Source organism: Budorcas taxicolor, chromosome 1, assembly GCF_023091745.1.
Source record: "Budorcas taxicolor isolate Tak-1 chromosome 1, Takin1.1, whole genome shotgun sequence".
NCBI lineage: Eukaryota > Metazoa > Chordata > Mammalia > Artiodactyla > Bovidae > Budorcas > Budorcas taxicolor.
In genome coordinates, this window is record NC_068910.1 from 2,284,430 (window position 1) to 2,422,543 (window position 138,114).

General features: G+C 60.0%; 2 protein-coding genes and 1 non-coding gene across 4 annotated transcripts; all 3 read left to right on the forward strand.

Moving 5' to 3' along the window:
- The first annotated feature begins 290 nt into the window (after positions 1-290).
- On the forward strand, positions 291-14,767 carry HDAC11 (histone deacetylase 11). The gene is made up of 10 exons (XM_052637942.1): positions 291-359; positions 1,294-1,442; positions 4,230-4,330; positions 8,795-8,911; positions 10,337-10,379; positions 10,602-10,678; positions 11,573-11,635; positions 11,861-11,957; positions 12,772-12,950; positions 13,159-14,767. Coding segments are annotated over exons 1-10 (1,044 nt in total). The 5' UTR covers positions 291-357; the 3' UTR covers positions 13,375-14,767.
- A 33,209-nt stretch (positions 14,768-47,976) lies between these two features.
- Positions 47,977-113,088, forward strand: FBLN2 (fibulin 2). 2 transcript variants are annotated; one of them, XM_052639585.1, is made up of 18 exons: positions 47,977-48,044; positions 69,019-70,307; positions 90,151-90,262; positions 91,600-91,726; positions 92,971-93,151; positions 93,805-94,014; positions 94,598-94,711; positions 95,399-95,500; positions 97,556-97,696; positions 101,852-101,986; positions 104,046-104,183; positions 104,614-104,757; positions 104,873-105,001; positions 105,339-105,464; positions 107,181-107,297; positions 107,967-108,095; positions 109,985-110,108; positions 112,254-113,088. In XM_052639585.1, exons 2-18 carry the CDS (start codon positions 69,074-69,076, stop codon positions 112,609-112,611), a joined length of 3,621 nt encoding a protein of 1,206 aa, XP_052495545.1. In that variant the 5' UTR covers positions 47,977-48,044; positions 69,019-69,073; the 3' UTR covers positions 112,612-113,088. The 2 variants fall into 2 exon arrangements, with proteins under 2 accessions (XP_052495545.1, XP_052496337.1); XM_052640377.1 differs by lacking the exon at positions 97,556-97,696.
- On the forward strand, positions 110,907-110,978 carry TRNAR-GCG (transfer RNA arginine (anticodon GCG)). Its single transcript has one exon. It is a non-coding gene; the product is annotated as a tRNA-Arg (tRNA).
- Positions 113,089-138,114: the final 25,026 nt, after the last annotated feature.

A 138,114-nucleotide genomic window follows, 5' to 3' on the forward strand; every position in this document is an offset into this window, starting at 1 on the left:
CCGGGAGGGCCGGGGCGGGGCTATTGCTCCTGTTCCCGTTCTGCGACGAGCGGCCCTCCCCCTAAGGGGCGCGGCTTCCGAGCAGAGCGAGATCTCACTGGATGTTTGCCTGCGGAAGGCGGGACTTGGCGCTTGAAGGACGTTGGGGGCGTGGCCTCCGTCGGCGCCGCCCGAGAGCTCGGCGCGGGACTCCGGCCCTCTGTGACGCAGGCCCGAGTGGGGGCGGGGCCGGGCCGAGCCTCTCGAGCTCCGCCCCCAGCGGAGGCGGCCGAGGCCGGGGGCGTGTCCTGGGCGGGGCCGCGCCCCGCCCCGCCCGGTCGCGGAGCGGTGGCGGCGCAGGGAGGGCCCGGCCCCGGGATGTGAGTGCGGCGGGGGCGGGGGCGCGGGCTGGGGCGCCGGCCAGGCCGCGGGGGTTCCCAGGGGTCCCCGCGGGCGGGCGCACCGGTGCGCGGGCGGCCGAGCGAGCCGGCCAGGTGCGGGCCCAGGTACGGCGGGCGCTCGGGCCGCTTGGCCCGGGTCAGCGCCCCGCGTGCCGCGGCCAGCCCAGCGCCACTCATCTGCGGCGCACGGGGCGCTGGCCGGGCGGGGGCCGGCGACGTGCGCGGCTTGGCGTCTGTCCTCGGGGCCCCCCAGCAGAGCGGAGGCCCCCGCGGTGGCAAGCCGGCTTTCTGTGCCCTGTGCGGCGGCTGCGGAGGTGTGATGGGGGTCAGCTGGCGCGGAGGGCCCGAGGTGACCCCATCCCTGGCTCCGGGTTGGGCCGCAGCCTGCGTGAGCCCGAGCTGCTGTTTCTGGGAACTGTCCCCCTCGCTAGTCAGGGATAGATGGGGCGCGTTCTGTGCTCGGTTGAGTGCCTTATCTCAGCCCTCCCGACAGACAGCCGCACGTTTTGCAGCCCAGGAAAGCCAGGCCTAAGGCCACACAGCTGTTGGTTGTAACTGTTGTCATGCGGAGGTGAGGTGCTGAGGCTTGCACCCCAACACACCTGGTGCACATGGCCTGCTCCAGAGACCGGGGTGACCTTGGGGTGCCCCTGGTCCTCTCTCTGAGCCTCTGGTGGGGTGGTGGTGCCTGCACCCACCCCGGGGTGCTGCCAGGATTGGGCCGGATGGTTCAGGGAGTTGAGTAGGGAGCCACTATCTTAGTGTTGCTTCTGCGGCCCTTCTGCTGCTGCCAGGGGAGCTAGTGGCACTGGGTCAGGGCTGTGTGCGGTCTGAGCTTGCTGGCGCGAAGGTGCGGCTGCTCCCACACTGAGGCTGTTCCTGTCTGTGCGTGTCTGTGCCCGTGCCCACGAAGGCCACACCCCACCCAGCTGTACCAGCACGTGCCGGACTCACGCTGGCCCATTGTGTACTCGCCGCGCTACAACATAACCTTCCTGGGCCTGGAGAGGCTGCACCCCTTTGACGCAGGAAAATGGGGCAAAGTGATCAGCTTCCTGAAAGGTATGGAAGGCCCCCCCACCCCCGGGACCTGCATCCGCTCCCTGCAGCCCACCTGCCACCACCGCACAGTGCTGCCTTTCCCTCACGCAAGCTTCAGACGCTCCCGCTCCAGCCTCAGCCCTGACTGCCTTCCACCCGTGCTGTCGTGAGGATCTCTCCAACACAGCCCTCTGAGCACGACCTGGCCCTGCAGCACACCTTCACCGGCTCCTGTTCCCTGGGGACCCAAGCCCTGTCTCTGCCCCTGGAGACCAGTAGCAGGGGAGCTGGGTGCCATGGAGCCAGGGAGGCTGACCTCTGGAGGGATGCACTGTCCATGCCCCACAGAGTCCGAGAATCCTGGAGCTGGACCACCTTTGCTCCAACCCCACTGATGAAAAATCTAGGAAACTGGGCCCAGAAAGGTCTGACCCTCAGAGCTCTGGCCTCATCCCATTTGTGGCTCATTCTCTGAGTAGGGTAATGCTGTGGGGAGCGCGCTGTTTCAACCGTGGTTTGTAATCCAGGGTTGAAAATTCAAGCATCGCAGTAGACTGGTGGGAAAAAAAAAAAAGATACTCCAGTTTCCTATATTGGGGGTTCTTTAACTTAGGGAAGTAGGAAGTATTACATGAAGTGTTACCTGGCATTGGATGAAGCACTGAATATCTCTACATCACACAATGCCTTTGGTCACGTCCTGGGGGATGTTTCATTTGGGGGCTAGCCCACATTTAACACCTAAGCCCATCTCCCTCTTTAACAAATCTAGAGCGAGCCTCGGCCCTGCACCTTGCAGAAAATAGTCACAGTGGAGATTAAGGACACTGTGGCCTTCGTATTTTTTTGTTTTTGTTTGTTTTTAGTTTCGCTTACCTTCTGTTTCTGGCAGGCGATACTGATTTTCCACTTGCAGTAGCGACCAGAGTGCTTATTCAAAGAAAAAGATTATGTAGAAAACAGGACAAGTGTGCAGGCCTGGGCAGAGCTCGGGGCCGGGGGGAGGGGTCGTGGAGCCAGCCTGCCTCCCCCTGACTGTTCCCTCCTGGGGGTGGAAGCTCGCAGCTGTAACCACTGACCTCCAGGGAGTTCGCTCACGCCTCCCTGAATGAGGTCCTTCCCTCTCTGCTTGCAGCGGGCCTGAGGCTCTCCGCAGATTGCCCCTTCTCGGGCTCGAGTGTCGCCCTACAGTGCAACCTAAGGGTGCCTTGTCCCCATCACTGAGGTGACCGTCTTCCTGAGTTCGCTTCCTTCTCTGATGAGGATGTAGGTAGAGAGGAGGCAGGGCCACGTGGTGAAGGGCCTTGGGTACTGCCAGGAACAGAGCTGGTCTTTTGGGGGAAGGCAGTGGGGAGCCTTAAGCTGAAGCTCCAGTACTGTGGCCACCTCATGCGAAGAGTTGACTCATTGGAGAAGACTTTGATGCTGGGAGGGATTGGGGGCAGGAGGAGAAGGGGACGACTGAGGATGAGATGGCTGGATGGCATCACTGACTCGATGGACGTGAATCTGAGTGAACTCCGGGAGTTGGTGATGGACAGGGAGGCCTGGCGTGCTGTGATTCACGGGGTCGCAAAGAGTCAGACACGACTGAGCAACTGAACTGAACTGAACTGAGTAGGGAGCCATGAAATGTTCCAGCCTCTCCATGGAGCTCTCTGTGGGAGACGGAGGGAACCAGGTGGTGTCTAGGATCTTCCAGGTGGCTCCGTAGTAAAGAATCCGCCTGCCAGTGCCGGAGACGCAGGTTCGATCCCTGACCTGGGAAAGATCCCCAGAGGGGAAAATAGCAACCCACTCCAGCATTCTGCCTGGGAAGTCCCGTGGACGGAGGAGCCTGGCGGGCTACAGTCCATGGGGTCGTGGAGTCGGACATGACTTAGTGGCTAAACAATGGCAAGCCGGATTCTACCAGGGTTGGTTTCTGAGAGTGACATATTAGTACTGGTCCCGTAGATTCTGACCTCGTCCTTCAGTTTCCCTAGAACCAGAGCGTCATGGATCCGTTCTCGGTGCCCTGGACAGAGCACTCCCTCCATTCTGTCTGACTTCTTCTGTTGCAAAAAGGAGGGAATTTTGTCTGGTCTGTGTGGGGGGTGACGCCATAGTGTGGCGCTTCCCAAACATCAGTCGTTGGCTCACCACTCTTGGGACCGTGCCATCAACTCATACCACCTGTTCCATTATTTGCATCAGAGTTTTTATCGACGTAGCCTTCATTTTTAAAAACTTAAATAAGCCTGTTTTAAAAGGAAACATTGTGTCATCTCAATGGAAAAAGCCAGTTTCATTTGCCAGAAACAGAAGGTCATGGTAAAAAAATAAATGCAGTGAAAGTAGCGGTGTATTCCAACTCGGGCAGCTTTCTGTTGTGAGAGGCTGTGAAACGATTGCTGCTGGTGAGGGGGTTAAAAAAAGGGAGAGGAGCAAGGATCAGGCAAGACCCCCACACACGACACCCCCCATGACGTCACCACAAGGTGGCGGAGACTCAACCAGAGTTTTTCTCACCTTGAGACGCAGCATTGGTGACCCCTGTGCCACCTGCCTCTGCAAGTTGCCCAGCCACGCCTGAGCTCACCCCCTGGCTCTCAGCGGCCTGGGACACCGGAGGATCGCTGGGCACAGCGTCCTATGCCCCCTGGCCCGAGGGCCTGGCAGCTCTCTCCACACTGGCCTGAGAGGTGGCCCAAGCCAGCAGGGGCCACCTTCTCCTGGGGCAGGGCTGCCAGGGCCACGTCTGAGCCTGTGGGAGGGGCTGGGGCTGGGGGCCAGCAGGGGTGCATGGTGCCTGCTTTGTGGTTTCAGAGGAGAAGCTGCTGTCAGACAGCACGCTGGTGGAGGCGCGGGAGGCCTCGGACGAAGACCTGCTGGTGGTGCACACAAGGCGCTATCTCAACGAGCTGAAGGTACGGGGCCTGGGGGCGGCCAGCCGGGAGGCGGGGACACAGGCTCCAGGGGCTCCGCTCCTGTCCCTGCGCAGGGTGGGCGTGTGAGTCTGCGGTCCCCATCGGGAGCCAGGGGCCCTAGGAGGGCAGGATGCGTGTGGTGCACACACACGAGGCGCTATCTCAATGAGCTGAAGGTGCAGGGCCTGGGGGCGGCCAACCGGGAGGAGGGGCCGCAGGCTCCAGGGGCTCTGCTCCTGTCCCTGCGCAGGGGAAGCGTGTGAGTCTGCGGTCCCCATCGGGAGCCAGGGGCCCTAGGAGGGCAGGTACCAGGGATGCGCGTGGCTGCTCCTGGGGGTCGTGAGCCCCCATCCCTGGGAGCATGAAAGCATGAACGCCCCCTTGATGGGGATTGAAGCTTCGCCGGTGTTTGGGGCCTCTGCCTCAGTGACTTTCCATCTGGCCTCTGTAGACAGGCCTCCAAGACCCCTGCTGGGGTGATGGGTGGCGGCCCCCAGCTCCTTGTCTCCCTCCAGCCACGTCTGTGCCACCTTGGCGTGTATTTATGTATTTATGTTGGGTTGGAGCTGAAGATTCTGTTTCAAGGCTTCTACTGCTAGAGACTTGGAAACTGTTGCGCTGAAAGCTGGTTTTTGCGCCCCAGCTGGGAACGTATACAAGTGGTCAGGCGGGTGGTGGGTGGTATGGGGCGAACCCGAGCTCCGGCCCCTCCCAGGCGGTGGCTGCCGCTCAGCTCCTCCGTGGGCCTGGCTTTCAAAGAGAAGCCAGGAATGCAGACCGGTGGGTGCAGACCGGTGGGTGATGGCACCTGATTTCTTAACGTAGCGACTCATCGGAAGGTTTGCGAATCCGCCTGCAGGCTGTCTGTGATGACCTCTTTCTAGACGAGCCTCACGGCTCCCATCTGTGCGCTTCCGAGGGCGGAGGCGTTGTTGGGCCCCTTTGTGGGGGCGGAGGGCAGGCGGGGCTGGGGGCAGCGTCAGAACTCGGTGGGTCGAGGATGCCCCGGGTTCTCTGACCCCGGGAGCGTGGACCCCTGACACATAGCGCTGGGCTCCCAGCGCCTCATCTTAGAGCCAGAGTGGACGCCCGAGGTCACCAGGCCCCGCCCCTGAGGTGGGCAAGCCTGCAGAGGCCACACCTGCTCGAGGGCACCCAGGCGGTCCCGCAGGCCCCGGGGGGACCCCAGACAGGCCACTGCAGGGTCTCCTGGGCTCCTGGTCGCGCCTGCTGCCCCTCGTCCTCCCACGCGCCAGCCCGAGCAGTGAGCATTCTAGATGGAACCTTGGCAGCTTGTGCTCCTGAAAGATTACCAGGAAGAGGATGAAGCCTGGTTCCCGGGAGACCGAAGGGTGCGAGGCCCTGGCAGGAAGCCCAGCACTTGGCTGCCCTGGTTTCCCGGGGCCGGGACCTGCGTGGTCACAGTCCACAGCCCAGGGGCGAGGCCAGGAGGACATGCCTGCCAGAGTCCAGAGGGTGAGGGTGGGGCCAGGGCGAGGCCAGGACCAAGGGGCCGGGCTGGAGGGAGCGCCCGGAGAAAGCTGGGCAGGGCTGGGCTCCATCTGTTTGGAGGTCCTTTCAGGGAACCATGGGGGCTGACCGCATGCCTGGCCTTGGGCCCCCCAGCACCCTGAAGGCAGCTTTCTAGGTGCTACGTGATAATACGAGCAAGTATTTACAGGTAGAGTCTCAAGTAGAAAACCGACGTCAAGGGCAGAAGGAGCATTCAGATATGCAAATGTGTCCAAGAGGCCACGGCCAAGCCACATATCTGGAGCTCCCTGGTGGCCAGAGCGAAAGGAGAAACACGATGGTTTCCACATGACCTACTAAGGTGAAGAAGTATTCAGTCGTGCAGCACCTCAGGATGGAGTTCTGACTGTGTATTGGGTGCAAAAACAAAGCAATGAGCAACGTTCCCTGCTGCCATGGATTCGCATTTCCTGCTGCAAGACTGAGAAGAAGTAACCGTCAAAAGCATCTGAGAGCGACGGAGGGGAAAGAAAGGGCCAGTGGGCAGAGGCGCGTTCGCGCAGGCCGAGCTACCCGGGAGCGACAGGGAGGAGAGAAAGGGCCACTGGGCAGAGGTGCGCTCGCGCAGGCTGAGCGACCCGGGAGCGACAGGGGAAATAAAGGGCCACTGGGCAGAGGCGCGCTCGTGCAGGCCGAGCGATCCGGGAGCAACAGGGGAAAGAAAGGGCCACTGGGCAGTGCAGGCCGAGTGACCCGGGAGCGACGGGAAAGAAAGGGCCAGTGGGCAGAGGCGCGCTCGTGCAGGCTGAGCGGTCCGAGCGGGCCTCACAGAGCAGGCGGGCTGTGAGCCGAGACCAGAGAATGACGAGTAGGCGATACTTGCGGCGTCTCAGAGGAAGGCGGTTGTAGGGACTCAGGCCTGGAGTGGGAGGGGGCTCAGCCTCCCAAACGGGAGAGTGAGGGAGTGGGCTGGGCGGGCATCTGGGGGAGGGCATTCTGAGCGAGCAGGAGGAGGAGCAGGGGCAAGGGCCCTGAGGCAGGAGTGTCCCAGCAGCAGTGACACCGCTGGATTGGAGGGAATGGAAGGGAGGCGGTAGGAGGCGGGGTCAGATGAGGGTCAGGACCAGCGAGGGCCTGTGGTCGCTGCGACTTTGCTCTGAGGGCAGTGGGAGCCCAGGAGTGTTTCAAGCAGGAGGACGCGATCTGACCTGGGTTTCCAGAGCTTGCTTGGCAGCTGTGATGGGAATAGATGAGACCGGCTATCAGGATGAAATCAGGAGCCCAAGAGGAAGGGGGTGGTTGCCGTGATCCTGGTGGGAGAGCCTGGGCACTCACACAAGGCTGGAAGCAGCCGTGGCCGGGGGTGGACGTGGCAGGACCCGGGGTTTGCTGTGAAGCTGGAGCAACAGGCCTTTCTTGGGCTCGGATTGGCTGCGGGGAAGCCAAGGATGCCCCGGAAACTGTGGCCGGAGCCCCAGGGAGTCGGGGCGCAACTTTGGCCTTGTTGCTGCCCCCCACGGTGCCCTGAGTCAGTGAGAACAGAGACACAGACCCCGTGCACAGAGTACCCGGGGGTGAGCCTCCGAGGGTCCCCGGGAAATGGGACCTCCAGGGTTATAGGACAGTTTCTCCACTTCTGCGAAAAAAACAAAAATCAAAAACGCTACTGGGATTTCAGTAGCGATTATGAGTCTGTAGACAAGTTAGGAGAGAACCGCCGTCTTCACCAGGCTGGGTCTTCCACCCCATGGGCACTGACGTCTTTCCCCTCATTCAGAACTTGACGTTCTTTCAGCAGCATTCTGCAGTTTCCACCGTACGAGTCTTGTACCTGGTTGGTTAATTTATTCTTTTTGATGTCCTTGTAAATGAAATTGCTTTCTTAATTTCCTTTTGGGGCCGGTGGTTTCATTTTCTTTCCTTCTCTGTCCCCTGCTGGCTTGCTGGGGGCGGGAGGGAGGCAGAGGTCGATGTTTTCCTTCGGGGGCTTGTCGCTCCCTTCCAGGGAACAGTCATTCCCTGCTTCCCACGTGCTGGGCTGCTGCTGGGGTTGGTGTGACAGACAGGTGGAGCCCCCGCCTTCCCGATTATGGATCCTCCACACACGTGCAACACATATGCCCCCGCTCACTCACACGTGGTCTTGCAGCTGTCCGGCCAGACCGTGCTCTCCCTCCCCCAGCAAAGCTGTCACATTGCAGGTCAGCACCTCCCCACCAGGCTGCTGTGTGTCCGTGAGGACAGACCAGCTCCATCTCCGGGCCTGGTGCCTCCCCAGGCTCTTGGGAAATATCTGCCAGGTGCCAGTGTCCCTGCAGGGCTCTGCCTAGCATTGGTGGAGAGCAGGGCCTGGATCACGGGTGTTCCCAGCCAGGCAGGAGAGGTCCAGGACCAGGGTGCATGGACGCTTGCCCAGGGCCCGGGAGGTCGAAGGGAGGCTATGTCCTGGTCTGGGTGCCCCAGGCCCTCCTGCCTCGGCAGCAGGGGACGAGAGCGTGCAGCCCCATCTGAAGGGACGGCTGACTCCGGGTGGATGAAGGGGCGTGCTGCGCTGGGGGACCAGCAGCCCTGGGCGTCCAGTCCGGACTCTGTCGATGACTCGCTGTGACCTTGTAAAGAAGGATCCTCCTTCCTTATCCCCTCTCCCTGCCCGCGCAGGGCCTTGCTGCCCCGGGGTGCGGGCCAGGCCAGTTCTGAGTAGGCTGGGTGGTGACCGGTCGTCCCCTGCAGTTCTCCTTCTGGACACAAGAGGGCAGCCGAGGGCCTTGGCCCATGAGGCCCTTCGCTGACTTCACTTTAAGAACACCCTGTTGTGAGCATCTCTGTGCCGAGCCTGAAGTTCAGCCACGGTGGGAGGGCCCCCATTTCTCACCCGAGGAGCTGCACTTGCCCACAGCCCCCCAGGCGCCCTGAAGCTGGTCCAGGGGGAATCTTCTGCCTCTGGGCCTGTTGGGCAGAGGGAGGCCAAACAGCCCGCGTCTCTTCCCGCAGTGGTCCTTTGCCGTCGCGACCATCACAGAGATCCCCCCGGTCATCTTCCTGCCCAACTTCCTGGTGCAGAGGAAGGTGCTCAGGCCCCTGCGGACCCAGACGGGAGGAACCATAATGGTAGGTGGGGCGTGGCGGGCAGTGGCTGGGCGGGAGCCCCCAGCCCTGGCTCCTTCGCTCCCTGGGCCTTTGCCCACCTGGGGTTTTCCCTCCAGAATGCTTCATCCCGCTGAGTAGTTGAGCAAAATCGCAAATGTTCTTCAAGGCGGCAACAGAAACTTTCTTCCAAAGCTTCTCCCATAGAAATCACTGCTCTTCCCCCAAGACCCCCTGTTAGAGTATTTGCTGGTGTGTGAGAGGTGTCCTTAACCAGCTGGGACCCCCCAAGAGTGTGTCCAAAAACTGCAGCTCTGAGCTTCTCACATTTCAGATGAAAACAAACCTGTGACCTCCACGGTGGATGGTGGCCCTCACCCGCGTCGGGGTGTGGCAGTCGCCAACACTCGCGGCAAAACTGGGTTTCACACCGCGTGTCAGCTCAGTCCAGTCGCTCAGTCGTGTCCGACTCTTGGTGACCCCATGGACTGCAGCGCACCAGGCCTCCCTGTCATCACCAACTCCCAGAGTTTACTCAACTCATGTCCATTGAGTCAGCAATGCCATCCAACCATCTCATCCTCTGTCGGCCCCCTCTCCTCCCACTTTCAATCTTCCCCAGCATCAGGGTCTTTTCCAATGAGTCAGCTCTTCACATCAGGTGGCCAAAGTATCAGAGTTTCAGCTTCAGCATCAGTCCTTCCAATGAAAGTCAGCCACAGACAGTGAGGAAAAGAAGTGGAAATGACTGAAATGTACAGAGATCTAACCCAGACCTGGATCAACACCGGCTGACCCCTTGTGGTTTTCTTCTTAGCTTTGCAAATGTGTGCACTTTTAAAGTTTATTAGAATATTCCTGCTCACCCCAGAATGATGGGTTCCTACATGATTTCAGGACCAGAGCGACAGTATTTCCGTGAGCAAAACTGTGTCTGTTTTCCGTTCGAAAGCCGCGTGAGAATCCTGGTCAGCTCGCATGCAAGCCTCAGAACGGAACTCTGGTTTCCTCCAGTTCCCTCACCCAGTTACACAGGGGTTTACACTTTGCAGGTGGCTCAGTGGTAAAGAATCCGCCTGCCAGTGCGGGAGCCACAGGAGATGTGGGTTTGATCCCTGGGTTGGGAAGGTCCGCTGGACGAGGGAATGGCAGCCCCCTCCAGCATTCTGGCCTGGGAAATCCTGTGGGCAGGGCAGCCTGGTGGGCTGCAGTGCTCGAGGTCAGAGTCGGACGCTACTGAGCGCGCTCACGACGCGCTGCCATCTCAGAGGCCAGCTGGGGGGTTGCCGGGTGGGGGCGGGTGGGGGCGGGTGGTGCCCCCCGTACCCCCACCTCACAGCTCATCCGCACCTTGGAGCTGCCTGCAGTATTCACGGGGGCAGTGAGTCAGCGCAGGAGTGAGTGAAGCGCTCTGCCCCTGCCTGCCTCAGCCTGTGCTTGTTTTCAAAGGCAGGGAAGCTGGCAGTGGACCGCGGCTGGGCCATCAACGTAGGTGAGTGCCCTGGGGCCGGGCCTGGGGCCTGGTGGCAGCTGCTCGGATGCCATGATGGCAGAGCTGCCCCCCGACCCAGGGACCCGGGGGCGGTGACCTGCCCCGGGGGGGGGTCCGTTTGCCTGGCCAGCCTGGAGGCCCAGAGCTGTCCCTGGGAGGACGGAGGGGGCACCTGGGGCGTGCCCTTGCCCAGCCCTGCCCACTCCACGACTGTCCTCGCAGGCGGCGGCTTCCACCACTGCTCCAGCGACCGGGGAGGGGGCTTCTGCGCCTACGCGGACATCACACTTGCCATCAAGGTGCGTCCGAGCGCTCGTGACAGGCGGGGGCGAGGGTGATCGTCTCCAAGAGCCTCCCTGAACGTCCCCCGGTCCAGTGTTCTCAGCACACGTTCTCACGAAGGGAGTCGAGGCCCCGAATGGGAGGGAGCTCACCTGGGTCCCTCAGCTCGGCTGAGACTCAAACGTGGACGTGACACCTGCTCGTCTCTGTTGCCTGTGGCGGTCCAGAGGCGCCCGCCTTCTCCAGGGGCCGGGGACCGGAGGAGAGCAGCTTACGGGACGCCGCTCGATTATTAACAGGAGACAGGGCTCTGCTCCAGGAGAGCGGGGAGGAGACAGGGATCAAGACCTTGATGGTGGCGACAGTGACTGGCATCTGCGGGGCTCACCCCTTCACCCCCAGGGAACGGGGCCGGCAGGGGTGAGGGCACAGCCCGAAGGGGCAATGCTGGCCGTGGCCTCCGCGGCTGTCAGAAGCCAGTGCTCTGCCAGCACCCGCGTCGGGGCTCAGGCTGGGAGTCCACGTGGTTCCCTCGGCTCCTGTTCACCCGGCGTGGGAACGGATGAGGAGGAGGGGGCAGCAGACCCTGGCCGTTTGGAGAGGGAGAGGCCAGGAGACCTGGTGGGAGGGGAGGGCAGGGGAAGGAAGGGCTTCCCCGAGGCGGTGGCTTTAGGGCCGGGCCCCTGTAAGAAGGCGGAGATGGCAAGACGGAGCTCCGGGTGCAGCTGGGAGGGGGTCCCCGCTGCAGACACACACAGGCTCCTCTGAGCCACACAGACCTCCTGGCAGCCTGGGGTCTCCCGCAAGCACGGAGGTGCTCGCAGCCCACCCGGTCTCTGACCAGGGCCCCTGGGGGGCTGCGCCCTCTCGCCCGGGAGGTCCTCACCTCTCCCCTCTCTTGCCCTGGGCAGTTCCTGTTTGACCGAGTGGAGGGCATCTCCAAAGCCACCATCGTGGACCTCGACGCCCATCAGGTGAGTGCCCGGCGGGGCTGGGGTCTCCCTCTCCCCAGGCGGTCTCTGACACACGGCCCCACACGGTGGGGTTCCCCACCCCCAGGAACACCCCTGAGCCCCAGGCTGGGCCTCTGCTGCCCCTCCACCCCCCGCCCCGCCCAGGGGGCGTTCCCTGGGGCGTGCTGCGGGGTCCTGGCCTGGCCCCGGGTGGCCTGCCCTGAGCGGCTTCTGTGTCCCCACCAGGGCAACGGGCACGAGCGCGACTTCATGGGCGACAAGCGCGTGTACATCATGGACGTGTATAACCGCCACATCTACCCCGGGGACCGCTTCGCCAAGCGTGAGTGCCCCCCCGACCCCAGCACGCCCGCCTGAACTGGGCTCTGTCTGCCGGGCTTCTCCTGCGTGCCGGGCCCTGCAGACGCCACTTCACTTCTTGGTCCTCGCCATCCCAGGGAGGGGGAGGCCATCCCCACTTCACAGACAAGGAAACTGAGACCCAAGAGGTCGCTTGACCCACGGAAGACCATGTAACAGCCCCCACCCAAACAAACACACAGTGAATCCCTCTGCTGGGGTGGCCACCTGGAGAATAGAGTGGGATTTTCTCCTGGGCATGCAGCTGTCTGGTCAAAAATAGGGAAGGACAAGAAAGAAACAGAAAAATGTAGAAGTAGAAAATACAAGATAAGATGGCAGAAATCAGTTCAAACGTGAAAGTTAAATAAATGCCAGTGGGTTAAACTCATCGATTAAAGGGCAGGAGACCCTTTGATGAAGCTTTGAAGACAGGGGGACCTGCCCACCCTGTGGGGAGGGGACATTTACGCAGAAAGCGCCGCGGGTGACTCAGCCACTCTATGGCCCCAGGGACCCGATTCCGAACTGAATCTCATCTCGAGCGGACTGGCTTCGGACCCGAGGGCGCATGGGGTGTCCGTGTCTCTGGAGAGAGCTCACGGGGGCAGTGAGCCCAGGCACCCAGTGTGGGTCCCTGAGCCCCAGGCAGTGTTCCATCCACGGTCCTTGTGCTCTGTTAGCTTACTTTTGGGTGGGTGAGCGGCTGAGCAGCACTAGAGTCAGACGGGAAAGCAGGCAATGCCCCAGCCCCGTTTCCCGGCTGCACACTGGGGCATCGCTGTCTCCCCCGCCAGAGGCCATCAGACGGAAGGTGGAGCTGGAGTGGGGCACGGAGGATGACGAGTACCTGCAGAAGGTGGAGAGGAACCTGGAGAAAGCTCTGCAGGAGCACCGCCCCGACGTGGTGGTGTACAACGCGGGCACGGACATCCTTGAGGGCGACCGCCTCGGCGGGCTGGCCATCAGTCCACAGGTGTGTCCCGAGGCAGGGCGGGGGCGGGCTCTGCTCTGGGGACTCAGCAGCGACGGGAACGTGGGTGGCACGGGCGTTCCTCCTGAGGCCAGAGGGGCTGGGCGGCAGCAGCAGCACGGAGCGGGGTTAGACTCACAGCAGGACTTCTGCCACCCTGAGGGTCCGGGCCTGCCTGAGCCCATCTTCCCCGTCCCCCACACCCACCCAGGGCATCGTGAAGCGGGATGAGCTGGTGTTCCGGATAGTCCGCGGCCGCCAGCTGCCCATCCTCATGGTGACCTCGGGCGGCTACCAGAAGCGCACGGCCCGCATCATCGCCGACTCCATCCTTAACCTGTATGGCCTGGGGCTCATCGGGCCCGAGTCTGCTAGTGTCTCAGCACAGAACTCAGACACGCCTCTGCTGCCCCTGGAGGTGCCCTGACCACACTGCCCTCTCGGAGGCTCCCCGCCTGCAGCCCGTCCACCCACCCACCAGCCTCCCAGCGCATCTCCTCCTCCAGCCGAGGGGCCGGGGGCGCCTTGCACAGCTCCGCTCTCCCCCCGCCCCGGGTATCGGGGACTCCGGGCCCCTCTGCAGATGGGGCAGAGGGCAGGGCCTGAGTCCTGGCAGGACCCACAGGGGCACGGCCTGACCAGACCGCAGAGGTGGTGGTTCTCCCCAGAGGGAGGACACAGGTGGGGCTCCGGCGCAGGGGGCGCTCCTCAGGGTGGGATGCTCCAGCTTTCAGCACAGCACGGCCATTTCAGACTGAGGAGGCTTGCAGGATCGCCCTCCTGCCTCTTCTACACCGTCTCCCCCTCCCGCCAGGGGTGGGGCGTCCAAGAGGGGGCTGAGCCGGGTCTCTCTGGGCAGGGATTCCCAGGCAGCAGGCTCGAGCCCTGGTCCTGGATGTGGGGTCGCGGGGAAGGCGTGCAGGTACCGGTGGGTCTTCCCGTCTGGCTTCTCCATCAGTAAAGGAAGGGCTGGACCCGCTGTCCCTGAGCCCCTCCCCGCTCGTGGGAGGGTGGAGAGGGGAGCCTGCTCCACCAACATCTTGCTTGTCCAGAGGGAAGGGCAGGCTCGGGGTTGGGGGGCGGGGGATGAGCTCTGGGCTCAGGGACAGGACAGGCCTGAGCTCTGGAGGCCAGAGGGGTGGAGGAAACCGAGGCCCAGCCCAGGAGACCGTGGAGGGGCGGGTGGCCGGGCGGGGTCCCGCAGGCCTCGAGGCCCAGGTGGGGACTGCGGTGCTGGTGACGCCAGGCTGGGGTTGCTGGGGATGAGCGGAGGGTCTCCATCCTGGCCTGCAGCGGGTAGAGGGTTGGGGGCTGGGGTGAGGCCAGGTAGGGCTGCAGCCTCCACTGGCCTCCCTGAAAATGTCAGGCCTGCCCTGTGTGCCTGGGGTCCCAGGTGGGCCCTGACCTTGTCACCGGCTCTGCTCTGAAGGGGATGCTCTGGACCCCCCAGGAAGCCAGGGTGAGGGAGACATCCAGCGCCCCACGGCCTGGCTGTGCTCTCGGAGATCAGAGTTGGGGGGAGGGAAGGTGGGCCGTCCCTGATCAACCCCCGTGGGGACTCTGCTCCTTGCCACCTGGGGGTGCCCTGAATCCTCCCGCCTTCTCCCTCACACCCCGTCTGCTGTGGGGGTGGGGAGGGTCCCAAGATGACCAAGTGTCACAAACACTTGGATGCCCTGCCCCGCCCCCGCCCCCCGGTCTCTGCACCTAACACCCCTTCTCCTCCAACACGGGCCTGCGACCCCAGGGGGCAGGCGGTGATGGGCTTGTGTCCGTGGAGCCTCTGTTCCAGAGAACCATAAAGGCCCTTCCCAATGCGAGCTGGCTGACGTGTGTTCTTCAGAGGAGGAGTCCGTCCCTTCTAAGGATCAAGGAAATAAAGGCTGAAAGTTCACACAGCAAGGGGCCTGGGGCAGTGGCCCGGTGAACGCCAGTGTTTCGTTCTGTCCTCAGAGTCTCCTGGAGAAGGAAGGTCATTGGGCCCATTTTACAGATGAGGCAACTGAGGCTCAGTGAGTTTGCCCCAAGCTGCACATCTAGTGAGTGGTGGAGCCAGGCTTGACCGCAGCTCTGCCAGATCCCACAGCATGTTCGCAGCTGCCTCTGATTCAGCAAGCGTGAAGAGAGGCTGCTGCCCAGACAGAGCGGTTTCGGGGCGGGGGCGAGTGGGGATGGGAAGGTGCCAGGCTGGGAGCACGTGTAGGGATGGGCTGAGTGGGGGCAGACGGGTTGGGGCAGGTGGGGAGTGGGACCTTGTCCTCAGCCCGGCAGAGCGGCCAGGGCACCCCCAGCGTTAGGGGCACAGCCTGGGCAGGGAGTGGGCGGTCGCTCGAGGGTCAGTGCCAGGGCAAAGACAAGAGATGAAGGCATCACGGTGGTGGTTGGGGTCCAGGTGTGCCCTGCGATAGGTGTGAGGCGGGTGAAGGCTGGCAAGGCCGTCGTCTCTGTTTACGGATGTAGATGCTGAGGCATGCGATTGGCGGGGGAGGGGAGGGGTTACTTGCTCAGAGCGCACACTGGGAGCTCAGGGGCAGGATTCCCACCAAGGCCTTGGCTCCGGAATCCGCGACTCTTTGCTCGTCTGTGAGATGGGCCTCGAAGGACGCGGTACTCACCCGGAGGGCGGGCCCAGGACTGAACGCCTGGGGGTGCTTGGGACCGCTCGTGACTACGATGGTGACTGCTGCGGGGCAGGAGGAGGGTCCGGGCTGGTTCCCGAGAGGTGTTCGGGGTGTGTTCTTAGGATGTGTGCTCTTTGCAAATGATCCCCCAGGTTATGAAACCCCAAGGGGAACGTGCCAAGCCCTGGCCGACCGGGTGGGCAAGAACGGGGCCAGGCTGGGAGGTCTGGGGTCGGACACGTGCTCGGGGGAGAACCCAGGGGCCTGGCAAGCTTGGAAAAGGTCTTGCAAAAAGGAGCCCAGAGCCCATGTGGGCCAGCATGGTGCCCGGAGGTGGTGGGAGTTTCTGCAGCAGGTGGCTCCAGAGCGTCCTGAAGAACTGACCTAGGAGGACCCCCGCCCCTACCACGCCCCAAGCTGGGGAGTGGGCAGACCCCTGGGCCCCATGCCCACCAAGTAGGGAGCCCTCTGGGGCCTCTCCGAGCCTCCGTCCTCAGCCCTCCTGGTGGCTTGTGTCCTGAACTTGTGAGGCTGGGCTGGATGTCCGGGGTGATGTTGGAGCCAGCTCAGAGCCTGACCCCACGTAGCTGCTGCGTGATCGCATCCCCCCGTCGTTGCCAAGACCCCAGCGCCAGGCCCGGCTGGAGGCCCGCGAGTCCTGGGAGGTCCTTTCGAGAGAGTTCAGAGCCCCGATCTCAGCTAGGGACCAGTGCGGGTTCTCAGGCAGCACTGCCCGCCCAGGGCACCACGCCTGAGGCTGGAGGGCACAGAGGTAGGAAGGGACGTGCCCAGCCTGCCACCCAGGGCGCAAACACAGGCGGGGGCACTGGCAGGGTCCCCCAGCTTCGTAGGACTCCCGGGCAGATCTGAAGGAGACAGGATGCCGCCCCGGCTCCTCCAGGGCCGGCTGCCCTCCTGCTGGCTTCATTTAGCCCAGCCAGCCCCGGCTGGGGACACCCTGCCCCGAGCCCAGGGCCACCGCGGGGAGGCTTGGTGCCACGTCAGGAGCAGTGCCTTCCTGGGACTGTCAGCCAGACTGCAGGGGGGCAGCAGTTAAGCCGTGAGTGCCCGCCCCTCACTGGCCAGGCCTCGAGTCCCAACCCTCCACCCCTGGCTCAGTTCAGTTCAATTCAGTCGCGTCTGACTCTTTGCGACCCCATGAATCGCAGCACGCCAGGCCTCCCTGTCCATCAACAACTCCTGGAGTTCACTCAGGCTCACGTCCATCGACTCAGTGATGCCATCCAGCCATCTCATCCTTGGTCGTCCCCTTCTCCTGCCCCCAATCCCTCCCAGCATCAGAGTCTTTTCTAATGAGTCACCTCTTTGCATGAGGTGGCCAAAGTACTGGAGTTTCAGCTTCAGCATCATTCCTTCCAGAGAAATCCCAGGGCTGATCTCCTTTAGAATGGACTGGTTGGATCTCCTTGCAGTCCAAGGGACTCTCAAGAGTCTTCTCCAACACCACAGTTCAAAATCATCAATTCTTCGGTGCTCAGCTTTCTTCACAGTCCAACTCTCACATCCATACATGACCACAGGAAAAACCATAGCCTTGACTAGACGGACCTTTGTTGGCAAAGTAATGTCTCTGCTTTTCAACATGCTATCTAGGTTGGTCATAAATTTCCTTCCAAGGAGTAAGCGTCTTCTAATTTCCTAGCTGCAGTCACCATCTGCAGTGATTTTGGAGCCGGGTGCTTTTCCCTCTCTGCCTCAGTATACTCATCTGCAAAGTAGGAATGATACTCTGCATGGGGGCAGTTGTCATGAGAACTCAAGGAGCCAATATTTGTCGAGAGCTTATAGCAGTGTCGAACCTGGAACAGACACTCCATACCAGTTACCCATCAACAGCTGCGTCACTGCCTTAGGGACAAGGAGGTTGAGACTCAGAGAGGTCAAGTGACTTGCCCAAGGTCACACAGGCACCAGAAAAGCCAGGGAATGGACCCGAGGCCGCCTGACTCTAGAATGAGCACCTTTGCCCCCACCCCCTCCACCCTGCAAGCAGACCGTCTGGCAAAGGTTTGTAATGACCGGGGGGGCAGGAGAGGCGGAGCTGTCCTTTGTGGAGGGCCTGCTGGGATACCAGCTTGGGGCTTGTGGTCAGTCTGGAAACTGACGCCCAGGGGGGCTGTTAAGGAGCCTGGTGGCCAGCTGGGGACCAGAGCTCAGCCTCCTGGCTCCCACCCACGGCAGCTTTCCGAAGGGGAGTCGGGGGTCCCGAGCGCCGCCCTGACCACCCCCTTGGGCATTTTCCTCCGCACACCTCGTCGCCACCAGGGTGGAGGCACAGCTGTCAGGGCACGAGGGAGCCCTGGGCTCTGCCATTGGGGGCGTGGTCTCCACAGGAAGGACGTGGGCTTTGTGGCTGGCCAGCCTCGGTCTGAACCTGCTTCACCACTGGCCTCAGAGTGACCCTGGGAAGGTGCATCCCTGCCCGCAGGCTGGCCCTCCCTCCACAGAGGCCTGTGTGAGGGGATGGAAGTGGCCTGGCCTACGTGCTCTGGTCACTTGAGGGCGGACTTCGGGTCCAGCGGGAGAGTGTGGGCTGCCCTCCTGGTCTGCTCTCCGGCCTCCTGCCACACAGACGGGACGTGGACACCTAGAGAGACACGGCTTCATTGCACGCGGGAGCTGGCTTATCGGGAGGTGGTGGGCACGGTGGTTGGAGCTGGACTTCTTTGCCAGCTGTGCGGCCTTGAGCTGTGCGTCACCATGCTGAGCCCCGATCTCCTCCCCCGTAAGATGCCCTGGTGTTGGCATGTTCTCAGTTAACGTTGGCATCCTTCAGGAGGGCCCCGGGTGGGATGTTCTCGGGGCTGGGGCATCCGAGATAATCTCGTGGCCTCTGGGTGCAGCTTCTGGGTTCACGACGCGGGTTGTGCACAGGCGTGCTTCACTGGCTTCATTCTCAGCACCGTTGTGGCCGTGGAGGAAGACGGGTGCAGAGAGGGCGGGTCTCCGGACATGCCCCCAGCCCCCCAGAGCCTGCACTCGGTGTGCTGGAAGTGCCCACCCTTGGGTGCCCCGTGGCTGTGACCTCCCCTCCCAGGGGGTGTGCTAGCGAGGGGGCCTTGGGCATCCAGCTCCGTGGCTGAGGGATGTCCCACCCCTTTCTGAGATTTCCTGTTGGGCGCCCTGGCCTTGGAGCTCTGGGGAGGGCTCACGCATGAGGGGTGCTCCCGAGGGGCCAGGAGGAGGGGGCGGTGGCCCGACCAGAGACCCCTTCCCTGCTAGGACCCCCGAGCCGGCACTCACAACCCGCTGGTCGTCGCGGTAACTGATACCCGGGCGGCCAGACGGAGTTATGGTGTGCGGCTGGGAGGCTATTTTGTCTAATGCGCTGAGAGGCGTTTGGAAATTCCTGGAGCCATCTGGTCCTAGTTACGCCACAATATTGCTGTCTCTCCAGCTCGCAGACAAGGGAACACTTTTATTTCTCCTCTTGGAGCTCAGGAATGTGGCGAAAACATAGGCCGGCGGACGCCCATCTGGTTCCCGAGGTCTTCGGTCACGTGAGGACCCGCTGTCGTCTCAAAGGCTGTGGCTCCCTCCCCAGGAATCCTGCGATGCCGCGGGGGTCCAAGGCCTGGGACGAGGTGCCGGATGTGTGATGCGTTCCCGGACCCCAGGCTCTCGTCCACGCGGCTGAGACGGGCACTCCTGGTGGGGCTGGGGGCACGCTAGCCTGGCACGTGGTGGGCACCTAGCAGTGGCGTCTTCCCCAAGAGCTCCTCGAGCCTGAGACATGTCCTTGGCCAGTCCGAGCGCCAGTAGCCTCTGTCCAGCGGAACCTTCAACCCTGACGGATGAGTCATTCCTGACACCCTGGCCTGCTCACAGCCAACCCCAGCACCAGAGGGGAAGCAAATAGAGAGGGTCCCCGGCTAACCCATCCCGGTGGAGGCCAGGCCAGACCACTCCTGCTGTCTCACCTGGGCCGGAGCCTGACTCTTTATTCCCGGAGAGCTGGGCCCTGGGGGGCCCTGGGGGCTCCCGCTGCTGCAACGCCCAGAGCCTGGTGCGGCCGCCCAGTGCCCCTGCTCACACACCCCTGCCTGGCCCGGCTCCCTCTTGGTCGCAGCCCCAGGCGAGTATTTAGAGCCGCTGGCACCCTCCTCGCCTTCCTGGAGGGGCTCCCACGCCTCCAGCCCAGGCTGTAGCAGTCACGGTCCCCTGCCCACCCCCCAGCCTAGCCCCCGCTGCCCCAAGAGTGCAGCGTGATCCAAGCGCAGATCCTCCTGGAGGGCGCTCCTCGCCACCCCTGAGCTTGGACGCGCCCGCGGACTTGCTTCAAGAGCCATGAGCTCAGTGCCCTGTGTGTCTCCCCCGGGACGCTCTCCTCCCCGGGGACGCTTTCCCAGCCAGTGGGTGATGCTCTGGAAGCCTCCCTCTTGCTGCAGCGACGGCGGGAACACATTTTGAGCTGTGGCATCTGCCAGTCTGGGTCCCTGAAAGCCCCAAGTGAGCAGAGCCCCCTGGGCAGACGGGGGTGGATGTTCAGAGTGAGGGAGAAATGAAGCACCACTGAGGTTCGACATGGCGCGTTGCCTGGCACAGCCTTGCCCATCCTGACACCCATCCCCTGCCTCTGACCACGGAGAAGGTTCAGTGATGGACCAGAGTCCTTACCTAGACTTTTATATTTGGGAGTGGGAGGGGAAGGGACTTTGTCTCACAAGTCACAGAGCAGCCTGATTTCAGCCACAAAGATAAAGCCTGTCTAAGGTATTAGAGAATGAAACGGAGGGGGGAAAGGAGAAAGCATGATGGGGAAACGAGGAAGGCTGGCGGCGTTGAGACGGGGCTCTCATGGACAGCTGTGCGATTGTGCCCAGCTCTGACGTGTGCAGCAGGTGGCGGCAAAGCATCTCGAGGAAGTGGAGCCTCGCTGCACTTGGCACACAACTTCACCCAGGCTGGCCCCCTTGCGGTATCAGATCCCCAAGCTGCGCCTGGAGCCCGCAGAGCATCTGGAGCTCGAGGAGGGCTCAATGGCGCTTGTTCTCGCCGCGAGTTCCCCTTGTTGTTAGGCTCTGCTCACAGCAGAGTCATCGATGGTCCATTCACTGGCCAGAGGCATCGAGCTTGTTAGCCGCTTTCCAGGCAGAGCCTGGGTGCTTCTAGAAGCGACCGACCAACGACAGGAGAGGAGACCGAACAAGAGCAAACACAAGAACAGCAACAGCCGAGTGCAGCTTGGGTCCCTCTGTGTGGAGGGAGTGACGCCCGCGCTCTCTGCAGGCCCAGGTGCTCTGCTGTGCTGCAGCCTGAGCGCGGCTGGCTGGCCTGGTCGTTTTTCTGTCGGATCACAGAGGAGGCATTGTGCGGGCTTCACTTCCTCTTGAATGGTTAAGTATAACTGTGTTGTTGCTTAAAAAGGACAGACCAAAATTATCCGCAGAGGGCGCATGTGTGTGTGGCTTGAGCTAGGTAAATAACGTATCATTGTAAAAGGGTGCTGTTGGCCGAGGCCCAGTCTCCCAGCTGTCCCCGGCACAGGAGGGGGCTGCCCGCTGGCCGGGGCCCTAACCCCAGTCTGCCCGGCTCATGCGGACTCCCTCCTATGACTCAAAATGCGGGGAGTTTCCGGGAAAGTTTTGGGAAAGACAGTGGGTCTTCCCTGATAGCTCAGCAGGTGAAGAGTCCATCTGCTGTGCAGGAGACACAGGAGACATGGGTTCCATCCTGGGGTCGGGAAGATCCCCTGGAGGAGGAAATGGCAACCCACTCCAGTATTCTGGCCTGAAAAATCCCATGAATGGAGGAGCCTGGCGGGCTACCGTCCAACATTTCGCAGAGTCGGACACGACTGAGCATGAACGCCTATGGGCTCTGACGTCGGACCATCGGGGCGCCGGGGGGCAGTCTTGGTGTTGCCTCTCCCGGCAAGATGACTCCAGACGAGCCCCCGCCCCTGCCCATTCGGAGCTGCAGCGGCCAAGAGCGGGAAAGCTGACACCCACCTGCGGGGTCCTCAGGAGAGTCTGGTGGGTGTGAGAAGGGCCCAGGGCGTGGCTGGTGGGCGTGGGGCCCAGGGCCCCTGACGTGGGTCCTGGGGTGCCTGTGGCAAGTCGCTTCGCCTCTGGGAGCCTGGGTTTCCTCGTCCGTCAGGTGCTGGCTTCCCAGGGTGCAAGAACAACCAGGCCCTTTCTGCTTCCCTGCTGGGCAGCAAGGGCGTGGGGGTCTCTGTCCCCCGCGTCAGCCCCAGAACAGGGCCTGCGGGCAGGCAGTGGGTCCTCAGAACCACTCCGTTGGTGTTCTGGTCTGTGCCCACGGGCTGCAGGAGACCGGCTGGGAGTGGTCTTTGCCGGGCCAGCCTAGAGACCCCCTCCCCACTCCACATCCGGGAAGGGGCCCCCTTCCCCCCCTGCATTCTGAGCAAGTGCCCCGTCTGCCCCCCCCCCACTGGCCAGGCCCTCCCAAGGGCTCCCCGGCAGGCTGCTTGGCATCTCTGGCTCAGGGAGGGGGGGCCCCGGGCCCCGCCAGCAGCCCTGGGCCAACACCACAATTGTTTTTCCACCTGGAGCTTCCAAGGGGCGGCTGGCAGCCAAGCCGGGGGGCTCGGGTGAGCCGCCAGCGGGCGCGGGAGGAGCCGAGCTTCAGCCACTCTGTCCATGGAGCGAAGTGGACGCCGCAGGTCGGCTGTCCACTGTCGTTTGACCTCGGATGCGTGACCGAACTGCCCTCTGCTCCCGTTTCATCCATGAAATGGGGAAGACATCTCAGCCTGGCTGGGGGGCCCCATGCAAAGGCCTTAGAACAGCGCCTGGCCCTGGACGAAGGCTCCAGAAGTGCGTTGCTGTGATCCTTACGGTTGTAAGGCATCGTTCCCGTGGGTTGTCGTCTTGATGCTGACGCCGCGTCTGCGGTGAAGCAGGTCAGTCCCGTCTCCGAGCCGCTGTGTGTGTAGGGAAGCCGTGAGCCCACAGACACCCCCGGTCCCCGTCCCATCTTTCTGCCTGTAGCCTGGCAGCTGTCCCCAAAAATGTAAGGGACAGGTCACCTGCCAGCCCCCTGCGCTGCAGATGTGGCGGACCTACTGATATAGCCACGTCCCAGCAGCCTCTGTGCAGATTTCGACATCCAGGCCGGGGCTGGGGGCAGGGCGGCCCCGCAGCTGTGAGGTCCAGCGGGGCTGAGGGGCGGCCAGTCAGGTCCCCGGGGCCCGGCTGTGAGAGCAAGCTGTCCCCACCCTCCTGGCCGCCGTCCCCCGCTGTTGTTTGGAGGAGACACAGGTCATCACACCCCGGCAGGCCTCTCTGCCTGCCCCTTGGCTCCCGCGGTCTTGGCCTGGGACAGCCCCTGGCTGACCGAGTCAGACCCTGGTGGTCAGTGTTGCAGGCCTGGTGCTCTCCCCCACCTCCATGTGAAAATCAGGGGGATGGAGCGGTAGGTCTCCGTGTGTCCTCCCCGCTCTGGGCCTAGGAGATGAGGATGGGGTGTGGGGGTGGGGGGACTCGGGACGTTATTCTCCCGGTGGCATTTGAGAGGCCGTTCTAGGGAAGAATGTGCTCAGGCGGGTGTGCACACTGTCATTGGGATGTGCCTCACCCCTCATCCCTCCTGACCCGGCTGGGCCTAGGCTGAGAAGCAGCTGCTGGGCTGTGGAAGGACCACGCGCCCCAGAAAGGGACGAGGCCTCAGGAAGGGGAGGGGAGAGTCATTAACACCGGTTGGGGGCGCTTGTCCCAGGCCAGTCAGATCCCGGGGAGGACCCTGCTGGGGGAGGCAGGGGCATCTCCAGGAGCCCGGTTCCAGGGCTTGATGACGAACATGACCCAGCAGGGAGACGGTTGCTGCGTGGGCACCGGGGCACCGGGGCACCGGGGTCACTGGCACTGAAGGGCCCGCCTGCCGATGGGAGGAGGCACAGGGCCCAGCCAGGGAGAGGCTGACTTGAGGGCCATTGCAGAGATCAGGCCTTGGTTTTCCAGTCCCGTCTGGACCTCGTCCCAGCTGTGTGACCGTGAGCAGGGACCTTCTCCCCTCTGATTCCCAGCTCCTCATCCACAAAGCAGAGGAGGAACACCCCCAACATGTGCAACTTGGCCCTAGTGTACCCCAGTGGCCAGCAGGCAGGCAGACAGGGCTCTGAGCCTCTGGCCACTTCAGGCCTCCTGCTCTGTCCAGGGGCCAGAGGATGCAGCTGTGGGCACTGATCGCGCTAGCTCCAGCTCCCAAGACCCTGGAAGCTGCCAGGTTAGTCCCAGGACGGGTGCTCTGCCCATGGGAACTTGGGTCTGTCCCAGGAACAGGAGGGCAGAGCTCTGCCAAGCTCTCTCTGACCCGGGACGGACAGTGGGCACTGCCTACTCGTCCAGTGCCAGCGGCTGCTGGCCAGGGTCTACAGCCGACAGCGGTCCTCCCCCTCTGAGGGCTGGAAAGGGGAGCCAGGGCAGCCTGCAGGCTGTGAGCAAATGTCTCCCCAAAAGACGCCTGGAACTGAGCTGAATCGGGAGCTCCCTGTGGCAGCTGGACGCGTGGACTGGGCGGGAGGGGGCCACCAGCTGGGAGTGAGGAGAGGGCATCCAGCTGGGCTTGGCAGTCAGGTGCAGAGCCAGGGGGCCAGAGCGAGGTGTCCGGGGCTGGGGCCATGGCTCCAGGAGCCAGGCTGTGGCCCCTCAGAGCCGTCTGAGACGCCCGCTGGGAAAGGGGGGCCCCGCACAGACACAGCAGGCAGGCTCAGGATTGGTGGGGGCATGCCCCCCGCGCCCTAGTAGATGCAGCAGCCCCGGCCATCCTCAGAGCTGGTGCCTCCTGGAGGTCCGGACGGGCAGCCCCCTTGGGGGGAGGCTGGCTCCCAGCATGGCCCTTGAACTTGACCTTGAGCCCCTCCGCCCTCACCGATGACTGCAACTTTTCTCCGACACCGTGGCTCCAGAGTGCCGGCTCTGCAGCCCCAGGGCTGGATGGTTTAGGACCTTGCGTGTAGACGAAGGTGCCACCCAAGGGGAGTGTCCCCTGGAGTGAGATCAGGTGGGATCCCCGTGGGCAACCAAAGGGACTGCTGGCTGCCCCCACAGACACCCGTGGGCTCAGGCCAGAGTGGCCGGCCTCCTGCAGCCTCCTTCCACTCCCCGGGGTGCTGGGAAAGCCCGACCCCCTGATGGCCCAGCTCCCCTCCTCCACCCGGCAGCGCCAGGCTGAGACGAGGTGCCCCTCCCTCCATGGCACCCCGGGGTCTCCCACTTCGCAGCCCGAGCATCACAGATGTGGGGTGAGCCCTCCACTCTTCTGCGCCTGTTTCCCCAACTTGAGCTCTGGCCAGGCCATCCCCGGCTGGATGGAGGGGGGTCCAAGATTGGGGGCGGGGAAAGCTGAGGCTGGAGGAAAGGTGGTCAGCTGCCCAGGTAGGGACAGGGCTGTGCCCACCTCAGGGAGGCACCCCCCGCCCTCCAAGGACAGCTTCATGCCCAGCCAGCTCCTTGGGAAGGGCATCATCCCGGAGAGAACACCGTGGAACCCAGGTCAGCCAGGGATACCTGGGCAGCCATCCGACAGGGTGATTCCCTGCGGTCCTGGCGCCAGCGCCCCTTCCTGGTGTGGGGTCCTGGGCTCGGGAGTCTCAGGCGAGGACAGACTCTTCCTGGGGCTGGGAACGCAGGGAACCTCGTGGTGGGCGCGTGTGTGCGGTCATCATGCTCTGCTTTCCACTGGCGACCCTTGTCAAGGGTCCTGAGAGGAAAGCGAGGCCCGCCGGGTGACGCGCCTGTCAGCGTCCCACCAGGTAAGGACGCAGAGAGCCGGGGAGAGTGCTGCTGGCTTGGTGCCCAGGGACGCGGTGACACGGGGCTCAGACAGAGAGTCCGCAAGCGCCAGGGCCCGGGGTCCAGACGGGCCGGGGATGGGAGACAGAGCAGGAGGCACGTGGGGACAAGGGGGCCCCCGGTTTCTGACCCCCAGCACGCCAGATCTGTCCTGGGGGTTCGGACATCTCTTTGCCCAGGAAGTGGGGGTCAGAGAGTGTTAGTCGCTCAGATGTGTCCGACTCTTTGCCACCCCATGGGCTGTAGCCCACCAGGCTCCTCTCTCCATGCGGTTTTCCAGGCAAGAACACTGGAGGGGGTGGCCATTTCCTCCTCTAGGGGGTCTTCCCGACCCGGGGATGGAACCCGGGTCTCCCACATCGCGAGTACTTTCTTTACCGTCTGAGCCACCGGGGGGCTCAGAGTGGTCAGGAGCAAACCCAGGCTTGTGCAGCTGGTGTGTGGTCGTGAGGAGCAGCACCCCCTGGGTGTGACACCAAAGCCCACGTTCATGACCTCTCCAGCATTTTCCGCAGCTTAGCATGAGGGCCGGCCGGCACAGGGCCTGGCAGGGGTCGACAGACGCTGGGCAGGCAGCCTGCCTCCTCCCTGGCCGTGGGGAAGGCCGAGACAGGGGGCCAGGGGCGAAGGGAGCCAAACAAAGGCCTTTTATGTGCGGGAGGGCTTCTGGCCGGCCTGTCTGTGCGCAGGATTGGGGTCATCAGTCCGGCAGAGCAGGCACGGGTTGGTTCAGGCTGCCTGCTGGGCACAGCATCCCAGCTGCCACGGGGGCTTGTCTGCCGGGTCACGTCTCTGCAGCAGTGTGCTCGAGGTCATCGGGGCTGGGAAAGTCAGGGGGAGACAGAGAGAGCCTGACAAACATCTTTCTGGGGTGCAGGGCAGAGCCAAAAAAGGCTCCCCCTCCGAGGGTCCGCCTCGATCCAGCCCCGCCACGCCGCCACTCTGAGTGGGGGCCAGGCAGTTGCCCCAGGTGGGACCGAAGGTGAAGACCCTGCTGATCGGTGGCCCACCAGGGGCACCCAGCAAACCCAGAGAAATCCTAGAGCCACAGGGCCTGAGCAGTGGTCCCCGGGCGAGGCCTGGTGAGCAGGACTCTTTTTTCCAGAGCTACTGACTTGCCAGGGCCATGCAGACCCCGGTGGGCTGGTAGGAACAGCAGCCCCCACCCCCACCCTGGCACAGCCAACACGGGGCCTTGCCTGTGCATGAGTTGAATCAGTCATAAAGGCAGTCTGCTTTTTATGATCACCAAGCTCCAGAAATCCTGCAACGAGTTCTGGATAAAGTGCTTGGCTGTGTTAAGCCATCGCCGTGGACACGGTTGCTTTCGTGACACAGACGGGTGCTTTGGATGCGTGTGTTTTCGAGACGTACCTTTTCATAAGCATCACGTCATCCGTGGAACTGAACTGAACTCCCTGCAATCCGGCTGCCCCGGCACCTGAGGACTCAGCTCCAAGCCCCTGTTTGGAGAGTTAAGTCGGTGACGGCTCAGCGCCCTCAGGCCACACAAGGTGCGTTTGGGGTCTCTGCTGTCCGCCGTGCCACCTACTCCTGTGTTTGGTCGGTGGATTGGAAATAATCAGTTCCTGCACCGTGATTATAGAGCTGGGAAAGATAGAAGCTGACTCACTTCCATTCTACGAGAATGCATGCAGCTTTTATCTGGATTTAAGATCTCAAACCGTGGGATGAAAAACGCAAATTCTGAGAGAAATGTATGCACTTGGTGGGTCCACATTTTTGTTCAGACATAAAATATTTCCATTTCATGATTAACAGTGAGGTGTGCAACGGATATCTGCACACCTGTGTCTACAGCGGCAGGCGCTCAGGCGTGTCCGGCTCTTTGTGACCCCAGGGACTGCGGCACACCAGGCCTCCCTGTCCATCACGGAGTTTACTCAAACTCACGTCCATTGAGTTGGTGATGCCACCCAACCGTCTCATCCTCTGTCATCCCCTACTCTTACGATTCCACATATGTGAGGTCCCTGGAAGAGTTGGATCCATAGACACAGGAAGTAGGACTATGCAGGGGAGGGCGTTGCCAAGGGCTGGGGAAAGGGGCTGGGGAGTCAGTTTAATGGGCCCAGGGCTTCAGTTTGGGGAGACGAGAAAGCTCCGGAGATGATGGTGGGGCTGTTTGCACAACAGTGTGAATGGACTTGATTCCACCGCGTTGTGCACCTAACAGCAGTCCAGACGGCCACTGCGGAGCCACATGTCAGCGCAGCGCAGGCGCTCAGCCGTGTGCAACTCTCTGCGACCCCGTGCACTGCAGCACGCAGGCCTCCCTGTCCATCACCAACCCCGCGAGTCGGTAGACTCACGTCCATCGAGTCGGTGATGCCTTCCAGCCATCTCATCCTCTGTCATCCCCTTCTCCTCCTGCCTTCAATCTTTCCCAGCATCAGGGTCTTTTCAAAAGAGTCAGCTCTTCGCATCAGGTGGCCAAAGGACTGGAGTTTCAGCTTCAACATCAGTCCTATCAATGAACACCCAGGACTGATCTCCTTTAGGATGGACTGGTTGGATCTCCTTGCAGTCCAAGGGACTCTCAAGAGTCTTCTCCAACACCACAGTTCAAAAGCATCAATTCTTTGGCGCTCAGCTTTCTTTATAGTCCAACTCTCACACCCATACGTGACTCCTGGAAAAACCACAGCCTTGACTAGACAGACCTTTGTTATGTGTATTTTACTACAATTATGCGTTACGTGTAAAATCACTACAATTTAAAGGCAGTGGCTGTGAAGTTCCCGTGGGGAGGGGAGAGGCGGGCTGGGGAGGCTGGCGTGGAGGCGGCGGAGCCAGTGCTGCCTGTTCCCAAAGCCCCGGGGCGCACCCAAGCTCTGCAGCGGGACATGGGCTCTGCACGCCCGGCCCACCAGCCGGGCACCCAGCGCTGCTCTGGGAGGTCAGTACAGGGATGGACCTGGCCAGGAGGTGCCCAGTGAGCTGCTGTCTGGGAGGGCGATCGGGGTTGGCGTGACACTGGACGCTGGCGTGGGCTTGCCCACCAGCTCTGCCTTTAACCTGCCACAGTGGAATCGATACCTCCCCGCCCTTTGTAAGGTTACTGTCCAGGCCAGTCTGAGTGAGGACATTGACTTTGTTAAGCAGTGTTCTCCGCGCCCACTGGACACGACGGCATGGCCTCCCGCGTCTCTTTTGCTGTGGTGACCTGTCCTCCTGCCCTCCAGGCTCGCCGTCCTGGTTGGGCCACGCTCACATGTGATGCGTCTCTCTGCGGAGGCGGCCAGATTTGCTTTGTTCGCCTTCGTTCGGGACCTTCGCGCCTGTGTCTCTGGATGAGACTGGCCTGTGCCTGTCCTTGCTCCTAGCTGGGGGTTCATTTCTCAGCCCCCCTCCCCTGCCCCGGCCCACCCATGCTCAGCTGTCTAAGCTCATGGGGGCTCCAGGACCGAGGGGCAGCCCATCGCTGGGGTGCCCCTCCTAGGGTCTGGGGGGCCTGAGCCCCTCTGTGTCCTGGGAGTCCTGGGGAGGGGCAGTCCTGTTGTCTGAGGATGCTGCCCACTGGCAAAATCACCAAGCGGGCAGAGGCTGCCTCAGTCAGCCTGGCATGTGGGGAGTTAACGGAGGTCTCCTGCAGCTGGGCCGCAGCCTGGCGCCCCACAAAGCCCCGATCTCGTCCTTCACGAGGCCCAGCTTCCCGTTTCACCACCACCGGCTCGACGAGCAGCCTGCACTCCTGGGCAGACAAGGCAGAAAGCTCTTTTCCTTCCATCCTAGCTGGGCTGGCTGGCTCTTCCCTGAGCCCCCACTCCGGCAGGACGCAGAGGGGTCAGCCGGGGAAGGCGGGTTCAGGATGCTGTGAACCTCCTCCGCTGTGCCCCTCCTGGGTGGGATGTGGCCTGTGGCCTGGGGCAAAGTGGGGCGGGTGTGGCGCCCCCCCCCCGCCCCCACCCTCCTCTGTGTCCAGCCCCCGGAGGCCGAAAAGGTTACAGGGAGGAGGTGGCACCTGCCTCTGCTGCCCCCACCTCCGCTGCACCCCCCACCCCGCCTCCGCTGCCCCACACCCCGCCTCTGCCGTCCCCACGTCCGCCCGCCCCCGCCTCCGCTGCCCCCCCACCGCCACCTCCGCTGCCCCTCCATCTCCGCTGCCCCTCCATCTCCGCCCGCCCCCGCCTCCGCTGCACCCCCACCGCCACCTCCGCTGCCCCTCCACCTCCGCTGCCCCCCCACCGCCACCTCCGCTGCCCCTCCATCTCCGCTGCCCCTCCATCTCCGCCCGCCCCCGCCTCCGCTGCCCCCCCACCGCCACCTCCGCTGCCCCTCCACCTCCGCTGCCCCCCCACCGCCACCTCCGCTGCCCCTCCACCTCCGCTGCCCCTCCATCTCCGCCCGCCCCCGCCTCCGCTGCCCCCCCACCGCCACCTCCGCTGCCCCTCCATCTCCACCCGCCCCTGCCTCCGCTGCCCCCCCGCCTCCGCTGCCCCCCCGCCTCCGCTGCCTGCTCGCTGCCGTCTCCACAGCCCCCTGGGCTGCCCTGAGCGGCCATCAGGGTCCCTGGGGTGGCCAGCTTCCCCACCATTGCATTCGTGGGCACGTGAGAATCTTCCAGAAGCACTGTTAGGGAGAGCCCTGACCCCGGGGCACCTTCCCGATCCGCTCTGATGCTGCCCCAGCCGGGTGCCCCAGGCCAGGCGTCCCTCCAGCGTGGGGAGCTGACCCGACAGCCCGAGCCTGACCCCCTCTTGCGCTGACCAGTGGTGGGCACCAGCGACTGCCCTCTGCCCTCCTCTCCCCTGCACACCTGGGCCCCGGACACAGGGCCTCCGGGATCCACCGGGAGTGCCAGGCCCTCCTCCTTGCAGATCCACACGGTCCGGAGACCCGGCTTCGGGGGGTGCAGGTTTGGGGGTTACCTTGGGTTCTGGGGGAGGGAAAGTGCGGCTTACGTCCTAACAGTGCAGAGCCCTCCCTGCACTGAGTCCCCACCCACCCCCATCCTCCCGCTCCACGCGGATTCGGGCGCGCGGCAGGCGCTCCTGTGGGGGTGATGGAGCTGCGGCTCTCTGACTGTCTTTACAAGGTGGGGTTTGGGACTTCCCTGGGGGGGAAGGATTCCCAGGGAATCCTTCCCGGTGGCTAGGGTTCTGCGCTCACTCAGCTGAGGGCTTGAGTTCAATCCCCGGTAGGGGAATGAAGACCCCACATGCCAAGTAGCGTGGCCAGTATAAAAAGAAAGAAAAATATGCAAGAAATTCACAATCTGAATCTATCACAGAACGTGGGCTTCGGTGGGCTTCTTTGTCCTTTGCTCTGGGTCCTGGTTACTAGTTTCTGCAAAAGCAAAAGCCACGGTCAAGACGTGGGGCTGCTGAACGGCTCAGATAAGGCGGTGACTCAGCCCCGGGCACACGCGGTCTCCTGATTAGATCTGAGGTGGCCGCCTGCCTCCAGATTCCCAGATAGGGGTAATCCCTCCGGCTTCCCTTTTGTTCCACATCTAAGGACATGAAAGGTGACTTGGAGCAAGGGTTCAGGCACAAAGGGTGACTCGGAAAGCCCAGTGCGGGAGGGAGAGAAGCGAGGGGGAAAGTCACCAGCAGGGGTCGCGTTGCCCCTGGGGTAACCGGGGCGCAGTTAACCAGGGCCCCTGCAGGGACTGCGCAGGGCGCGCCTGAGAACTGCCCCCAGTGGGGGCCGAGGAAGCTGGGTGTTTGCCTGCCCCTTGCTGGCTGAGGTTAACTCCACAGCACTGGGGTGGCCCTGCACACACACACAGGCCAGCTGCTCCCCTGAAGCCAGAAGCCACACGTGTGTGCAAGGCTGACCATGGGGGATGCAGTGACCTCCTGCACGGGCTGAGGGTGGCAGGCAGTGTGTTGCCTGCCTTTGGGCCACTCTGCTACCCTCCTGAGGCCTCATCAAAACTCACATGAACAGAGCTGGGGGGATATCCCAGTTCCCACTCGATCCTGTCTTGGGATAACTTCTTACGCCCCCAGCATCAGGGTGTGCATACTGGATCTTCGTGAATCACACAGACTCATGAAACTGGCCCCCAGGTTAAGATTCAGAACCCAGGGACTTCCCTGGCAGTCCAGCGGCTATGACTCTGCACCGCCAACACACGGAACTCGGGTTCGATTCCTGGTCGGGGAACTAAGATCCCACATGCCATGCATGTGACCAAAAAAAAAAAATCCACAGCCCGAGAGCCCTTCAAAAGCCCCTCCGTGCCGCCTCCCAGTCCCAATGACCCTGAGGGTCCCTGCTCCCAACTTCTAGCCGCACAGACTAGTTTTGCCTGCTCCCGAACTTCGTGGAAAGGGGCCTCCTGTGCGTGCTGTTTGCGCCTGGCTTCTTGGGCTGCGTTGCTGAGCGATGTCCACCTTGTCCCATGTGGCTGGGAACTGTTTGTTTTCACCGTGATACCATCTGCTGCTGTGTGGACGCACCCAGACCCCCATATCCATCCCTCTGCGGTGGGCATGAGAGTGACTTCCAGTTTGGGGAACTAAGGGCAGTGCTGGAGGGAACCGACTCGTCTGGCTGCTGGCGGACACTCGCTTGCCTCCTCTGCAGGGGAGTTTCGGGTCATCCAAGTTCAAGTGCTCAGCTGTAGCCAATTCTACCAAATGGTTTCTGAGATGAGCGTACCGCGTGAAGCTCCCACCCGCGGCGGACAAGGATTCCAGCTGCGGCTCCTCCCGCCCACACTGCAGACTCGCGTCCTCTTCCTTCTACAAACCTAGCGGCCATGGGGCTTGTCCACAGGCACCACGTCCTTCTGACCCCCGCCAGCCTCCTGCATGCTTCAGAGACGAGACAGAACAGGGGCCCAGAGAGGGAGCCCCTGAGCCCACGTCACACAGCGTGCGGGCGGCTGGCCGGGGCTTGAGCCAGGCTCTCTGCGGGAGGCCTTCTGCTAGCTGGCAGGAGGTGGGTGGAGGGGACACGGGGGGAGGGGACGTGGGTGGATGCTCGGCAGATTTCCGGACACGAGGTGGTGATTGAGACTGAGGCCCGCTCCTCCCCTGGAAGCCGTGCAGCTGGCCAGGTGATGGCAGCTGCCTCTGCCCGTCCTCTGATCAGCTGACAGGAGGGCACCGTGCCCCATCTTCCCAGGGCAGGACCAGGGGAGGTTGGGTGGACGACACCCCCGCCCTGGCTGCTGAGACCCCGGCAGGGAGCCTCTGGGCAGTGCGGCGGAGTGCGGTCCAGCCTCTGCCCCTCCTAGCAGCGTCCCGGGACCTCTGACCACGACCTCCAAGCCTCTCTAGTTCCCCATCCGCTCAACAGGCCATGGGCATGAGCCCTGGGAGAGCCAGGGTGGAGAGCACGCTCCCTCCACCTCCCTCGGGCCCACGGGAGGCTCAGACAGCGACAGCGGGGCCTGGAGGCCAAGAGGGGGCCGGGGTGCTGCCCGCCCCCAGCCCCTCCTCCCGCGTGTTGGCACGTGGCTTTGCTCAGCTGCAGCCAAGCCGCTGAGAGAGCCCAGAACACGGCCTCTTTGTTTGATCCCAGGTCTGCCTGCTCCCCGAGACTGAAGCTGTGGGCCCAACCTCGGGCTGGCCACCCACGGCATGACCTATGATAGGAGAGCCAGGAGGACACCCCTCTGTGAGACGGGGCGACACAGAAGGCAGGACTCAGTCTGGCAGGACTGGAAGCAGCTCCAGGGCTCCCAGGCCAGGGCCTGCCCCTCCTCCTCCCTAGTGGCCCCTGGGTCTCTCCCAGGGTCTCTGTCTGTGCAGCTGCTTTTCTTAAACATCCCCAGGCTGCCTCTGTCCATCTGTGTCTTCCACGGAGTTTTGCTGACCTGCTTCTGTGCAACTACGTTCCCACTTATGAGGCTTATACCTGTGAGCCAAATGGCCATGCACCTGACGCTCGGGGAGGCTGCTGTTCAGTGGCAGAGGCTCACGAGCCTGTTGACAGTCATGGCACACAGCAGAGCCTGGAGACAGGCCCTGCGGCCCCACCGTCTGGGTAGGGGTGGACAGAAGCCAGGAGGGCTCCCTGGAGGAAGTGAGGTTTCAGCTGAGATGCGAAGGCTGAGAATGGAGCAAGCAGGCAAGGGGGGGCCGGTGGGGAGAGGGAGGGTGTTTCTGGCAGGTGTCACAGCACAAGCAGGAGCTGGGAGGTCGCAGAGAGCAGGGTGTGGACAAGGAAGTGGATACAGCCCCACAGGCGCAGAGAGGAGGGGAGACTGAGAGGAGAGAGAGACGCCGGGCTCCCACCCAGGGCAGACGCCGATCAGAGCCCAACCACTCGAGGGCCTTGCCGGCCTGGCCTGGGCGTGGGCTTTGCTCCAGCGCCCCCGGGGAGCCACGGAAGGGCTTTAAGGCAGGCAGTCACGTGGCCAGACTGCGCTTTACAAATCAGTGATTGCCGAGAAGAGAACAATATTTTCGGGGGTGAAAGGCCTGAGCGGAAACTTCACTGAAGACGAGCTGCAGACGCCTGGCAAACACGTCAGAATCCTCATCCCCATTAGTGACCAGGGACATGTAAATTAGAACCACGCTGAGACACCATTTTACACCTACTGCACGGGCCAGCGTTAACAAGGGCTGGCGGGGAGGCGCGGCCCCCCGCCGCCAGCAGCCGTTGGCGGGAGCCCGCGTGGGTGCAAACACTTGGAAAGAGCAGTTTGGCTTGAGCTGGTGGACTTGAAACGTGCACACCCGTGACCCGGGCCGCACGCTGGCCCTGGAGGACTAGTGCCGACGTCACTGGAGCAGCCAGAGGGGTGTCACGTGTAACAGGGAAACCAGACGGCAGCCTGGAACACCCAGACAGCAGATTCACCCGCTGTGCTCCTCCAGGGGCGGTGGAATATTACACAGCCCTGAAAGGAAACGCAGACGGATGTGCGCATGCTCACGGATGCAGAGAAGACCGTTTACGGGGGGTCTGTTTAGCTCCAGTTCAAAAACAACCCAAACAACATACCGATTTAGGGATGTACCCAGAGCTGGCCGCTGCTTTTACGGGGAGATGCTGCAACCGGGGAGGGGCCTGGGAGAGGCTCTCTGGATCCGGTGGACCCCGTGGTCCACAATCCCCCGCTTCCGGTATTTTCACAAAGTGGGAATCAGCCACTGGGCGCGTGTCACTTTCTCTCCTGCTGGCTTCGCATTTTTGCAATGGGTGTAACCCGCTTGTTTTATTAGTCACCAGCCGCAGGCGACGGCATTCCTATCAGGCCCACGTTGCTTCCCCGTTGCTGCCGGGGCTCCTGGTACCCAGTCCAGCCGCAGTCAGCGACCATGTGAGACGCAGGAAATCTCTGGGCTCTCATTGGCTGGTGGCTCAGGGCTTCGCTGGCTGACAGCCAATCGCTGATGAGTTCGATGAAGTCCCCAAAGTGTCTGTTGGAGATTTTACAGAGAATACGCTTCAGAAATGTGTGCTGTGGGGGATTTTACACAGAACACGCTTCAGGAATGTTTGCTATTATCTGACAGCATCTGAATCGAATGCAGAAGAAATCAAGTTCAAACCCAAGAACGCAAATGCAGTCACCCTGTGAGGGTCATTCACGGATTCCTCTCCAGGATCTGGCAACGGCCCCCAGTTTCCATTGAGAGGCTCACTCCCACACCCAGGCTTTTGGGAGAGCGTACGATCGGGGCTGAGCCAATCAGCACAGCCTGTTCCTCTGGCTGCAGTGATTGGTCCAGGGCTGAGCATCTGACTTAAGCCCCTCCATCGGGAGAGAACCTTAAGGCCAGTGGAGTATTGCTTCATTTCGTCTAGACGTGAAGGGTTGTGGGCTGGAACTTCTGGGAATTTTGGTCACCAGCAGAGATGCTTTGGGTGGAAAGTGGAGAGAGGAGAGAAGAGCTGAGAGCCGAGAGGGAGAAACTTGTTCCTGGAGACATTTGGGCACCTGGATCCAGCTATGCCTGAAGTCCTCCTCTCTATATCGTTCCATTATGGAATTCACTACCTTCCCCCCCACCCCGTTTTTTTTTTTGGCTTTAGGCCCCTGTGAGTCAAGTGTTCTGTGACTTGCAGCAGAAAGTGCAGACCAGCACCCCTCCCAGCTCATCAGGGACACCCCTGGAGCCAGAAACCTGGGAGTCGCCCCAGCCCTCCCTCTCCCCAGCTCCCACGTCACACTAGCCCGGGTGGAGTCTCTCCTCAGTGTCCCTCCAGTCCTGCCGCATCCTCACGCCACAACCCCCATCCGAACTGTGTCATCACCCACCTGACCTCTGGCACCCAGCTTCTCAGTGCGCGCGCATGCTCAGTTGCCCAGTCATGGCTGACTCTGTGCGACCCCATGGACTGTAGCCTCCCAGGCCCCTCTGTCCATGAGGTTCTCCAGGCAAGAATACTGGAGTGGGCTGCCACGCCCTCCTCCAGGGGATCTTCCTGACCCAGGGATCAAACCCATGTCTCCTGCATCCCCTGAATTGCAAGAGGATTCTTTTAACTGCTGAGTCACCAGGGAAGCCCCAGCCTTCTCAGTCTCTCCCGTTAAAATCCTCTAGCAGTTCCCCATAGCTCTCCAAATAAACACCAAATTCTTCTGCCAGCCCACTGGGCCTGGCCAAGTCCTCTCCTCTCACCACCGTCCCTTCAAAGGACTCCTCAGCTTTGTATGGTCAGCCGGGCAGCTAAGGGACACTGCAGTCAGTATGTTGGTGCTTCAATATGGCCACCCTAGATAACCACCTCCAGCGTGGGTCACATCACATGAGGTCTAAAGGTTGGAATGTGGGAGGTGAAAATTCTCTTTGGACCATGTAGAAAGCCTCTGGCCCAGCCCTGGGAAGGGGATGGGCTGAGTTGGTCACAGGGTACTGGAGGAGTTGGGGTCTGTTAGCTTGGAAAGCAGGCAGCCTGGAGCTCTGACTGAGGAGTAGCTGAGAGGTCTGCAGGTACCAGAAGGCAGGGCTGGGACCCAAAAAGGAGTGCCTTCCCGTGTGAGGAAGACTTTTCTCTCCACACCTAACAGCCCAGTTTCTGGCTCCTTCTTTCGGATTCAGCTGGGAGAGGAGGATCTGGGCTCCTCTACTCAGGGAAGGGCATTCTGGGCCCTTTCCCCTGGCATCGCTATAACCAGCTGGGGTCCAGGGGTCTCAGAGCTGGAAGAGGAAACCTGGAGCCTGCTGGGTTGTGTCTCTGGACTGGGAGACTTGGACTCAGGGGGACTTGGGACTCCGGGGTGTGGATAGGGTGGGCACAGAGCTCACATGAGCTTCCTGGTGGGAAGGAGAGAGGCTGGGTTTGCGCCCAAGCTCAGGTGTGAGTCTCAGCCGCGTGGTGGAGAAGGACGCAAGAGGGGTGGTTGTATCACAGGCTCATAAGCTGCATGAAGCTGTGGACTACGCTTCTTGTTGTTTAGCCATGAGTTATGTTTGACTCTTTGCAACACCGTAGACTGTGCCTACCAGGCTCCTGTGTCTGTGAGATTTCCCAGGCAGGCATACCGGAGTGGGTTGCCATTTCCTTCTCCAGGGAATCGTCCTGACCCAGGGATCGGATCCACGTCTCCTGCTTTGTAGGTGGATTCTTTATTGCTGAGCCACCAGGGAAGCCCGTGACTGTCTTAATTACTGTCTTCACCATTATTCCCGAAAGCTTCAGCCAGAACGAGGGAGCCCTCAGCCACTTTCTGCAGGGGGAACCCCGGGTCCTGCTGGAGTGATCCTGCTTTGGCAGCCACTGTGCTCAGTTGCCGGCTGGGGGGCAGCTCACACGGCGGGAGTAGGGGTCGCCCAGGCTCCTTGGAGCGGGAGGTCTGAGTGAGGCATTCCCAGGGCCACTGAGAGCATCGCCACCCTAAACTCCTCGGTACCCGCGGACTGGTCGGGTGGAGCCCTGTCGGGTAACTGGAGGTTATTTGGAGCCTCAGAGGCCAAACTTCGTGATTTAAATAGAGATGTGTTTTCCCTCGGACGTTCCCAGAAGGGGAGGCTTTAAGGAATTACTGGGAATTCCTGTCCGTCAACAAGTCCTGGTGCTGAGGGCCCAGCCACCAGGGGTGTGGGCTAGGGCGGCCAGAGGGCTAGGGGTTAAATATGAGAGTAACAGTGGGTGAAGGCTGGATGAATGGAAAAGAGCTGGAAAAAAACAGGTTGCTTGCTAGTCCGTCTTAGAATGGAGAAACCCTAAGCGCAAAGGAAAATACTAGACAGTTTTTCTACATCAAAGTTTACAAGTTAAAAAAAACAATTTACAAGCTCTACATGTTAAAAAAAACAAGAGAGAGAAACAGATAAACTTAAAACAAAGGTGTCTGCAGCAGGTACTTGGCAGACAAAGGGTCAGCACTCGCACTATACAGAGAACTCTCAAAAATTATTAAGATGAGCACCTCAATGGTGAAAGCGAACGAAGAACAGGTTCACGGAGTTCTCAGAAGACACCAATCATTTACGACGGCAATCAGCTTCAGACGGTGGGAGAAGGCCTTCACCTGGCAGATGGACTAAGACCTCAGAAGACGGTGGTGACTGGGCGAGGAGCGAGCGTCCTCACATGACTGAGGGGAGGAAATCTGTGTGGCTTTCCGGGGGTCCTTTGCAGGATATATCGCAAGCATTTACACATACGCACAACCTTGCAGTTTCTGGATAGTGGACAAGTGCCCCAAAATATAGGCTGGAGGATATTCTTCAAATTATTTTTCATGATAAAAAAACTGGAAATGATGAATGGAGAATCAGATCGACCGTGGCTACAGCAGACAGCGGGATACTGGGCAGCTCTTGACTGTAGTTTTGTAGACACACGTGTTGATGCAGGAATGGCCACAGTGTATCACACAGAAATGGAGCAGAAAGTGTGTTAGAATTTGTGGGCGTACATACGGACGGGCTTCCCAGGTGGCGCTAGTGGTAAAGAACCTGCATGCCAGTGTAGGAGACACAGGAAACCTGGGTTTGATCCCTGGGTCGGGAAGATCCCCTGGAGGAGGAAATGGCACCCCACTCCAGTGTTCTTGCCTGGAGAATCCCCGGGACAGAGGAGCCTGGGGGGCTACAGTCCACAGGGTCACGGGGTCAGACATGACTGAAGCGACTTAGCATACATGTATGTGGACGCGCATACATTCACTCATGCAACTACTCGTTTTTATAAAACAAAAGGGGTTGGAAGAGTTTCTCTTGTGAAGGTAGATTTGCTAGTGTTGAGTGTTTTATTATGCACTTCCTAACTTATTTAGTAAAATCAAAACCAGCCTCTCCCATTTCACAGATGGGAAAACTGAGGCTCAGAGCAGACAAGAGACTTGCTGGGAGCAGGCCTCCCGTCTCTGGGCTGCCCCAGTAGGGAAGGGGCGCTGAGACCAAGTTTTCCAGCCCTCCAGGGAGGTCCTAGCCCCCTGAGCAACGCGCCCCTAGCCCCCTCCCTCCCTTCCGCCTCCCAGGAAAGCTGGCCTGATGGTGAGACTGGGCCAAGTCTTGTCTAGGGTGACCAGAACTTTTCAGAAGTGCCAGAAATTTCATCACACCAGGCAGAGGGATGGGCGGGGGTGAGTCACGAATGAGCTAGGCCACAGGAGGTAGGGTCTGGCCGTTCCCAGATGGGAGGTGTCAGGCCGGGCCGCTTTCCTGGAACCAGCAGATGGCTTGGGAAAGTGGAGAGAAGTCCTAGAGTGAGAGAAGGGCTGCAGAGGCTTCCTCCAGCTCCTCTCTCCACACAGCCCACTCCAACCACTCTGCCAAGGGGTCTCCGAGCCCCTGCTCACACCCCGTGGATGGGGAACCTACTGCCTGGCTGCAGGGTGCTCCCCTCCTGCCTCTGGGAGGGCAGCGAGAGTGCGCGGACTCTGCGCTCAGACTGCTCTGGGCTGGGGCCTTAGCTTTTCCATCAAGCTGCGCTTTCTTTGTCTGTGAAATGGGGGTGATAATACCTAGTTTCTCAAAGACTACTTTGAAGATCAAACTGATTAATCGGCGTAGGGTTCCTATTAAAGTACTGTCGTTGTTGCCCATGCATTAAATTGCATCTGGCTCACTGTGACCCCATGGACTGGAGCACACCACGCCTCCCCGTCCTTCACTGTCCCCAGAGCTTGCTCAGACTCATGTCCATTGAGTCAGTGGTGCCATCCAACCATCTCATCCTCTGCCGTCCCCTTCTTCTCCTGCCTTCAATCTTTCCCAGCATCAGGGTCTTTTCAAATGAGTCAGCTCTTCACATCAGGTGGCCAAAGTACTGGAACTTCAGCATCAGTCCTTCCAGTGAATATTCAGGGTTGATTTCCTTTAGGATGGACAGGTTGGATCTCCTTGCTGTCCAAGGGACTCTCAAGAGTCTTCTCCAGCACCACAGCTTGAACTGTTACAGTGTATGATGAACAGATATGAGTTTATTTTTCATTCCAATCAGTGTCACCTTTATTTAAGGCAGAGCATCCTTGGAGATCAGGAAAAACAGATTCTTGATGGCTAACTAACCCGTGTCCTAAGTGGGCCTGGGAACTGGTGGGAGGTAATGTCACCAAGGCAAAACTCAGGCTATCAGATGAAGCTCTTGGGTGCAAGTAATAAAGCCCCAGTTCAGACTAGCTGAAGCTCCAAAGGGAATTTAGTACACCCCAGGGGTGGGCTGGCTTCAGGCCTACAGACCCAGGGCTCAGTGCACCCGAGAGTTCATTTCTCTTGCAGGTGAAGGGCCAGGCCATGTTCGGTGACTCCATGAGGCTCAGGGATGCTTCCACCCCAGTGTGACTTCCCCCTGGTAGACGGGAGCGCTCCAGCTCCATGCCCACCCCAGGCCCTCGCTTCAGCCAGCTGGAAGGGGAAAGGGTTCTTGACCTCCTGCAGCCAGAAAGTGGGGCCACGCAGAGACTGGGCACAATCAGCTTTCACTGGGTTGATCAGTAGGATACTGGGGATGCAGAAAGGAGTGCAGACGGGCAAAGGGGCTGCAGGGACGGCTGGAGTCCAGAGCAGAGGGCGCTTGCATGGGGCTCCAAGCCTGACTCTGTGCCCGGATCTGAGCTCCTTCCATGCTAACTGCCAGCAGCTGCCCTCGGCCACCTGTTGGGACTGGCATGTGTCCACTGTGGCCATTCCTAGGGGCAGATCGTGGGACTCGGGGGCCGTTTGAGCAGGGGATTCCAGGGCCTGGAGTGAGGCATGGTGGCCTCCAGGCAGCAGGGACACAGTTCTGCCAGAAGGCTACAGGGAGCCTGTGCTTTCCCCACTTGGCAGCACCTCCAGGCAACTGGGGCTTAAAAAAAAAATCCCAACACCTGGCTGCACCCTCCAGAGACTCAGATTTAATCGTTCCAGAGTGGGGTGATTCTAGACAGCAGCTTTGTCCTAGAGCTGAGTTCCCAGGGGCGGGGCAACCCTGGGTCTGTTGGACAGAAGCCTGGCAGGCAGCGCCACTCTGGGGAGGAGGGCCTCTGTCTGAAAGTCACTGTCCATCCACTCTGAATGTCTTTCCCGTATGTAGGAGACATTCTGGCTGGGCCCAGATGCTTCACTTTCTGTGCCGCCTAGTTACTGTGAACCTGAGGCCAGAGCGATGAGAAAGCCAGCCCAGTGCAGAGCCCAGTCTTGGGAAAAGGAGGGGATCCCTGTGACCCCCAGAGGCAGCAGCAGGCAGATCCTGGGGGCAGTGAGCAGCCCCCACACAGCCGGCACACAGGGCTGCAGGGAGAAGGTGGCCGGCCCAAGCTGCCGGCCGTAATTGAAGGCTCATTACGTGCCAGACTCGCCGTAAGCATCTTCAAAACCATCCCACGGGGCAGGAACTATTTTCCAGACGAGTCCACTGAGGGTAGAGGGCTAAAGCCCCCTACGAACGTCACGCAGGCAGATGTGGCTTTAAACCAACCCTTTGGCAGCAGAGCCCGCGTGTCCAAACATACGTGATTGTTGTCTGGGGTTATCACTGTGGTCACTCGCGTCTCTCACGCACCAAGAGAGGCATGGGACCTCCTCCTGCCTACGCAGCAAGGATATAGACCCAGCAAGCTCAGTAGGCCTTCTCTGCCCCACCGGGGCTGGCAGAGGGATTCAGGTGAGCCCCCACACCCGCCAGCCCTGGCGCCTCGATGCCCGGGAGATCGTCACCGATGTAACCCCTCTGCCCACTCTGAGCATTCTGTCTCAGCCTTATCGGCCCGGAACTTCCTCCAATCCTGTCGCGGCCGGGCCCCGGGCCCCGCATTCCTGGTGGGTGATGTGCAGGCTGCTTGCGATACGGCCCTGGCAGGACTCTGAGGGGCCGGCTGCCTCGGCTCATCTCCGGCTCAGATAACAGGGAGGTATCTCCGCTTTATCTTCTGGAAAGCTGGCCAGGCCTTGGGGGCGGGTTGGAAGGTGAGGCCCAACCTCACTGCCGCCCCTCCCGGCCTGGACACCTGGGGCGGAAAGGGAGTGCGTCTGAGAGCGGACAGCGGCCCAGGGCCTTTGCCAGCTGCCCACAGCAGGAAGGATTCAATCCACCACTCACCCGATCACCAGATATTTACCGAGCTCGCCCCTGGGGCCAAGCCCTGTTCAAAGTGCTCTGGGATTTCAACTCATTTAATCCTCCCCACAGATCCCACCAGATTGGCCCTGATGTCATTCGGCTCATTTGACAGTTGAGACAATCAAGGCCCAGGGAGGTCAAGCAACTTGCCCAAGGTCACATAGCCAGTGGGTGGTGGAGTCTTTACCAGGTTAGCTTACCTAAAGTTACTTATAAACAGACTTTAAAAAGGCATCTAGGGACAAGAACTCTGAGGAATAGAGAGGACAGAAAGGGACAGAGGGAGGGGCAGTTGCTATCTCTGCTGGGGTCTCAGGGAGGGCTCCCTGAGGGTGGGATGGGGAGTGACATCCCATTGTATGGGGATCTGGGGGAAGGGCATTCAGGCAGAGGGAACGGCTAGTGCAGAGGCCCCATGCGAGAACAAGCTCTAGGGGAAAAGGGCCTGCAGAGAAAGGACCTGGCGGCGTTATGCGGGAGGCCACTGGCCTGGCCCCAGGCTCTCAGTACAGAGCTGGCCCCTCCATCCAGTTCTGGCTCGTCTGCAGCCAGTCTGAGCCCCTCTGGCTTCACCTCCTCCCACTGGGTGAACCTGGGCAGGCGGCTTTCCTTCTCTCTGCCTTTGCCCTTGGCTGCCTCATCCCAGTCTGGGCTCTGGAGGCCCCTAGGGTGGGGGCAGGGCCCACGATGGGCCCACGGCTGCTGCTCAGATGTGAGGCAGCGACCGCTACCACGTGTCTCCTGGCAGGGACGGAAGGTGCTCCCAGAGGTCGCTGGGCTGAGAGAGACACAGAGATGGAGGACAGAGTCAGAGGGAGATGCAGAGACCCAGAGGATAGAGGAAGACAGACACAGGCGGAGACGCAGGGATGGAGAGACAGGGTTGGTGGGGAGGGGGACACGCCCCCAGAGAGCCTGGGAGACACAGGCCATCTGAAGGAGACACCCAGAGACACAGGGAGACGCTGACCCACAGCAGCAAAGAGAGATGGGGACAGAGGCTAGCAGAGGAAGCTGTGACTGTCCGGACCCCACTGAATGGTGCTTGCCATGGTGAATTTCACGCTCTGTAAATTTTACAGTGAAAAGAGAGACAGCGATGGAAGGACCGAGTTCTGGGATCCTGACTCTCTCCGGGGCCCTAAGCTGGTGGTGGGGAAGGGGCTGGGGCGTGGGTCCCTGTGCAGAGTCTAGGCCTCCAGGGCCCAGGGGCTGGGGGCAAGTCCCCCTTGCACCGGGCTGCCCTGGTCTGGCAGTGGCCGGTTTTGCTTACCTAGGTTTTGGGACGGGGTTCTGAGCCCTTGGCCTAGAGACAGGGCCTGGGAAGTCTGGGTATTGTAGCCACACGTTCTGGGAAACAAACTCACTCAGGACAGTGCAGTTTATTACACCGGTGGGCCCAAGGCAGTGTCTCCTCTTAGCCAAAGACCCCGACCAGTTTTTGTGAAAACCTTATAAACCCTAAGTGTACGTGCAAAACCCACCTCCCCAAATTCCCTGAAACTAGTCTGAACAAAGGAAAAGAAAGATACGATCAAAGTTAACCCGTGATTCATATGCCTTAAGCCTAGGTAGTTAACAGGGGAGAATTATCAATAGGCCTGTGGTCATACCCCAATAAGCATACTAGAATGTATGATTCTATTCGGTTACACAGATAATTAGGGTATTCTTTTAGGCAACAGAGAGTCTAGCTACGAGCCCTGGGGTTCCATCCAGGGGCCCTGGCTTTCCAGTTGGTGTGTCGTTTCCACAGATACTGGGCATATAGCTCAAAGTCCGCAGTCCGGCCCAAGACGGAGTCCTGCTTTCAAGACGGAGCCTGTTCTGTCTGTTTCCTCCTTCATTCCCCCCTCTTGATGCTCTTAACTCATAGTATGAGCATCATTCATAGGGAGATACTGCACCCTGACTCTTCGACCTCCAATTTGGGAGAACGACATCAACCTTTGGGTTGGTTACAAAGTTCATAACACATTGTAAGATAAGGGTCCACAAAGCAGAAGTATCAGGGCAACTATAACAATGGTAAATATAGTGTTCCATCAGTCACGCTTTACCCAAGATAGGACCGAAGTCCAAAAGGGAAGATTATCATCAAACATAACTTTTACCTGGCCTTTCATGTCATCTAAGGTGGCTGATATATAGCCAGATAAATCAGGATCATATACACAACATTCAAATTTAATTATGGCACAGGTCCGTCTTTGTACTGAAGCTAAGGTTAGTCTCAAGATGATACCAGCAAGTCCTTGTAGCAGCAGTTGATTGTAGAGCTTCACCTCTTTTTCTTGGTCTCACGGGGATCAGTGGGGTCCTTTTGTGTAGACCACTCGGCGTCCTCCGGGTCTGCATGGTATGCTTTCCTCACCCTCGTGCGGTGGATCCAGGGAGTGACACCTGCAACTTTAACTGCAGCCAGGCTGGTTAGAACAGCAGCATATGGACCCTTCCAATGTGGGGCCAAGGAGTCGTGTTTCCAGTGCTTGACCACACCTGACCCCCGGCCACAAATTTGTAAACCTGTTCCCCGAGGGGGAATGGCACCCTTTCTTGTACAAACTTAGTTACCTGGTTTATTACCTTACCCAGTTGTTCCATCTGCTGTGAAATCTCATCTCCCCTTACTTGAGGCAAATTTGTTGACACCTGTTTTATTATGGGAGGGGGCCTCCCATACACAACTTTGTATGGAGAAGAACCATGGGACTGTGGGGTCATCCTGAGTCTGAGCAGAGCCGTCAGAAACGAGCGCACCCAGGAGCAGTCAGTCTCTAAAATCCACTTGGAGAGTGTCTCTTTAAGTGTCCGGCTGGCTCCTTCCACCGTCCCAGGACTCTGGGGCCTATATGCTGTGTGTAATTTCCACTTGATGTTTAGAGTTTCGCTCACTTGTTATACTACATCAGCTACAAAAGGTAGGAAGTCCAAATCTGGGGACTATCTCCCTCAGCAGGCACCGGGCTACTTCTGATGCTCTTTCAGTCCGGGTAGGAAAAGCTTCTACCCATCCCGAGAACGTAAGTACCATGACCAGCAGGTAAGGGTAGTGTTGGCGAGGTTTCATTTCAGTGAAGTCCTCTTCCAGGTGTTCAAAGGGCAGCGTGCCTTTTACCTGAATCCCTGGAGGTTCCTGTCTGGCCAAGAGGCAGCATTGACCTGTGAGCAGGCAGTGCAGTTCTGAGATTCTGTCCTTTCGACAGCTGGAGGGCCTGGATTAGAGCATACAGTTTGGCCTATTGAGCGGACCAGTGTGACGGCAGAGAGCTAGCCTCAACGATGGTTTCTTCCATGACGACTGCATATCCCAACAGTCATTGTCCTTGTTTCACCGGGCTGGTGCCGTTGGTGTACAGGACCAAATCTGGGTCTGGGATTGGCTGGTCTCTCAAGTCAGGCCTGCTGGCATATTACCTTGCAATCATGTGAGGGCCCACCTTCCCCCACAAGAAGGAGGGGTCAGGTCGTCCCCGTCCAAATCCTGTAGAGTTTCTATCAGTCAATTTTTGTGCCATTAATATTTTTCCCTTTCCCGTCTGGATACAGAACCTTGTGGAAGTAGGAGGGTCTTGAGCTAAGCCGAGCCATGAGTCAGAATATGGATATTGATCCGGGTGCCCCGGCTCTCCTGTGACTGCTGTATAGACTGCTCCCACCATTGGTAAGTTCACGGTGTTCTCTGGTGGCCGTCCTACTCCCATAGGGGGCCATTCGACCTCAGAGTATGTGGAGGCGGTTAGGCTTCATCTTTACCCCATAGTCTCCTCCAAATCCCTTCTTTAAATTTTGAATCCTGCACTCCAATACAGTTGCCTTAGGTTCACTTCCCCCCATCTTGCTTACCTTCTCGGACCTTCTTCTACTTTTCCTTTTCGTTCTGTCTACGAAGTTCTCAGCACCCTATGTACTTCTGATATTTCCACTCAATGACACTTAAATTGCCATTCTGCCTCCTTCCTAATTGGGGTGAGAAGAGCCTTACCTGCCAGATCCCAGAGGGAGAAGGGGGATCTGCGTGCCTTCATCTGCCGGTCAGCACAGCCGAACCAGAACACCACGTGATCCAAGACTGTTTCTCCCTTAACTTTTAAAGTTCATTCTGCCTTGGTGGGCTTGATCAGGTGCGGATGAAAATACAGATGGGTTAAATATCCCACGTCCCAGGCCGTCTCCGGAAAAGCCAATTCATACTCACTTATGTATCCCCCTCCTTCTAGCCTGACAATTCCGAGGGGGTCAAGAATTTCACAGCAGATGGGACACCTCCTTGGCGAGAGCAGAATACGAGCACACAAAAACCAAGTTTCTTCTCCTAAAAATCCCCTGGCAATCGCTTGGTAATAATTTTCCCCAAGACAGCGTGGACACCACCTCCTAAATGACCTTCACAAATTTCCTTCCTAAACCCTAACATGCTCATCAACCTGTGTACCAAGCAATCGTTGCCACCTGACTAATCCAGGCTCCTGTGGGTCTGTGCCCCTTCTAATCCCTCACAGGGGGGTGATCAGGCCCCCACTTCCACCCTACCGGGTGGGTTCCTCCTCACCCCAGCGCTCAGTTTCCTTGATGCCATCCACTACCTGTTAACGTGAAAGGTCCGGGCATTGAGAAGCAGAATCCTTCCAGAAGGGCCAGGCGCCTTCTCCCCTCCAGAAGATTCGAGCCACAAGGCCTTGGAGTAGTCCCAAATGGGACCTGACTCCTCAAAGTGAGGAGTTTCCTGGCCCATGCGCCAAATGTAGCCACATGTTCCAGGAAACAAACTCACTCAGAAGGACAAGGCAGATAGCGGAGTGCAGTTTATTGCACCGGCGGGCCCAAGGCAGAGTCTTCTCTTAGCCAAGGACCCCGACGAGTTTTTGTGAAAACTTTATATACCCTAAGTGTACATGCCCAAACCCACCTCCCCAAATTCCCTGAAACTAGTCTGAACAAAGGAAAAGAAAGATACAAAGTTAACCCGTGATTCATATGCCTTAAGCCTAGGTAGTTAACAGTGGACAATTATCAATAAGCTTGTGCTCATACCCCAATAAGCATACTAGAATGTATGATTCTATTCGGTTACACAGATAATTAGGGTATTCTTTTAGGCAACAGAGAGTCTAGCTACGAGCCCTGGGGTTCCATCCAGGGGCCCTGGCTTTCCAGTTGGTATGTCGTTTCCACAGATACTGGGCATATAGCTCAAAGCCCACAGTCCGGCCCAAGATAGAGTCCTGCTTTCAAGACAGAGCCTGTTCTGTTTCCTCCTTCATGCGGAAGGCAGCCTGTCCCTGGAGGTCCTCTCACCAGCTCCAAGGCTGCCAAATCCAGTGAGTGGGGGCTGGACGATGCCCCCCGCCTCGGCCGTGGGGTCGGCGTCAGGGCACTCGACCTTCTGAGCTGACAGCTTGGGGTGTTCACTGCCTGTCGCACCTAGCCAGGAGGGCATAATACGGGGCTCTCCGCGGCTCCCCACCAACAGCCCCGGGTATGACTGCTCAAGAAATGAGGAGCCTGGGCTCAGAGAGGTCAAGGGCCTTGGCTGAGGTCACACAGTGGCCACAGGCAGCCGTGTGGGCTGGGGAAAAGGACAAGCCTAGGCTGGGGGCTGGGACCCGGTGCCAGCAGGCCAGGGGTGGTGTGGGAGACCCCCAGACGGGGAGCGAGCTGGTGAGAGGCGGCCAGGCCCCTCGGGCCCGCTCAACATGCTCGGGGAGGCCGGCCCATCTTCCCGGCGGGGACACTGAGGCCCAGCTGGCCGAGGCGGCCGGGCCAAAGCCCCCTGAGGGCTGCAGGGCCAGAGCGGGGACTCCGCGCCGAGACGGGCCGCGAGGGGCGCGCCCAGGGCGCTCGGGGCTCGAGGCGCACGCGCGGCGCGGCCACGTCCGGCCCCGGGGGCGCGGCGGCGCGGGGCGGGGGCGGCGCGGGGCGGGCCGGGGGCGGCGCGGGCCGGGGGCGGCGCGGGGCGGGGGCGGCGCGGGGCGGGCCGGGGGCGGCGCGGGGCGGGGGCGGCGCGGGGCGGGGGCGGCGCGGGGCGGGCCGGGGGCGGCGCGGGGCGGGGGCGGCGCGCGCTCGGCCCCCTCCCCGGCCGCGGCCGAGACCCCGCCCCGGAGGCGGAGGGGGCAGGGCGGCCCGGGGGCCCGGCGCCCGCTCGGCCCGCCCCCGGCCCGCCCCCGGCCCGCCCCGCGCCGCCGCCGGGCTCCCCGAGCTCTCGACGCGCCGACGGCTGAACGCACGGACGGGTGGAGGCGCCGGCGGCCGGGCGAGCGGCGCGCAGCGCGGTGAGTGCACGCGGACCCCGGCCCGCGCCCCGGGGCCCCCGGCTCCTCCTCTGCCGCGCTCCCCCGCCTAGTCCCGCCCTCGGCCCCCTTCCCCGGGGGGAACCGGGCCCTGGTCGGTTGGCACCGCTCTCCTCCCCCGCGCGTCCCCCCACCGCGGGCGGCCCAAGTTCTCCTGCTCCGGCGCACGCCCACCCCGGACCCCCTGCGCACGCCCGGCCCCTCACACTCGGCTCGCTCACGTCTCCTGTGCGCGCACAGCTTCACCCACACGTGCCTTGCACACGGGCGGCCCGGGACACGCACGCCAGCCTCCACCCCGCTGCCTGTGAAGCGCGTGTGCCTCGCCGCTGTGTGTCTGCCCCACACACCGCTCCCGTGTGTCACAGGCATACCTGCGGGGATGAGCAGACCCCCCTCCCAGCCACACACCATGAATGCCTGCACAGGCCAATAGCTTCCTCGTTGGGGGACCCCGGCCCCCTCCACCCTCGTGGGCACCCCGCTTCATGCCCTCCTAACCCCGGTGGGGGCCCAGGCAAGCCCCCAGAGGCCTTGTCCCTTGTGGGGGAGCCTGGATGGCTCCCGGGAGCACAGGCTGGGGTGACTGGCCCTGCCACCCTCCCCCTCCTCTTCACGCCCACCCCCACACACCGCCTCCCTGTCCTCTCCTCCTGCCCGCTCTCCAGGCAGGGGTGCCCTCTTGCCCTTTGCTGTCACAGGGTCTCATTCCCCCTCAGTGTGTGCCCACCACTTGGGCTGGTCCAAAGCTGGCCTGAGCCAGCAGGTGTCACCGTGACCGGCTAGAAATGGAAAAACGGAAAGATCGTTTGGGTGCTGGCCGTCATCCCGAGCCCCTCGGATGAAGGTGCAGCTGCAGGGCCCTCCTGGAGTCAGCTGGTGCCTGGGCCTGGTCGGAGTCTGTGGCTGAGTGATTGGGACTCTGAGCGTCCCCACGTGCACACAGGGCTGAAGATCCCCGTCCCCCCCCACCCGCCCCCCGGGAGGAAGCGAGGGCCTGGGAACTACTGCTCCATCTCTTGCTCCCCGCTGCCCCCCCCCCCCCACCGGGTCCAGAGCCTTGGGAAGGGCAGTGGGCAGGGCGTGGATGGAGTCAGAGGCTCTTACTCGGGAGGCGCGGAGTTGCCAGCCCCCGCCGAGCCTGGCCCTGCCTGTTTGGTTTGGCTCTCAGCACGTTAGTATTATTTTAAAAAATTTAATTAGCTGTCAGCATTTTCAGATCGGTGAGCTTCACAGAAAAGTCCGATTTCTGTCTCGTGAGAAATCGCAGGGTTCCGGCGGCTTGGGACCCATGTCGCCGGGGATTGGGCCCTTGGGTAGTTTGGCTTGCCTGCCGCCCCTGGGGTCGGGGCCGGGGCCCACTAGGCCGTAGTCCCCAGCTGGCCGCTTTCCCATTTGCAGCTCCCCCCAGACCTGCTGAATAAACTGGGGTACCCTTACAGCAGCGGTGCCCACCCCAAGGGGGCCTGGGCCGGTGGACACTCTTCCCGCTGTGGCCCTGCAGCCCCTGTGACTCCAGGACCGCCAGGCTGAAGACCCCGAGTTCCCCAAGGCTGCGGGGCCTCCGGAGGACCTCGGTGTGTCCTGTTGGGCATCAGAATTCTGTGTCTGCCGTGGAGGGGAGCAGGGAGCACTTCCCTTCCCCACCCCTGGCCGGCCTTGGAGGAGGAGGGCGCTCTCTGCAGGGCGGGGCTCAGGCCGAGGGACCGGCTCCCAGCTCCCACTTCTTGGCGGCCTCTCGCTGGGTGGCGTGGGGCGGGGCGGTGGCTGTGTTAAGGCCTGGTTGCTGTGACTCTCTCCTCTCTTTCTGCCACATGGATGCGGCTGAGCCTGTGGTGGGTGGCTACCTGGAAGTTTGCTGACTGACTGACTGAGGACTGGGCCTGTGGGTGGCACGCGGGACTTGGGGGGTGGACTCGGCCCCCGGCCTCGTCCATGTGCCTCCCGAGGCTTTCGTTCCTGCTACAGAGGAGGGTGCCAATGGCCTGTTCCGCCCTTCCCTGACCCTGTGTCTTCTTTTCTGTAAAGGGCTCACGGTCCTGAAATGGGGTGTTGGGGAGGGGAGCCTGGGGCCCGCTGCCCAGGAAGTGTCTGGGTGTTTCCCCTTTCTGGCTTCTTGAACCCTGATGTCCCACCACTCACCACCTGCCCCCCCCAAACTGAAGGCCTGGTCCTGGGATGTAGTTCCAGCCTGCCAGGTAGGGTGACTGAGGCAATAGAGAATTGAATTAGATTGACTTCAGACAGGTGTAGTTGCTATAAAGGCGCTGAAGCCAACAGGGCAGCCCAACCCAGGTGGGAGGACAGGGTCCTCGGAGGAGGGGATCTCTGAGCTGAGATGGGAGCATGCAGGCTGAGGGCGCAGCTGGTGCAAACGGCCTTTAGTGGGGCCCTGGCGTGGTGTACGTGAGCCTTGGCGTGTTTGAGGGACGAGGGACTGAAAGGGAGGAGGCTGGAGCCGGTAGGGGAGGGGAGGAGGGGCAGGTCAGGGAGTTGGAAAGCTGCGGAGAAGTGTTTATCCAGGGAGCCACGAGCTCTGATTGCCATTTTAAGACAGCCTCCCTGGCGGCGCAATCTGGAGGCTGTGTGCCCCCACCAAGAGCATGCTGGCGGGAGTGGGGAGGCCCTCTCCGGGCCTGGGCCCGAGGGCAGGTCTACCCCTTGAGAAGCTACAGGGAGGTGAGGAGACAGGGCCGTCGACAGACCTTTGAGATCCAGGGTGATACATGCTAGTGAAGTAGGTGTTGGTGCAGCCGTCTGACGGAATACTATGCAGCTGTGAAAAGGAGGCTCTGATCCTCGAGGTCCGTTGAGAGAAGAGAAGGTGGTGAATAGCGTGTGACATACAGTGTGTCTTGTGCCAAGTAAGAGCTGCACATCTGCATTTGCTCGTATGCTCGTAGGCAAACGCCGGGAGGAAGCCCTGGGGTGAGGTGCAGTGGTCGCCTGTGCTTTGCCTGGAGGGCGTGTGCAGGTAGGGGCCAGGGTGTAAGATCAGGTGACACGCCCACTGCCAGGCTTGTATTTTTGGATTTTGAACCAAGCCACTGTATTCGCTGTTTAAGCATTACGTTAGAGTCAGACACAGCTGAGCAGTTGGTGGGTGAGGGTTCGTTTGTGAGTTTTAAGTGCAGTGTTTAAGGACGGTTTCTAAGTTCTTTGCTTTACCGAACAGACTGACTTCTTCCTGGCACGGTATATAAAGGTTTCCACTGTGATGAAAATTAGATGCGAGCGAAGTCACGTTTTGCAAAGTTTGGCAATTGGACAAAAGAAAAAATGCCGCCCTTTTCTCTGCCCCTTTTCCTGTGGGAGTTTCCTTCTCCAGGTTTGACTGCTGGCTCTTCCTGGGGTGGGCACCATGGCACTTGGCGCCCCTTCTCCAGCCTGTTTCTGCAGTCTGCCTGCCAACGGGCTGGAGCTCAGCGACAGGTCCAGACCACGGGGGCCTGCTGGGTGCAAGAAGTCCCCGCCTCGGTGACCCGCAAGGCTCAGATCCCACCTCTGCTGGTCGCAGGCCATGCTTCCTTCGGGACAGGACCCCATCTGTCAAATGGTGTCATAACCCATCTCTTAGGGTTGTTGGAAAGAGGAAGGAAGTGATACCCAGTGGGTGCTGGTCGCTGTCCTTGGGGAAAGCAATGCCAGGACCAGCTCCTCTGCCCCCCAGAGAGCTTGCTGTCTAGGGGAGACAGACGGATGCTCACTGTGAGGTCCCGAGGCGGCCGGGTACACCTGGGCTGCAAAGCAGGAGAAGCTGGCCCAGAACCTGGGGTGGGGGGGGTGCTGCTATAGGTGGGACGTCAGTGGAGGCCAGTGGGGTTCGGGGGAGGGGGCACAGCCTGGGCAAATGACCCGGAGCAGCTGGAGGAAGGACCCCCGTGAGCATGGGGGTGGTCGGATCTGGGGATTCAGGGGGACTTTCAGTCTTACCCTGGGTGTGATAAGAAGTCAGATGAGAGTGGGCCGATCTGACTGGGAATTTCAGGGACCCCTGGCTTCTGGGAGTGGGGTCGCAGCCTGCCTCTGGGAAGGTTGGGAACCCAGGGTGGGGATTGTGTGGGAGCAGCCGGGAGAGGCTGGCTGGACTCGGGATTCCTTTCGTATGAGGGACCTTGAGTCCCCTCCTCACACCCAGCACTCAGGACAGCCTCTGGTGTGGGCCAGCCCGGGGTCCCTCCTGTAGCCATCCTGAGGGCCCCAGGGACCCCCGTAGCCAGTTCTGAAATGCTTCCGTCAGAGCGGTTCTAGGGGAGAGCATGGAGCCTCTGAGAGTTTGGGCGTGGTCAGGGAGGGCTTCCTGGAGGGGGTGATGCTTTCTCTGTAACTGAAGGTTGAGGGGTGAACAGGAGAACACTGGTTCCTCTCGGATGAGTTGGAGGGGAGGCGGGCTGTGAGGCTGGCCCCAAGCCCTGGACCAGACAGGGAGGACCTTAAGTCCTGCTCAGAGGGTGGCGGGTGGGCAGCCTCGGGCATTTCTGAGCGGAGGGGCGGGGGTCCGCCAGCCAGTGGGAGGCCTGGGCGGGCGACAGGGCAGGGAACAGGCTCAGCGTAGGTGGGAGGCTGGCTGCGGTCACGCAGCATGTGAGGAGCAGGGCTGGGCGGGGGCCGGGTGTGTGCACCTCGGGTCCTGCCCTGGGTTGTGGGGTGCCTGGCGCGCACGAACCACCAATTCCTTTCCGTCGGGCTAGTCCCTGCCCGGGGTCCCTGTGGGGTCAGGGCGTGCGTCATTTTGCACCATTGTCCTCAGGGTTGTTGGGATCTGGAAGCATTGCAAAAATGCCCGTCTTCTCATATATGGAGATTATCGCAAAGAAAGTGCTGGTTTGGGGAAAGGTTATTTCCTTCCTCAGGGTGGGGAGCCTGGCTTTTCGGTGGGGGGGGACGTGTGCTGCAGTGTGGGCGGCCAGGGCACCCCCGCCTGGGTCAGCGTCAGTGAGGAAGTGCCGTGCCTGTCTGCCAGGGGGTGTAGTTGGCGGGGAGCGTCAAGAGCCTCTGTGTGGCCAAGAGGGTGGGGGCCACCAGCCTCCATGTGCCCAGGAGTGGATGACTCTCTGAGGCCCTGGCGGCTTTTACCTTCGAGCAGACTCTGCTGGCCTCAGGCCATCTCACCTCCTAGGGCCTCAGTTTCCTCATCTGCAAACTGGGGCCAGCCCTCCTGGCTCTGCTTTCACTTGGAGCCCAGGAATGGCCTGGAGTGTGAGAAGAGGGGTCCGAGGTGCTGGGTGACGGTGGGGTGAGGACCCCGCCAGGCCAGGGCGCTGGTGCACCTGCCTGGGCCTGGAAAATGGGGAGTTGGAGATTCGGGGTGAGGCTGCTGAGTCCCGACCTCCAGCCCGGCCTTCCTTACTCCAGATGGTCAGGTCTCCATGCACAGGGCACAGGAGGGCATAAAAGGCAGCTGTGAATGCCCAGGAAAGATTTCCTGGTGGAGGGCATACTGGGCTGGGTCTTTAGGGATGACTAGGAGTTTGCTCAGGCCAGAAGGGTGTGCCTGGCAGAGGGCCCAGAACAGTGGGCAGACCTGCGGGGCTGTGAGATTGTGAGGAGCTGGGGCAGGCCCTTCACTGAATGCCTGGCTTGCCTGGCGCCCTGCTGTGGCCTTTCCATCTCCTCTGGAGCCTGCCCGTGTTGCCGGGAGGCTGTTGTGATTGGGCTCACGAGCAGACAGGAGCAGGTCCGCTCTGGGGTCACATGCTCTGAGCCGCCCACAGCCTGGGGGGAGCTGGGCTCACATTTGAACCCTGACCTCCAGGGTCCAGGGCCTGATCCCACTTGTTGCCCATCTCTGCTCCAGCAGAGTTGACTGACAGCCTTGCGGGCCCTTTGGGGACAGCCATGAGAAGTTTCTAAATTTCAGGGCCGTGCAAATAAATGGGGGTGCTGGCCTGGCAGAGGCCCCAGACGGTCACAGAGCCTCCCTGGCCACACCGCCTTCCGAATGCTGATGCTTCGGGGGGTGGTCCAGGAGCCCAGGTCTGCCGGACCGGCCTCCTGCCCGTCCGCTTCATCTCACCTCCTGCCCATCCCTGTCTGTCTGCCTGCTTGTCTGTCTGTCTGCTGCTGCTTCCCTCTGTGTCTCCATGTCTCTGCCCCAACTCCCGACTCCAGAGTCCCTCCCTGGCCTCCATGAGGCTCAGAGGAGGACCCAGGAGACACACACTTCTGTATGAAGGGTGGACACACACCGGCGGTGGTTACGGTGGGACCACCACCTCCAGCTTAGCCAGCGACTTGCCAGGTGATGTCAGGTGAGCTTTTCTCCATTGCTGAAGGCCCTTCTGGGATGAGTGCAGGTGACATTCACGTTGAGGACGCATCTCATATCCTGTTCCCGTCCTGTGCTGTGGCCGGGCGAGTGAATCCAGCCACCCATCCCCACTCTCCCGCCCACCAGAAGCATCAGGGCTGAGCAGGAGAGCTGGGTCCCCGCCTCCAGCCCATGTGGGCGAGATGTCAGCTTCCAGCACGAGGAGGCAACCTGCCTGCCTTGGCCCCATGGGCATCTGGCCCGTCTGGGCAGAGGGGAGGTGGTAGCAGAACCAGGCTGCCCGGGGCACCGCGGGAGCCCGGAGCGCGGGGATGTGGGCAGAGCTGCCCGTGCTGAGGTTGGACAGGACGCGGGGTGCGGTAGGCGCTGACACCCTGGTCCCACCAGTGCAGCTGGGAACCCAGTGCGGCAGGCGTGCACAGGCTCACACTCACGCACACACACTCCTACAAGCTTAAACGTGCCTCGGGGACACACCTGCCCCTGCGCATACTCAGTTAGACTTCACATGCACGCAGACACACTTGCCTCACCCCCCTCTGCCCCAACACTCCTGCTTACACAGACCCGCAGGTTGTGGACATGCGTCTCTCGTGGAGGGATGCTTGGTCTTTCAGCTTCCCTTGAAAACGCATGTTGCTTCCGAAGGAGAAGGAAAACAGGAAGCCAGAGGCAGTCTGCGTGAGCCCAGAGGTAGGGGGAGAACCGGGTCCCGGCCCCGCTCGGGGACTCCCCTCTCCTCCTCCAGCGGTTTCTCAGTGTGCATGGACCTCTGGAGTCCAGGGGCTGGAGAAGGGCACGTGCCTGGTTTGGGAGGCTCTGAAGGAATGATGGACCCCAGAGTTGATCTCCTCCCTTTGCGTCCCTTTCAGGGAGAGACATTGGGCTTCCCAGGTGGCTCAGTGGCTAAAGAGTCCACTGCAGTGCAGGAGACACAGGAGACGTGGGTTCGATCCCTGGGTTGGGGAGATCCCCTGGAGGAGGGCATGGTAACCCCCTCTAGTATTCTTGCCTATGGATGGAGGAGCCTGGAGGGCTACAGTCCGTGTGGTCACATGGAGTCATGTATAACGGCATACACACGCGGGAGGGGAATTAAATCCCTGTAAAGGCCGGTTTAGGACTCCCTGGTGGCTCAGACGGTAAAGCATCTGTCTCCAATGCGGGAGACCCGGGTTCGATCCCTGGGTCGGGAAGATCCGCTGGAGAAGGAAATGGCAATCCACTCCAGTACTATTGCCTGGAAAATCCCATGGACAGAGGAGCCTGGTAGGCTACAGTCCATGGGGTCGCAAAGAGTCAGACACGACTGAGCTACTTTTATTCTGTGTATGTGTGGTCCTGGGGGGGTGGGTGATGGGTGAACCCATTCTCCATGTCTGGCAGGGAGGGAGCCCCTCCAGTGAGGACCGAGTGGATGACCCACTGTGCCCGGAGCAACTGACTTCTCTCAGGGCCTTTAATCACAAAATGTTGAAGCTTATTGACTAGCATCTATTGAAAGGATCACACAGAATTTGTCTTTTAGGGAATTGCCTTGATTTTTCAGTGTTGTACGGCGCTTGCATTCCTGAGGTAAACCCTGTTTGGACGCGATGTATTCTTACTGCTGTAATGTGCTGCTGGATTCAATTTTCTGATATTTTACTTAGGGCTTGGCAGCTCGATTCATAAGTGAGGCTGGCCGGCACCTCACTCTTGTCGTGCCCGCATCTGCTTTTGGTATCAGGACTTTTCCTAGTCTCATAAAATGGGAGGAGGAGGCCCCGTTCTTATTCTAGGCGCTGGAACCATTTTTAGTAGAGTGGGAATTATCGTCAGCTCTGACTGGACCAGGTCTCGGGCTGGCCTCTGCAGCTACCTTTCGATTTCATCCCATAGCGCCCTGCAAGGGCAGCATGTTATCCTCGCTGGATGGACGGGGAAAAGGAAGCTCAGAGTTGGAGCTTCTGGTCCGTGGTCAGACGGCAGGAGGTGGCTCCGCTGGGCTGTGAGCGTGAGCCCGTCTGACACCCACCCTGTGCTTTGCACGCTGTTCACCGCGGTGTAGGACTCCCCTGAGACGCTGGCCTGCAGGGGAGCTGCGAGCCTTGCTCTGGGTTTTCCAGGGAGGCTGGGAGGGGCACTGATGGAGCGAGAGCTCCCCCCACTTGCTCGCGGTCTGCTGGCCCACCCGCCACCCGAGCATCCGCTTGTCTGCTGACCCGCTCCCTGCCCAGCCAGCCCGTTGTCCTTCAGCCCTTCGTCCCTCTGCTGATGCCCTCGCTGTTAACCCACCTTCCCGTCCACGCTGCCTGCATCTCCTCCCCCATCTTTCCACCCACCCGCCCCCATCCACCAGACATTTATCCACAGGCTGGTTACTCCTCCGTCCTGTCTTCCATCTGCCATTCATTGCCCCATCATCCCTGATCGGACCGCCATCCGTCAGACAGCCGTCCGTCTCTTCGTCGTTGTCCATCCTCGTGTCAGTTCACGTTCCCATCTGCTAGTCCACCTCCTCATCCACCTTCCCTCTGGTGCCCACCCACTCATCCGTCCACCCGCCCTCGGGTCTTGGCCTTAAGGTTAGGTTTGGGTGTGCAGAGATTCAGGAGGGAGGGCACCCTTGTTTGGGATAACAGTATGAGCCAAAATGAGCGGCTGGGAACCAGAGCCTTAGAATTTAGCAGGAATTACATATGTGGAGGGCGACTCAGAGGAATGGAGCAGGAAAGATAGGTGGGAGCTGGATGGTGAAGGACTTTGAGAGCTCACCCTAGGAGTTTTCACTTTATCCTTGGGCCAGGGGGGTTCAGCCCTGGTTCCATGAGTCCCAGAGAGTCTCGGAGACCCCTAAAATGATAGGCATCAGTTTTTTTTATATAAGCCCATATACCTGTTACGACTTTGGGTTGCAGGTGATGGGAAGCGTAAGCAAGGTGGGTTCGTGACATTGCAAGTCCGGCTTATCGGTTAGCTTCAGGCCTGGCTGGACCCAGGTGCTCGACAGCTGCCACTGTGACTCTTTCTCTTTTCCTGTATCTTGGCTTTTCCTTTGTTTTTTTGTTTGGTTTTGAGTTGACCCCAGCCTCAGACAGTCTCCACCTGAGAACACGATGGCTTCAGGGACCCACATTGTTAAATCAGTTCATGCCTAATACGGTGGGAACAAGAGAGGCCGTGTGCCCAGTGTCCCACCTGAGTTGGGCCTCGTGGGCTTGGGTCGGCCTGGTGTCCATCCCTGGGTTAGGCATTGTTGTGAGAAGAGTGAGAAGCACTGATGGCGTGGCAGTTGAGTGGCGTGGACCCCGGAATGAAATCCAGGGGCCCTTCTTGGAAGCAGAGTGAGTGTACGATCAGTAATGAGAAGCCGTCCCATGTCCAAGGAGTGCTCACATTTTCCTTCTGTGGTGGAGATGGGTGGATTAACCAAGAGATTGGAGGTGGTAGAGAAGCATCAGAATTTCTAGCAACTGGGAGGCAGCCTGGCGAGAAGTCCTAGGCGGGTAGGACCACGGGCAAGCTGGATGCCTGTCTGCCTGCCTGGGGCCGGGTGGAGGGCGTGGGGATGCAGGTGGGGAGGGTGATGAGCTCAGCCTTGGCCGTGGGCAGGGCCATTGCTCACTGCTGTGCCCAGTGTGCTTCCTCTGTCCAGAGTCGTGACTCCTGGGGAAGGAAAATAACAGCTCCGTCCTGTGCCAGAAGCAGCGTTTTCTTTTCTCGAGGGTTGATTGTAAGTCTTGGGTGTTCATCTTTGTGATTTTTTACCTGCTTATGTTGGTAATGAGATTAGTGATTATAGATGAAGGCTCAACTCTCACTCCAGATTTAAGGAGATTTTAACCATTTTAGTTACTTTTTTTTCCTTTCTCTTTATGAGCAAAGAGAGGGAAGGGAGGGGAAGAAGCCTGGCTGATAAACTGGAAGGATGGTCTTCCCGGTGTTTTCACAAGCTTGCCCGTGGAGGGTCTCCAGGGCCATGAGTATGAGCACACAGGCCCCAACACCCCCTGCGGTCAGTACTTTCACCTCAGGTTGGCCCAAGACCTGGGGTCCCCTGCACTCCCTCTAGTCCCCATCTGCCTTGGGGGTCCCAGGCTAGTCCCCGGTGCCCTCAGCCATGCCCACTCTCCCCTGGCCAGACCTGTCTTTTTGCAGATGGCGGCATAGATCACTGAGATGTCTTTCCGTGAAAAAGGGCAGGAATATCGGCCTTTAAAGATGGAAGCCAGGCCTCATCACTTTTCTTTGGGTGATTTGTGACTGTTTTTCACGTCTGTCCATTCCTGTCCATTTCTTCTGCCAACAGCTCTGTTTCCTTTTCCTGGGCAATTATAATAGGCTCTTTTCTTTAAAAGTCTCTTCCCTTGTGAAAAAACACGCATACCAAAACGTACCCAAAAGTCCATGAAAGTCAGCATAGCAGTGGAGACACTCTCCTGTGACCACCACCACCTCTGACCGCGGAGGACACCGCTTCCTTCCGTGGTCCTTCGCCCGCGCCGCCCCCACAGCACCCACCAGCCTCACTGGGCGTGGCCGTCTAGCCCTGCCCCCTGCTTGCTCTCCCTCCTTGACGATGACAGAGTTTGACCCGGCTCCCTGCTACCTGTGGCTGGAATCTTCCTCCGGCTTCCTGACAACTTCCTAATGTGCTGGGACCCGGTGATGCCTCCCGCCACCCTGTTGGAATAGTGTCCACCAAGACACTTTGCCGCGTCCCCTGGGGCCCTGGGCATGGGGGACTGACTGGCCTCCTCTTCTGACCTCCTCCTCTTCCTTGATTTTCACACCCCGACCTCTTTTCCATCTTGCGGTTCCTGTCACCCCCCTCTCCCTCTGTTCTTTGTCTCCCTGTGTGCCGGCCCCAGGGAGTGCCACTGGTCCATGCCACAGGGCCTTCGCACGTGCTGTTACCACCTCCTGGCTTGCTTCTCCCACATCCTAGCACGGCCACCGCGCTTGTGCCAGGAGACCCTCGGCCCAAGTGTCGCCGTCTTGGAGAGGCCCGTGGCGGCCCCATCTTGCCAGGGTCATCCCTCACAACCTCCTTGTTCCCTTCTTACGTGTTATTTGTCTCTTCCGTCCACCAGGATGTTGGCCACACGAGGTCTTGGCCGCCGGGGATCTTGTTCGTGGCCGCGTCCCGGTACCTGTCATGGAGGCTGGCAGGCAGCAGGTGGGCAATGAGTGTCTGCAGCGTGGAGGCCCCAGGCTGTGCTCCCTGGCCAGGCGGATCTGCCTTCCGATATCTGAACCACCTTTTACTGTTGGTGTCACTGTGGGCCCGTGTGGGCCCGCGTTTCCTTATCTGTCGAGCATGGTTGAATGAAATCAACACGCTGGAAGTTCTCAGGCCGGTGCTGGGCATTCCGTCGGTGCCGAGGAAGCAAAGGTTAACACGAGCCTGATCAACAGCTAACATCCCTCCTGACGTTTTGTGCCAAGAGCACGTTTATTTTTCCCAGAGAATTAGATGACTTCCTCTGATCAGTCACGGAGCACCGGGTCATCCTCCGATTTCCCTTTTAGCCTTGGCTGCCAGGAAGCTTCCTACAACGGCGAGGTCTCGGGGGCGGCCCCTGGCTTCCTGTTAGCTCTTCAGCACAGCACTTCTTTTCTCCTGCTCTCTCTGCTCCTTGACTGTTCACTTTTGGCTCCGCAGCACACGTTTTATTACTTTTGACTGTAGAAGTTACATATAAAACTGCCCCACTGGGCCATTTCTGAATGGACACCTCAGTACCGGTAAGTCCATCCCCGCTGGTGTGTGAGCATCCCCACCATCCTCTCCAGAGCCTTCATCTTCCCAAGCCGACCCTCTTCCCTGTTAGACGCGCGCCCCGCCCACCCGCCGCGCCCACCATCTTACTGTCCGTCTCTGTGGAGCTGCCTTCTCTAAGGACCGCGCGTAAGCGGGTCGCACAGCCCGTGCTCGTGTGTTTGACTCGCTTCACCGAGCAGTGTTCTCCACGTTCACCCGTGTAGTCACAAGTGTTAGCACCCCCTTATACGGCTGGGTAATATTCCGTTGTGTGCAGAGAACCATGTAATGTTGGTCCGTCTGTCTGCTGATGGACGCCTGGGTTACTTTCCCCTTTTGGCTAGTGAGACTAATGCTGTTGTGAACATCGGTGTGCAAACACTGCTTCAGGACACGTGTTGTGGTGGTTCAGTCGCTGGGTCAGGTCCGACTCTTTGTGGCCCCACAGACTGCAGCACGCCAGGCTTCCCTGGCCTTCAGCATCTTGCGGGGTTTGCGTCTACATCTTAGGACATTACTTTCTTACCTTTCCGAGCCTGGGGTGATCCCAGCCCAAGTTATATAGCAAGCAAAGCTAGGTTTGGGGGTTGTCTCTTGGTTTAGGCTCCCTGACCTGCTCTTGTGCACACGCACGCGTGTGTGTGCGTCTGTGCGTGGCAGAGCCTGTGGTCCCCGCTGGCGCCCAGGCTGCTCCCCCTCCTGGCTCACGCCGGCACCCTCTCCAGACGCTCACCCTTGGCCGACAGGCGTTGCCCCCCCCACCGCCGCAGGCCCAGGACGTGATCTCCGGCTGTCGCCCCTCCGCCATCGTCAGCAGGTGACCCTCTGACGTGCCTGACGGGGGTGAGCCCTGGGCGCTCCCCGTGGGGTCAGGCAGGTGTCCACTTCGGCCGAGACGGCTCCGTTGCCATCACGCCCCCTTTTCTCTCCTCCCAAGGGTCTTGCAGTGGGCCCCGTGCCCCATCTCGGGCTCTGCCTCTGGGGGGCGCCAGCGTGCCACTCCAGCTTTCCCTCCCGTGCGTGTGTCTCGTGTGGCTGTGCGGATGACGTCGGATTCTCACACCGTTGACCTTCCAGGCTGCCCGGGTAGGAGCGGGCTCCTTGGCAGTTGTTTAGTGGCTCAGGCGTGTCCGACTCTTCGCAACCTCATGGACTGCAGCACGCCAGGCCTCCCTGTCCTTCACTGTCTCCTGGAGCTTGCTCAAACTCATGTCCCTCGAGTCGGCGATGCCACCCAACCATCTCACCCTCTGTCGTCCCCTTCTCCTCCTGCCCTCACGCCCTTCCAGCATCAGGGTCTTTTCCAATGAGTCAACTCTTCGCATGAGGTGGCCAAAGTATTGGAGCTTCAGTTGCAGCATCAGTCCTTCCAGTGAATATTCACGGTTAATTTCCTTTGGGATTGACTGGTTGGATCTCCTTGCAGTCCAGGGGACTCTCAAGAGTCTCCTCCAGCACCACAGTTTGAAAGCATCATTTCTTCAGCACTCAGCCTTCTTTGTGGTCCACCTCTCACATCTGTACCTGACTGCTGGGAAAACCATAGCTTTGACTATACAGACCTTTGTTGGCAAAGTGACATCTCTGGTTTTTAATATGCTCTCTAGGTTTCGAGGCTCCTTGGAGTGGACTTCTTGGAGTGGGCACGATTCCCCAGCTTCTACTTAGAGAAGAGACAGTTCCTAGCCCAGAACACTAGGCGGTTCCGGTAGAGACTCTAGGCAGGAAGAAGCAGGGACCCCCGCCTCCCCTGGGACTCTCTTGCTTGTGTGTAGACAGGAGAGGCCTGGGAGGGTTCCAAAGGATAGAAATGGGGTGCCAGGGGGAGCCTCGTGATGCCGATGGACAGTGAGCGTGGACCTGCCGTCAGGCCCAGCTTCAGATTTTCCTAGAGAAATTGGAAATCCAGGTTGACTGTAAAAATGTTCTGATTTTATGTGTCATAACATTAAATCAATTATATAAATTAGTAACACTGCAACGTTAATAACGGCAACTAGTTTCAGAAGCACTGTATGGGTTCCAAGCATACCCCGTGGACAGATGGTGGGGTGGCTGGTTGGCGCTCACCCTCTGCTTGGACCTGGGGGCAGCGGGCAGCAGTCTGGACAGGCTTCTGGGAGATGCTGGGGCCAGCGCTGCTCTGTGAGGTGGCGGCCAGCAGGCCAGGTGGTCCCGATTACTCGCGTGCTTGTAACTGGTGTGTCTACAAGGGTCCTGAGTGTCTGTTTCCCTTCTGTCATCCCCAGCTGCTTGAGAGCCTCAGCGTTTGGCTGTGTCTGCCTCGGGTTTAAAAGAAAGATGCCCCACAGATATTTTTAAAGTTTTGAAGCCACACCAGCGTCAACCTGAGACTTTGTTCTCGTCTGGGGTTGCCCAGTAAAGACATAGGATGTCCAGTTACGTTGGAATTTCAGAGAAACGATGGAATAAGTATCTCCCAAATATTGCACAGGGCTGACTTAGTACCAAACAACGATGCCTTGTTTATCTGAAATTCCTCTGTTACTGCATGTCTTGTGTTTTTATTGGCTAGCTCTGGCAAGCCTGTTCTCGTCAGAATCAGAACCTCAGCGAACTGGAGAAAGAAGAATTCCCTTATCTTGTGAGTCACTGTCTGTCACGTGAGGCCAGACCCCACGCTCAGTAGTGGAGCCTTGGTAGTGGTGATGAGTTGGTGCCCCGTGTGGGGGGCACCAGGGTGGCCTTGCCAGCTCCCAGAGTGTGAGTCCAGGGCTTCTGTGGACGGGTGCGTTGTAGTCCATTTATGGGGGTGGGGGTCATCTGAATGGAGGAACATGTGTCTGTGTTTGGGGGGTCAGGGACAGGAGCTCGCAGCCGGGCAGTGAGGGCAGCGGAGGTGTGGTCAGCGTCACCACCCCCTGTTCCCTGGGCACCCTGTGGATGTGGGGCTGTGGGACGGTAGGCATGTCTCCCTGGGCACCCTTGGAAGACAGCCTTGCTGAGCGAGGCCCGGCCCCGCCCTGCCCACACCCGGCTTGTGAGACCCTGGCCCCGGGGCTGCATCAGAACCCCTCCCTGGCAGAGCTGTGGTCAGCCCGGGCCACCCCACCTCCCCACTGCTGCCCTGAGCCTGCCCTGGGCCTGCAGAGCAGGACGACCCCAGCTGAAGGCATCTCCCATCTTCCTTCCCATCTAAAGGCCTCTTGTTTCTGTCTCTTGGTGATGGAGCGTGAGGCCCCGAGAGGACGCGCATCAGTGGCCATCACCGCGGGCTGCAGATCCCTCGGGGGGACCCCGCCGGTCAGGAGAGCCCAGCGCCCGCCCCACACGCACGAGTGCCCCTTTTGCAGTGTCCACTCCAGGGCTCACGTAGGCTGCTGGCACTGTGACAGGCGTAGTCTCATCGTCAGCGTGCGTGCCTTACCCAGCTTGGCTCATCTGCGGGTGTCGGGAGAGCTTGGAGGAGCCTCTGGGTCTCCCTGGTCCCCGATGAGCCCCTCCCTCGGGCCCAGCGCCCCCAACCCCGGCCCAGCCACAGGCCCTGGGCAGTCCGCCACAGGGTCTCTGTGTGTCCCCCACTCTCTGGCTGCAGGAGGTCAAGAACCCTTTCTCAGCCCTTCCTCCCGTGATTCCTCTTTTTAGGTTGCAAGGGGGGGGCCCTGCAGAAGCCAGGCATTTGGGGGGCTCTGTCCGGCAGGGGCCCTGGGAGAACAGCAGCGGGCACCCCCGGAACGGCGTGTTTGGATCCGAGAACCAGCCGCGTGGAGATCGTGCCCTCGCAGTCCTCTCTCCCGTGCGGGCTCCCAGTTGGCCTGCTTGTCTCCGGGGACGGGGAGCTCCCTCTGTCCCTGCAGCCCGGTCTGTCTCTGAGCCAGAGGGGCTGCGTTTGTTCGCCCATCTCTGTGATTTGTCATGTGGACCTCGGGCCTCCTCGCTGTGGCGTCTTCCACGCGCCTGAGGCGGGCCGTGGGGCTCAGCCCTCGCCCGGGGACGCCTGGCTTCTGGCCCCACTGCGCACGTGCTCCTGTCCTCACCTGCATCCTTAACCGTCCTCACCTGGACCGTCTCTGGGCTTCTCAAATGCAGCCTGGCCCAGTCTCCTCTGCCCGCCGTGGCCCCCCTCCATGGAAGCCCCGGCTCCATCCGTCCTCCCAGACGCTCGGGCCCAGGCCTCCGCTTCTCCTGGACTCCTTACCCGCCACCCAGGCTGCCAGCCGGTCCTGCCACGCCCTCTCCCGCTGCCCATCATTTGCCCAGCTTCCTGCTCTCAACGCGGCGGCAGAGAAGCCCTTTGGGTCGAGCACCCTGTCAGATCATTCCCGGCTCCGGGGCTCCCTGGCCGTTACCACCTGGCCCTTGCTCGCTGGGCTCCACCGTGGAGGGTGGACCCTGCGGGTGGGGGGCACCCCTGTCCCTGCCCAGTGCTGCCTCAGGCCCTCTGCACCCGCGGTCTCTGCTCTGCTCTGCCTCCCGAGGGGGACGGGGCTCAGGCCTCCACTCAAATGGCACTTCCTCAGAGAAGCCTTGCCCGACTCCCCTGGCTGACACAGCCTCTGCCCTGCCCCGGCCTCTTCCTGTCCCACTTCCTGGCTTTCATTCATTTACGTCTCCATTGTCCTCACAGCCGCCTGGCGTTCAGTGATCTCCGGAGTCCCTGTGGGCTGGCACCTGCCTCGCCACGCTGGGGCCACCGCGCTGGCGGACAAGCCCCGTTTGGAGGGCGCCGGCCTGGGGGGCCTGTGCCCTCACTCCTGGCCGAGTGGCTGCGGAGGCGGGAGGCTGCTGCTGCTCTGCGACCGCCGAGCCGCACTGTCTCCGCCCCGCTGGCCGGGCCCTTGTGCCACCGTCGTGTCCTCCCGTGTTCCCTCGTCGTTTCTCCCGTGTTCCCTCGTCGTTTCTCCCGTGTTCCCTCGTCGTTTCTCCCGTGTTCCCTCGTCGTTTCTCCCGTGTTCCCTCGTCGTTTCTCCCGTGTTCCCTCGTCGTTTCTCCCGTGTTCCCTCGTCGTTTCTCCCGTGTTCCCTCGTCGTTTCTCCCGTGTTCCCTCGTCGTTTCTCCCGTGTTCCCTCGTCATGTTCTCCCGTGTTCTCTCGTCGTTTCTCCCGTGTTCTCTCGTCGTTTCTCCCGTGTTCTCGTCATGTTCTCCCGTGTTCTCTCGTCATGTTCTCCCGTGTTCTCTCGTCGTTTCTCCCGTGTTCTCTCGTCGTTTCTCCCGTGTACTCTCATGTTTTCCCGTGTTCTCTCATCATGTTCTCCTGTGTTCTCTTGTCCTTTCTCCCGTGTTCTCTCATGTTCTCCCGTGTTCTCTTGTCCTTTCTCCCATGTTCTCGCGTCGTTTCTCCCGTGTTCTCTTGTCCTTTCTCCCGTGTTCTCTTGTCCTTTCTCCCGTGTTCTCTCATCATGTTCTCCCGTGTTCTCTCGTCGTTTCTCCCGTGTTCTCTCATCATGTTCTCCCGTGTTCTCTCGTCGTTTCTCCCGTGTTCTCTCGTCATGTTCTCCCATGTTCTCTCGTCATGTTCTCCCGTGTTCTCTCGTCGTTTCTCCCGTGTTCTCTCGTCATGTTCTCCCGTGTTCTCTCGTCATGTTCTCCCGTGTTCTCTCGTCGTTTCTCCCGTGTACTCTCATGTTTTCCCGTGTTCTCTCATCATGTTCTCCTGTGTTCTCTTGTCCTTTCTCCCGTGTTCTCTCATGTTCTCCCGTGTTCTCTTGTCCTTTCTCCCATGTTCTCGCGTCGTTTCTCCCGTGTTCTCTTGTCCTTTCTCCCGTGTTCTCTCATCATGTTCTCCCGTGTTCTCTCGTCGTTTCTCCCGTGTTCTCTCATCATGTTCTCCCGTGTTCTCTCATCGTTTCTCCCGTGTTCTCTCATCATGTTCTCCCGTGTTCTCTCGTCATGTTCTCCCGTGTTCTCTCGTCGTTTCTCCCGTGTACTCTCATGTTTTCCCGTGTTCTCTCATCATGTTCTCCTGTGTTCTCTTGTCGTTTCTCCCGTGTTCTCTCATGTTCTCCCGTGTTCTCTCATCTTGTTCTCCCCGTGTTCTCTCGTCGTTTCTCCCGATTCTCCCGTGTTCTCTCACCATTTCTCCCGTGTTCTCTTGTTTCTCCCGTGTTCTCTCATCATGTTCTCCCGTGTTCTCTCGTCATGTTCTCCCGTGTTCTCTCGTCGTTTCTCCCGTGTACTCTCATGTTTTCCCGTGTTCTCTCATCATGTTCTCCTGTGTTCTCTTGTCGTTTCTCCCGTGTTCTCTCATGTTCTCCCGTGTTCTCTCATCTTGTTCTCCCGTGTTCTCTCGTCGTTTCTCCCGATTCTCCCGTGTTCTCTCACCATTTCTCCCGTGTTCTCTTGTTTCTCCCCGTGTTCTCTCATCATGTTCTCCCGTGTTCTCTCGTCGTTTCTCCTGTGTTCTCTCATCATGTTCTCCCGTGTTCTCTCGTTGTTTCTTCCGTGTTCTCTCATGTTCTCCCATGTTCTCTCAACAGGTTCTCCCATCGTTTCTCCCGTGTTCTCTCATCTTGTCCTCCCGTGTTCTCTCATCATGTTCTCCCGTCATTTCTCCCGTGTTCTCTCATCTTGTTCTCCCGTGTTCTCTTGTCGTTTCTCCCGATTCTCCCGTGTTCTCTCACCGTTTCTCCCGTATTCTCTCACCATTTCTCCCGTGTTCTCTCATCTTGTTTTCCCGTGTTCTCTCGTCGTTTCTCCCGTGTTCTCTCACCGTTTCTCCTGTGTTCTCTCACCGTTTCTCCCATGTTCTCTCATCATGTTCTCCCGTGTTCTCTCATCGTTTCTCCCGTGTTCTCTCATGTTCTCTCGTGTTCTCTCGTCGTTTCTCCCGTGTTCTCTCACCGTTTCTCCCGTGTTCTCTCATCATGTTCTCCCGTGTTCTCTCGTCATTTCTCCCGTGTTCTCTCATGTTCTCCCGTGTTCTCTCGTCGTTTCTCCCGTGTTCTCTCACCGTTTCTCCCGTGTTCTCTCATCATGTTCTCCCGTGTTCTCTCACCGTCTCTCCCGTGTTCTCTCATCATGTTCTCCCGTGTTCTCTCATCATGTTCTCCCGTGTTCTCTCGTCATTTCTCCCATGTTCTCTCATGTTCTCCCGTGTTCTCTCGTCATTTCTCCCGTGTTCTCTTGTCGTTTCTCCCGTGTTCTCTCACCGTTTCTCCCGTGCTCTCTCATGTTCTCCCGTGTTCTCTCCTTTTTTCTGTGTTCTCTCGTCGTTTCTCCCGTGTTCTCTCGTTTCTCCCGTGTTCTTTCATCATTTCTCCCGTGTTCTCTCATGTTCTCCCGTGTTCTGTCTTCATCTCTCCCGTGTTCTCTCACCGTTTCTCCTGTGTTCTCTCGTGTTCTCCCACATTCTTTTGTCGTGTTCTGCCCAGCTCAGCCAGGTGGTGGGCGGCATGAAGACTGTTTCCTCTTTCTCTCTGTTAAAAACACAGTAAAGTGAAGTCCCTATCCTTATATCTCCTAGGTATGAAATTTACAAACTTAAAATACTAGTGATATCGCTTCATTGTGTTCGTTTCTGAATCAGAGGACTTTAGCAGTGACTGACATAGCTCCGGGGCGGGGAGTGGGTGGAGAGGGACCCCTCATCTCTGACCAGGAGCACGCGGCCCCAGGCGGTGCAGGCCTGCTCCCGAGTCGCGGCAGGTCCCAGGGCCGTGGGACCACTGACCTTTGTGAGGATGGAGGTGAGGGGACGAGTGAGGACCTGTGAGAAGGTGACATTTGAGTAGCTTGTAGAGGAGGCTGAGGAGGGGCTGCAGAGGTCACATGAAGGCCCTGGAGGGCAGGTCGGGGTGGCTCCCACAGGGAATCCAGGCTGCTCCTTGCTGGCCGGGAAGCCGTGGGGTCAGCTGCTCTCAGAGCACACTGGCTTTGCAGAGAAAGCGATCAGGGGGAGGGAGGTGGCAGGCGGCTTCCAGGGTACTGGTTGGGGGAGGGAAGTGTGTGGCTTGAGCGGGGCAGGGCTGTGGTGATGGAGGTGGGTGGGCAGGGGCGGGTGCATGGAGGGGGCGGGCAGGGGTGGGTGGAGAGGGGCGGGCTGTGGTGATGGAGAGGGGCTGGCAGGGTGGATGGAGGAGCAGGGCAGAGGCGGGGAGCTGTTCACAGGGCCCCATGAATAGACGGCATTGGCGTGTGTGTGTGTGTGTGTGTGTGTGTATGTGTGTGTGTGTGTATGTGTATGTGTAGGACAGTGTGCGTGCAAGGCTAATTCTGCAAACGGCAGTGATGTTTGCTGAGGAGGTTGGCAGAAGGCTGCCTTGCAGCTAAGCTTGCAGTCATGGGAGGTCTGTTGGGGGTTGTTCCTGAGCCCTGGGATCTGAGGGCCACCTTGGTGGGGGGCTTGGTTGCTGCGTGAGACCTGGGAGGGCCTGGTTCCTGCCTCGCATCCACCTGGCTGTGTCCTTCGGCTGGTTGCCCGGGCCTTTGGGCGCATGGCTGGGAGTCAACCTGGATTTCGGGGGGAGACAAGCTGGGTGCTGCCGTGTGCACATGCCTGGGACCATGTCTGCGAGAGCACCCGTGGTGTCCTGGCACACGGGCGAGGCTTGGTGCCACGGTGTTCATAACTGCCTGGAGGACTGTGGTGGGGCCTCTGCCTGCCCGTCACCCGCGTGCCTGTGGCCGTGTGCCCACTGAACACGTGTGATGTGTGTGTGTGTGTGTGCATGCGGGACTGGGGGCAAAGGGTCCCACTTGGGGACGTGTCAGGAGGCGGGTGGGGGTGGGGGCCGCGGCCCTGAGCTGGGTGCTGGCAACCCTGTACATCACCCAGGTGAGAACCACGGTGACCTGTCTGTGCAGCGTCCGAGCAGGTGGGAATGTGTGTGCAGGGATGTGGGCCGAGTTCCACGTGCGAACGGAGGCGGTGAGGCTGTCCAGCCATGCCCCCACGTGCTGGTGTGTGTGCCAGGCATGCACGCGAGTCCCCCCACCCCTACCATGCGGTGCTGACCCCTGCCCTTTCTGATTCCCCCAGGGCCTCGCGGGAGAGGACAGTCCGTCTGGAGGCTGCACGTGGCTGGCTGTGGGGCATGGCGCGACTCGGGGAGCCTGTGGGAGCCTGGCTGGCCCTGGTCCTGGCCCTGGCCCTGAGTCCCGGCGGTGCAGCAGCCCCGGGGCAGGACTGCACGGGCGTCGAGTGCCCCCCGCTGGAGAACTGCATCGAGGACGCGCTCGAGCCGGGGGCCTGCTGCGCCACGTGCGTGCAGCAGGGCTGTGCCTGCGAGGGCTACCAGTACTATGACTGCCTGCAGGGCGGCTTCATGCGCGGCCGCGTGCCCGCCGGCCAGTCCTACTTCGTGGACTTCGGCAGCACCGAGTGCTCCTGCCCGCCGGGCGGTGGCAAGATCAGCTGCCAGTTCATGCCCTGCCCAGAGCTGCCGCCCAACTGCATCGAGGCTGTGGTGGCGGCCGACAGCTGCCCACAGTGCGGCCAGGTGGGCTGCGTCCACTCCGGCCGCAAGTACGCCGCCGGCCACACAGTCCGCCTGGCGCCCTGCCGGGCCTGCCACTGCCCCGACGCGGGTGGCGAGCTCATCTGCTACCCGCTGCCCAACTGCCACGGAGATGCCACCCCCGGAAACGCCTCGGACGCCGAGGAGGGGGACCCTGAGCGGCACTATGAGGACCCCTACAGCTACGACCAGGAGGTGGCCGAGGCGGAGGCCCTGGCGGGCGAGCTCCAGGCGGGCGCTGGGGGCCCGGCCGCTCTGGGAGGCGGGGGTCAGCCACCTTCAGCCCTCCAGGCCACTCTCTGGCCGGCCGCCCTCCCCAGGCCCACGGCAGCCGCCGCTCTGGGTCCCCCGGCCCCCGTGCAGGCCAAAGCCAGGAGAGTGACGGACGACGGTCAGGAAGACAGGGAGGCGCCGGCCGGCCGGGAGCAGCTGGCCGCAGGTGGCCCCCGGGGGCTGGACAGACGGCCCACGGCAGGCCCGATGCCGGCTCATCCTGTCCAGGAGGAGGGGGCCGAGGCCAGGGCTGGGGTGGAAGAGAACCTCATCCCCGACGTGCAGGCCACGCACCGCAGTGCCGGGCCCCCTCCCACGCTCAGCGTGCCCAGCATCCTCCTGACCGAGACCACGCAGGGCCCCCCCACGGGCCCCACCGAGCCTAGTGCCCCTGCCGCCCTGACCACACTTCAGCAGGAGATCCCCCGCGCCCCTCCCACCCAGGAAGTGCCCCAGCAGCCGGCCGGGCCCCGGTCCCGGCTGGAGGAGGAGGAGGACCCCAACTCCGTGCACTCTGTCCCGAGAAGCGGCCTGGAAGGTAAGACTCTTCCCTGGCTCCTCCAGGGAACCTCATCCAGCGGAGGGCATCTTCGGGTCCTGGTGCCAGCCCAGGTCTGTGCTCAGCTGGAGAGGGGTTGGGGAGGGGGGAGTCTATGGCCGAGCCCACCCCTCTGAGGGAGCCCTGGGAACCTGTTTTCCGGAGACCTCTGTCCACGGCAGGGAGTCCATCTCCTGTCCAGGCCTGGGTTGTTCACTGTGAAGACCTTCACTGGGCATCAGCCGTGGGCAGGCCCTGTGGGACCCTGGGGAGGCAGGTATGGGCCCGGCTGGCCCTGGTCCATGGGCTGTGAGCGGGCCACCCCTGGGCGGGGTCCAGGAGGGTTTCCTGGGGACGGGGGGCCCGTCTGTCCAGAGCTGTGGCCCTCGGCGGGTGTCCACGGTGTGCTGAGGCTGAGACTGCAGGCCCCCGGCCCGGCGGCTCCTTCCGTGCATCCTGCTCTCAGTGGACGGTGCAGAACTCACCCTCACCGAGTGCCTGCCCCGTCAGTGGCTTGATCCGCGCACAGGCTGGGCGCTGGGCTCCTGATTTTCAGCTCACCAGGTCGAGGGTGGGAAGGTGTGGTTCGTGGTCTCACGGCAGGAGGTGGTGGGCTGCCACCAGGGCAGCGGGCTTCCGGGGGCTCCTCCTCACCCAGGCCCCCGGGCCTGCAGGAGGTGGGGAGCGTAATGAAGTCCACGTGTGCCCGAGCGGGCGGGCTCGCAGGCCTGGCTCCCAAGTCTGTGCCTGCAGCCTCCAGGGTTTCCAAAATAGACACAGCCCCCCACCCCTCTGCTTGCTGCCAGAGGCCTCTCTGTGGCTGTGGGCCTTGGAATCCTGGAGGTTTGCTTTGTTCTCGGGCGCCCCAGGTTTTTTCCCTCTGCCTGGGCTTTCTCAGATGGTTTTTGGGGCGTGGCTGTTGCTGCAGTCGGCCAGGGGGTAGGGGCCCCTGACTCAGTGCCCCTCGCCCCATCCCAGGGTTGTCCTGGCAGGGGCCTGGCGGAGGGCGCGGATGGGACAGGCTGGGTTTCTTGGTGCTCCTCCGGGGAGGGAGGTGTGGACCGTGGGGGGCAGGTGGGGTGAATGTCAGTGGGACCCAGGAGTTTGGCCCTGGCCGCATGAACAAGGACTGACCGCCGCCCATCACCCCATCCAGCTCGCCGCTGCCTCCTCCTCACCCTGACCCCTGACCCCTACCAGTTCTCCTGGTCTGTAACTCAGGCGGGCACCACTTTGTGCCTCACTCTCTCCATCTATAAGCGCAGGAAAGGCCCTTCGTCGGGGGCGGGGAAGGGTTCTGAGGGTTAAACGAACTAACCCATTCAAGCTCGGAGAGGGGCACAGCGCTGCTGAGTAATTAAAAATGCTCGCCGTGATTATCCACCCTCTGTTTCTCAGTCCGCCTACTCGGTTTCTACAACAGACGAGTGCGGAACAGCCTCTCTGCACCAGGGGTCGGGCTGGTGAAACTGGGCGGGCGCAGCCTCTGCCCTTTGTGGTCTGGTGGGGGCAGAGGGCACGCGTGGATGGGCACACGGAATTATTCGTGGTCACCACCATGCACACAGCGTGGGGAGGGGGTTGCGGGAGGCCTGGTGGGTGGGGGTCAGGGGTCCAATGGCGCATTGCTGGGGCAGCCAGGGCCTCTGCGCCTTCTGGCTGCTGTTGTAGGGAGTGGCTGGGGGATCCCGAGGGAAGGAGGGCCCTTGGGTGAAACTGGGGAGCTGGTAGCTTGGTTCTGCTTGCCTGTGGGACCTGCTGAGAGGTGGGTCGTGGGGCGGAAATGCTCCTCGGCCATGCTGCTGTGGCAGCCCGGGCCTGGAGAAGGTGGTTGCCAGTCATCGCGCCAGGCCCGGCTCGGGCAGGGTTCCAAGCCTTGCCAGGGTTCCCGGCCACCTCTGGGATGTCCAGATGGGACCTGCTGGGAGCCACATGCCTGACTCCTCCACGGGGAGAGGGGCTCTGACGCCTCCTGTCACTCGGGGGCTTCTACCACTGGGCTGGCAGGATGGAGGGACCCGGGGACCACCCCACCCCGCCCCCCTGAGCACAAGGGAGGGAACCTGGGGTCAGGGTGGCCCAGCTAGAGGCAGCCCCCTCTGCAGAAAAGGACCCCAGCGAAACCTGCAGGCCCCGGGACCGTGTGGGAGGAGGAGCCCCCCCCGCCCCCGGATTTTGCTGGGCAGGGGTGTTTGAGCTGCTCGACGTCTGGGTAATAGAGAAGCTTTGACGCTGAGATAGCTGCTTGCTAACTGCACACCCCGTATCATGCTCAAGGCCTGTGCCCGCACTGTCGTAAGCTCTCTGAGATCAGAGGCCCTTTCAGTCATCACAGCTGCCCCCTTGGTACACTGCGGAGGAATCGGGGCCACTTCCCCACCGACACACGTGCGGGAAGCGGCGGGCCCACCTCATCCCCCATTTCTCCACATCTTCACCCCAACAGTCACTTCCAGTGCCCGGCCTGCCCGGGGGCTGTGACGCATGCCAGATGTTCCCCAAAACCCAGCGCGGCCCTGTCGCCGGAACCGTATAATTCAGCGGAAGAGAAAGCTCGAGCATCGTGGGAGTGGAGCGGATGTGCTCTGCGGGCCTGTCCAGGGGATCTGACGTCCTTGGAGATCAGGGAGGGCTTCCTGGAGGAAGGGCTGTTTGAGCAGGAGGAGCTGTTGACCGAGTGGCAGTGGGGAGCAGAGAGTGTGTCTGGCAGAGACCCTGCAGGTGGAGGGGAGGTTGGGTTGGGATGAGGCTGTGTGGCTGCGGCGAGAAGAGGCCCAGGAGGGGCAGGGACCCAGCCCAGGGCAGCAGTGTTACCCTCAGCACGAAGACAGGGGCCTTTCCCCAGGGGCAGGGGGCGGCCCTGCTGGTGTGAGGCAGGAGCTGGTACAGTCTTACTTGGGTCCTGGAACGCTTCCTCCGGGTGCAGGGGCAGAACGCGGGGCCTTCAGCGTCTGGGGTTCTCCAGGGTCCCCCAGAGTCCCCGGGTTGTGGGTCCAGGCAGCAGAGAGACCCACCCAGCCTCTGCCTGGTCCCTGGACGATCGCCGCAGACCGTCGCCTCTGCTGTCCTCTCCAGTCCGGTGTGCGGGAGATTTAAACTCGCTCTGGGTCTGAGAGGTCCCCGAGCACGGCCGGGGGACCCGAGGGAGCCAGGCTGGAAACTTGGGCAGCTGAGCCCATGTCCTGTGTGAGAGTGCCTGGCTCCCGGAGCGGCCTGGAGAGGGGGCATCCCCCCACCCCCCATGCCGAGCTCACAGGCAGGCCAGGTGGCCCTGCCCCAGCCCACGCTGCTGGGAGCAGACCAGGGACCCGGGCGCCCCCCGGCCCCTGCCTGTCCACGCTGAGTCCCCAGGCGAAGCTCAGCCTCGCTCCTTGTGTGACCAGAGGCCTGGGATGCCACCTTTCTGAGCCCCAGGTTCCTCACTGACCCCACACAGCTGGGGCCGGCCCCCGCTCCCTCTTGTTTTGTTCAGTCACTCAGTTGTATTTGACCCTTCGTGATTCCTTGGACTGCAGCACACCAGGCTTCCCTGTCCTTCACCGTCTCCTGGAGTTTGCTCAAACTCCTGTCTCTTGAGTCGACGATGCCACCAGCCGTCTCATCCTCAGTCGCCCCCTTCTCCTCTGTCTGCTGTTGGGCTGAGGGTGCACGCCAGTGCCACGGGTTAGCGTCTTTCTGCAAAGCACCTTCGTAAGTGCTCGGATTTTGTTGCACACGTTTAGAAGACGTCTTGTGAATGCGAGCTTCCTGGCTTTTGTTGGAAATCGGCTTCTGTGGGCCCACCAGGCCCCTGTGTCCTGGGGCAGCCGCCAAGGGATCTGAGAAGGGGCTGCCTGCCCGTTGGGGTGCAGGGGTGAAGCTGGACTGTCCTGGGCTGGTTCCCCTCGATTTTGTCAGTGGCCCGGCCCCAGTTGGCAGCTGGGTGGTGGATGGGTCCTCTGCAGGGGGTGCCTGTCAGGGCACTGAGAGGTCCTGTGTGGTGACCTTGGGCGGGTCTCCGTGGTCCTTCTAGTCCATGGAAGAGGAACTGGGATCCTGAGAGTGGAGGGGATTTTCTAGAGGGCATAGTAGAGCTGAGCAGGGGGCCCTCGTCTCCTAGGCGAGGGGTGGGCTCACAGTGCCCGTGGGGCACCAGGGGCAGGAAGGGGTCCCCGGCTTTGGCTGCCCCCAGAGCCTATGGCTCTTGGAGGAAAAGGGCGCATTTCACAGCCGCTCCCCATAGTGAAGGTCTGGCCTGAGCGGGGGTTTCTTGGCTTTAGAAAAACGGTTTCCTTCCTTCCTGCCTCCCTCCCTCCCTTCCTTCCTAGACAGCTTTATGAGACATTGTTCGTGCACCATTAAGCCCTCCCATTTAAAGCGTACAATTCAGTAGGTTTTGTCAGGGCTGTGAAAACATCATCAGAATCGAATTCTGGAGCACTCTCATCACCCCAGAAAGAAACCCCATACCAGTAGCAGCCACCTGCAGCTCCCTCTTCCCAGGCCCCAGCAGACTCCGGTCTAGTCGCCGTCACTATGGATTGAGTGTGCTGGACATTCCCGGACGTGGAGTCACAGAGTATGTGGCCTTGGGGGACTGCCCCCGGGTAGTTACTCAGCATGGCGCTTCGGCGTTTCCTCCCTGTTGCAGCGTGGATCAGGGCTGCGCTTCTCGTGGCGGGCGTTCCAGCGTGGGGATGGGCCACGTCTTTGTGCGCTGCCAGGTGATGAACAGTTGGCACCTTTTGGCTGCTGTGAGTGCCACTGCTCTTGGTGTTCATTACATACCTTTGAGTGGCTGTGTGTTTTCACATCTTTGGGGAATGTACCCAGGATGTCGTCTTGCTGGGTCATCTGGTAACTCTGTGTAACTGTCATGGAACACGGAACTGCTAACCCACAGCGGCTGCCCCACTGTCTTTGCCAGCACTTGTTATTGTCTGTATTTTTTTTTTTTAATATTTATTTAGTTTTTATTTTTGACTGTACTGGGTTTTAGTTGTAGCATATGGGACCTGGTTCCCCAACCGGGAATTGAGCCGCAGCCCCCTGCGTTGGGAGCTCAGAGTCTTAACCACTGGGCCACCAGACACCTGTATGTCTCTTTGAATGTGATGTGCTGAAGTCTTGGGTGATATCTCACTGCGGGTTTCACTGGCGTTTCCCTGAAGGCTGGTGACGTGGAGCTCCTTTTCTCGAGTTTAGACAGCCCTGAACACGCAAGCGCGCGTTCCGTTAGCCATCAAAGCGATGCCATCGTCCCTGTCACTGGTTTCTGGAAGATTCCACCGCCTACTCATAGGAGAAGGGGCACGAAGGAGGCCACCAGTGTTGTTCTGAGAGTAACCGTGACCCCCGTGGGTCCCCGGCTTGGTCTCAGGGACCCCGGGGCGTAGGAGCACGCCTGGGAACCACAGGTCGATGACGCCACGTGTGTTAGGCTTGTGCACTAGCTTTCACAGATACAGCGTCATGCGCGGACCTTTCTGTCCCCTGCGTTCCTCCGTGGACAGCCCACCCTGAGGCGCTCCCTGTCGGCACGTGGGGAGGAGCTCTGCTCTCTGCTCGCCCCCGCAGTTGCTCACTATGCCTGCTGGTGGATGCTCGGTTCTCCCCATTGCCCCAGTGAACGTCTTCCTGTCCTGGCAGGAAGTTGCCGGGTCCGTGTCCACGTGGGTTTCTCTCTTTACTCTTGGTGAGCCATTTAGCTTCTGAGACCCTCTCAGAAGTGTGCACGCGTGCGTGCTCCCAGCCACTCAGTCGTGTCCGACTCTGCCGTTTGCTACTCCAGGGCATCCTCCCGACCCAGGGGTTGACCTTGTGTCCCTTTTCTCCCTGTGTCCCCTGCCTTGGCAGCTGGGTTCTTCCCACCGCGCCCCCTGGGCAGCCTCAGAAACTTGCCGCTCAGTGATACGTCTCAGAGGTGAACGCCCGCGTGCCCAGCAGCCGGCTCATGAGGCATCATCCCGAGATGCAGGGTCCCCTCGTCTGTGCCCGTCCCCAGAACTGCTGCCCCGACCGCAAGCCGCTCTGGGAGCTTTGTGAACGGGGCCGTGTAGTCTGCTCTCTGGGGTGGCGACTTGCGTTCAGCACGGCACGTTCATGCCCACATGTTGTGGGCGCCGCCGTTGGTCCTTTTTGTGACTGAGAGCCACTCCATGGTGAGGACAGACCCTGGTTGGTGGTTCCTCCTCCTGAAGGGCTGTGGGCTTGTTTCCGGTGTGGACCCTTCGGAGAAGGGCTGCCGTGCGCACGCCACTCCTGTTTTAATGGCTGCCTGCACACTTTTCTCCAGGGAAGCACCAGCCAGCTGCCATGGGCTCTGCTGGAGAGACCCCGGGGTGTGTACGTCTAATCGGTGCCTGCCAGCTCCCCTCCACCAGTGGTACCAGACGGTACTCACACCTGCCGTGTACAAGAATGCCTGTTTCCTAGGATACTGAGTCAGCAAATATTTATGAGTGCCTCCCGCACAATTCTAAGTGCCAGAGAGACAGCTGAGATCAAACTGAATGAAGTTGGCACCCATCACGGGCCCTCCACCCTGTGGGAGGGGGTGCCCACAGCCACCCGTGAGAACACGTCAGATCTGTGTCAGATGCTGAAGAGCACCAAGGAGAGTGCTGAGCAGGGCTGCGAGATGCCTGCACCTCGGCCGGAGGGACGTGTCCCCCAGGACCGTTGGTGTGCACGTGCGCTCCTCTCTCCCCTGCTTTGGCCGAGGTCCCCCCGGGAGGTCTGCCAGCCCTGCTTGGGGTGCGGGGTGATCTCTCTGCCATCTCGCCAAACCGGTGGCGGTCCTTCCTGCGGGGGACGCGCCTCAGTCATGGCACGAATGGGTGCATGGTCTTTCGCCTCCGCGGAACCTCTGCAGTGCACCGGACACGTTTCTTCCGCCTCCCAAGACCACGGTTCGGCCAGGCTCGCTGCCCCAGGCTGGGAGTGGCCGCTGGGAGGGGCTGCTCTGGGAGCAGTTGTTTCAGGACAGCCCCCACCGGGCTACCTGCCGCCACCCCACACACCCGATCCCATCGTGGAAACAGGGCTCCCAGGGAAAAGATGAGATGCACACGGGGACTCTTGGACCGGGCTCGGAACCGGCTCAGCCACTGCTTTCTCTGCGTCTGCTGCCCGCCGGGCAGGATGCTGGCCTGGGGTCGAGGGTCCCTCTTGATGGACGTTACAGGGGGTTTGGGAAAGAAAGGAAGCACATTGGGTGGTCATTGCAGTGAATCTACCCCAGGCCTCTGCTCTGGGAACCTCATCTCAGCCCCCAAACAGCCTTCCAGCGAGTCCCCTCCCACCAGGGGACACAGCCCGCGGCCCAGCAGCGAGCAGTGGTGGGCCAGCTGCGAATCCAGGTCCTTCTGATCCTCGGGGGTCCCTGGCCTGGTCCCCAAGGCTGAAGCTGCCCTCCCCCGCGCTGGCTGTGTGACCTCAGGCACATCGCTTCACTGCCCCAGGCCTCGATTTTCTCATCTCTTCAGTGGGCTTCCTGAGGGCTCCCTGCTAGAGTACGTTCTCAGCTGGGACCGCCTGCTGGGGTCTGCCGCGTAGCAGGGCTGGCCTCACGCCAGTGTCCTGGGCGCTCCACTGGAGGGCAGTCCCTCTGAGCTCCAGGCTGCTTCCCGTTCAGCCACCGAGTGGCTCTCCTGAGGCCCAGCCAAGCCCCCTAGGCCTCCTGCGCCCTGAACCTTCCAGAGCCCAGGTGCCCCATGACCTACAGCTCAGAGGACGGGGCGGTAGGCTCCCCGGGGGGGAGTGTCAGCCCCGTCATCCTCCAGCGCTTCCTGCAGGTGGGGCTGGGGTTGTACAGCCTCGGGCCCCTGGTCCTCCAGCATCTGGGGCCTCCAGGAGGAGCTTCTGTCCGGCCGAGGCCAGCTGTGTGTGGACAGGGTGTCTACCGGGCCCTCCCTGCCTGCTCTGGGATCTCCACGCAGGGAAGTTGGGTGTGGGGCCGAGTTGTGCTGGCCATGAGCCAGCTTGGTCTTCAGAAGGCGAGTCCCCGGGCGAGAGCCCTGCCTCTGAGGCTCTGGCTGTGTGACGTCAGGCGATGGACGCACCCTCTCTGAGGCTCAGTGTCAGCATTGGTGAGACAGAAGGGTAAGCTCTCCCCGCCATGGATTACTGACTGGCGGAGAGAGGGGATGACCGCCTGCTCAGAGCAGCTGCCGTGGCCTGAGCCCCGTTCTATCCCTGCCCCGGGGCCCTGCACTCTGGACGGTGGGCTGCGGGTTTGTTTCTGCTTAAGTGAACAGATGTGGCCTTTTCTGGGGCCAAGAGTTGTCCCTCTGGTGAAGAGGCAAAGGGGCCAGGCCTCGTAGGGTTGGCTAGGGGCGTTCAGAGGCTTACTGTCTGCCCCCACCCCCGCCTGCCCCTCCAGCCCCCCGAGACCTGTAGAGATTTCCCCCCACTCCCTGCCAGGCTGGCCCCTGCCCTGCACCTTCGTTTTGGCGCCTGCCCACGGACTCAGCTCCCGTCCTGTGGGGTCCCGCCTTCGGCAGCACAGCTTGGCCATGGGCTGACATCCCAGAAATGGGGAGCATCTCCTCCTTCCGCCTCGGTCGGGCTGTGTATACATCCCGTGGCAGGCACTGTGGTCCTCCCCGGACATGTATTGATCAGGGTGTTACCAACCGGGACACCCGTGGCGTGGGGGGGCTGTCATCCCCACCTCATTACCAAGGCGCCTGAGGCACAGGGAGGTGACGTCCACGTGCAGGGTCACTGAGGGTGGTGAAGCGGATGTTTGCCGACTGACCACTGATGGCGCCTCCTGGGGTTCTTCCAGCTGCCTGGCCCGGGGGGTGTGGTTCTCCCCGTAGTCAGAAGATCGAGGCTCCAGGTCCCCAGCTCCAGCGTTGCTGCAGAATGAGGGGGGACAAGGTGGCATGACCTCTCACCTTAGGTTTTCCAAAAGATGCCTCGGATCTGGAATTTTGAATCAAGTCTGCAGATCTGTAAATGTATATAAAGGCCCCGGCAAAGCGTGCAATGGGCACCAGCTTGCTGCCGTGGTTTAGACTCAGAGAGCGCCAACTGCCCCTAATTATACGTCTGGGACACAGAGGCCAACGGGGGCCTGGCAGACTTCACGGCAAGCTTAGAGGGTGGGGTCCCCAAAGCTCTGACTCCTGGCCTAGCGGAATCCAAGTCCAGAAAACAGGCTCTAGGCTCCTGGAGAGGGTGACCCAAGCGAGGACCCGGCTCCGTCCGCAGTGAGCAGGCCGGGCGGTGGATCAGGGTCAGCTGGACGCCACCTCCCAGCCGGGGAGCAGTGTGTGCTTGCTGAGACAGGCGGCCCCAGCTCGGTGGGCCAGGGCGGCTTGCGGGCCCATCCTGGAGGGAGGCATGGGGGACGGGCGCCGACTCCCGTGGAGGAGCTGTGGGAGTCAGAGCGGAGGTCTGGGCATGGAGACCTGCTCAGAGAGGGGAGCGGCCGGCCTGTTTCTTTCCCGCCAAGTTGGGCACACCTGGTCAGGCGGGTGGCCTCAGGGGTGGGAGCTGGTCGCTCAGGGAAGGTCTCGTGATTCCTTGCCCATTGCCGCCTGGCCCCCAGAGCCTGGATCCCGGAACAGAGAGGCTGAGGGTGTGGTCTGCAGTGGCTCAGCCTGTGGGAGGGAGAGCAGGGTTCCGGCTTCCCAGCTCTGCTCCCAGTGACGCCCAGTTTTGGGCCCTCAGTGGGGCTGGGGGTGTTACCCATCTCTTCTGGGTCCCTTCACTTTGAATATTCGCCACACACTTCGGACTGTGGGGGATGGGGACAAAGGATGGAGATATTTGCGGGTGGGGTGGGGAAGAGATCTGGCCAAGATCTGGGTTGGGTGGGCCACGTGTGTGGGTTACGAGACACAGAAAGTCGCTGGGAATTTGGTTCCAGAAGGACCCCAGCCTGGCCCAGGACATCCCACCTGGGAACACTGGAAACCTTGAGCCCCAGACCCTTGCCCAGTATGCACCCCCCCAGCACCCACCCCACTGCCTCATCTGATGATGGACCCCAGGGTGCCTGCTGCCCCTTCCCCAGGCAGGATTTTTCATGTCCCCTCTGCTGATGCTCTGCTTCCTGTTTGCATCTCATCTTAGAACAGAAAAAAAAAAAAAAACTTGTCCAGTTTTTTTATGTGATTTTTTTAAATGTTTTTGACAAGTCAGTTTTAATAAGATGGGAATTGAAGTTATATTTACATTTCTCTTAGAGTAAATACTGGCTCGGGAAAACCCAAATTGCCTTATAGATAAACATCTTCTCTTATTAAACTGTGTGCATGTATGATGAACTGGTAATTAAACTATCTGGAAAGAACAGGAAAATAGAATGATGTCGTTTACAAGATTTGTCTATAAAACGAAAAGCTATCCCAGGAACTGGAATGCCATCAGACTCTAGTTTGAGCCAAAGCGTCGTCTGGGGTAGCAGCCGTTTCTGAAGCTCATAATGAACAAGAGCGAGTTCACAGTTCTTTCTAAGGAGGAGCAAAATCCGTGTCAGATGTCTTGGTTTTTCTGCAGTGTGAGTTACACTGCAAGCCTGTGCTGGGGTACGGGGGTCTGCAGAAGCCTCTAGAAGCACAGCAAGGGAGTGCTCCCACATCTGGGGCCGCCAGGAGCCTCGGCAGGGGGTGGGCTGGCTGGTGGCCGAGGTGAGCCTGGGTGGAGGGAGGGACAGGGCTCCTTCCAGACGAAGGCCACTCTCCTGGGAACCCAGCCTCGGTCACGTGCCCTGCGTCAGAAAGATGCCTGCAGTGTCTGCTTCTGGACCCCTCTCCGGTGGCTCGCTCACCCTTCGGGCGTGAGCTGTCCGCTGCAGCGTCCAAGTGCTTGCGTCTCTTTGTTCCTTCCTTGTTTCTGGGAAAGTTATCTTCTCAGAAAACAAGGCTGGTCCCGTTCAGTTTGTCAGCGTTTGCCTGCAGGTTCCCTGTGCCCAGTGGCCCTTTCTGGGGTGGCATCCGCTAACCATGGTGCCCGGGCCCCACACGCCTCTTGAACAGAGCAGAGCCTGTCAGGAGTCTCTGCACGGCCCCCGATCAGGGCAGCCTGCTTTTGTACATGCGGATTTTCTCTTCGCGTGGTGTTGGCTTCTCATTGATAGTGATGGTACCAAGAGCCCTAGCCCTTTAAAATGCCCCCGACAGACCCACGCCCCTACTCCCTGGTGAGGCTGGGAGGGTACGACTTGTGCTGGTCATCCGACCGCCGCCTACTACCTTCCAGAGCTTCCCAGGACTGGCCGGAAGCCTGGCATGGCCCGTCCGCATCAACAAAGCCCACCGTAGAGCCTGCAAGCATCTGCGGCTCTGCCAGCCACAGCAACCGGCATCTCAAGTACCACCTGCTACCCCAGCCCCCACAAGGTAGCTGGGACAGACCCTCTAAGCGGCTTGGGCTCGGGAAAGAAATCTCAGTCCTGTAACTGTCCAGGGCTTGTCCTTTCTCTCTGGTTTCAGTTACAGGGCGCAGATGCGTGTATGATGGACGCGGTTCGGTCTGGCACTGTATGTTGCAACTGAGAAATGAAGACATCTCTGGATACATTGCTTCTGCGGTCCTCCACCTAACAGCGGCCAGTGCCCTCCTGCTGCGTCTATACTTCCTGAGGCCCCAGAGTGTTACCTCCGGTTGCTTTTGTAAACTAGTATCTAATCAGGGACGATGAGATCTTTTCCGGTTCGTGTGGTTTTATTCCTTGAATTTCCTTCTTTCTGAAAGCTTTTATTAAAGAATATGGTAGAGGCTCTGGAGCATCTTTCCATCTAGATTAATTTAATAGTACTCCCTTAAAACTTTTTTATGTCTTACTGTATAGTTTTATAAAGTACTATGTCTGTAAAGCACAGGGCTCTTCATAAAAAAAGCTCAGTAGGTTCCAGGCAGCTCCACCCAGATCAAGACACAGAACATCTCGAGTGGGCCAGAATCTTCCTGGTACCCCTTCTCGGCCAGTTCTGCTCTCCCTCCCCCCACCCCACCCCCACCGTGGAAGCCACAAGGCTGACTTATCACTATCAATGACTCCTGCCTATTCTTGAATTTATTGTGTGTAATGGGAACCATATGATACGATTTCACTTGCGTTTAACTTCTTGAGCTCAGGACCGTGTGTTGCAGAGTCATCCAGACTGCCGCGTGTAGCAGTAATTCATTTTAAAACGCTGCTCTTTATTGCTCCGTCGTAGGGATAAATCATAGTTTATTGATCTGTCGCGGTGTGGATGGAGGTTCGGGCTGTTTCCGGTGAGCAACTGTAGTGAGTACCGTGGCTGTGGACATTCTGTGTGTTTCCGAAGGGTGTTCACCCGGCAGAGGAGTTGCTGCATCTGAGCTGTGGCCGACCCTGCCAGTTTTCCAGAGTGTCACCGGTTTCTGTCCCCACCAGCCATGAGCAACACTCCAGCTGTCCCGTCTTTGCCGACACTGGATGTGATCTGTCTGTTTCGTCATCGCCAACCTGGTGGCCGTGTAGAGGGATCTCACCGTGGTTTTAATTTGCATTCCCTCGGATCTGATGACGCTGAGCATATTTTCATATTACTGTTGAACAGTTTGTTGTTCTTTGCCCGTTTCTAAATTAGGTTTCTTTGTCTTGCCAGTGCCTAGGAATTCTTGAGATGTTCTGAGGATACATCTTCAGCTGGGTCACAAATGCCTCATCTCATTCCCTGCCTTTTCTTTCCAGTCTCATGATGACATTTTCTGATCGGCACACTGCAGACGCTGTCTTCTGAGGAGTGAACACTTCTCAGTTTAGTGAAATACGCTTTATTGATCTTTACTTTTACGGTAATGTATTTTTTGCGCTTTTCAAGAAATCTTTGTCTACCCTGGAGTCATGAAAATATTTTCCTTTGTTACATTCTGAATCTTTTAACTTATTTCACCTTCCACATTAGATCTCGCTTTTTGCTCTGGGTAGCGTGAGTAGGAGTCAAAATTCCTTCCTTTTTCTGTACAAAAGCTTTTAGGTTTAATCAGGTCCCACTTGTTTATTTTTGTTTTTATTTCCATTACTCCAGGAGGTGGGTCATAGAGGATCTTGCTGCGATTTACGTCAGAATGTTCTGCCTATGTTTTCCTCGAAGAGGTTTATAGTTTCTGGTCTTACATTTAGGTCTTTAATCCATTTTGAGTTTATCTTTGTGTGTGGTGTTGGGAGTGTTCTCATTTTCATTCTCCTACACGTAGCTGCCCAGTTTTCCCAGCACCAACTTACTGAAGAGGCTATTTGCCCCATTGTATCTTCTTGGCTCCTTTGTCAAAGATAAGGTGCCTGTAGACGAGTGGGCTTATCTCTAGGCTTTCTATCTTGTGTGTATTTCTGATTTTGTGCCAGTACCATACTGTCTTGATTCAAATGGGTATTTGGTTGCCCCCAGTCTGGGTGTTGAGAAGCCCGTCTCGCCGCCCCCCGCCCCGCCCACTGCAGGCTCCGTAGTCAGGGTCGGGTGCACCTGGGTAGGTTTTTTCTGATCTCTCTTTTCTGTTCCATGGTCAAGCTGTCTTGCTCACTGCCCTGAGTTACTGGAGTCCCTTGGGAACTTTTGCTGTCTGGCCGCCTGACTGCCTCTGGCTGGGCGTGTGGTCGGGACTGCTATCTGCTCACCTCTAAAACGGGGCTGGGGATGGGACCTCTTCCTATACCTGGAGGGAAGGTGCTGCGGCTGCAGGCTGGTGCCCACCAGGCCAGAGGTCGAGCCAGTCAGCCAGGGTGGCCGGGCACCTCCCAGGTCAGGCTGGGGTAGTCGGCAGGTGGGCGAAGTGCTGACTCAGGTCGGGGGAGGGAGTCAGTGGGCACCCCCCACAGGGAAGCTAGGCGGTGAGAGGGGCTGTGAGGGGTGGTGGTGCTGGGGGCCTCCTGCCCTGGGTGAGGGATGGAGGCATCTCTGAGGGGCTGGATGGCCTGGACCTGGCAGCTGGGCTCAGCCCAACCACTCCTGCTGGTTCTCAGCCATCGTGTCCAGGATCCTGGGGCGGGAAGACAGCGCTCAGAGTCTTGCTTGTCTGTCCGTCTTCCAGTCATTGTGAAAGGCGTCCAGGCACAGCCAGGGCCTGCAGGTGACCCCTCCCCCCAAGAACACGGAGCATCGGCGCCGCGGCGTGCCCCGGGCTGTTTGCTCAGGGCCCGCAAACATCCTGTCCAAGCAGGGCGCTGGTGGTGGTGGCCACCCATCACCCTGCAGGTGGACATTTTTCTGCAGCATTTCCAAAGCCGCCATTCTCTAGGGCTCTGATGTCTGGGAGAGGGAACCCTCTGGAGGGGTCACGACCTCCGGGATGGATTGTTCTGGCCCGCCCCCCCCCCCCCCCCCATTTCCTGTGATCAAAGGAGGTTAGAGTCCCCAGAAGCTCAGGGTCTTTTTTATAACAGCACTTTTCTTCAATAGGCAATACCTGCCTGCGATAAGGAAAACACATAAAAAGTACAAAAGAGGCCAGCAGTGAATGACAGGGTGCTGCCTCCCCGCCAGGGCCAGGCCCCTTGCTGTTACCCCTCCTGAAACCCTCCGTGTGTGTGTCTGTGTCCCTTTGAAAGGGTGCTGCTAAGTCGTGCCCGACTCTCTGCAACCCCGTGGACTGTATGTAGCCCCCCAGGCTCCTCTGTCCGTGAGATTTTGACAGGCAGGAATGTTGGAGTAGGGTGCTGTTTCCTCCTCCAGGTCTGAAGAGGTCGGCAGTGGCTTACTAGGCGCTGCTCAGCGTGAAGCCTGCCTTCTTCGCGCCTTGTCGTCTATTGGGAAGTTGTTCCACGGAGTTGCGTGAAGATCTGGCACCGAGCGTGTCCTTTTTGACACTCGTGTGCAGTGCGGCGGTCATGACACCAGCTGTTTCGTCGCTGCCCTGTCGGCGGGGGTGGCTGGGTCTGCACCTTCGCTGCCACACATTCCGGGGCAGCTGGTATCCGGGACTTGCGTGTGCGTGCCCACTGTAGGCCTGTGAGCTGATCGATTTCTCAGAGGGGAGGCGCTGCCTCACCCCTTTGTTTTTATGCTGCCGTGCGTTATTTTCTCCCTATTGTGGTAAACTGCATGTAGTACAGCCCTGGGCATTGTAACTGTTTTTAAATGTACACATCCGCGGCCTTAGGGATGCTCATCCTGGTATGTAACCATCACCACCCTCCCCAGCGTCCAGCTCCCGAGCGTATTCTCTTCTTCCCAAATGGAAGCTCTGTCCCCGTGAAACACTAACCCTCTCATCGCTGCCCCTGCCCTCAGTAACCTCTCCTCTGCCTTCTCTCTCTATCAGTAGAATCCTGTGTAAGTAGGGTCCTCTGTGTAATCCTACGTAAGTAGAATCTCACACTTGGCCTTTGGTGTCCCGCTTGTGGCACTTTTGGGGACAAAGTTGTTCAGGACTCTTTGCATCTTCAGTCTGAGAATTTTCTAGCCAGACGATCTTTTCCAGTAATGCCTTTGTTATGGGGTACTTGTGAGTAGAGGAGCATGGGGCGCTTGCTGGACGGTGGCGGAAGGGCTCGAGGTGGGTGCCACCTACCTCAGCACCAGCCGTGGGGGCAGAGGCTGCGGCCGCCTGCCCGGTCACCGCCGTCCTGGCTTCTGCGGGCACGAGCGCCTCGTGCTTGTGGCAGCGTCACCGCCTCGGCAGGCGCTCTTCCGTGGGTCGGAGCTTCCCCTGCAAGGAAGCTCAGTGTCTGGCCGTGACGGCTGCTCCCTCAAGGCCGTGTCTCTGCGGTTCGCCGGGTCTTCATGGGGCGTGGTGTGCCGTGTGCCCCTTTGCACCGCATGCAGGTCCACCTTCTGGCCACAAATTCAGAGACAGGAAGCAGAACAGAGGTCGCTGAGGGCAGGGGGCAGGGGCTGGAGAGTCCAGGAGGGTCCTGAGGTTGGCACAGGGACGACCCGGGGAGAGGTGGTCTGGGGAAAGTCAGTTACTGGACAGACCCTGGCCGTGGCAGCGCCAGAGGGTGCCCCGGGCTGGTCACTCAGCCACATGTGCAGGAGCAAGCCTGGGCGAGCTCAGCCAACCAGGGTGTGGACACACGGAAGAGCCCTGGGGCCGGAACTCTGTGGGCTCAGTGCCCAGGAGCTTAAAAAGACCCCGAGAGACGAAGCTTGCGACCACAGAGGGGGTGATGGGTGGGGCAGGGGTCCTGGGGGTGCTGGGCTCTGGACAAGGAGCCGGGGTCCACCTGGTGGGCTTTGCTAGCCCTGCCTCCCACTCCCGCACCGGGGACAGTACCGGGCAGTGCCAGGCTTGGCACCCCAGCCGATCCCCCACCTGCTCCAAGTGGGTGGCCCTCCCAACCTCAGGGGTCACGCCCCTGCGTTCCTTTGTCTGAGAAAGGGGGGAAGACTAGGAGAGAATGGTGGGAAGCCTGCCAAGTGCAGGCTGGGACCTGGCGTCTGCTGGGGGGCTGGGGCAGGAAGGGATCCCGCTCCATCCACAGGGCAGAGAGCCTCCTCCCGGGCTGCCGCTGAGATGCTCAGACAGGGCCTCCAGGATCGGCTGCATCAAGCCGCCCGGGCGCCCAAGTGGAGAAGCTGAGGCTGGAGAGGGGAAATTGAGGCGTGGGACGTCCGGCTCCCCGCCTGATCTCGAGTGGGCCTGACAGGGGTTCCCACCCGTAATAAATGGCTGTGGAGATCAAAGCGCCTGGCTCCCGCCTGGCTTGTGGCCGGCACTCAGCGCATTCCAGCCGTTAGTGTTACCCTGATACGGCACCCATCTCCTGCCATCTGGCTGAGCCCCAGGGGTCTGTTGCAATCTGCTGATCTTTAAGGCCGTCTTGGAGAAGGTTTAGGAAGAAAGAATTCAGTCCGCTGAAAGAAAGGACATTGTGTGCTGAGCTGGGCGGAAAGGGACAAGCTGCCTGGGTAGAGTGAGCTCCCCACCACCAGAGGTGTTCAAGCAAGGCGAGACTCCCACGTGCCTGGAGTGTGAAGAGAGAGGATTAAGTGTGGATGGTGGCGTCACTCTCAGGGGCCACAGAGACTCAGGTCCTACGCTGAGGGGACGAAACAGACAAGTGAAAAAGCAAGCTCATGGATAACAAGAGGGTTTCACATAGTGATCAGCGCCGTGAGGAGACTAGAAAGTGAGTGATGCGGTAAGACTGGGGCTGCGTTTTACCATCAGGCGCTCTCAGCTTCTATCCAGTTGCTTGGGTTAAGGCTTTCCTTCTTGCTTGTGAATTGTGCTTTCTTTCTCCCCTTTATTGAGCTTTATTGAGATGTTTTACTGCTGTTCAGTCTGTGAGTCATGTGTCCAACTCTCTGCGACCCCACGAACTGCAGCACGCCAGGCTTCCCTGTCTTCCACTGTCTCCCTGAGTTTACCCAAACCCATGTCCATCGAGTCGGTGATGCTATCCAGCCGTCTCATCCTCTGCTGCCCCCCCTTCTCCTTTGGCCTTCAATCAAGGTCTTTTCCAACGAGTTGGCTCTTACCTATTCAGTTCAGTTCAGTCGCTCAGTCATGTCCGACTCTTTGCGACCCCATGGACAGCAGCACGCCAGGCCTCCCTGTCCATCACCAACTCCCGGAGTTCACTCAGACTTACGTCCATCGAGTCGGTGATGCCATCCAGCCATCTCATCCTCTGTCGTCCCCTTTTCCTCCTGCCCCCAATCCCTCCCAGCATCAGAGTCTTTTGCAATGAGTCAACTCTTTGCATCAGGTGGCCAAAGTACTGGAGTTTCAGCTTTAGCATCATTCCTTCCAAAGAACACCCAGGACTGATCTCCTTTAGAATGGACTGGTTGGATCTCCTTGCAGTCCAAGGGCCTCTCAAGAGTCTTCTCCCACACCACAGCTCAAACGCATCAATGAGGCGACTTTTTTTCTTCACATAGATTTAGTGTGTTTACTATGGATTTATTTCCCGGTTTCTTTCTCTGTAGTGTGGGACTTCTTTTCTTTTCCCTTTTCTATTTAATTGTAGCTGGTGTATGGTAAAGCCACCAGTTTGTATGTGTTGATTTTTTTCTACCAAATGATAATAATAATTAGTATTCATTTCAGTACTGTGTTAACATTGATTTCTTCGGATTTTCTAGAGAGATGAAACCGTAACGTCTGCAGAGAATGACAGTCATGTCTTCTCTTCCGATGTTTTTCTGCTGCCTCTTGTTTCTTTTCTTGCTTTATTGTGTCTGCCAGCATCTCTCAGACAGTGCTGAGCAGGAGTGTTCGTGGATACTTTTGCCTGCAGTGGGCACGTGCCTGATGTCTCACCACTGGGCGTGACGTCTGTTACTTGTTTTGGTAGACACTGATTTTGAAGAATGTTTTGCATTCCCCCTGGTGCCTCAGAACAGCCTTCAGGTTGATGTCAAAGCTTATTGCCCCTGCTTTCAGAAGGGAAATTGAAACTCAGGAAAGCTCAGTGACTTGAAGTGCACGCTGCGCCAGTGACGCAGATGGTCCCTGCTGAGCTCTCTGCTGCCAGAACCTTGCAGGCTGCTGCCGTGTCTTGGTGCTTTTGTTCCGCAGCCCTGCTGGGTTCTGTGAACTGCTCAAGGACGTCTAGAGGTCCGCGCAGGCTTTGGCAGCTGTGCCGCTGTGGGTCCACATAGCAGGACGCTGAGTCTTCAGGGAAGAGAGAGGACTGTGCGCGGTAGCCCCGAGCTGTGGACCCAGGTACGAGGTTACTCTGTGAAGCTGTGCTGCTCCTCAGCACACACACAGGCATCCAAGTTGGGCTCCGTCTTTGACTGTCATTTGTTTTCAGACTGCGGAGGCAAATGGTTGCGTTAATTACCTTCCTTATTTCCCGGCTCCTTATCATCTTAGCAAGACTCTCTGTTGCTAAGAGAGACTCCAGTGATGAGCACTCAGGTTGCCTCCTCACCACCTGCATAAGCTTCACTGAAGTGAGCGCCCTCGAGCTGGTGAATGTGGGTCCGTGCGATGATGACTGTCCTGCCGTAGACGCCGGGAGCCGGACCGCTGGGCCCGGGACGCCGATGTGCCCAACTGTGCGAGGGGCCAGGTGTCCACCCGGAGTGGCTGCTGCGGTCACCACTCCCGTGCCCAGGTCACCAGGGCCGGCGCCTGGCATTCATCACTCTTCCCCATTTTTCTGGCTTCACAGATACTCTACTTTGGGGGTTGGTTTTATTCATGTTTATTTCCAGGAGGTTACTGTATTTCTCAGTAGCAACTCTTTGTCAGTGTAGACACTCCAAACACACCTCCTAACCTGTCAGCAGCCTGTTGTATTTGTCCACGGAGCTCTTGGTTATTCAAGGAATGTTAATTCTGGGGTAGGAAAAGGCATCCGTATTTTAACTGTGGTGTGTGCCTTTAAGACCTTCTCCCAAGCCCCAGCTCCTCCTGCCCTCCCCAGTCAGCACACCCGTCCTCCCCAGTCAGCACACCCGTCCTCCCCAGTCAGCACACCCGTCCTCCCCAGTCAGCACACCCGTCCTCCCCAGTCAGCACACCCGTCCTCCCCAAGAACTTTCCCCGATGATGATGCCGCTGCTCACGTGTTGGTGTCTTATCTGCTCCCTCAGAGGCAGAGTCTGGGTTGGAGGTTCTTGGGCACATTGTGGTTCGTTCGGTGAAACTGCCCAGGGAGGGGACCAGGGAAGGAGCTGATGATACTCCTGGTCCCACTGGGCTGTCCCCTTGGAGACGGAGTGGGTCCATGAACCCCGCCTAGCTGGTGGTCAGCTCCCCCCGGCTGGACTTACCCGCCCAGGCAGCTCTGCAGAGACGGTCGTGGTTGCGAGCTGTGGGCTGGCGGTGGCCCGCATGGGCGGCAGCAGGTGGGCGAGGCCCCTGCCCAGCGATGGACAGGGATCTGGCCGGTTGCCGGCAGCCTCTGTACCTGCTGGGCCTGCACACCTGGGCACCGCGGGCCCCATCCGGGCGCTGACTCTGCTCGCGTTTCCGCCCACAGTGTCCACGAAGGACCTGATCGAGACGTGCTGTGCAGCCGGGCAGCAGTGGGCCATCGACAGCGACGAGTGCCTGGACATCCCCGAGAGCAGCGCCGAGGGTGACGTGTGCAGGTAGGGCGGGAGTCGGCCCCGCGTCCCCAGACCCGGACCCTGCGCTGCCCCGGGAGCCCTCTGCACACATCAGGTGCCCGCGGGTGCTCTCCAGGTGTGGGAAGCCCCAGACTGGCCCTGAGAGCCAGCCCACCGTGCAGCCTAGCGGCTGACCGGTCAGAAGTGGGCAGCTGGCAGCAGGTGACAGGGCCCCGCCATCACCCGGGAACAGCTGGCTGCTTCTCTGACCAGGTACTGCTCCAGGGCTCTGCTCAGCCTTGAGCCTTGATTGCTTCTTCTGACGGTTGACTCAGCAAAAGAAGCCTTTTTGCCCACGCCCTCCCTGTGCCAGGCCCAGGGGACGTCCTCTCAGACATTCACCCCCTCTTTATTCCTGGGACGCGCCATCTCATCCAGCCTGCTCCTCTTTCTACATAAGGTTCAGAGAGGGCATATGATTCACCCCAAGCCACACAGCTCACTGGAGATTGGCTTGGATTAGATCCCGTGCTTCCTATCATCCCGGTGGCTCAGATGGTAAAGAATCCGCCTGCTCATCTGACTGACACACACACTTTCCCGCTCTCCAGGCACCAAGCCCCTGCTGGGTGCTGAGCCGCTCAGTCCTGTCCCACTGTGTGTGACCCCGTGGACTCCTCTATCCATGGGGTTCTCCAGGCAGGAATACTGGGGTGGGTTGCCATGCCCTCCTCCAGGGGTCTCCCCGACCCGGGGATCGAACGTGAGTCTCTCTCCGCTCTTGCACTGGCAGGCAGGTTCTTTAAGCACAGCCACCTGGGAAGCCCTCTGTTAGAAATACTCAAATGCTAGCCTCGCCCCTTTGCTCTCGGGCTGCCTAGGCGTTAGGGCGGGCCGTATTCGGGAGTCTTGAACCTAGCGCTCCGGCGCTTGCTTGTAGTCCTGCTGTGATGGGCACCTCACTGCTTCATAGGCAGCCGTTCCTGCCACCGGCTGGCCCTTGCTGGGACGTGGCCTTCCTCAAGCGAGGCGGAAGCCTGCCCTTTCATCCCCCGTCTTGGGTGCTGGTCCATCGGCTCTCTCAGCGCTACAGTTACGGGAGGCAGGACCAGGGACGCTGACCCCCACCACTGGTCAGGGACACCGAGCCTGGAGCCCCGTGGGGCCCAGGCCTGAGTCACCCTGGTTAAGCTGAGAACAGAGCTCACGGCACTTGGTGGGGCTGTGCCGTCTGGCTGCTGCCCCCGCGCCAGCAGGGACCCCGCCAGCAGCGGACCTCGGCGGGGCTTTCCTTCCCTGAGCCGAGTGTCCTCTGCTGGGAAAGCGGGCTCCCTGGAGGACGGGGTGCTCGGTGGGGCTGAGGCGCGGCTCTGTTGCAGGACGGCCCAGAAGCACTGCTGCGTGTCCTACTTGAAGGAGAAGAGCTGCATGGCTGGTGTGTTGGGCGCCAAGGAGGGCGAGGCCTGCGGGGAGGACAACGACACCTGCGGCGTCTCCCTGTACAAGGCAAGCTGCCCTGGGGCTCGCGGCCCAAGCCCGCAGGTCCTCGGGGGCAGAGAGAATGGCAGGCTGTGGGGCTCCCTCCTGGGGGCGACCCATGGACCCATTCATTCGGGAATATTGACGGAACACCAGTGTGTGTCAGGCCCCGTGTCACGCAGAACACAGAAATGGATCACACACAATCCCCTGCCCTCACAGGGCTTTCGGTTTCTTTTTCGGTCCGTTCGTGGCTGCTCTAAGCCAGTGGCTTTGCTGGCTAGATGCAGGATGGCCGTCACCTGGGACAATGTTTCTCTGCTCCATGTGGTCCCAACGTCCAGCAGGCTAGCGTGGGCTTGTTCAGGTCGTGGCTGGGCAGGCCTCTGACACAGGAAGCAGAGGTGTGCAGGGCTTTTTGGGGCCAGGGCTGAGAAGGGCCCTCCGGCACTTCTGCCTCCTCTTGTTGGCTGAAGCAAGTCACGAGGTGCAGTCAAGAGACTGGGAAATGAGCCCTCTCTTTCAGGAGGAGAATCAGCACTACCACTCTGCAAAGACAGAGGACACAGTGAAGAGCGAGCCGCTGGCACTGTTACTGCAGTCACTCTGCCACAGTAGTTTGAACAAATGACAGGCTTTGATTTTGGAGGCAGGCAGGCTGGCACAGTGAATCTAAAAATATCTCTGAGCACCCAAGCTTCTGTATTTCCGCTTGATCCTTTTTAGCTTGTAGTTTCCATCTCTAAGGTCACCTCATGACACAAGATAGCTGCTAGAGCTCCAGCCATCACATCTGTTCCAGAAAGGAGGAAGTAGGAATGTAAAAAGATGTGTTTTCAAGTTGAGTTAACCCCAGTTAAGAGCTCTCCTGAAAGCTTCACCCACCGACTCCTGTCTCTAACTTCAAGGGGCCATGGGAAGTGCTGTCTTTTAGGCAGCAGAACAGAATTGGAGTCTGCTGGTAAATATAGGGGCAGTTAATGGGTGTGGCCAGGGGCTAACTTGTAGTTCTTTTCATAAGAAGTCATTTATGAATTATTAAGAAACACTTGCACTCGCTGAGCCAGACACAGGACATGGGGACAGGTGACACGTCTGTCCCTGGAGAACACGTCCTGGGCAGAAGAACCAAGAGGGGGTGAATTCGCTCCCGTTTATCAGCCCCTCCTCTGAGCCTGGGGGCCCGGAGTGAGCCCCATGGGCCCTCAGGCCGTGGGGAAGGCAGGTGGGGAAGGCCTGTGGGCTGGCAGCGACCATCCGTTTCTCTCCAGCAATGCTGTGACTGCTGCGGCCTGGGGCTCCGCGTGCGGGCTGAGGGCCAGTCGTGCGAGTCCAACCCCAACCTCGGCTACCCCTGCAACCATGTCATGCTCTCCTGTTGTGAGGGCGAAGACCCCCTCATTGTACCCGAGGTCCGCCGGCCTCCAGAGCCTGAGGCCGCACCACGGAGAGGTGCGTGCTGCTCCCCAAGCCAGGCCGGGGGCCAGTGGGTGGCGGGGGACAGCTGCTGGGGCTTCGAGACAAGGCGGTGCCCTCTGGCCTTCTGTGGGGACCTTGGTCACCTTCCTGAGGTCTGCTCTGGACAGAGTTCTTCTGTGGCTTCCGATGATAGACTCCTGTTATTTTCAAGACGGTGGTCTCATTCGCTTTTCTATTTAACCATCCTTTCTGCATAACGGCGTGCCACCCATCTCCCTCCACTCTCTACCCATGCATCCTCCAATTTGTTTTTTCACCTACATATCCATACTTATTCCTCCCCATCCACCCATCCGTTTCACCCAGCCCCCGCCAATCCTGGTCCATCTTCCTACCACTCATTCCCTCATCCGCCCACCCCGCCATCCATCCACCGAACCAAACACGCACCTCTCCATCAACCTGTTCATCTACCTGCTCATCCACTCACCTGTCCATCCACGCGCCCCTCCATCCACCCGCCCCTCCATCCACCCGCCCCTCCATCCTACATCATGCTGTCTCAGCTGAGCACATGGAAGGTTCTGGGGAGGACCTGATCAGATTTCCTGAGGGCCTGTGGTGTGGTCTCAGCCACTCGCTGGGGCCAGCCTGGCTCTCATCACGAGCACTTACCCCCTCCCCAGTTTCAGAGGCAGAGTTGGCGAGCCGGGAGGCCCTGTCGCTGGGCACGGAGACCGAGCTGCCCAACAGCCTGCCGGGCGACGACCAGGACGAGTGCCTGCTCCTCCCGGGGGAGCTGTGCCAGCACCTGTGCATCAACACGGTGGGCTCCTACCGCTGCGCCTGCTTCCCCGGCTTCTCGCTGCAGGATGACGGCCGCACCTGCCGCCCAGGTGAGGGCCCGGGGGGCGGGGGCGGGGCCGGCCCTGCCAGCAGGGCGTGGTGTGCTGCAGGATGGGGGTTAGTCCTGCCCCTCCTGCCATGCACATGTAGGAACCCACAGCTGCCACGGGTCCTGAGCGATTGGTTTGTGAGCCCAGGCAGATGGCTCCCTCCTGGAGCTCCATCTGCAGGGGACCCCCGCACCCCGCCCTGGATTCAAGCTCAGGGCCAGGACCTGGGCCACAGAGGAGGCCCCCATGTTCCCCAGACTGTGTCCCCAGCACTGGGCCTGCGGTGGTCAGGCCCCAGCACCCGGTCCAGGAGGACTTTCTCCCTGCCAGCTTCCAGGGCAGAGTCATCTGAGTCTAGAGACCATTTCCCCTCCCTGCCCCCAACTCTGATTAGCTGTGAGGTGGCTCTTGCCTGAAATGTGTTCCTCCCTAAGCCTCCGTTTCCTCTGCCTTGGGATCGAGGGGGCGGGGGGTGTGTGTGAAATGAGCCACCCCCGCTCGAGTGCCCCGAGTGACACCTGTAAGGGCCTGAGGTTGACTGCAGACATTAGACGCCCTCGCTTGTCTGCCCTGCCCGTGACAGATGGCGGCCCCTCCAAGCCGGAGGCCACAGAGGAGTCTGCACAGAGGCCCGAGTCCTCCCAGGAGGCCCCCAACACCATCGCGTTGTCTGTGCCGCATCCCAACATCTGCCAAGGTAAACCCGGCCGCGGGCAGGCGGGGAGCCCTCTGGGGCTGGGCGTGAGCAAGGTGGCCCTGCCAACGGGTGCTTCTGCTCGGGGAGGTTGGCTGAGCTCGCAGTCTGTGCTGGGAGAAGTGAGATGGGGGACACGGCCTGGGACGAGCGTGTGTGGCCCCCGGACGGCCCGTCAGCCGCCTTCAGGCTCAGTTTCTGTAAAACCGAGCGCGCAGAATCCCCGCTCGCCCAGGCGCCGTGCAGCCTGCATTCAGCGACGCGCGGAAGTTCTCTGCACCCTCTGCTCTGCCCTCCCCATCTCCTTCTGCCGGCATCCCTGGCGCTTGAGGGAGGGCTGGGTGATGGTGGCGGAGCCCAGACCCCAGCAGGGTGTGAGCAGGGAGGGGAGACCTTGTGGAAAGGGTCGGGACTGGGGTTCCCCGGCTCCCGGCCCCTCCGCGTGTAGGCTGGAGCTGGGGGTGCTGGGCTGGGTGGTCTCCTGCAGACAGTAAGGAGTCTGCCTGCAGCGCAGGAGACCCGGGCTCAATCCCTGGGTCGGGAAGATCCCCTGGAGGAGGGTATGGCAACGCACTCCAGTAGTCTTGCCTGGAGAATCCCAGGGACGGAGAAGCCTGGTGGGGCTGCAGTCCGTGGGGTCGCGAAGGGTCAGACCCGACCGAGCAGCTAACGCGTCCGCTTTCCTGGCAGACAACGGGCCCTGCAAGCAGGTCTGCAGGGTCGTCGGGGACGCGGCCGTGTGCTCCTGCTTGCCCGGCTTCGCCATCATGGCGGACGGCGTGTCCTGTGAAGGTGAGTCCCTGCCGCCCTCCGCACACCTGAGTGGGCCCGGCACGGGGGGGCGGTCCCGGGCTGAGCCCCGCTGTGCCGAGAGCGGGGAGCGGGCGTGGCTGCCGCGACCGCCGGCGGCACGGGGAGCGGCTGAGACCGCTGCCACACCACGTGCCGGGCGTGCGTGCAGCCCCAGTGGGCACGTGGGGTGACTGCAGTCCCGCCGCCCCCTGGAGCGGGCCTTCCCAAACCTGAGTGTGCAGCCGGTCCCCTGGGGGCCTGGGACCACACCGATCCTGAGAATGCCACCTGGCCCTAGGGGTCTGACCCAGTAGGTCTGGGGAGGGGCCCGAGGCCCCCTGGGCCCCGGTCTGACCGGCTCTGTCCTTGAGGGTCACCCCCCCGTGAGTGGCCTGTCTTGGCTTGTGACCGCCTTGCCCCTGTAACGGTGAGCACTCCAGACTCTGAATCCAGAAATCCAAGTTCGTATCTCGGTGGGACCTTTCTGTTAGCCCTGCTGGTGGCTCACATGGTAAAGAAACTGCCTGCAATGCGAGAGACCTGGGTTCGATCCCTGGGTCAGAAAGATTCCCTGTAGGAATGCACAGCAACCCACTCCAGTATTCTTGCCTGGAGAACCCCCATGGGCAGAGGAGCCTGGCGGGCTACAGTCCATGGGGTCGCAAAGAGTTGGACACGACTGAGCACCTAGCACGCCTCCTCTCGCTCACAGCCCCTGTTCCAGCCATGGGTGAGGCCAGGACAGCAGGCAGTGCCTCCCACTGGCCGCCCTGGGGAGCAAGGCCGGGGCAGGGGCGGCCCAGCTGGGGGCCCTGCTCTCAGAAACCACGGAAGGGTATGGGTGTCGGTGACGCTGCCTTCACAGAGGGGCTGGAAAGGGTCTGGAAGTGTGTCCCTTTCGCACCCGTGAGCCTGCTCAGTCTGGGTCTTGTCCCGGGGCTAGGGGTCGGCCCTGCGGGCTGGGCCCGCCCGCTCTCTGTGCGATGGGGCCATCAGGGCGTGGTTCCCGCAGTGAGCGTCACCTGGAGCCCCTCCGTGTTGGGCGGCGGCGTGGGCACAGAGCGAGCCGATGGTGTCAGAGACGCTTTATGCTTTAGTTCACGTTCAGGAGCCATGATGCTGGTGGGGGCCCTGGGGGGTTACGCCTGTCTGGGAAAGACCCCCATCCCTGTCAGCAGCCAAAACCCTCCAGCCGCCTGCCTGAGACGGCTCTGGTGTGGGCGGAAACCATCCTTATGCCCAGAAAGCGCGGGAGACTTGCCCAGCATGCACAGCACGGCGGTGCCTGGCAAGCCTTTCTCTCAGATGGTGGGGGCCAAGCTGGCTCTGCTCCCCGTCTCCCGGGACCTGCATCTCTCCTGGGCCCATGTCCCTGCTCCTCCAGGACCCCGCTTCTGTCTGCAGGGCCCCCAGCGGTGTCCAGGTCAGGGGGTGCGTGCGAGGGTGTTCCATGGGTGCAGCCTGCCTTGCAGGGGAGTCCTGCTGGGCTCCATCCTGTTTAAAATCATCCACCAGGTGACCAGCAGTGACAGCTCCAGAACTGTTTTCAGAAGAATCCAAATTTCAGGCTTTTCTCGGATCTTTACAATATCCGAGCCCACAGCTCCAGTTCCCCTTTGGACAGAGAACAGGCTCAGCAGTGCCCACGGAGCCCCCTTGGCCCCGGCTCCTGCGGATGTCCCCAGCCTGGCCCCCTCAGCGCTCAGGTTTGCAGCCCCCAGCATCTGTGACTCCCCTGGCCGTCCATGGAGGTGGAGTGTCTCCGGAGCACGGGCGGGGGACAGCCTCTGGTCCCGCCCGCTGTGTTATCCCAGGCAGGCTGTCTGCCCTCTCTGAGCTTCACCTGGCCACCTGCCCTTACCAGAGCTCTTGCTCCCTCATCTCTTGACTGCACAAACTCAGACTTGGGCCCAAAGCCCAGAGGGACTGCTGATGGATGGGCTGAGAGGCCCTGGGCAGCTCCCTGCCCCTCTGGGCCTCAGTTTCCCCATCTGTCACTGGAGGCCACACCTCTCTAACGGCCCTTCTGTTTCTCCTCTCGCGACGTATCACTAGACCAAGATGAGTGCCTGCTGGGCGCTCACGATTGTAACCGGCGACAGTTCTGTGTGAACACCCTGGGATCCTTCTACTGTGTCAACCACACAGTGGTCTGTGCTGAGGGCTTTATCCTCAACAGGCACAGGAAGTGCGTGGGTAAGCCAGAGCCCCGCCTGCCACCACGCCCCCTGCTCTGCTCCACGCCCACCCGCCACGCCCGCAGCCACATGCCAAAGGGCCCGACCTTTGCATGTGAGCTCTCAGCACGGCCCCCACGCTCCCCTGATGTCCTGCCCTGCTTCTCCACTGACCCCCTGGGAAGCCGCTCTCCCCAGGGATGGGCCTGAGTCAGAGCTGGAACTGAGGCATGACCCGGCTGCTCACTGAAGAGGGGCATTGACACGCATGGGCAGCAGGACAGGATGTGGGGTCTGGGGGCAGGGAGGCCGGGCTTCAGAGCAGGGCCGCCCAGTATCTCTGTGGTCTTGAGCTTCCTCTTGGTCCTCTGTTTCATCATCTGTGAGAAGGGGGTGCTCAAGGCACTGCTCCCCGTTTGGCGATTATGCGACATGTGTGTGGCACAGCCAGGACGCCAGCACAGTGAGCACGTGACCTCAGCTGCTGAGATCGTACTTCAATGGGGCCAAAGTCCCTTCCGAGGCAAACGGGTGGAGCTGGGGTCTGGACGGTCTGGGGCTGTATACCCCAGCTGGATGTTCATTTGCTGTGTGACCCTGAGTCTTGGAGCCCTCCTGCCTGGGTAGCTGGTCTCCCATGGCTTGGCGGGGGAGGGACTGAGGTTTTCTCAGAGGAATCATCGTGGACCTGACCCGAGAGGGACCCAGCGTAGTGGAGCTTGGGGCAGACTGGGAAATACAGGGGCTCAGGCCAAGGGGGAGGCCGTTCCAGCCGGCAGTGTCTGGACACCCTCCCTGGAGAACGTGGCATGGGGCGCCAGGGACGGCAGGGACGCGGGAAATGAGAAGGGCATGCGGGGAGGAAGAGCAACGGCAGGGAGCAAGTGCAGGCGGGAATGGCTTGTGCCCAGACCCCCCGATCGTCGCCTCTGTGCTTGGGGACCATGCCCAGCTTGGGCATGTCCTCTGCCTCACCCGCCACTGCTGGGCATCTGCGTGGCCGCTGCAGACATGTTTGCCCCCCGGCCCCCGGCCGTGGGCACAACATGAGCCCTGCGGAGCCTGCTTGTCGGCAGCACCTCCCATCTGGGTCGTGTCTGTGTGTGTGTCTGGGAGGATGGTCCGTGGGGCCCGCCAGCACCTTCCCAGGATGTGGTGTGCAGGTTTTCCTGGGGGTCCAACAGATGACTTTGTTCTCAAAGGGGTTGCCAGGTGGCTGGAAAATGGGTTTTGGGGTTAAGAACAGAGGTGCCTCCATTCAGCAAGGTTTATGGTCGCTCACTCAGTCTTTGCCTCCTTGACATCTTGCCTGGACCCCGGTCTCCTCTCCATCCTTGTTCCACGCACGTGTTCATCTCGTCTGTGAGCACTCATTCTTTGCATCACTTGTCTGTCCGCAAACGTGTCTTCTGTGGTGCGTTGTAAGCTCCGGGCGTATTCTGTTAACCTCGGCTGGTGAGACGGGAGATGGGTGCCCGGGTGAAGAGTGTGGCCTCTGCGGCCAGACCACTTGGGTTCAAGCCCTGGCTCTGCCACTTTCTACTTGTAGGACCCAAGACCAGTCGTTTAATCTCTCTGAGACTCAAGTTTCTTCACCCGTGAAAAGAGAAGTAGCATCTACCTCCAAGGGACACTGTGCTGGTTAGATGAGTCCATGTAAAGAACTTGCTAGAGTTTGATGTCATAATAATGATTCAACAAATGTGTTTTACTGAGGCAGCCTGCATAGGTAGTGAGCTCCCCATCACTGGAGGTATGTAAGCCAAAGTGGGACAGGACTGAGTGGTGCCGAGTCCAGAGGACTTCTGACAGGCTGGCGGCCTCTGTAGGGGAACCCCCTGTGCTCTTCTGTTGGCCTGCTGTGCCCTGTCCTCTGAGGACTGTCATGGGCCCTGGGGAAGAGGGTTCCGGGTGGGCTGGGCTTCGGGAAGGTAGGCGCCCTGGCTCTGTGGCCCACTCTGCGGGGGTGAGGAAAGAGCTGGGCACTCTGACCTCTGTTGCTGTTGCCACATGCAGGCCGTGGGACTTTGGTCGTCACATCCCCTCTGTGAGACCTAGTTCCTTAGCTGGGAAGGAGTGTTCGAGGTCATGGAAGGGCATCTCCTCTAAGCCAGCGGTCTGCACCCTCTTTGGCACCAGGGACTGGCTTTGTGGGGACAGGGTTTCCACGGGGAGAAGGGGGATGGCTCAGGCCGTAACGCGAGCAATGGGGAACGGCAGCGCCAGCGGTGCCCGCTTGCCCACGGCGCACCTTCTGCTGCGTGGCCCGGCTTCTAACAGCCCGCAGACCGGCGGAGTTGGGGACCCCTGCTCTAAATCACCGGGTCCCTAGTGAGCCGTGCAGTCAGTGGCGTCTGCTGTCATCCCTCAACGTGCTTCCTCCCAGGCTCCGGAGCAGGGTGGGGACTGGGGGCGGGGGGGCTCCTGACCCATGACGTTTCTGGGGTCCTGAGAAAGTGTCAATCCAGCCTGTAAATCAGAAGTCTCTATCTCGCCGAGCCAAGCCTTTCTTGGAAACTATGGGTCCAGAATCCCCTTTTCTTCTCCCTCGTCCCCACCCAACCAGGTTTAGCTCAGCCTATACACCAGTCGGCTCACCTGGGAGTTTGGGAGCGTTCTTTTCTGGTGGCTCAAAAAATGAAGAATCCACCTGCAATGCAGGAGACATGGGTTCGATCCCTGAGTCAGGCAGATCCCCTGGAGAAGGGAAAGGCTAGCCACTGCAGTATTCTGGCCTGGACAATCCCATGGACCGAGGAGACTGGTGGGCTACAGTCCATAGGGTCGCAGAGTCAGACACGGCTGAGTGACTAACACACACTTGCCCCACAGCCCAGTACCCCTCCTCTCCACCTTGTCCCTGTCCTGCTTGTAGGATCAGCTCTGATCTCAGTGTCCCCCAGAGCGACCCTGACATTCCAGCCCCCAAGCAGGCGGTGCTTCTGAGACCGTGCCACCTTCCTCCCCAGTGCCTCCACCCGCCTGTCCCCACTTCCCTGCCAGCTCGGGGTGGCCCCTATGCGGCTAGGCCGCCCGGGCTTAGCACAGAATAGGTGCTCGTTGAGGTGTGTCCAGGGAATGAAGGGATCAGTAAGGACTGCTGCGCCGGTGTGGCCGGGGGGGTGCCGGCTCGTGGTGTCCCCCGCGCGTGCGTCTGCGTTGGTCACCGCTCTGGGTCCCCTCTGCCCTCCCCAGGGCTGCTTCTCCCTCCATTGCTGGCATCTCCCCGCCGCCTGCTCCCACCAGGCGTAGGTCCTAGGCCTCTTCTGTGCCTGTCCTGTCCCCCAGGTGACCCCCACTCCCAAGTTCCCAGCTTCACTAAGACCCGTTCTGTGAACTCCGAGGCAGGACTCAGTGTCCCCTCCAAGGCTCCCAGCCTTCCTCTGTGAGCCTGCTCCCCTCTGCTGGCCCCATCCTCAGCTGCCCAGCTGTTTGGCCAGGAAGCTTTGGCCAGACCCCTTGGCTTCTTTTTTCCCTCTCTCCTTCCTCTCATCCATCATAGAGCTGTTGCTTTGGCTTTCACATTACTTTCAGAACGTGACTGTGTCTCCTTGCCTCTGTGGATGGGAGCCTCAGCCCCTTCATCTCCTATTCTGTGGACCCCTCATCCCTGCAGTGTTCACACTCAGCCAGGGGCCCCTGTTACCAGCAAGCCAGTCCGCTCTCCTCTGCTGGATCCCTCCATGGCTCCCGCCTCCCGCCGCGTCTCCTGATCATCTCCTCTCCCCACACCCCATATCTGGACCCTACCCTGAATCTGCCCCTGCTGCCTGGGATGTGTGTTTGGCTTGTTCTGGATCTCTTCAGATGGTTGCTCAAGTGCCCTCTGCCCTGATGACCCTTCGTGCCCCCCACCCCCACCCCCACACTCCTGGTCTCCTCCACCCCACTGTTTCTTCCATAAGACTCCAGACCACCCTCCCTCTTAGGCCTGTCTGCTGGGCGTCTTCTGAGCGTGCCCCATGGCAGGGCTCCTGTCTGTCTTGCTCACCGGGGGCCCTGAGGCCAAGCACGGTGCTGCTGGCACCAGGCACGTGCTCCATAAATCTTTGTTGAATGGGTGGTGGCACAGAGCCTGCTGCTGTCTGGCAGGCGAGCACCTGGAGGGCGGGGCTGGTCGGCTGGTGCTGTCCCCAGCACCCCGCAGCCCCTGACGGCCTGGCCCTCGCCGCAGACATCAACGAGTGCGTGACAGACCTGCACACGTGCAGCCGCGGCGAGCACTGTGTGAACACGGTGGGCTCCTTCATCTGCTACAGCGCCCTGAGCTGCCAGCCAGGGTACAAGGTCGAGGAGGGCCGGTGTACAGGTGAGGAGGGCTGGCTGCCGGCCCCGCCCCCTCACCCTGCCCTGCCCCGCCCCGCCCCCTCACCCTGCCCCGCCCCGCCCCCTTACCCCGCCCCGCCCCTTACCCTTCTCTGTCCCGCCCCTTGCCCTGCTCGGCCCCGCCCCTTACCCTGCTCTGTCCCGCCCCTTGCCCTGCTCAGCCCCGCCCCCTCACCCTGCCCCGCCCCCTCACCCTGCTCGGCCCCGCCCCTTACCCTGCTCTGCCCCGCCCCTCACCCTGCCCGCCCCGCCCCCTCGCCCTGCCCCGCCCCCTCACCCTGCCCCGCCCCGCCCCTTACCCTGCTCCGCCCCTCACCCTTCTCCCCGCCCGCCCGCCCCCGGCCCGCTCAGAGCATGCTCCCTCGGGAAAGTTCCAAGCTCCAGGGTTTCTGGCCAGTTAAGAGACCCCACAGATGATGGTGTTTGGGGGCAGAGGTGGCCTCCAAACTGGTGGCAGGGGGGAGGGGCGAGGTAAACGTGTCTGGGTCATGTTACTCTCCTCTTCATGCCTCCGTTCCCACAGAAGGGTCATTTCTGTCCTTTTTAACCAGAAGAGTCTAACCTCAGGAGAGAGAGAGAAGTTCGGCTGAGCCATTTCAGCAGCGGCTCCCCCAGCTTTGTTTATGGCCCCGGCAGGGTTCTGGATGGTGGGGGTGCTTGTGGGGGCGTGTTTCTCTGTCTGGTCTCTTGACCAGGTAGGCAGGGGCTCACAGGCACACCGGGATGGCAGGGCTAAGGCTGGGTTTTGCTTTAGTTGGGGGTCCAAAGAGGCCAGCCCCCTGTGGGGGTGATGTCGAGGCAGGGCCCTACAGAATGCAGAGCCCCTGGGAAGGGTGCCAGGAACACAGGTGCCAGCCCTTAGGGGGTAGGGGAGGAGGGGGCCTTGGTACATGGAGCAGAGGGAAGTTTTGGCTAGGGGCACGCTGCCAATGGAAGGAGGGTGCTGGGTTGGCAGGCCCAGGCAGGCAAGGACTTGGGACTCTATTTCACACATGATCGGTGACAGTTTATTTAAACGTCCAGAAGGATGTCACCCAGGAGGTGAGACCCAGAGCAGTGATCCATTGTTGCAAGCCTAGAAAATTTTGATGGGAAGCAACTCTGACGTTGGGCATGAGCTCAGGGAAGTGACCGAACACACTCCGTGCCAGGCCCTGAGCTGGGCTCAGAGCAGGGGTGGAATGAGCTGAGAGGAGAGGAGCTCAGACCCCTTGTAGCACACCTGTGCACACCCACGCACGCCCAGGGCACACGCAGATCAATGGCGAGCCCCCTTTAGAGAACCCTGACCCCTGGGGAGTGGTCTTGGCTCCCTGGACGCCTGGCACCCCTGGCCCTCTGCTCCCAGGGCACCCTCCTTAGACCAGAGTGGCTGGGCAGAGGCTGTGTCCTCAGACTTCCGGGGGTCCCTGAACCCAATATGGGACCCCTAGAGACTGGGCTGCTGTGGAAACCGGAGAGGGTGGACGGATGGACGACAGACGCTCGCACGAGGTGGGCCTGGCCGTCAGGAGGCTGACGGGGTCTCGGCTGTGCCACGAGCCCCGCGTCGTCTTTTAACTCCGTCCTCAGCTTCCTCATCTGGGGAAACAGCCCGACGTGCCTGCTGCGGGGTGGGGGGCGGGCACAGGCCGGCACTTTGTAAACTGGGTGCTGGGCAGCGGGGGCAGGGTGGGGGTGGGCCCTGACCCACTGAGGCCGCACGGCTGGTGGGGACAGTGGAGACATGCGGGTCTGGCGGCTTCATCCTTGGAAGCTCCAAGCCCGGCGGCCCAGGAGCAGCGCCGAACTGTGCCCATGCCTCAGTTTCCCCCATGCGGGAGGGGGCTCATCTTGGCCCCGGCCCTGGGTACCCGTGCGCACTGAGTAAAGATGTACATCTCGGAGTGCCCGGCAGTGAGAAGGGTGACATCGCTGGCACTGCTGCACGGGCCACGGCAGCGCCCCGCGATGCGGGAGACCTTTGTAATGTCAAGGTTGTGGCAGGGATGTGCAGGTGCATGCCCGCCAGCCCCTGACCCCCGGCCCTGTCTCTGTGGCAGACGTGGATGAGTGTGAGCTGGGCACGCACAACTGCCCGGCAGGCGCCGTGTGCCATAACACCGAGGGCTCCTTTCACTGCCAGGCTCGGGAGCGCTGCCTGGAGGGCTTCCTGCAGGACCCCGAGGGCAACTGCGTGGGTGAGCGGGGCCTGCCCGGCTGTGTCTGCCGGCCCCGGGGCAGGGGGTGGGGGTGGTCTTCGGGGAGGGTGCTTGGGGGGATGGGTCTGAGGGCTTGAGAGATTGGCGGGGCCTGGGTGGCTGCCCTTCCCTCCCCCAGCCTCCGTGTCGGTGACTGTCAGTGCCTGGGCCCCGGAGGCCTTTGCAGATGGAAACTCCCATTACCCCGAGCTGTCTGATCACGGCCGAGCTGCTTCTCCTCTAGTCTGTTTCCCCCATCTGTGGGACTGGTCTGGATGAAGGTGTATCACATCTGTTTTCAACAGTGCCCAGCTTCTGGGAGGGAACACCCTTGGGTCCTGGGACACAGGCACTGGGGGGGGTCTGACCTTCCAGCCCTGACCTGGGCTGGCTTGCACCCGGCTCCCCGTCACCCGCACCCCCTCCGCAGACATCAATGAGTGCACATCTCTCTCCGAGCCGTGTCGGTCCGGCTTCAACTGCATCAACACGGTGGGCTCCTACACGTGCAGACGGAGCCTGGTGATCTGTGGACGTGGCTACCACGCCAGCGAGGACGGGACCAAGTGTGTGGGTGAGGCCCGCCACAGCCCCTCCCAGCCTCCGCCCTCCTGGGGGCCCTGGGCGTGGTGGCTCCTGCAGGGGGGAGAGCTTGGGCCTCAGCGTGCCCTGCTGGCCTCCCCCTGCAGACGTGAACGAGTGTGAGACGGGTGTGCACCGCTGCGGCGAAGGCCAGGCATGCCACAACCTCCCTGGCTCCTACCGCTGCGACTGCAAGCCTGGCTTCCAGCGGGACGCCTTCGGCCGCGCCTGCATCGGTAGGTGGAGCTGGGGGCTGGGACGCGCCCCCAGCAGTGCCTGCCTGCCCCAGGCCCCAGCCAGCCTTGCTCTGACTGCCTGCCTGGCCCTCTCTGGGTGTGTCTGCCCAGCTGAGGCTCCCCTCACGGTTCCTGTTGCCCTCGTTTCTTGCTTTTTGCCTGTGTCTGTCCGTGCGTCCCTCCATCTCCCTACGGCACCCCGGCTGCTTCCTGCTCTGATCCCTCCTCCCCCTTGCTCCTTTGGGTCCCTGGGTCCCTCCTCTGCCCGGGGTGGGGGTGGGGGCTGGCGTCCAGGCCCCTCTGCCCTCCTGAGGCCCCCTGCACCTGCCGCCTGCAGACGTGAACGAGTGCTGGACATCACCCACGCGTGTCTGCCAGCACACGTGCGAGAACACGCTGGGCTCCTACCGCTGTTCCTGCGCCTCCGGCTTCCTGCTGGCGGCCGACGGCAAGCACTGTGAAGGTACAGCGGCCCCCCGCCCACCCGCCCCCTGAGCCCCCAGCCTCAGCTGCGCGCGGCTTCCTGCAGGAACCCCCGTCTCAGAGCGGGAAGCTGGCTGGCTCTGCTGTCTGCATGCCCAGAGGTGGGAGTTTCCGTGTGCAGGGCTGGCAGCCCAGCTTCTGCCCCTTGGTAGGCTCCGGTCCCGGTCACCACTACGGTGCCCTGGGGTCTGGGCAGAGAGCCGAGTGAGCGAGACAGGAGACAGGCCCGCGGCCTCGCAGCACCCCGTGTGCTGTGCAGGCCGACCAGTCACGGTTTTCCAGATCCCAGCAACCCAGATATTTATTACGCATAAATCCTGCTGGGTTTTACATGTTGCTGGTGGGTTTAAACTTAAAAGAACACACTGGTAGGTGCCCCAGGGCTGACGACCTGGGAGGGACTGTCCCAGGTCTGCTGGGACTAGGGTGGGGAGGCGGAGATCCCACGCTGGGGGTGAAGGGGGTGTGGGGTCTCCAGCCCCCCCTAGCCGGCGCTCTCTCTCCCGGCACCTTCCCCAGGAGCTGTTCTCCTTCTTTCCTCCTGGGGAGGTGAGTTTGCTGAGATCCCCAGGCAGGCCAGGCCCCTCTCTCTGATTGCCTGGCCTGGCTAAAGAGCTGGCCTCCCTGGGACAAGCCCCGCCCAGGGGCAGCGGAGCATTGCCAGGCCTGGCTCCGTCACATGGCACTCGGACGGGCTCCCCAGACAGACCCTGTGGCTGGCGTTCAGTCATTGGTGTTCCCATCACCTTTGAGCCCCTCCGCCAGGCCAGGTGGGCACAGAGAGCTGTGGGGGGCGGGCCGTCGAGCCCACCCTCGTGGCGGTCCATTCTGCCTTCACCCACCCTTCGTCCCTACCTCACCTGCTTCTCTCAGGCTGCGCGGTAGGCTCGGGGATGGAACCAGCGTGGCCTCGGAGCCTGGTAGAGGAGACCAGGCACTTATGCGTTCATTCATGCCTTCAGTCATTCCATGTGAAAGCGGTGTGTGCGGAGGGGCTGTGAGGGTCACGGGTCAGGCGGCAGCCCCAAGGGCGTGTGCGATGTCAGCCCCACCCCCACCGCGGCTCACCCTGCTCTTACCCCAGTGCCCCCTGCTCGTGCACAGGGCCACCGCCAGCCACTCTGACCTCATCAGCTCCACGGGGTGGGGGTGTTTGTCCGTCTTGTTTGGGGCCGTGTCTCCAAGCTCGGCACAGACCTGGCGCTTGTCAGAGCTCGGCAGGTCTCAGCTGGATGAACGAGAGACAAATCCCTTCCTGCACGGAGCTCGGGGTGCAGCCGATGCTCCCCTCACTGTCCTTCCCTCACCCCCTCCCCATCCCCCGCAGGCCGGCTCTCGCCTCTCCCCCAGCCCCATGAAGGGGGTCGAGGGCAGATTCCTGTTAGCGCCTCTCAGAGCCACCTGTCCAAGCTGCTGTGGGCCCGCAATACAGCAGCATCTACTTCCCCACCGGGGGACCTATGCCACTGTGGCTGCCGCCTCCAGGCAGCAGGCCAGGATGCCACAATCCCGCCCCTGCCTCGCTGCATGTCCCTGGCTGACCCCTTGCCTTTTTCTGGACCTTGGGTTCCCCATCAGCCCCAAGCGGAGGCTGGAACCAATGGTCTCTCAAGAGAAGGCTCCACGTGAGCGAGACCCCGGTCCCAGCTCTGGTCCGGGCGGGCTCCTCCGTGACCTCCGGCCGGTCTGTGCGCAGACGTGAACGAGTGTGAGGCCCAGCGCTGCAGCCAGGAATGCGCCAACATCTACGGCTCCTACCAGTGCTACTGCAGGCACGGCTACCAGCTGGCCGAGGACGGGCACACCTGCACAGGTGCCTCCCCTGGTCCGCCCGGGGCCCCCGCCCGGAGGCACCTCCCCCGTGCGCCAGGCTCGAGAGTCCCCGCCGGGGTGGGGGGGACACACCGGGCACACAGAGGCCTCAGCACCGGAGCGGCGGTCCCTTCCCAGCCACGTGGCTCCCTGGCACCTGGACAAGCGCTTCCCAGGTCTGACTTCAGGCACCTTCCCTGCAAAGCAGAGACGATGGTCGTGACCTCAGTGGGGTGAAGGGTTAAGTTACATAGTTGACCTTGGACCCTGCAGGGCTCAAGGCCTCCCCTCCCCAGGAGTCACGTGTAACTTTACAGCTCACCCTCTGTATCTGTAGTCCCACATGGGTGACTGGCCTGAGGGTGGATCCCATAGTAACTATTGAAAAAGGTCCCTATGTAAGCGGATGCACGCAGTCCAAACCCGTGTCGTTCAGGGGTCAGCTGTGCCTCGTCCAGGCCGTGTCTGGTACCTGATGGGCCCTGAGCCAGCCGCAGCAAGCCCGGAGCGGCCCCGGGGGGCAGGCCCCAGCGTGTGGGTCCAGTGTGGCCTTGGGCAGCTCTGTCCCCAGCCCCTTTGTCCTCATCTGTGAGAAGGGCCCCCAGGCGCCCCAGGCCGGGCAGGGACAGGGTGACCGGGGGTTCCTGAGGGCTGACGCTCTCTCTGGCAGACATTGACGAGTGCACCCAGGGCGCCGGCGTCCTCTGCACCTTCCAGTGCATCAACGTGCCGGGGAGCTACCAGTGCGCGTGCCCGGAGCCCGGCTACACCATTACAGCCAACGGCAGGTCCTGCAAGGGTGAGTGCGGGGTCCGCGCTGGCGGGGCCTCAGGCAGCCCCCGAGTGGGCGCAGGAAGCCTCTCACAGCCTGCCGAGCCACAACACCGAGCGCGTGAGCCCGAAACAGCCAATGCCGCTGGTGGCCAGGCTCACCGGGGCCCATGCCTGGGGTGAGGAACAGGGCGGTCTTTCTGCTGCTTGACCCAGCTGAGAGTCTTGGAGGCTTGGACTCCACTCTGGGCCCTGTCCTGCGAGGGGGACAGGGATCCTGGGCAGTGGTCCTGAAGGTGGGAGACCTCCCCAGGGAGGAGCGTGCGGAAGAGGAACCCCAGGGCTGGCTGGGGCTTCCTGGCTGCAGAGTTCTTACTGTTAATACTATTTTAATATTCAGTTCAGTTCAGTTCAATCGCTTAGTTGTATCTGACTCTTTGCGACCCCATGAACTGCAGCATGCCAGGCCTCCCTGTCTTATCACCAACTCCTGGAGTTCACCCAAACCCATGTCCATCGAGTCAGTGATGCCATCCAGCCATCTCATCCTCTGTCGTCCCCTTCTCCTCCCGCCCCCAATCCCTCCCAGCATCAGAGTCTTTTCCAATGAGTCAACTCTTCGCATCAGGTGGCCAAAGTATTGGAGTTTCAGCTTCAGCATCAGTCCTTCCAATGAACGCCCAGGGCTGATCTCCTTTAGGATGGATTGGTTGGATCTCCTTGCAGTCCAAGGGACTCTCAAGAGTCTTCTCCAACACCACAGTTCAAAAGCATCAATTCTTCGGCGCTCAGCTTTCTTCACAGTCCCAACTCTCACATCCATACGTGACCACTGGAAAAACCATAGCCTTGACTAGACGGACCTTTGTTGAAAAAGTAATGTCTCTGCTTTTGAATATGCTGTCTAGGTCGGTCATAACCTTCCTTCCAAGGAGTAAGCGTCTTTTAATTTCATGGCTACATTCAACATCTGCCGTGATTTTTGGAGCCCAGAAAAATAAAGTCAACCACTGTTTCCACTGTTTTCCCATCTATTTTCCATGAAGTGATGGGACTGGATGCCATGATCTTAGTTTTCTTTAGAAAACTAAGCTTTAAGCCAGCTTTTTCACTCTCCTTTTTCATTTTCATCAAGAGGCTCTTTAGTTCCTCTTCACGTTCTGCCATAAGGGTGGTGTCATCTCCATATCTGAGGTTATTGATATTTCTCCCGGCAATCTTGATTCCAGCTTGTGCTTCTTCCAGTCCAGGGTTTCTCATGATGTACTCTGCATAGAAGTTAAATAAGCAAGGTGACAATATACAGCTTTGATGTACTCCTTTTCCTATTTGGAACCAGTCTGTTGTTCCATGTCCAGTTCTAACTGTTGCTTCCTGACCTGCATACAGGTTTCTCAAGAGGCAGGTCAGGTGGTCTGGTATTCCCATCTCTTTCAGAATTTTCCACAGTTTATTACTAATTTTAATTAAAAAAAAAATAACCAGTCTGGATTCTGTAAAAGACGAGGATCCCACCTGCTGTAAACGGCCAGGTGGGAATGATGCCTTCCCTTGCCTAGAGCGTGGTTTCACTCTGGAGGCTGAGGCTGTGTCTGCCTGATGGTGGAACCCAGAGGGGCGTCTCAAAGCTCAGACGCTACAGTGACTTTGGCTCTTGAAGGTGCTTCAGGCTGGACACCTGTGTGTCCGTTCAGACTGTCTCCCCCTGAGCCTTCCTCCCCAGTGCCAACCCCACAGAGGCTCCAGGCCCAGACTGTTGTCCAGAGTGGATGAGATGGGGATGTGTGAGCTGTGCACCCACAGGACCAGCTGCTCCGAGACCCAAGCCCCCAGGGCGGACTGAGGGGGGTGGTGCTCGGACGAGGGTCTCCGACCGGGGCCCCCGTAAACCCGCCCATCACCCTGTGTTCCCCACAGACCTGGACGAGTGCGCGCTGGGCACCCACAACTGTTCCGAGGCTGAGACCTGCCATAACGTCAAGGGCGGCTTCCGCTGCCTGCGCTTCGACTGCCCTCCGAACTACGTCCGAGTCTCCGAAATGTGAGTCGTCCCCCCGCCCCCTGCCCCGGCCCTGGGCCCGGGCGCCCTGCCCCAGTCCCGCAGTGCCCGGGGCAGAGGCCAGGCGACCAATGTGCCCGCCTTCATCACCTCCTGATCTTCACGGGCCCCCTGTCCGGGGTGTGGTCTGACTGACCATAAATGGTGCAAAAGAAAGCACCTTGCAGGAAGTTTGGAACAGAGAGAATGAAAGAAAGAAGACTCTCACACACACATAAAAAAAACCTCCATCTCCCTCTCTCTCAAACACACGCACACGTTCATCTTCTGTTGTGTAGTGAGTCTTTCCCAACGCGTAGCACCTTAAGAAGTATGACAAGTGGGTACCATCCTCCACGGTGTTGGGAGGGTCGTGACCAAGGAGCGCAGCTGAGCTGGGTGGTTCTGCTCCGGGCCCCGTGGGGCCACGTCCACTGGAGGCCTGCTGGGGCTTCAGGATGCCGCTGCCCGCTCATGGCTCTGGGCGGGAGGCTGCAGCGCCTCGCCACCTCGGCCTCTCCTTGGGGCCGGAGCTCCCTGGCCCGGGTCACTGAGAAGGCAAGTGACAGTCCTTTGTGACCCAACGTACTCTTAAAATTGACGTATCATCACTCCTGCCACTGGCCACACAGTCCAGCGCTGTGGGTGCGGGTGGGTAGGTGTCACCGGGGAGGTGGCCCATGCGGTGTGACTGCAGGGGGGGACGTGGGGGCTGTCTCACAGGCTGCTGACCACATTCCCTCCTGATGCTTCTTGGCATTTTGCTGTTTTTCCTGTCTTCTTACTAAAGAACACGGGGCTTCCCTGGTGGCTCAGAGGGTAAAGCGTCTGCCTGCGATGCAGGAGACCCGGGTTCGATCCCTGGGTTGGGAAGATCCCCTGGAGAAGGAAATGGCCACCCACTCCAGCAGTCTTGCCTGGAGAACCCCATGGTCAGAGGAGCCTGATAGGTTACAATCCATGGGCTCACAAAGAGCTGGACACGACTAAGCGACTTCGCTTTCACTTTTCTTACTAAACACACGTTTCCATAAGCGCTTGCCAGAGTGTGCAGCGTCTCTCCTCCAATCGGTGCTGCCACGCAGATGTGCTCGGTTGTTCCGAGCTTGCTTTCGCTGCTTTGCCGGCCTCTTTTGCCTCTGCGCGCATGGCCTGCCTCAGGTGGCCCTTCCTGGCACGTATGCGCCCGTGGTTTACTCCTGGCTGCCCTGCTGACCCTGTGCCACGCTCACTAATACACAGTGCGAGGGCGGGTCTGTGTGCAGGTGTGGTGGGTGTTTAGATGAGTGTGTCTGGTGGCCGGTGGCCTCCCTTCCCTGGGTCTCAGCCTGCCACACGGGTGATGGTAGCGCCAGCCCCAGGGAGGGTGAGAGCTCGTGATGAGTGACGACATGTCATGAGCTTACACAGGGTGTGACGTGGCCTGGTCCTGCCTGCTGTGGTTCCCCCCGTCCGGGAACTCTGCTCAGAGCATCCCCTACAACTGCGGAGCCCTGGTGCCCCTGCTGGAAGCACTGAGCTTCCAGACGGGGGTTTAGTGATGGAGGAGACAGTCTCATCGCGCCAAGAAGAGACCAGATTATTGCTGAGCTTAGAAATCGAGTCGGGGCCCCATGGGGTTTGGTCGTCACCCTGTAGTGTGGCCGGGCTCCCCGGCTTCCTCTGGGGCAGGTGTGACTCAGAGCTCTCTGATACTCGGAGAGGGACAAGGGCAGGCCGTCCCAAGTCAGTGGGGGAAACGGCTCCGGAGAGTCAATTACGGGAGAAAAGGGAATCTGAGAAACGATTAAAGAAACACCATGGCCAGGGAATCCATGCAAATAGTGTGGGAAGGAAAAAACTAGAGGTAGGAAGGTAAGAATGAAGGCAGACAGCAAGGAGCGCGGGGGCCAGGGAGGGCTGCCACCAGACGCTGCCGGCATTGTGCTTCGCGCCGCCTGGTTTATAACTCACCTCTTCCCGCCAAAGACACCGCGTGGCTATTAACTCATCCTGCAGACGGGAAAGCGGAGGGCCTAGGGGCGTCAGGTGACGCAGCCCAGGCTGCTGGGGGCTGCCGAGGGCGGAGCTGCGGGTGGAGGCTGGGTGGGCGTCGGCTGGGGGCTAGCGGGAGCCTCCCCCCGCTGACGCCCCGCGGCCGCCCCGCAGGAAATGCGAGCGCACACAGTGCCACGACTTCCTGGAGTGCCAGAACGCGCCCGCGCGCATCACGCACTACCTGCTCAACTTCCAGACCGGGCTGCTGGTGCCTGCGCACATCTTCCGCATCAGCCCCGCGCCCGTCTTCGCCGGCGACACCATCGCGCTGACCATCACCAGGGGCAACGAGGAGGGCTACTTCGGCACGCGCCGCCTCAACGCCTACACGGGCGTGGTCTTCCTGCAGCGCGCCGTGCGCGAGCCGCGCGACTTCGCGCTGGACGTGGAGATGAAGCTCTGGCGGCAGGGCTCCGTCACCACCTTCCTGGCCAAGATGCACATCTTCTTCACCACCTTTGCCCTGTGAGGCGGCGCCCGCCGTGGACAGCGCGTGGAGCCCGGGTCCCCGCGCTGCTCCGGCGCCCGCCTCCACGCTCCCGCCGGCCGCGTGGGGGACCGGCGCTGTGGCCGGTTTCCTCCGACGCTGTAAATTAACTTAATTTTGCTGACTTCCTTCCTCGCGGTCTGGCCTCTCCTGGGCCCGGGACGGGGCTTTGAGGGCGGTTCCAGGCCATCGCTGGCGCCCCGTGGAAGGGGTCGGAGGATCGGAGGCTGGACATGGCGACCGAGACTGGAAACCGCGTTGGAGCTTTGGACTCAACTGGGTGACCTGTCCCCAGTGATGATATTCTGTTTCATGTTACACTGTGATTAGTTCTTTACTTTTTTTTTAAGATCATTTTTGTGTTTTTGTTTAATTATGAAAGTAGCACATATATATTACAAATATATATATATTCAAATAGTTCCAAAGGGTTATAAAGTAAAAAAGTGAAAAAAGAAACCCTGCTTCCTTTTGTGACGTGCTTAGGATGATGCTCCCGAGTGTCCGCGGTCCCCAGCCTGGCCCTCGCCTCTCGTTGTTGGAAGGATGGCAGTGGGAACACGCTCACTTCTGACCTGCTTCTGACCCGTTTCCTGGTACCCCCTTCTCCTTCTCCCAGCGTGGACCTCACCTGGGCTTGTCACCTTGGACATCACCCAGGAACCGGACGTCTGTGTATAGTGTTGGGACTTCCCAGGTGGTGATAGTGGTAAAGAACCCGCCTGCCTGTGCAGGAGAGGGAAGAGATGTGGGTTTGACCCCTGATTCAGGAAGATCCCCTGGAGGAGGGCGTGGCAGTCCACTCCAGTATTTTTGCCTGGAGAATCCCATGGACAGAGGAGCCCGGCGGGCTGCAGTCCATGGGGTCGCCCAGAGTTGGACATGATTTCCCATACACGCACGTGTGGGTAGTGTTACCTGTTTGACCTCTTAACCTACCCCTGTTCGCACCTTACAATGAACGTGAGTGGGACTGCTGAGCAGAGAAATTAGCTAACGGTTAGGCAAGTCCAGTTGCTCTCTCAGGCCAGCCATTTTCCATTGGTGTCTTCCGTCCTTCAGAAGCTGTAGCTCAGTGTCCCCACGTATCTGACCATTATCACTGGCTTTATAGCCTCACCAGCGGCGCCAGGGCTACGTGGACACATGGCGCAGGGGGGAGTCACCTGCAGAATGAGACTGAGGCTGGGCCCCAGCTGTCATCAGCCATTCATCCACTGCATCGTCTCTCGCGTGACCACGTGTCTGCCGGGGTCCCCGGCCTCCATTCCACCTTGTCAGACTCCAGAGGCAGGCGTGAGCTTGGCTCCCCGCTTTCAGACGTCTGGTGTGATGGAGCTGAGAGGTGACGTCGTCTCTTTCTCCAGGCCCCCTGAGATGGTCATGCGGTGTGGACAAACGTAATGCCGCCTTTCCCTCTTGAATAACCACTCTTCCTTTCCCCTTGGCTGTGACTCCCTTTCTGTTTGTACCCCGATTCTTCACCTCTGGAGTGGATGTCGCGTTTGGCCACAGTGCTGGTCTAGACCAAAGGCTGCAGTGGCCGTCCAGCAAGCGCCTCCCCCAGTCCACTCCGTCCCCCGGGTAAGGGTGTGGACACAGAGCCAGGGGTCACCCCTACCAGCGGGCGACACGGCTGCAGTCACTGTCCGCCTTGGTCTTGCCGGAGGGGTGGAAGGCAAGGCCCTTTGGAATTCTACCACCAGGGTTTAAAGCCTTAGTTTCCTGCTTAGGAATCAGGCCACTGTTGCAGCCTTGTTCCTGGCATTAGATACAGGAAAAGAAGGTTGAGATAACAGCATGGCTGTGTCTTCCCGCCGTGGGAAGAATTGTGTATTCATAACAGCATTCCCTGCCTCCCCCTCCATCACTCCAGACCACCTAGAAAAACCGAGGAATCTGTCTAGCAGGGACCTGCCTCGGTCCCCCTGGTGTTGAACGTATACTCAGGAAACCCTGAAAGCCGGCACGTCCCGGCTTTATCTCCCCACGCCGTGTTAGACAGCAAGCATTGCGGATGCCACTGTGACTCTGTCTGAGCAGCGTTCCAAGGAGGAGGCCTCTCTGCCTGTTGTTGGCACTATGCTGTGATGTGCGATCCTTGGTCTGAAGAAACGTGATTGGCTGGTTCAAATTGGCACACTGTCTCCCGTGCCCAGGCTCTTACAGGTTCTCGAACATTTGCGTCTACTACCAGACTGAATCGACTCAATGGCCACGAGTCTGAGCAAAGTGGGAAATGGTGAAGGCCAGGGAAGCATGGCGTGCTGTAGTCCATGGGGCCGCAGAGAGTCGGACAGGACTTGGTGACTGAGCAGCTGCAAGTTTTAGGCACCCTCACTGGGCTTCCCCGGTCCAGTGGTAGAGAAGCTTCCTGCCAGTGCAGGGGACACAGGTTCGATTCCTGGGTCGGGAAGATCCCCTGGAGAAGGAAATGGCAACCCACTCCACTATCCTTGTCTGGGAAATCCCGTGGACAGGGGAGCCTGGTGGACTGCAGTCCATGGGGTCACAGAGAGTCAGACACGACTGCGCGAATACATTTAGCCTTAACTTAGCCATAGTAGACGGCATGACTTTGCCAACAAAGGGCCATCTAGTCAAGGCTATGGTTTTTCCAGTGGTCATGTACAGATGTGAGAGTTGGACCATAAAGAAAGCTGAGCACCAAAGAACTGATGCTTTTGAACTGTGGTGTTGGAGAAGACTCTTGAGAGTCCCTTGGACTGCAAGGAGATCCAACCAGTCCATCCTAAAGGAAATCAATTCTGAATATTCATTGGAAGGACTGATGCTGAAGCTGAAGCTCCAATCCTTTGGCCACCTGATGCGAAGAACTGTCTCCTTGGAAAAGACTCCAATGCTGGGAAAGATTGCAGGCAGGAGGAGAAGGGGATGACAGCGGATGAGATGGTTGGATGGCATCACCGACTCGATGGACGTGGGATTGAGCAAGCTCCGGGAGATGGCGATGGACAGGGATCCTGGCGTGCTGCAGTCCATGGGGTTGCAGAGTCGGACAGGGCTGAGAGCCTGAACAGCATTGTAGACCGGGTGTCCACTGCCCTCTGCCTGACTGTGCGGCAGGCCATTGGCCACCACCCGTGAGGCAGTGTTTGGCCCAACATGGGGCCAACTGAGTGTCTCAAAGTACCCAGCCAGTAAGTGTCTCTCAAGTGGAGAGCTTCTGGTCCCAAATCCACGTTTGGCACGTGGCACAGTGTGAGGAAGTGATCCCCTCACGACTGCCCTTCTGTGTCGGTCAGAGTTGTCTAGAGAAACAGAACCTATCGTGTGTGTGTGTGTGTGTGTGTGTGTGTGTGTGTGTAGATAAAATAAGTAATTGCTTGCACAGCTACAGAAGCCCACAAGTCCTGTGACCTGCAACCTACAAGCTAGCAGCCCAGGGAAAGCTGGTGGGTGGTGCGGTGCGAGTCTGCAGGCCTGAGGGCCCGGCACGCGAGGGGCAGAAGGTCGGCGTCTCACAATGGCATCTCCCTTCCTCTGCCGTGTGGTACTGCTCAGACCCTCAAAGGACTGAGGAGGGCAAGCGACTTCTGTGCACCTTCCTGTTCAAATGCTCATTTCCTCCAGAAACACCTTCTCATGTACACTTGGGAAAAAAATGTTTGGCCATATATCCAGTTAGGTTGGTACATAAAGTAGCCATCACATCCTCAGACGCCAGCTACGATATCCAAGGACCACAGTCACTTCAGAGCAGCTGCCAGCTCAATCTGTGTTCCCTTCCGGTTCAAGAATTCGCTATAATGACCCACGGAGCTCAGAAAAGCGCTGTGCTTTTACAGCTTTGTTAACAGCAGAGGGATGTGTCTGATGGCTCAGTGGTAAAGCATCCGCCTGCAGTGCAGGAGACGCGTAGATGTGAGTTCGATCCCTGGGGCGGGAAGATCCCCTGGAGAAGGAAATGGCAACCCACTGCAGTGTTCTTACCTGGGAAATCCCATGGACAGAAGAGCCCAGCGGGTGGCAGTCCAGGGGGTCGCAAAGCGTCGCACACGGCCAAGTGGTCAAGCGTGCACACGCGTGTGCTGGTAGAATCCACGGAACACGATAGCGAAAGGACACAGTGAAAATCAGCCGAGGAAGGAGACACTCAGGGCAGGCGCGGGGGCGTCTGCACACAGGTTCTGGTCACGCCTTCCCTGTGGAGTCCCAGGTGCAGGGTAACCTCCTCCCAGCCTCGATGCGGGAGGGTTGCCCAGCGGGGAAGCCCGTCCCGGCCTTGAGTGTCCAGCGTCTAGTGCCAGGCGGTGTGTCTGAGCGCCCCTCGTGGGTGGCCCAGGCTTGCTTCATCACTCAGCTCCCCCAACACGGGGGCCCCTCCCAGCGAGCCAAGGGCCCACGTGCTCTGTGGCATGACTGACACCATCTTTAGAAGAGCTTTGCAGCAACAGGTAAACGTTGAGAGTTTTCACCTGAACTTATAGGTTTTCAGCTTTTCTGGAAACCCCAGGCTTCCTCCTCCTCGTAATTTCCCAAGGTAAAGCTGTTCTTTTAAAATGTTGATTTGGTAACCCCTGTGGCCCCTTATGACCTCATTCAATTCAGTTCAGTCATTCAGCCCTGTCCGGCTCTGTGACCCCATGGACTGCAGCACACCAGGCCTCCCTGTCCATCACCAACTCCTGGAGCTTACTCAAACTCATGTCCATTGAGTCGGTGATGCCATCCAACCATCGCATCCTCTGCCGCCCCCTTCTCCTCCTGCCTTCAATTTTTTCCAGCATCGGGCTCTTTTCCAGTGAGTCAGTTCTTCGCATGAGGTGGCCAAAGTTTTGGAGTTTCAGCTTCAGCATCAGTCCTTTCAATGAACACCCAGGACTGATCTCCTTTAGGATGATGGACTGGTTGGATCTCCTTGCAGTCCAAGGGACTCTCAAGAATCTTCTCCAACACCACAGTTCAAAAGCATCAACTCTTCAGCACTCAGCGTTCTTTATAGTCCAATTCTCACATCCATGCATGACCACTGGAAAAACCATAGCTTTGACTAGATGGACCTTTGTTGGCAAAGTAATGTCTCTGCTTTTTAATCTGCTGTCTAGGTTGGTCATAACTTTTCCTCCAAGGAGCAAGCATCTTTCATGGCTACAGTCACCATCTGCAGTGCTTTTAAAGTTTCTCACTGTTTGCACTGGTTCCCCATCTACTTCCCATGAAGTGATGGCTCCTCATCTAACCTCATCTAACCTCATAGCTCCTGCAGAACAGGCCAGAGCAGAGCTGTGACAGCCTGGCTGGAGGTGGTAAGCTCCCTGTCACAGGAGATGTGCAGGTTGGGCCCAGAAGGTCCGCTGGGCATGGGATGGGGCCCTGGACGTTCCAGGATTTTGTGAGGCAAGTGTTCTCCCTCCTCTGCTGCTCTGCAAGCCAGTGGGACGGAGGCGGCTCCTTCCCGCAGGCCGGGCATCGCAGGCGCGTGAGCCGGGCAATGCCGCCCCCTCGTGGTTGCAGCCCAGCCCGGCTGCTCTGCCCACAGCCTGTGGAGTGAGATGGATTTGGACAACGGGTGGGGGAAGGTGTTTCTGGTGGCATGGGGGTCCATGCTGGCTTATGGGGACACGCGAGAGACCCTGACCACGTGTCCTGAGGCTGGAGGGGAGTGGGTCGTGGTACTGGAGGCTGGAGGTCTGGCGTGGGGGCTCAGATGGGGGGCACCGGATGTGGAGTGAGGGGTGGTCCTCGAGGGACGTGGGCCTGGGTAGCGCCCGGCAGAGTGATCACCCTTCGCTTCAACAGCAGGTGTGTCCCTGAGCCCAACGCTGAGGTCTCCGGGGGCCTGCTCCTCTACTGTCTCTGTGGGACCGAGAATTACCCCCACAGGGATCTTCCTGGCAGGCGGATTTGCGCCCTGCCCTGCCATGGATGGGACCACCGTTGACAGCCAGGTGCGTTAATGGTGGAACTGGGTGCAAAGGGCGCCCCCCCCCCCCCAGAGAACTGACATGCCTGGGCTCCACCAGCATCTACCTGGAGGCACTGCAGGGGTTTAGCCTCTGTGCTTGGGGTTCTGCGTTGCTAAGATGGCTTTTCATCTAAGATTGCTTTTCATCCCGCCATGACCTGTGAGGGAGGGCTGCTGTTCCCATTCCACAGAAGCAAAGACTGAGGCTCAGAGAGAGCGTGGGACTGGCCGAAGGTCACAGATTCCAACCCAGGTGTGCCTGACTGCAAAAGCTCATGACTCAACAGAACGAGAAGACAAGGGACAAAACACTGGCAAAAGACAGTTCTCTAAAAATACAGAGAACTCAGAAATCAACAGTAAGAAAATGAACAGCCTAACTTAAAAATGGGCGAAAGATTTGAACACACACTTCACCAGAGAAGACGTACAGATGGCAAGGAAGCAGGTGGGAAGATGCCCCGTATTGTATGTCGTCAGGGGTTATAGATTAAAACCAGGAAGCGTCATCACACACCTGTTAGAATGGCTAAGATATTGAATGCAGGTGACGCCCCATTCTGGTGAGCTTGTGGGTGAACAGGGTTTCTCATTCACTGCTTGTGAGAACACAGAATTGTACAGCTACTCCTCAAGACACCAGGCGGTTTCTTATAAAATTAAAAATACTCTTTAGCATACAAGTCAGCTGTCACCATCCTTGGTATTTACCCGCTGAGCTGAAAACTTGTGTGCACACACAAAAATGCAAAGATGGATATTTATAGCAGCTTTATTCATACAGCAAAACTAGGAAGCAACCAAGATGTCCTCCCGCAGGTGAGAGGGTAAATAAACTGTGGTGCCTCCAGACAATGGGGTATTATCCAGCACTGTCAAGAAATGAGCTCTCAAGTCATGAAAAGACAGGCAGGGAGGAACCTTCAATGCTTACGACTCAGTGAAAGAAGCCAGTCTGAAAAGGCTGCAGACTGTGATTCCCACCCTGTGACATTCTGGGAAAAGCAAAACTGTGAAGACAGTGAAACGATGAGTAGCTGCTAAGAGTTAGCAAGGAGGGAGGGGCAAACCGGTGCATTCTGGAGGATGTTTAAGGGAGTGAAACTGTTCTTTATGATATTATAACGGTGGACACGTGTCATTGTACATTTTTCTAACCCCAGAGGACATGCACCACCAAGAGTATAAACTGGGGACTGTAGTTACCAACAGTGCAGCGAAATGGGCTCGACTGTTAACAAACGCGCCACGGTGGTGCGGCATGCTGACGGTTGGGGAGACTGCACCTGTGTGAAGGGAGGGCGGATGTGGGCACTCTGCAGTTCCCAGACAATATTGCTGTGAACCTAAAACTGTTATGAAAACGTAGTCTATTTAAAAAAAATCACTGCATTACCCTAACCAGCTCCTGGAAGCTCCCAGTCTGGTGGGAATTGGACACAGAAATAGGTACGACCATTCGTACAGTCACTGCAGGGATGCGGAGGCCACGGGGACCGAGGGGGCTGTGAACACTCAGAGGAGCTGTAACACCGGCATCAGGGAAGGCTTCCTGGAGGAAGTGTTGGCTTCCTGGAGGAAGCGTCCAATGAGCTTTGACAGCCCAGCTGGAATAGCAGGGCCGGCCTTAGGGACGGAGGAATCAGCTCGCAGGAAGGCACGGAGGTGCGAGGTGTTGGGGGCACAGCGGAAGTTTGGGGTGCATAGCGTGTGCGGAGTTGAGTCGCAGGAGGCGCCCCCACCCTGGACGTGAGGTCTCTGGGTTCGCTCGGGCTTCTCTGGGCCAAGACGTGTGCGCGGCGACACCTGGCGGCGGCGCAGGGAAATGCGGGCGGCCGCGCAGGCGCAGACCGCGGACAGCCTGTGCCGACCTGGACGGGCAGGCCTGGGCAGAGCACCCGGCGCGGTCGTGGAGCAGGAATCAGGGGCATCTGCGAATACAGACGTGCAAAGAGGACATGGTTTGTTTGTCACTAACCTCGAGTGGAAGTGGAGCGTTTGCTTTCGGTACGAGCGCAGGCAGGAAACCTCGGTAGCGCTGTGTTCCCCTCTCCTCTAGGAATCTCAGAGTAGCGCCGGGCCTCATCAGTGCCTTGACAAACCACCACCTGCCGCCCGATCGTGTTGTTCACGGTGCTGGGAAGCAGGCCCTGGAGAAGGACATGGCAGCCCACTCCAGTGTTCTTGCCTGGAAAATCCCAGGGACGGAGGAGCCTGGTGGGCTGCCATCTATGGGGGTCGCGCAGAGTCGGACACGACTGAAGCGCCTTAGCAGCACCAGCAGCAGCAGGAAGCAGGCCCGCTTTGTGCCGTATTACAGACCTCTTTTTAGTGTTTTGAGAACTATAATTTCTATCTAAATTGGCGTTTTAAAAACCGACAGGCTCCTCCAGGCTGCCAGAGGCGTCTCTGGGACGCCCGTGCACACACAAACGTGCACACGCAGACACGCACAGTGTTTGAGACCCGCTTCCCAGGAGGAAGGGCGACACCAGCAAGGCTGTATACTTGACTGTCTGGATCTGCACTCTTGAGGAAGAACGGAGCAGTGGGTGGGTGCACGGCCTCCCCCTCACACGGAGGGCTTGAGGGCCGTCAGTGAGCATCTGAGGTGGGTGCTGTGTGTGTGTGTGTCTCTGTGTGTCTCTGTGTGTCTCTGTGTGTGTGTCTGTGTGTGTTTCTCTGTGTGTGTCTGTGTGTGTATCTGTGTGTCTGTGTATGTGTGTGTGTGTATCTGTGCGTGTGTGTCTGTGTATCTGTGTGTGTGTCTGTGTGTGTGTGTCTGTGTGTGTGTCTGTGTGTGTGTCTCTGTGCGTGTGTGTCTGTGTGTATCTGTGTGTGTATCTCTGTGTGTGTCTGTGCGTGTGTCTGTGTGTGTATCTGTGTGTCTCTGTGTGTGTCTGTGCGTGTGCGTGTGTGTGTGTCTGTGTGTGTGTATCTGTGTGTCTGTGTGTCTGTGTGTGTGTGTGTCTGTGCGTGTGCGTGCGTGTGTGTGTGTGTGTGTGTGTGTGTGTGTGTGTGTAGGGGTCTGACCTGGTGCCTGGGCTCCGGCAGCCTCCTGGCCTGCAGCCCTGTGCTCCACCGGTCGTCGTCAGGTGCCCTGCCCGGCCGGCTCCAGGGCAGCGTGTGGGGTCGGGAGGGGGTTCTGCACCGCCTCCTCTGAGAGACGGATGGGCTGTGTGTCGCCTTCTTGCATCACCAAGCACTTCCTTCCTCCCGTGAAAGTGAAAGTCGCTCAGTCGTGTCCGACCCTTTGCGACCCCATGGGCTACATGGGATTCTCCAGGCCAGATTACTGGAGTGGGTAGCCTTTCCCTTCTCCAGGGGATCTTCCCAACCTGGGGATCAAACCCATGTCTCCAGCATCGCAGGTTCACCAGCTGAGCCACAGGGAAGCCCAGGAACACTGGAGTGGGTGGCCTATCCCTTCTCCAGCGGATCTTCACAACCCAGGAATCAAACCCAGGTCTCCTGCATTGCAGGTGGATTCTTTACCAACTGAGCTATGAGGAAAGCCCCCATTTTACAGATGCAGAAACTGTGATCACCCCCATTTTACAGATGCAGAAACTGAGGTCCAGGGAGGTTGAGTATTTTTGCGCAGGCCACACAGAAAGTGCAGCCACAGACAAGGGGCGGGTCTTTCTGAGCCTCCAAGTCCCTGCCTATCACTTCAGGAGAGGGGAGTGTGAGGCTGGGCTGGAAGGGGGTGCTCCGCACCAACCCCTGTCCCGTGTGCACCCCTACCCAGCTCCTCGCCCTGCCCATCCCTGGCTTCACGTCCAAGCTCCACGCCCGCCGTCGCTCTCAGCCCACCCCGGTGCTCCTGCCACTCCAGCCCCAGCCCTCCCTGGCTCCCTTGAGCACCTCCACACCTCCAGGCATGCGCCCCTCTGTCCCCTGTGCCGGGAGTGCCCTGCGGACCCACTCCACCCACCGCACACAGAGGGGCACGTCCTGCTATTCACCCCGTGGCCTCCACACAGCCCCTCTTAGGAGAAACCCACACAGATACCATCTCCGTTTCCCCAGCTCTCAGCAGCAGGCAGGCACAAAGCAGGCTCTAAAAAATGTTTGCTGAGTGAATAAACACGCATCTTTGCGCGCCCCCACCCAGCCACCTACCCACCCAGGAGAGAAAGTCGGGGTCCTTTCCGTCTGTTCGGGTGGGTGATCAGAGTTTGCCCGACTGTCCAGGCTGAGTCGGAGCTGCAGGAGGAGCAGGGACCACTGGGGCGGGGTCCCAGGCTGGGGTCTGTCTGCGAGCTTCACGGCTCCCCTAGAACCTGAAACATCGGCTCCAGGTTCCCATCAGCCTGATCTTGAGAGGGGGTCCCCCCCCCGAGGGTCCCCCGAGGGATTGGACCTCAGCAGCTTTCTCAGTCTCAGCCCTAAAAGATCAGCGCCAGGCCCTGCCTCATCCGCTCCTCGGTCCATTTATCAGATCAGAAGCTCAAGGCTGGTCTGGTCCAGCTGTGCCCAAGGTTACGTGCTCGTCCTCCACACCCAGCCGCCCTGACCCCGGGGAACTTGGCAGGAAGGGCGGGGGCAGGAAGGGGACAGCGTGTCTCTGCGCCGGTCCCAGGACGCTGTCAGCCACGTCAGGATTTGTGCCTGAGAGCTGGGCAGCGGGCTGACGCCACTGGGCTGAACCTGGGTTGTCCCTGCAGAGAGCCTGGCTGGGCCTGGGCACCGGGACTTGGCCCGGAGGATGCAGCAGCAGCAGAGGGGTTCTGAGACCCCAGGCGCCCAGTATGCTGGGCCCAGAGTGGACGCAGTGTCCCCATCCCTGCAGTGGCTGGCCCAGCCTGGGCCAGCTGAGACCTTGGCCAGGACATCCTGCCTCCCAGGGCCTCGGTTTCCTCAGCCGTGGCTGAAGGAGCCCTTCTTGTCCCAGCCCCCCCACTCCATATTCCTCTGGGGGTCTTCACTGACCACCTTCCTGTCCATCCCTCCAGACGAGGGGAGCTGATGCGGAAACCTTGTCAGCAGGGGTCCTCAGACACTGACGGTGGATCAGGTGTTCAAGTAAGGGGAGGGGGTTTGGGGGGCACTGCTGGCTGCAGAAGTCACAGTATACGGAGGGAAGGGCCCAGTGAGCCGGGGGTGGATCACGGGGTGCACGGGCGGTGGCGCCCCTGGCCCTTGGTGTCTAGTTAGGAATCCGGAGTAGCCGGACTTCTCTGTGAGCCCTGGCATCCGCGCTGTCAGAAAGTCCTGCCGAACCCTCAGAACATTGCAGAACCCCACCTCCTCCTCCTCCGCGGCCCCTCTCACCTGCCTCCTTCTCCTGAGCCCTGCCCCGCCCGTCTGCCCAGCACCTTCCCCTCATTCTAAATAGCATGCCGGTTCTGTGTTCCTTCCATCCCTACCCCCCGCCATGGGATTGCCATCACTCCCAGGACGAACGGCAGTTCCTTAACTGTGGCCTCTAAGACCCTCAGAGTCCTGGCCCCCAACCCCCCAGCTGGCATTACTTCTCTCAGCCTTTTATATTTTCCATCAAACCACATCCACTCATGCTGTTTCACATATTTAGTTGTGTGATCACCGTCCGAGGTCCACACCTGCAGACCCTATGGTGTGATGAGTGCTGCGTGGGGGGCCATGCGGGGTGAGTCGGGGGGAGGTGGAGCAGGCCTCAGTTTCCCCTCTGCGCCCGATGGCCTGAGCCCTCTCTCTGGCGGCGCCGGCTGCCAGGGGGTGGCTGTGGGTAATTCTGAGTCTCTGCTTTGTCCTGGAAGAGGGGTTGCCATGGAAACAGAGGCTGAGGCTCCAGCGGGAGGGAGCCTCCAACACCCTTTGTTAGACTCGGAGCAGGCTGATTTCTGTAGGTGGGGGGCACTGCCTGGTTTCGGGGAAGAATGCCGCCTGAGGTCTGTGCTTGTTGAGGGCCGGGCCAGCCACCCTCCTGACCGACCCTCCTGCCAGTCGCTCGCTCCATCGGGTGGTGACACCCGATGAAAGGGCAGACGTCCCCGGGTGGGCGGAGGATGGGGGACGCGGGGGCCCAGGGCATCTGGACCCTCCTGTGTGTTTAGGCGAGTCCCCCGCCTTGCTCTGCACCCCCGGCTCGGGCATTTCCATCAGCTGGCTGCACTTACGTTGAAGATGCACCCTGAGCCCTCAGGAAACGCGGCCCTACCTCCTGGCCGAGCTTGCATGGCCGGAAGGTCCCTGACCCTCCCGGGCTGGTCTGGGGTGTGACTGCAGGTCTTCCCCTCCCACCACTGCCCTGTCTGGGGGGACGGGAAGCAGGTGGCGGGGCCGGCACTCGGAGTCATCCCCTCCCACTGTTGCCTGGCGCCCCATCCCTGCTCTGCCCTCGGGGCTCCCTGCTGCCTGGCACCCCGTGCCCCCTGGCCTCTCCCCCGCCCCCTTGTACCTAAGGAAGATCGGAGCCGATCGGCAAGACGCCGCCAGGGGGCGCTCTCACCCCAGGGTCTGGCCGCTGGTCGCTGCCCGCGGGGAGGGACGGCCGGCGGCTCAGAAGCCAGCACGGCCTCGGCTCCCGCCCGAGAGACTGGGCGCCGTTTGGAGGAAGCAGCCCCGGGGCTGGGAGGGACCTCCTGGCGTTGTGCCCCGCTTCTCTGAAGGGCACGTGTGCCCTTAACTGAGGTCTCCGGGCGCCGACGTTGTCCCGGAGAGCTGCAGGCTGAGGTGTGAACACCCCACGAAGGAAATCTCTTAAGGGCTTCCCTGCTGGCTAAGCTGGTAAAGAACACTCCTGCAATGCAGGCGACCCTGGTTCGATTCCTGGGTCGGGAAAATCCCCTGGAGGAGGGTAATGAACCCGCTTGCCAATGCAGGAGACGTAGGGGACACAGGTTCGATCCCTGGGTTGGGAAGAGCCCCTGGAGGAGGGAAAGGTTACCCACTCCAGGATTCTAGCCTGCAGAGTCCACGGGCTGTATGGTCCGTGGGGTCGCAGGCATGACCGAGCGGCTTTTTCACTTTCACTTTTAAGAGCCTGGAGCCCGATGTCCCGGGTCCAAACCCCGGCCCTGCCACTAAGCAGCTGTTCGCATCTGAGTCACGGCATCGTGGGAACATGGCATGGCAGGGGTGTCTTTTTGGCTTCCTGGTGGCTCAGCTGGTAAAAAAAAAAAATCTGCCTGCATTGCAGGAGACCCGGCTTTGAGCCCTGGATCAGGAAGATTCCCCTGGAGGAGGGCATGGCAACCCACTCCAGTATTCTTGCCTGGGGAATTCCATGAACAGAGGAGTCCATGGGGTCACCTTAAAGAGTCGGACGAGACTGCGCAACTAACACATACCCAGTGATGGTGGGCAAGCCCTTAACTTCTCGGTGCCTCAGTTTCCCCACCTGGGAAATGGGCGCACACCCACCTCTGTCGAGCAGGGCTTACTGTCACTCATCACGGCGTGCTTGACTCATGGGCTCAGAACCCGAGACACAGCTGGAGGTGCAGAGACGGGGAGTTGAGACAGAGATGTGTGAACGCTGATGGCGGGGGCTGTCCACGACACGTTTGGCCCAGACCTTTCCCTTTCTGGGAAGAAAAGGGCAGAGAGAGGCCCCAGCAGGTGGAGACAGAGAGGGTGAAGTCTGCGTGGGGCCCAGATCGTGGCCTGGGAGACGCCAGCCAGCTGGGTGCTGTGGCACCTTTGAGGAGCCTCGAGCCCGTCTCCCCACCGGTAAATGGGGTGCAGACAGCTCTCGCGTGGGGCGAAGGAGGTGCATCTGGGGTGTGGTGTAGCCCACAGGAGGGCATCAGTAAATGTGGGTGGCTGCTTGCCCTAACTTTGCCACATCCTTGGGCTGGGGCCCTTGGGAAGATAGGGCCCAGAGTGCTGAGGGAGTGCCCTGATGTTAGTGACAGCTGCCCCGTAATCGGGGTGAGCATGTTGGTTCAAAAGCCATTATTGAGCACCTACTGTATGCCAGGCACTGGCGCTGACATGAATTTGCTGGAGGAACGCACAGTCGCCAGATAACCAGGATGTGATGGGGGGTGGTGACAAGGATGAAGATGAACCGCAGAATGGAGTCAGGGCAGAGAGAACGTGGGGGTCTGGGTTACAGGGCGGAGGTGTTACAGGGCCAGACGCCCAGAGGGTGAGAAGGTGCTGCTGTGTGAAAGGCCAGAAGGGTCCTGGGCAGAGGCCCCCACGAGCCGGGGAGTACGAACGTGCTGGTGTGGCTGGGCTGGGGTGGGTGAGGCTCGAGAGAAGGGCTGTGCCCAACGCCCCTGGGTCTGCTTGTCCTCTGCCCAGCCCCACCCCTTCCACGCCCCGGCGGGCTCCGGGACCCCGAAACTGCCTCCAGGAGGCTGCGTTGACTCCTTCGGCCACACGAGGGCAGCAGAGAACACCACTGGGAAAGACCCGGGCGGCTGGGCTGCCGCTGAGCGCCCTGCGGGCTCTCGGAACCTGCTTTGGGAACCAGGGCCGGATCCTGGCCTCCCCCTCCCTCCACTTCAGTGCTCCCATCCTGCTAATCTCTTCCCACGCTCCCTCCTTCTGACCTGCAGGACACGTGCTACAGCCGGGCTTCAGCACTCCCGGTACGCGGCAGGGGGTCCCCCTGGAGCCTGGAACCCGCCTCTCTGAGACGGGAACAGAGTCCCACCTCCAGGGGCGCGGCGGTCGCGGTGACAGCCTGTTTGCCGTCACACGTGCCGCGGCCGATGAGCTGGGTGGCCTTGGGCAACCCGCTTACCCTCTTTGAGCCTCAGTTTCCCCGTCTGTGAAATGGGGATGATGGCCGCTGGTGTAATCTTGTGCAGGGAAACTGACAAAATGCGTCACGCACGCCGGGGACTCTGCACGCAACCCAGCTCTCATACATACGCTCCACGGTGATAGTTGGTCATGACCAGGGCATTCATGACGGGACGGGGGGTGGGGTGGGGGGGTGGCGGGAAGAGCCCAGAGACCACAGATCAGAAGCTGGAGCTTGTCAAGAAGGAGGGTTTACCCAACGTTACGCACCAGGAGCGAGGCCGAGAGGCCCCAGGACTACGGGTCGGCCTGTCCAGACCATCCTGGGCCGACCCAGGACTGGAACCCGGGCCGCCTGCTGTGTGGCCTCAGTTTGTCCCGCTCTGTCCAGAAGCCTCTGCTCACAAGGTCCCTGTCCCCAGCCTCTCGCTCAGCCCTGGACACTGCTCCCCACGGTGCCCATCCGACCCTGCTTCCAAGCCCCCAGGGCTCACCTCCCGCCCTGGCAGCCGGTGCAGGGGCGCTGTAGAGCTCCAGGGAGGCGCTGGCGGGGGAAGGGGTGTTTTTCAGGCTGTGACCCCTGGATTCCTGGTCTCCCCAGCTTCCCCTCTGCCAGACTGTGGGGGCCTAGAGACTGGGAAATCTTGGAATGCCACATTCTTGGAAACCCGGTCCCTTCCAGCCTTAGAATTCTTCAAGCTTCCTCTTAGGGGCGGGGCCCTTCATTTCCCATGGAGCTTGTGGGGGGCCGCTCCTTGATTTTGATGTCATTTGGGGTGAAGGAGGTGTTTCCGGAGGCTGGGCCGTTAGAGAGGGGGCAGCTGGAGGTAGGGGTGGGAGTTGGGGCAAGCACAGGAGGGGATGTGGGGAGCACCACGTGGACCCCCGTGGGGTAAACCCTCCTCCCAGGGGGCGCACCTCTCCCGGTGGTGCCGAGGTGGGGAGCGGTCTTCCGAGCCCCCTTCTCTCCACCTCCTCGTGAACCACCACAGCCCTCACAGAGTAATTCCTCTGAAACCTCGAATACCTGCAGCGTCTCCCAGGGTATTTTTCTTGTGGTTAAGGTGGTATTTACAGTGAAAACAGCTATTGAAGCGAATCGGGAAAATAATGTCAGTGTTTCCACTTTTGACAAAAATGGGAAGGCGGGTGGTTTCTTGTCTGTGATAAGCGCATCTGCTCCTGCAGTAATTACTGTTTGAGATAATTATGAAAAAGAATTTAAACACTTAAGGCATGCACAGGGGCCAGGACAACTCTTTTTCGCCTTATTCATAATTTCTCCTGCAAGTCAGAGTCTTGTCCCGACGCGGGCTGAGGGAGGGGCCCTGGGAGGCTGTGGGCCGGTGCTCAGACCCTCTCCCCCTGCCCCCCGCTGGGGCCTGCTCCAGAGCAAGGGGCAGCTGGGGGCAGGACCCCTGGGTTGCGGCTGGATTTGTCAGGGGAGTGACTGAGGACAGGTTCCTCTGAGCCTCAGCTTCCCTATCTGCGTTAAGTTGCTTCAGTCATGTCCAACTCTTTGCGACCCCATGGACTGTAGCCTGCAAGGTTCCTCGGTCCATGGGATTCTCCAGGCAAGAATACTGGAGTGGGTTGCCATGCCCTCCTCCAGGGGATCTTCCCGACCCAGGGATCGAACCCACACCTCTTACGTCTCCTGCATTGGCAGGCGGGCTCTTTACCTCTAGTGCCACCTGGGAAGCCCTTCCTTACCTGCGAACGGGGCTAGTACTCGGGTGCCTTCGAGGATAGTGACAAAGCAGCCCTCTGTATGGCACACAGCAGGCTCCACGTGGGCCGGGTCCCTCCTTGTGTTGCGGGAGGCCTGGGGCCGCTCCTGCAGCTCCCTTGCCCATGGAGGTGGCACCCTGTCCTTGAGAAGCCCTGTTGAGCTGGCATGCCTTCCTCCACTGTCCTTCTGGAAGCAGACGCTCAGGAGCTCGGAGGGGAGCAGCCTCAGAGAGTCCTGGTCCCCGTGCCCAGGTGAGCCCAGTTGGAGCTCAGCAGGGCTTGCCCGAGCTGGGCTGTCGGGGACGAAGTTTCTCTCTGTCACCTGGGGTGTCCCAGCAGGACCCAAGTCACCATCTGCCAGGGCGGCCAGGGAGGGACAGGGCTCGGGCTGGCGGTCCCCTGATCTTCAGCAGATCCTCTGGTCTTCAGATTTCAGGGCAAACCAGAGCCCAGGGAGACTAGAGAAAGGAGGCGTGGAGGGTAGCAGCCAGGACTGACCAAGCACACAGGAGGCCTTGCCCAGGTTCACACAGGTGCCGTGGCAGAGCCCAGGGTGCCCTGTGCCTCCACCCAGGGCTGCCTCTAGGGACCTTGGGATCACTGTGGGTGAGAGTGAGGCAGCAGGCTGACCTGGGCAACCTTGAGGGGAAAAGCTCTTGGGACCCATTAGAGCAGAAACTGGAAGAGCTGGCTTAGGGCTCATAGGAAGACAAGGCCAGTGCTTCAGTTCATACTGGCCCTGCCCTGACTCACCATCTGGCCTTGCGCAGGTCCATGCCTGACTTTAGTCCACTCGCCCCCATCTAGGCAATGAGAGGGTTGGACTGTAAATTAAAATCCCAAAGAGCACTGGCTTAAATAAGAGAGAAGTTCCTCTCTTTCATATTTAAGCCTAGGAGTATGTGATACAGGAGCCAGCCTACTTCTAGCTCCTGGATGCACCAAACCAAGGCAGAAATCTGGTCCTTAGGGTCCAAGACGGCTGCCAGAATTCCAGCCATCACATCTGACTTCTAAGTAGGAAGAAGGAGGAAAGAAGGAAAAGGGGGCCAAGTGTGAGTATCAGATATCTTTTAAGAAAGGCTCCTGGGAGTTGAGGCTTCCACTGGTGGGAGCCTAGATGTGCAGAGGCTGGGAATGAAATCTTTGTTTTGGGAGCCCTGCTGAAAATCAGAGAGAGGGGGGGAAGTTGGTGCTGGGGGCCACCAGCTGATTCTGCCATAAGGTGATGTGGTGTAGCCTTTCTGCTTTGACTCCAGAAGGGTCTGTGGATCTGGAAATGTGCAATCTGCCTGTCTTGGACTTCCAAGAAAAGGACATGGACTAAAAATACGTTTTCAGAATTTTGAGACTCCGGCATTTCCAAATGGAGCGGCTGTGTGTGTGTGTGTGTGTGTGTGTGTGTGTGTGTCCGGGCGTGCCGCCCAGGTGCCCAGGAGCAGGGCTCAGGTAGCAGATTTGGACGCTTGGGGCCGGGGCTGGGGGTGCCCCACGGTGGGCAGCCTCTCTGCGCCCAGCAGGCTGCTCCTTGGCTCCTGGAATCCACTCGTGCCGGCCTGTCTGCACACGCGCCTCGTGCGCTCCGGAGGCCCGGGGCAGGGGCGATGGGCGGGGGGCGCCCAGGAATGCGTGCTCTTTTTAAGGCCGAGCTGTCCCCTGCAGACTCCCTCGATCTGGCGCCGTGGCGGGCTCCGGCGCTGGGGGGCGCCCGAGAGCAAGCTCCAGGCGCCGGTGGCGTGGGGGTGGGGTCAGAGGGGGGCTGACTCGGGGGTGCTTTGCAGCTGCTGCAAGTAAGGTTCAGTCTCAAGCACGGAGCGCTCCGCAGAGAAGCTGCCGGCCCCCGGGAGGAGCTGCAGTACCAGTGAATGAATGGGAGCCAAACCCACCGAGGGACGGGGAGGGAGGGTTGGTGACCGCAGGGACTGCAGGTTTAGGTCTCGGTGGTCAGGGAAGCGGGGGCGGGGCGGTGGCGACACTTTAGCAAAGACCTGAAATGCAGGAGGGAGTGAGCCCAGCAAGCGTCCAGAAGCGCGTGGGGCAGAAGGCACAGACTGGGCAAAGGCCCTGAGGCGGGAGCCAGGTCGGGGGCCCTGGGAGCCAAGATAAGGACTTTGGCTCTTGCTGGGCGTGAGGCAGCAGCCATGCGAGGTCTGAGCAGAGGAGGGTCCCCATGCGGCCTAGGTCTTCCTGGGGGGGGCCCTGCTGCTGGGGGAGAATGTCGCTGAGATGCTGGTGGCGGGTTTTCCGCAGGCTGTCCCCACGCCCCCCGCAGCTCTGAGCTCCGTCTTCCCATCCTGTCGTCTCCTGAGTCTCCCTCCTCCCGGGCCCCCTGCCTTCTCTGCAGCCACTGTCCCAGCTCAGGCCTCGGCTGCTCTCACCGTGATTCTCTTGCTCCTGCTGCCTCCGTGTGTCACCCTCCTCATGATGGCAAAGTGGCTGCAGAGGCTCCAGGCCTCACAGGTGGGATTTCTAGCAGAGTCGGCAGAGGTTCTGGCCTTAGCAGGGATCGGGCCACTTCCATGCCGATTCCCTGGGCAGGAGGATGCCTTGCTCTGGTTGTCCTCTGGGATCTGGGTCAGTTGTTGAGGCAAGTCCCATCCACACTGGCCCTCCTCCTCCTCTACCTTTTTAAAGGACCCCTGTGATTATGTTGTGCCCACTTGGATAACCTGGATCATCTCCCCCTCTCACCATCCGTAACGTAACCATGTTTGCAAAGTCTCTTTTGCTGCGTGCGGTAACACGTACGGGGGCTCCAGGGTTGGGACGTGGACATCTCGGGATGGGGGGCATGATTTTCCTGCTGATGACCGTGTCCTCTCAAGGCCAACGTGTGGCCCCTGCCCACCGCCAGCTGTGGTTCTCAGGGGAGTCTGGGCTGGTGTAAGTGAGGTACATGGCGAGGGGTGTACCCTGAACAAAAGTCACAGGACCCAGGATGGAAAGGTTGCCTTAACTGCTCCCCCTGCTCATAGCAGAGCATCCAAGCTCCAGTCTGACTTGCTGTGTGACCTTCGGCGTTCCCTTGACCTTCCTGGGCCTTGGGGGGTTTCCCCACCCGTGAACGAGAGAGGGCAGGTGACATGTTCTTTCAGAGGGTCTCCAGCCCAGGTCCTGAAATGCAGTCTTCAGCTTTACGTATGTCCCACCCTGAGCGTCCACGGTCCCCACACCACTCCCTTCACATTGTTGCTGCTCAGAGTGATAACAGACAATGTCCTTGAACTTGCTTTATTAAACTCCAGGCTGAAGCATCACTGACTCCCTGGACGTCGGTTTGAGCAAACTCCAGGAGATAGAGGAGGACAGGGTAACCTGGTGGGCTGCAGTCCACGGAATTGCAGGGAGTCGGACTCAACTTTTGACTGAACGACCACAGGCCAAAGGGAGCGTTTATTGAGTGCTACTGTTTGCCAGGTGCCGAGTTGGGCGGTGGGACTCCACGGCCACTCTGCAAGCTGGATCCATCACCTGCATTGACGTGTGAGACCCTGAGCCCCAAGGCGGCCGTGTGTGCTGCCCAGCGGGCAGGAGATGGGGCGGGGTCTGGATTTGCACAGAGACCGCTTCCTCCCACGGGCAGAGAGCGCAGCCCCGGGGGGTCGCTGGGCAGGAGAGCCGGTCTGAGCCCCTTGAGGGCCTCCAGTCACCTGCAGCCCGGCTCCAACCCTGACTCCCTGCCTGGGAGCGTGAGGCGGGTAGTGGGTCTGTGTGCTGCTGGGGAGGGCCATCCGGGAGGGGCCGACAGGAAGACACGGAGGCCTCGGGCCCTGCCAAGAGGTATTGATTCCAGGCACCAGGCACTGCGCTGGGGCTGAGCCAAGAGATGAGGTCATGAAGGACAGCACGGTGACTCCGGGGGCCGGCGTCCCCGCCGATGACGTGATCGCCGGACGTGAGGGATCTCTCTCTGCCTGGAAGACCAGGCCCGCTCCTTCCTTCTCCTTGACAAGCCCCGGACTCCAGCCTGTGGCGCAAGGGAAGGCCGGCCAGGGGGCCCCGTCTTGCTGCTGTGCTGTGTGCCCTTGGACAAGTCACCTGCCCTCTCTGGGCTTCCTGATAGGACCCAGGACTCTGCAAGCACCTGCCGTGGACAGTTTGACCAGTTCCCACTCGAGATCCCCAGGCTCTGCAGGGTCAGTCAGGGAGGCTGGGGTGCCCCAGAAGGGGGTGATCGGCAGCTCCCAGCTCCCACCCACGGCTGCCTCTGCTTGCACGCAAGTCCTCGGGGGACGAGGTGGCCATCTTCCCAGCGCCCTCTGGCCTGTCCCCATGCTGGAAGCTGGAGTGTGCCTGGGGGTTGGAGCCCCCGGCCCTGCCTCCTCCGGGCTGTGTGGCCTCTGAGGAGTTGCCTAATGTCTCTGTGCCTCGAGCTCCATCAGGAGGCCGTAGAAGAGCTGAGGGGCATTGAGTGGACACCTGGCTGTAAGCAGAGCCTCTTGGCCTGTCACACGTTCTCGCAGCTTGAATTTACATCCTGGCTTTGGTGCTGCTCGGCTGTGAGACCCAGGCTAGGTTGGTGCCTTTCTCAGAACCTCAGTTTCCCCATCTGTAAGGTGGGGACCACAGTATCCCCCAGATTGGGTTGCTGGGGACACAGGGGAAGGCTGTGTGGGGCGAGCTCTGACCCAGGGCATTGCTCCGTGGGTGCTGACCACTGACGTCCTGGCCACCCGGCAGGCCCGGCCCTGCTCGCATCCCTCCCCTCCCCTCGGGTCTGCTGGGGGCTCCCCAAGAGGGTCCTGTTGGAGAACTCAACTGGGGGTCCTCGGCCAGAGCTGTGGATGGTGGACTGGGCCGTGGAGGTGACCACCGTGTCGGTGACGTCTCCCAGCTCCCACGGGTGTAGAGCCACGAAGCTCTGCCCTCTTTGCAGCTTGCATCGTAACTCAGGGGAGTTGAAGGGACCCCCCGGGGGGAAACCCCAGATAAACAGAAGGAAGGCAAGAAAACTTGCCTGCAGATTCCTCCCCCAGAGACGGCCGATGGTGCTTCCAGTCTCTTCTGCTGTGCCTGTGTGTATCTGTACTTAGAAAAAAGGGACTCCCCTGTTTTTCCTTTTAATGAAATAGAGTGCCTGTCTTTCTGTGTTGGGAACCATTTCTCCGAAGCATCATTTCACAAAGCCTGGATGCCGTGTCGTGATGCACACAGCCAACCCATCCACGGACACAGTGTTTACCAGACCCCTTCCCCTCTGCCCCGGCTGTGATTAAATGCGCCTGATCACTCTTGCAGCTAAAATTGCCTGGTCAGAAGATGTGCACTACTAATGTTTGAACCTTGATACCAGGTCATATTCCCAGCAGCTGCGTGTTCTCTCTTACCCGCACAATGTCCTGGGATCAAAAGCGATTGCCCTCCTTTTGTTTCCTCCTTCAAACATGATCTCCCCTGCTCTGGGAGGACTGAGGCTGCCCAGGAGGCAGACTTCGTTCCTGGGGATCCTCCTGGCCTCACACTCTCTGCCCCTTCTGGTTCTTTCTAGCTGGACTGGCTGCCTTGCTGTTCCTCCAAGCACATGCCTGCCTCAGGCCCTTTGCACCTGCTTTTTTTTTTTCCTTTCTGGATTCCTTTCCTCAGACAGCCATGATCCATCTCTTCCTCAACAACTCAGATTGTATTTTCTGCGAGCCCTTCCCTGGCCGTCCTAACTAACAAATACATGCCTGCCCTCATCTCTTTATTTTCCTGTTTTTCCTCGTCAGAGAATATTCGCTCCTGGACTTTGTCTTTTTTAGGTGGTTGTTTTCCTTGCACAAGGGGTGGTAAAGGAAGGTGGCAGTGGGCTGGCTGGAGGTCAGCCCAGGTCTCCCCAAGACAGACGGAGCAGGGCCTCCCTTGTGCCCTTCCCTGGGTCTCCCAGGAGCCCAGTGCCTGGAGTGAGGATGAGGATGACCGCGAGCCGGGAGGCGGGTGGGCAGTGCCCCGAGTGGACACTCCAGCCCGTTGGTCAGCGGGACACACTGGGCAGTTTGAGGAGTGCAGAGGGCAGCAAGCCTGGCTCTTTTTCCAAGCCTCAGTTTCCCCAGCTGTAAGATGGGAATAATCCTTTCTAACTACCGGTGCTTCACGAGGAAGAAAGGGGACAATGTATGGCAGGTGCCCGGAGCCGGGTCCGGCCCCCAGGGGTGGAAAATGCAGGGCTCTGGGCTGTTTCCACACCTGGGGTGCTGCTCTCTGCACCCACCATGGGTTACCTTCTTTCATCCTCAGAACAACTGGGTAGTACGTGGTTAGTCCTGGAACAAATATCCCCATTTTACAGCCAGGTAGACTGAGCCCAGAGAGGTCACTGGCCAAGGTCATGGAGGCTGGAGCTGGTGTCCCACTGTGGGAAGCAGCCCCTTTGTCTGCCCACTACACAGCCCTGCCTGTTCTGTTTTTTTATTTTCATTTTATTAATTGTTTTACTTTTATTTATATTTATTTAAAATTTTTATTGATGTATAGTTGATTTGCAACATTGTGTGAATTTCTGCTGTACAGCAAAGAAATTCAGCATTCATTCTTTTTAAATGTTCTTTTCCACTGTGGTTTATCAAAGGATATTGAACATATTCCCTGTGCTTGCTATACGGCAGGACCTTGTTTATTCATCCTGTGTATAAAAGCTTACATCTGCGAACCCCAGCCTCCATTCCATCTCCCCAGCCTGTTTCCCCTTGGTAACCGCAAGTCTGATCTCCATTTCCGTGGTTCTGTTTCCGTTTCATAGGTGGGTTCTTTCGCATCTTGCTTCAGATTCTGTGTATAAGTGATATGGTGTCTGTCTTTCTCTTTCGAACTTGCTCCACTCAGTGTGATAATTTCTCATTGCATCCGTGTTGCTGCCAGTGGTGTCATTTCGCTCTTTTTCACGCCTGAGTGGTATTCCATGGCATTTAAGAGCCACGTCCTTTCATCCCTTCATCTGTTGACAGGCCTTTAGGTTGCTTTCTTGTCTCGGCGTTCGTGAACAGTGTCGCTATGCACAGAGGGGGTGCGTGGATCTTCTTGAATTATCGTGTTGTCTGGATATACTTCCAGGAGTGGGATTGCCTTTAATAAATCTTATGGTAATTCTGCTGTTAGTGCTTTGCGAAACCTCCGTGTGCTGTCCATGGTGGCTGGACCAATTTTCATCCCCAGCAGCACTGAAGGGGGGCTCCCTCTCCTCCATGCCCTCTCCAGCATTTGTCATTTACAGGCCTTCTGATCGTGGCCATGCTGACTGGTGTGAGATGGCACCATATTGCAGTTCTGATGTACATTTCTCTGAAAGGTAGCGGTGTTGAGCATCTTTCCACGTGCCCTTTGGCCATTTGTATGTCTTTTTTGGAGAAATGCCTGTTTCGATCTTCCGCCCTTTTTTTTTTTTGGATTGGATTGTTTGTTTTTTTGCTGTTAGTTGTATGAGCTGTTTGTATATTTTGGAAACCAGGCCCTCGTCAGTTGTGTCATTTACAGGTATTTTCTCCCGTCCTGTAGATTTTTTGGCTTCTTTGGTGGTTTCCTTTGCCATGCAAAAAGCTTGTAAGTCTGGTTAGGTCCTATTTATTTTGTCTTAATGTCTGCAGCCCTGCATGTCCGGCGGTGCGTCATTTACAGGTATTTTCTCCCATCCTGTAGATTTTTTGGCTTCTTTGGTGGTTTCCTTTGCCATGCAAAAAGCTTGTAAGTCTGGTTAGGTCCTGTTTCTTTTGTCTTAATGTCTGCCGCCCTGCATGTCCAGTGGTGGGGCCGCCCGCAGAGGTGGCGTCTGGTCTGGCCCTTGACGCTCTAGGAGAACTTGGGCGAGGAGCGTGTTCTCCCGAGGCCTCAGTGTCCCCGTCCGCCCACATGTGGCAGTGGCTCTTGGGCGAGGAGTAACGCTGAGACTTCGGGAAGCTTCTGGGAGGTGGGGGCAGGGCGCTGCAGCCCTGAGGGTGAGACAAGGGGAAACAGAGGAGGGGAAAGGAGACGCCTGGGGGGTGTTGAGGGTGGGGTTCAGCTCAGCCCCCTGCCACCAGGACCCTGCCCTGCCCCCTGCTTCCCAGCACTGTGGGCTGTGCCGCTTCCCCAGGGGAAATGCCACCGTGCCCTGCCTGTAGCTGAGCCACAGATGGCCCAGAGCCACGGACAGACTCAGGGGTCGGAGTGGTCTTGTCATGCTGGGAGGAATGGATGGGGCAGAGTGAATTAAGGTAGAAATGAATGTCAGTTCCAGCACTTGCATCCCCAGAGCAAGTGGCGTGTGGCTAGGATCGGAGGAGCTGGCTCGGCGCTGTCCATGGTGGTCAGGGGCTCAGCCCCTGTGCGGTGCAGACGAGCCCTGGGTCGGAGGACCTAAGGCAGAGAGCCTGGAAGGCGGAAGGTGGTCACTGCCTTCAGCCTGTACTTCGCAGAATTCCTTAAGTGCTGCGGCTGAGATCCTTGAGAAGAGGACAGGTATAGGGCTGGGGGTGTCCGGGGGACAGCCATCCATCTGTCCATCATGCATCCATCTGTCCATCTGTCTGTCCATCCACCACCCATCCATTCATCCGTCTATCCACACATCCATCTGTCCTTCCGTCCATCTGACCATTCATCTGTCCACCTACTCACCAATCCATCCATCTGATATTTATCCATCCTCCTTGCAGTAGGCTGGGGTCACAGCAGTGGAAACAGGCTCCCTTTCTGCCCTTGCAAAGCTCACAGTCTGGAGTGAAGACTGAACAGGTAGCAATACTGGGAGGGGTGAGTGTCAGGAGAGTGGGTGCTCTGACCGTGGAGGTGTGAAGGAGGGTGGAGAGACCATTTGCCAGGGAGAGGGGATTAGCTGTCACACGGGAGGTGGGGCAGGATTACCTCGGGGTCTGTGTGTGGGAAAGGATTTGGTGGAACAGACCATGTGGCTGAGCCGCTGAGGCCATGGAAGCATTGCTTCTAGGGATCTGCGTGGGTCCCTGGCTGTCCCCGCTGGGATGCTCGCAGCGGGGAAATGGGAGGCGTGGATGGGTCCCGGGCCCCCTGATTGCCTCCAGCGCAGTGACCCGCCCTTTCTCACACGTTGGGTGTTGAGCACATGCCTGAGCTATAGTTTGAAGTCGGGGTTTTGTGCTTCCCTGAGCTGGACCCCACGTCTCTCTGGGGTCCTCTGTGGGTGCGGTCTTCCTAGCACCCACATTGCCTTC

Excerpts from the sequence above, each read along its gene's own strand:
- FBLN2 (XM_052639585.1), top strand. The coding sequence starts at position 69,074 with ATGGCGCGACTCGGGGAGCCTGTGGGAGCCTGGCTGGCCCTGGTCCTG. Across the intron at positions 93,152-93,804 it reads TGAGGCCGCACCACGGAGAG|TTTCAGAGGCAGAGTTGGCG; the intron begins GTGCGTGCTGCT and ends CCCCCTCCCCAG. Across the intron at positions 101,987-104,045 it reads CGAGGAGGGCCGGTGTACAG|ACGTGGATGAGTGTGAGCTG; the intron begins GTGAGGAGGGCT and ends TCTCTGTGGCAG.
- HDAC11 (XM_052637942.1), top strand. Across the intron at positions 4,331-8,794 it reads GCTATCTCAACGAGCTGAAG|TGGTCCTTTGCCGTCGCGAC; the intron begins GTACGGGGCCTG and ends CTCTTCCCGCAG. Across the intron at positions 10,679-11,572 it reads ACATCACACTTGCCATCAAG|TTCCTGTTTGACCGAGTGGA; the intron begins GTGCGTCCGAGC and ends TGCCCTGGGCAG.